This window comes from Paroedura picta, chromosome 1 (assembly GCF_049243985.1).
Source record: "Paroedura picta isolate Pp20150507F chromosome 1, Ppicta_v3.0, whole genome shotgun sequence".
Lineage (NCBI taxonomy): Eukaryota > Metazoa > Chordata > Lepidosauria > Squamata > Gekkonidae > Paroedura > Paroedura picta.
This window is the reverse complement of record NC_135369.1, coordinates 13081063-13222213: the sequence shown is the minus strand read 5'-3', so window position 1 is coordinate 13222213 and position 141151 is coordinate 13081063. Positions and strand designations below refer to the sequence as shown.

At 50.8% G+C, this 141151-nt stretch overlaps 4 protein-coding genes across 7 annotated transcripts in view; 2 read left to right on the top strand and 2 right to left on the bottom strand.

Moving 5' to 3' along the window:
• Nucleotides 1-35505: 35505 nt before the first annotated feature.
• Nucleotides 35506-68172, bottom strand: TRIM46 (tripartite motif containing 46). 2 transcript variants are annotated; one of them, XM_077322244.1, is made up of 10 exons: nucleotides 67965-68172; nucleotides 57662-57917; nucleotides 55005-55351; nucleotides 51782-51925; nucleotides 51330-51425; nucleotides 48153-48406; nucleotides 45825-45946; nucleotides 41062-41361; nucleotides 38889-39186; nucleotides 35506-36828 (listed from the first exon to the last, which is right to left on the bottom strand). In XM_077322244.1, the coding sequence occupies exons 1-10, from the start codon at nucleotides 68025-68027 to the stop codon at nucleotides 36453-36455; spliced, it is 2256 nt and encodes a 751-aa protein (XP_077178359.1). In that variant the 5' UTR covers nucleotides 68028-68172; the 3' UTR covers nucleotides 35506-36452. The 2 variants fall into 2 exon arrangements, with proteins under 2 accessions (XP_077178359.1, XP_077178369.1); XM_077322254.1 differs by lacking the exon at nucleotides 67965-68172 and adding an exon at nucleotides 67295-67532.
• A 601-nt stretch (nucleotides 68173-68773) lies between these two features.
• KRTCAP2 (keratinocyte associated protein 2) lies at nucleotides 68774-80792 on the top strand. Its single transcript, XM_077322269.1, has 5 exons — nucleotides 68774-69081; nucleotides 72214-72367; nucleotides 74728-74792; nucleotides 77116-77182; nucleotides 80564-80792. The coding sequence occupies exons 1-5, from the start codon at nucleotides 69075-69077 to the stop codon at nucleotides 80682-80684; spliced, it is 414 nt and encodes a 137-aa protein (XP_077178384.1). The 5' UTR covers nucleotides 68774-69074; the 3' UTR covers nucleotides 80685-80792.
• A 32258-nt stretch (nucleotides 80793-113050) lies between these two features.
• DPM3 (dolichyl-phosphate mannosyltransferase subunit 3, regulatory) lies at nucleotides 113051-117356 on the top strand. 2 transcript variants are annotated; one of them, XM_077322232.1, is made up of 2 exons: nucleotides 113051-113198; nucleotides 116746-117356. In XM_077322232.1, exon 2 carries the CDS (start codon nucleotides 116756-116758, stop codon nucleotides 117035-117037), a length of 282 nt encoding a protein of 93 aa, XP_077178347.1. In that variant the 5' UTR covers nucleotides 113051-113198; nucleotides 116746-116755; the 3' UTR covers nucleotides 117038-117356. The 2 variants fall into 2 exon arrangements, with proteins under 2 accessions (XP_077178347.1, XP_077178338.1); XM_077322223.1 differs by having other exon boundaries at nucleotides 113118-113224.
• Nucleotides 117357-128870: 11514 nt separating this feature from the next.
• SLC50A1 (solute carrier family 50 member 1) overlaps nucleotides 128871-141151 on the bottom strand; it is a 12886-nt gene continuing 605 nt past the window's right edge. For both annotated transcript variants that reach the window (XM_077322199.1, XM_077322208.1), the window contains exons 2-6: nucleotides 140675-140752; nucleotides 137911-138034; nucleotides 131833-131994; nucleotides 129897-130016; nucleotides 128871-129618 (exon numbers count right to left, since the gene is read on the bottom strand). In XM_077322199.1, coding sequence (XP_077178314.1) covers nucleotides 129517-129618; nucleotides 129897-130016; nucleotides 131833-131994; nucleotides 137911-138034; nucleotides 140675-140752 — 586 coding nt within the window. In that variant the 3' untranslated portion in view covers nucleotides 128871-129516. The remainder of the gene's footprint in view (nucleotides 129619-129896; nucleotides 130017-131832; nucleotides 131995-137910; nucleotides 138035-140674; nucleotides 140753-141151) is intronic.

Below are 141151 nucleotides of genomic sequence, written 5' to 3'. Positions count from 1 at the left end.
AATGCAAACCGGGTGGGGAACAGGTCAAATGGAGTTCAACAATGGTGTGTTGAGGCAGGCGAGGACCCAGGGTTTACATTTCCAAAAAACACGGGTGAATCCCCCACACACACCCCAGTTATAAGAATAAAGTAAGACAGAGAATCATAGAATCATAGAGTTGGAAGGGGCCACACAGGCCATCTAGTCCAACCCCCTGCTCAACGCAGGATCAGCCCTAAGCATCCTAAAGCATCCAAGAAAAGTGTGTCTCCAACCTTTGCTTGAAGACTGCCAGTGAGGGGGAGCTCACCACCTCCTTAGGCAGCCTATTCCACTGCTGAACTACTCTGTGAAAAACTTTTTCCTGATATCTAGCCTATATCGTTGTACTTGAAGTTTAAACCCATTACTGCGTGTCCTCTCCTCTGCAGCCAACGGGAACAGCATCCTGCCCTCCTCCAAGTGACAACCTTTCAAATACTTAAAGAGGGCTATCACGTCCCCTCTCAACCTCCTTTTCTCCAGGCTGAACATTCCCAAGTCCCTCAACCTCTCTTCATAGGGCTTGGTCCCTTGGCCCCAGATCATCTCCGTCGCTCTCCTCTGTACCCTTTCAATTTTATCTACGTCCATCTTGAAGTGAGGCCTCCAGAACTGCACACAGTACTCCAGGTGTGGTCTGACCAGTGCCGTATACAATGGGACTATGACTTCTTGTGATTTTGATGTGATGCCCCTGTTGATACAGCCCAAAATGGCATTTGCCTTTTTTACCGCTGCATCACAGAGGTCTGATCTCAGATCTCGGACGTGATGTGTGGACTGCTACGGTTGCCAGCCTCCAGGTGGGACCTGGGGATCCCCCAGAATCATAGAATAATAGAGTTGGAAGGGACCTCATGGGTCATCCAGTCCAACCCCCTGCATTATGCAGGGAAGGTGATTGTGAGGCGCTTCGAGACACATGAGGCTTGCTAAATGACCTCAGCCTAGTCACAATTTTCCCAGTGCTCTCTTAGCCCTGCCTACCTCCAAAGGGTGTCGGTTCTGAGGAGACGAAGGGTAGGTCATTGCAAGCTGCTTTCAGTCTCCTTTGGGAAGTAAAAAGCAGCTCTTCTTGGTGTAGTGGTTAGGAGCGTGGACTTCTAATCTGCTGAGCTGGGTTTGATTCTGCAATCCCCCACATGCAGCCAGCTGGGTGACCTTGGGTTCACCACGGCACTGAAAAAGCTGTTCTGACTGGGCAGTGATATCAGGGCTCTCTCAGCCTCCCCTCCCTCACAGGGTGTCTGTTGTGGGGAGAGGAAAGGGAAGGCGACTTGTAAGCCGCTTTGAGACTCCTTTTGGTAGAGAAAAGCAGCATATAAGAACCAACTCTTCTTCTTCTATACCCCACTGAGGTTCCTCCTCTCAAACCACCACCACCACCACCCCGCCATTCTCAGGCCCCACCTCAAAAACCACCTGGAATATCCCAACCCGGAGCTGACAACCCAGAGAGGATGCCAATAGGGATAATTTGTTGTGGGCCTCTATGTTTCCTCTACACAGGAACACAAATGAAGCCGTCTTCTACTGAATCAGGTCATCTGTCCATCAAGGTCCGTATTGTCCACACAGACCGGCAGCTGCTCTCCAGAGTCTCAAGCTCTTACTACTTAGTCCTTTTAGCTGGAGCTGCCTGGAATTGAACCTGGGACTCTGTGCATGCCAAGCAGAGGCTCTTCCACCAAAGCTGTTTTGTCTATCCAAGATGACAATGAACAGCAGACAAAACTTGGTTTGGCAGCTTGCCACAAAATGTTTCACCTGCTTATTTTGAAGTTAAAGCCTCTGCTCAAGCCAGGCGGGGTGGACGGGTGGGTATCAGAGCCAGTTTTTATATTCTGTCTATGCCAAAAAGCATGATTGACAGATTTTGTTTTGTTGGTTAGCCAGTGGATTCAAGACCTCTTGACTCTGAGCCAAGATCCCCCCCTCCTCTTCCCGGTAGAGCCCTCTTGACTGTGTTGGATAAACACTAAACCCAAGACAAGGAAACGATTCTGAATATTTGAACAGTTGATGAAAAGCGATGGATGACATTTCGAAAAAGGAACAGAGGTGACTTGCCCTTCTGCCCTCAAAGAGACCTGGTGCAAGAGCTGGGGGGAGTGTGGGAAGGGCAACCTCCCGTCCTGATAGTGCTGTTCTCAAAAAGCAGTTCTGTCGAGAGCTCTCTCAGCCTCGCCTACCTCACAGGGTGCCTGTTGCAGGAAGAAGGGAAGGTGATAATAAGCCGCTTTGAGATTCCTTCAGGCAGTCAAGTGGGGTATAAAAACCAACTCTTTTTCTACGTGGATCAACAATGCGCTTCTCCAGAATTGAGTGAGGATCAGACCTTGGTCTCACAGATACTAGTTCTTTTCAGAGGACATGTCCTCTTTTTTTTGGTCAAACAGAGAGAAACAGACCTATCCACTGGCAATATGATAAATAAAGAAAAATGTCCTATTTTTGTGGTTTTCCTTGTTTCTTTATTCTTTAGGACTTCTGTCAAAACGGAATCCAGGTAATCTCCGTTTTCAGTTCTTTCATCAGTGACAAGTCCTTATATATATTAATGGTATAATACTGGCCACAGGCTCACATAGGTATGGGGATACCAGTCTGTATTGACAGTCCTTCTTATACTCTTGTATGACTCTTTTTTTTTTTTTTTTGTCTTCATCCTCTTTTGGGCTTGGGATCATGATTAAGAGCAGCGGCTTCTAATCAGACAAGCCGGGTTTGATTCCCTGCTTCTCCACATGCAGCCGGCTGGGTGACCTTGGGATAGTCCCAGTCCTGATGAGGCTGTTCTGACAGAGCTCACTCAGCCCCACCTCCCTCACTGGGTGTCAGTGGTGAAGTGAGGAAGGGAAGGCGATTGTAAGCCACTTTGAGACTCTCTTGGGCAGTGAAAAGTGGGATACAAAACTGAACTATTTTCCTTCTTTCTTTAAAAAAAAATAAAATAAAACGCCCCTTTTTGGGCTTGAGGTTGGGGGATCCCTTAGCGTTGGTTAGATCTGGACCCTCGCTGCCAATGAGAGAGGTTTTGACCGCAAGTTGGACAAGGGGCAGGAGTTAGAACTCTCTGCATCACCATGTTTAATGTTTACAGTGGTTTTAGGGGATGCTCTGGTTTTTCATCATTTCACTGAGAACGGCCCCAGTCAAAGTGAGAGCAGCGGTATACAAATCTGAAAATAAATAAATAAATAAAATATTCCCAGTGAGTAGCAATTATTGCAGCTGAAGGAGGAGGGGCCTTTAAAATGAGATTTGGCTTTGCAATCGCTCATTGGGAGTCATCAGCGGGACGACATGCCCTCTTCTTTCGCTTCTCAAAATCTGGTGACCCCAAATCACTGCAAGGGTGTCTTGGATTGACAGGCAGAGGAACCTTCCCAAGCCGCCAGGGAACAACAGCGAAAGGACATCCAGAGAGGCCTAAGAGCAAACTTTGTTTTGTTAATTAATCGCTGGCGCTGAAGCCAATTTTTGTCGGGTAAACATTGATGGCATGAGATCATTGTTCTTTGCGCTGTTATGATTTCCTAGTTGGGGACTGGCAAAACAAAGAGAGATGGCTTTTGTGTGCCCCAGTTGCTTGCTTTGCTGGCTGGCAGGCAGGCAGCTACCAAAATATGAACAGCAATCGTTGAAGGGATGCCAGCCTCCACGTGGCACCTGGAGACCGCTTGCAATTCCAGCTCATCTCCAGACGACAGAGACCAGCTTCTCAGGAGAAAATGGCTGCTTCAGAGGACAGACTCTGTGGCACTGTACCCCAACCGGGTCCCCGTCTTTCCCAGTTCCCAGCCCCAAATCTCCAGGGGTTTCCTAACCTGGAGACAGGAAGACAAGGGTCCTCAACACTTTGAGCCAGCTGGCAGATTTGGAAGCCTGACTCAGCACGGTGGGCGTCACAACAAAATACCTGCCTCAAAATGGCCGCCACAGGAAGCAGAGCCGGCCACCAAGTTTAAGTTCAGTTCTGTGGTGCAGATCCTTGTGCAGTGCTGGAAGCTGCTGCCAAAGCAACATTTTAAAAAACTTACACAGCCAGTCAAATCTCCTTTAGGCACGCGGAAACCTTGATGTACCTAGCCCCACCCACTTCCTAAAATAGGGTTGCCAGGGTACCTGGTCCTGACGGGGGTCTCACGCTTTCCAGATGCACCTTCCCCCCCCCCAACGTCCACCCTAAATGTACTACCCCAGACTAGAAGAATGCCGCATTTTAACAAGGCAAGCCGAGTCCTGCCCATAAGCTGTGTACCCTCCCCCTGACGTCTCTGACATGCTGTCATTTCCTGGTGACAACATCACTTCACATAACTCCTCACCACTCCTGGGAAGCACTTCCCGATCCCTCCTGGCGGCGCTGATGGACCTGGGCATAGTCTGCATGGGGCTTTTTATCCACTCCCAGATCGATTAAATCCCTGCAGTTTACACTGAATTCGGTTTCCATTTAGATTTGGGGCGCTTTAAATTATCCCTCTGCAACATGCAGGACTGATTCATGGTGACCCTACATTTCCGCCGTGATATCCTGGAGTGGATATAAGCCCTGATATTTCAAAAACTGGCATGAGTAAATGTGTAGATGTCTCCTTTTTGGGAATTAACTTCCTTCTCCGTGCCTCAGAGCAAAGCAGTCTTCCCTGATTGGCCAGGCCATCAGTTCAAAGACTTCCGGGTTCCTGGTTGCAAGGCTGTGCTCCAGGAACACTAACTTCTCTCAGCAAAGATTTGCCTCTTGGATTTATTCCCCCCTTCTCTGCTGTCTTCAATCCTCTCCCCTCCCTCCCATTCAAGAAAAGAAAGAAAGAGACCCCTGCTGTGCTTGGCTCCCCTCCCTGCTCTGAGCTTCCCCAATCAAGTACAGAACACTTTCTGTTTCAATGGCGGGGGGATAGAGGAAGACCCGAGTTCAAATTGATCTGAACTCAGCAGGATCCACAATGGAAAAAACAAACTAAGTGCAGAATCAGCCTCAGTAACACAAGCATAGATTGCTTTTATTCTCACTTCCTCCAGAACCAGCCTTCCATCACTTGCAAGCCCAGATTCCTAAGTGAATCAGTGCCCTGCCCACCTTGGTCAATTACGCACTGGGTTTTCTGGCTCTGCTTTGCCTTTAATAAATTCCATAGAATTATTTGACACAGATCATCAACTCAGTTTATTTTCTGTTCTGGCTCCTGAGATTCGGCTGAAGGGTCCTTTCTGCTTTGATAGTTCTGAAGTTCATACAGCTTGTTTAAAAAAATATCTGTACCTCTAACCACATTCCTTTAAAAAAGGATTTTAAAAAAAAAAGGAAATTGCCAAGATGGGAGAGAAAGGGGAGGAGGAATGGACAGAGAGAGGGCAGCCCTGGGATCATTTCCTACAACCAACCCCCTCTGTGTGAAGCACATGTTGACAGAGGGAAGAGATAAATGAATAGCTAGAAGCAAGGATGGCCTTGTCTTTAGTTCTTCTGACACTAATGTCAAACCCTGCTTCTCACAACAAAGGAAGCAGGGAAAAAATGCTTTTGCAGCATAGCAGGTGAGACAAAATGAAGGCAGTACTAAAATGAAAAAGGCGTGAAAGCAGCTTTAAGATACTCTCTGCTTGCAGTTTCAAAGGCAGCTCCTGCCGGAAACAGACCAAACAGCAGAGACCAATCAGCAGCACAAAAAAAGGAAGAAAAAAACTAGGCAATCCAGTTTTTCTCATACAGAGGTAAACTCTGAGATTTGGAGAACAAAAGTCCAAGAAAAATATGTGCAGAGCTCAGGAACAGGATATAGATAAAAGGGATACCGACTTCAGTTCAGTGGGAATCGAAAGTAAGCTGTGGATTCAGAAAGCACCCTTGTCCCTCCCTTCCCCCAGTGTCTTGTTTGAATTCTTGGTGGAATTGCTGTCAGGCTGGGGACAGGCAACAGGAAATACCAAGGGTCCCAGCATGGACAAACAGAATTCATGGGCATCCAGGCGAGAGGAGCTATAACGGGAACAGTGGAAATCACGGTGGAGCAGAGCAATGACTCTGAAAATAGGAGAACAGCCAAGAACCAAATCATACTGATATGCTCCAGCAGTCTCTGTTTACTTGGCACAGACTTCAGTTTCAGGTAACCACATATTGCAAAAAAGAAAAGAAAATGCACATATGTTTACTTGTGTGTTGAGACAAATGAGGCCTTCCCATTGGGGTCATAGATCATAGAATCATAGAGTTCTTCTAGGTCATCTAGTCCAACCCCCTGTACTATGCAGGACACTCACAGCCCAATTGCTCATCTACTGTAACCTGCCACCCCCTTGAATGTTCACAGAATCTGCCTCTCCGTTAGATGGCTAAACTACAAATTTCCAAAGATGGAGAACCCACCACCTCCTGAGGAAGCCTGTTCCACTGAGAAACTACTCTGTCAGGAACTTATTCCGGAAGTTTAGACAGAATTTCATTGAATTAATTTCATCCCATTGGTTCTGGTCCATCCCTCTGGGGCAAGAGAGAACAATTGTGCTCCATCTCCCATATGGCACCCTTTTAAGTACTTGAAGATGGTTATCAAATCCTCTCTGTCGTCTCCTCTCCAATCTAAACAGACCAAGCTCCCCCAACCTTTCCTCCTACGTCTTGGTCTCCAAACCCCTCTGGACACGTTCCAGTTTGTCAACATTCCTCTTCAACTGGGGTCCCCAAAAGTGAACACAGTACACCAAGTGAGGCTGAACCAGATGGTACAGTGGTACCATCACCTCCTGTGATCTGGACACGATACTCCATTTGATACAGCCCAAAATCCCATTTGCCTTTTTAGCCACTGAGTCACACTGCTGACTCATGTTCAGTGTATAGTCTACTACTAGATCCTTTTCGCACATGCTACTGCCAAGACAAGTCTCCCCCATCCTATATTGGTGTATTTGGTTTTTCCTACCTAAATGCAGAACTTTGCATTTGTTCCTATTTAATTTCATTTCATTCAGTTTAGCCCACTTCTCGAGCCGATCAAGATCATCCTGTCCCTAGTGTGGGGCTAGTGGGGGCACTCAGACCCCACCCCAAAATCCCCAGATATTTTCCTACCCAGAGCTGCCAGGCCTACACATACCCGGCTTGCATCAAGCCATTTTGGGTGTTTGAAGATTTAGATCAAGAGTGGAGAAATCTTAGAAGGGGCATTCCTGGAAATTTGGGGGGAAGAGCCTGGATAGGGATGAGGGGGTTGCCAGATCCAGGATGGAAAACTTCTGAAGATTTGGGATAGAGGACAGGAACCACAGTGGGGTACAATGACACAGAATACATCCTTCAAAGCATCCAGGTTCTCCAGGGGAACTGTTCTCTGTAATATCAGGATTGGGGATCCCAGTTGTCTGGAGATCAGCTGCAATGTGGAGATCAGCTGCAACGTCAGGATTTCTGATCTCTGTCGTCTGGAGATCAGCTGAAATGCTGGATTCTCCAGACCCAAGCTGGAGGCTGGCAACCCTAAGCCCAGGGGTGGCAAGGTTTCTGGAGGGAAGGGATCCCTGCAGGGCATAAAAGGATAGAATGCATCCTCCAAAGCAACCATGTTCTTCAGGGGAACTGATCTGGTGACCTGGAGATCAGTTGAAATGTAAGGGGATGTCGAGGACTGCACCTGGAGTCTGGCAACCCTCTTCAGATTCCCCCCCCCCCTCAGCAAAACATCTTAAAAAAAAAAAAGCTATGGGCAGAGGGTGGCTTCCCATTCCAGCAGAAATGTACCAAGCTCTACCCACCTGACCTGCTCAGCTTGGCCCTGCTCTTCTTAAGCTTTTGGGTAGATGTTTCCATATTGCTGCCCCTCTTATGGCTAAGGTTCCCAGCTTTGGTTGGGAATACTTGGAGATTTTAGGATGCTTTAGGATGCTTTGGGCTGATCCTGCGTTGAGCAGGGGGTTGGACTAGATGGCCTGTATAGGTAAAGGTAAAGGTAAAGGTATCTGCTGTGCAAGCACCGGGTCATGTCTGACCCTTGGGGTGACGCCCTCTAGCGTTTTCATGGCAGACTCAATACGGGGTGGTTTGCCAGTGCCTTCCCCAGTCATGACCGTTTACCCCCCAGCAAGCTGGGTACTCATTTTACCAACCTTGGAAGGATGGAAGGCTGAGTCAACCTTGAGCCGGCTGCTGGGATTGAACTCCCAGCCTCATGGACAGAGCTTCAGACTGCATGTCGGCTGCCTTACCACCCTGCGCCACAAGAGGATGTATTGCCCCTTCCAACTCTATGATTCTATGATTTTGCAGGTGGAGTTGGGGGAGGGGACGAAAGTCCACTAGGTACAAGGCCGGAGAGCTCACCCTCCCAAGCAGCCACTTTCTCCAGGGGAACTGATCTCTGTTGGGATCAAAGAATCATAGAGTTGGAAGGGACCTCCAGGGTCATCTAGTCCAACCCTCTGTAGAATGCAGGAAACTCCCAATTAACTGCCCACCCACAGTGACCACAGATGATGCCCCTTCCCCCCAAAAGACAGAATCCCTGGCCAGTCTGGCCTGGAAGAAATTGTCTGGAGATGAGCTGTAATTCCAGGGGATCCCCAGGTTCCCCCTGGAGGCTGGCAACCCTGCTTAGGGCTGGAATCATGGCAGAAGGTGTTCTGTAGGAAGTAACGTGCAACTAACTTCAGGATCTTCATGTTGATTTAAGACGGGCGTTTCTTACAAAGTGTGTCAAGGTTTCTGAAAATGCAAAATGTTTTTCAGCGGCAGGTATATTTACAACCCTGGCAAGCCCCTCGGTCTAAAATATACCGAGACTTTTACTGGTCACAGTTATAGAGGTTTTTTCCCCCTGTTGCTTATAAGGAAATAGCTGTTTTTCCTTTCCTTTAAACCCCACCCAGGAACGGGGCAGAGAGGAAGGATTATTACAACCCCAAACATCTCACCTCCTTCCCCAAGCCACTAAAAGTTAAATCCAGGTGGAGGGGGGTCTTGTTACCTGGCGGAGCAGCCATCTCTGTATGCTCACCCCCAAATTTTCCAGTCTCTTCCGGCATCGCCTAACCCAGAAAAGACATATTGCCGGCTCTCCGTGAGGGACGGCTCTTCCTTAAGGAGGCTAATTGGATCCGTTCCGCTGTTCTTTCTTACCCAGAGTGAAAACCCAACAGGGAAATGTTCAGGTCAGCTGCCCCTGAAGGGAGGCCACCTTCCAAAGTGGCCGTTTCCTCCAGGTGAACAGATCTCTATTTCCTGAGGATCAGTTGTAACCCTGGGAGCTCCGCAGCTCCCAGCTGGAGGTTGGTAACCCTACAAACTGGCCAGGGAGCAGGGAATGGCAGCTGTCCCAAGGACATAGGAATGGTGCTTCGGAGTCTGAATTGCACTGGCTGTTGGTAAGAGAAGGTTCCCAAGTTGCAGGGGAAATTCTTGTGACCCTGCTCCATCACTGTCCCTTCCCCGGTGGACTCCAGTGCAAAAATCGGCAAGAGAAGCTTTGCTTTTCCTGGCATAAACACTCGCCAAATGGTGTGTGTGTGTGTGTGTCTGTGTGTGTTTTAAGTGTCGTCTAGTTGTTTCTGACATATGGCAACCCTATGGAAGAGGAAAAGGCTTTCTCAAGAGGTGCTGCGTTCTCCTTCTTTGGAATTGTTTAAGCAAAGGCCGGGTAGTCACCTGACAGAAATGCTGATTTTATGAACCTAAGCAGATTGTGGGTGGGTGGGCAGGAAGGGATGTGCTAGTGTTTGTCTCTTGAGGCCTTTCCTTGCATACCCAGGGAATTGCTGATCACCAGAGAGGAATGGTAGGAGAATTTTCTCCAGGCCAGCCGGGGGTGGGATCACTTGGGCATGGAATTGGGGTCACTGTGGATGGGCAGGTAATTGTAAATGTCGGGGTAGTCAACCTGTGGTCCTTCAGATGTCCATGGACTACAATTCCCATGAGCCCCTGCCAGCAAACGCTGGCAGGGGCTCCTGGGAATTGTAGTCCATAGACATCTGGAGGACCACAGGTTGACTATCCCTAGTGTATGGAGTTAGACTAGAGGACCCTGGAGGTCCCTTCCCACTTCTCTTGGTTGAAGGGTTTACAAATCTGTCTCACGCATATATTAGTCAAGGTATATGGAGTACAGTTCGTTCACTCTTAGCTTAGGCCTTTTTAAGCCTAGCTCATGGCACAAGATACCAGCCTACCCCAGGGGGCCCCCGGACCTGAAAAGTGCTCCTAAATGAGCCGGGGCCAAAAAAATGTTGAGAACGGCTGGATTAAATTACTAGTCCGTTTGTTTTCCAGCATGCAGAGGCTTTAATTGTCCATGTCAATCGCTGAACAGATGTCATTTCCTGTAGCACACACCCTGCAACTGAAGAGGAATATTTGATGACCTGTCCTAAGAGGACAATTAACGTTTCCTGGTATATCTTCAGGCTAGAACACAATGGGCCTGCTTGACATTTAAAGGATCCGCTGATTGCTAAATAAAGCGGCAGAACAAAACTGGAGTCTAGTGGCTACTTTAAGACCAACCAAGTATCAGCTTTCGTGTACATGTGGGTACATATTCAGATACAGCGAAACAGAAGTCACCAAGGCCGTACACAGAAGTAGAGGGCGAGCGGCAAATGAATGAAGTATTTTAAGAGAAATTATTAGAAATTATATTAAAAAGACACTGATAAAAATTATAATTTTGGACCCAGCTTAGCGTAGTGGTTAAGAGTGGCAGCCTCTGGTCTGGAGAACCGGGTTTGATTCCCTGCTCCTCCATATGCAGCCTGCTGGGTGACCTTGGGCTAGTCACTGCCCTAATAGTGCTGCTCTCACAGAGCACTAACATCAGGGCTCTCTCAGCCCACTTGCCTCACAAGGTGTCTGTTGTGGGGAGAGGATGGGTAGGATATCGTAAGCCACTTTAAGATACATGAGGCCTACTGAGTAGCTGTGGGCCAGCTTCAGTTCTTTCAGAGCTCTCTTAATCTCACTTACCTCACAGAGTGTGTGTTGTAGAAGAAAAGTTGAAGAAAAGTTGGTTCTTATATGCCGCTTTTCCCTACCCAAAGGAGGCTCAAAGTGGCTTACAGTTGCCTTCCCTTTCCTCTCCCCACAACAGACCCCCTGTGAGGTGGGTGAGGCTGAGAGAGCCCTGATATCACTGCCCGGTCAGAACAGTTTTATCAGTGCCGTGGCGAGCCCAAGGTCACCCAGCTGGCTGCATGTGGGGGAGCGCAGAATCGAACCTGGCATGCCAGATTAGAAGTCTGCACTCCTAACCACTACACCAAACTGTAGGGGCCATTTTTGAGACTCCTTTGGGCAGTAAAAACTGGGGTACAAAAAACCCAACTCATCTTTTTAATTTTTTTAACGAGGGTGTCTTTCTATTATGTGTATCAAATACGAAACTGTGTTTTTATAGATTCTCCCCGATGAAGCCTATACAGTGAAACATGTAGAGACTTTGTAAAATAGATCTGTGACTTATCCCAGTGCATTTCCCCCTTTTTGTTTTGTGGCATATAGCTTGGTGCAGCCCCCCCCTTTTTTTTTTTCCTTTACCCTTGAGGTTTAACAGTTGCAAGGGCCAAACAGGAATAAAAAGGTAAAGGTAAAGGTAAAGGTAAAGGTAAAGGTAAAGGTAAAGGTAAAGGTAAAGGTAAAGGTAAAGGTAAAGGTAAAGGTAAAGGTAAAGGTAAAGGTAAAGGTATCCCGTGTGCAAGCACCGGGTCATGTCTGACCCTTGGGGTGATGCCCTCTAGCGTTTTCATGGCAGACTCAATACGGGGTGGTTTGCCAGTGCCTTCCCCAGTCATTACCGTTTACCCCCCAGCAAGCTGGGTACTCATTTTACCGACCTCGGAAGGATGGAAGGCTGAGTCAACCTTGAGCCGGCTGCTGGGATTGAACTCCCAGCCTCATGGGCAGAGCTTTCAGACAGCTGCCTTACCACTCTGCGCCACAAGAGGCTCATCAAACGGCTTCCAGAAAGTTGCCCTGGAATAGGGAGAGGCTTGTAAAAAGATCATTGGTATGTTACTTGGGGGGGGGGGGCAGGCAGCATCTGACAGCCTGATCTCATCAGATCTCCGAAATGAAGGAGGGTCCATGGTTGGAAGACTTCACAGAGGGATTGTTTTCCCTCCCATGTCCGCCACTCAAGCAAAGAAGAAAAGATGGGGACCAGCTCTTTCTCCCTTTTGTCACCCACTCTCACCAGATACATCCAGGAGAATTCTTAGAACCATAGAGTTGGAAGGGGCCTCCAGGGTCACCCAGCCCAACCCCCTGCACAATGCAGGACCTCCCAACTACCTGCCTACCCACAGTGACCCCAATTTCATGCCCAAGGGAGCCTCCACCACCACCAAAAAATCTCCAGAATCCAGCCTGGCCTGGAGGGAATTCATCTACTGCTTCTTGAACTGTTTGAATTGCTTCGGTTCTCAGTAGGGATGTGCACCTCGGCTCGGCCGCCTCAGAGATCACCAAAGCCTGAGACGGCGCATAGGAGGCCAGCGCCTCAGTGCGGAGAGGAGAGGAGGGGCAGTGGCTCTCTGCGCCATGGCGTTGGCCTCCTACGCGCCACCTCAGGCTTTGGTGATCACCGAGACGGCCTAGCCGAATCGAACCGCACATCCCTAGTTCTCAATCCCCTTCTCAGCCCAAAAATGATACAGCCATTTCCTAAACTGTGTGGCATTTGAATGTAACTTACTTGCTATCTTTCCTCAAATGGAAGTGGTCTTTCGGAAGCCTAGAGGCCTAGAGGTGCCTGGAGGGAAGGAGGCCTATCAGAGCCTGTTCTTGTTAGATCTAAGGAGCTAATCAGGGCTGGTATTTGGCTGAGGGACCACCAAGGAAGGCTCTGCAGAGGAAGGAAATGGCAAACCACCTCTGCTTCCCATTAAATATTCCTTTAGATGCTCCTTGGGGAGAGTCTGTCTGTGAAATCATAGAATCAAAGAGTTGGAAGGGACCTCAAGGGTCATCTAGTCTGACCCCCTGCAGAATGCAGGGAATTCCTAACAACTGGCATATGGTTGAGGCCAGGTTGAGGTCTTGGAGGGATGCCGTCTAGGGAATCAGGGGATCCCCTAGAACTAGTGAGATCAGGACCCTCACTCCTCATGAAAGACCTCCTGACTGCAAGCTGGACAGGGGGAGATGGGGAGTTAATGTGTTCAGGATTTTAAGGGTTGGGTTGTTTTTATGGTTTTATTGTAAACCGCTGCCAGTCTTTGGGAGCAGCAGTATATAAGTTAAATAATAAATAAACAATGAATAAATGCACAGCATTTTGGGGACTGAGTCCCTATGACTCGTGTCCATGAGATGCTTTGGGTCTCAGGCAGCTTCATAAACAGACGGTGGCTGTTTGTACTAGGTTTACATTTGTCACGCTACGTCAGGAGCTTAGTAAACAGGCATTGTCACATGTGTGAGGTTGGCTCTTTATATCACTGGCCTTTACTCTCGATTTTGACTGAACTGGAGCCAGTACAGCTTAATTCAATTGCTTTTTGCGCACTCTGCACCTCTCTTCCCTCTTCCAGTTTTTCTGTGTGGCATATCGGAGCCTTCCAATGAGAACCATCAGATTTGTTTGGTGGCGGGCCGAACCGTGACATTTGGCAGTAAATTCACGGCGATGACAGCAAAGGAGGTTCTTCAGTCTGTTGAGTTGTGCTTACTCTCTGGCAGCCATCTTTATAGGCCGAAGTAACTGGTCCCCCACTTCACCCCCTGGTAGAATCTAATAAATGTGTTAAATGCCAGAGGGAGGAGTTTAGCAATACTGAAGGCCTCACTTCAAAAAGGACGTGGACAAAATTGAGAGGGTTCAGAGGAGAGCTATAAGGATGATCTGGGGTCTGGGGACCAAGCCCTGTGAGGAAAGGCTGAGGGATTCGGGAATGTTCAGCCTGGAGAAGAGGAAGCTGAGAGGGGACAGGATGGCTCTCTTGAAGGATCTGAAAGGTTATCACTTGGAAGAGGGCAGGGAAAGGTTCCTGTTGGTAGCAGAGGAGAGGGCTTGCAGTAATGGGTTTAAACTATGTGGAGAATGATATCAGCTAGATATCAGGATTTTTTCATGGCCCAAGTAGTTCAGCAGTGGAATGGGCTGCCTCAGGAGGTGGGGAGCTCCCCCTCACTGGCCGTCTTCAAGCAGTGGCTGGACAGAGACTTCTCCTGGATGCTTGAGGCTGATCCTCCATTGAAGAGAACTAGATGGCCTGTCTGGCCCCTTCCAACTCTATGGGCCATTTCCCACGGCTTAAAAATAGCACAATGGTTGCTAATTGAAAACGCTACTAATTTGGCATTACCCACGACGTCGTAGACAATCTGCAACACTCCTGAAACCGATCAGCAATAAGCGCTTCGTTTTAGCGCTTTCAGGGGAATCCAGAAAAGTGGATTCACCCTCCGGATAGCGATACACTCCTGCAACCAATCTGCAACACTAGCGCTAAAGACCTGTGCATTACCATTGTTGCTGGTTCTTCAAAGTCCCTCCCCCTGGCTCTCTTCTCTGAGCTTCCGGCGAAGCGATCGCCATTTTTTTTTCTCGGAGCGAGCGGGGATAAACGCACCGGCGAGCCTCTTTCTGTTTAGAGGCTTCCCTGGCTTCATTCCTTCACCTTTAGTCACTAAGCACAAACCACTTAAAAGCCCGTTTGCTGAAATAAAGTCCCTTTATTTTTTACACATAAATTCAGCCGAAAATCGAGCCCGTGAGAAGGGGGGGGGGGATTTTTTTTTATCACTCGAGGCAGCGTGCAAACGATCATACAATCAAACGACAGCTCACATTAGGCAGCTGGATGGGTCTCTCCGTAGCAACGAATCTACACAGATTCGTTGCTATGGGTCTGTTTTTTTTTTAAAAAACCTTTCTTAAAGGGAAAGCGGCTGTTTGGGAGCATGCTAACGGCTGCCCATTGGCTGCTTGACGGCCAGGGGCGGGACGAGCTTGGCAATAGCGCTTCCTTTCTAGCGATTTCTGCCGAGACCGGAAGCCTGTGGGAAACGCTAAAAAACGCAACTGATTCCACTACAAAGCCAGGTGTGCAAAACGACGAATTCCACTATTTTAAATGGCGATTTTTCATTCCGCAAACAATTTGCAACAAAGATCCCTGTGCGAAAAGGCCCTATGATTCTATGATACAGCATGGCACAGACCATTTCAGGGGCGTGGTTTGTGAAGCTTCTTTGGAGAACCAGACAACTTTGAGGTCAAACTTGTGCCTTCTTAGAACACTATCCATCAGAAAGGCGGCTACCAAAAGACCACTCCCATTTGGGGAAAGATAGCAAATAAGTTACATTCAAATGCCACACAGTTTAGGAAATGACCCTGTAATTTTTGGCTTGAGAAGGGGAGTGAGAACCAAAACAATTCACAGTTTAAGAAGCAGAAACATCTCGTGTCACCCCTGTCTTCTCTTGAGTGTGATCAATGCAAGGACCGGCTTCCTCCAAGGAACAGAGGTTATCCATCCATTGTTACTGTTGCCCCCGTTAACAATAAGCAAAGTTAATACATACGGAGAACAAATAACGGTTAAAGGTGCGTATCTAAATCTTGATGCAAATAGCTTTGTGCACTGTGCTAACATATTGTGGTTATGACACAGAACATGAACGTGCTGGTGAATGTGGAGTTGTGTTTTTGGAAAAGGGATCTGTGCTCAGCACTGTTGAGAAAAAGACAGCAAGGAATTGTCGATTCTCATGATAAAAGGCTATCCATTTATAGAGACCCTGAAATGAGTCATAGCAGTGGAGAGGCGATGGCGAGGCATTCATAGTTGTTTTCGCTACCTGAGTTCTGCCAGGGGTCCTGGTAAGATTTTCAAGACAAGAGACATTGAGAGGTGGGTCTTGTCATTACCTGTCTTTCTCACAGAATCATAGGTTGATTAGCCTATCTTGCCAGGTTAGCTTGCTAACCGATAATGTTTTATTGTAATTGTTGCTGAGGGTTTTTAATGGATTTTATTGGGGGTTTTAAAATGTTGTAACCCGCCACGAGCCGTAAGGGAGTGGCGGGCAATAAATCGAAAGATAATAATAATAATAATAATAGACTCCTAGAGTTGGAAGGGACCTCCTGGGTCATCTAGTCCAACCCCTCCCTGCACTGTGCAGGACACTAACAACCCTATCGCTCATCCACTGTAACCTGCCACCCCCTTGAGCCTTCACAGAATCAGCCTCTCTGTCAGATGGCTCTCCAGGCTCTGTTCAAAAATGTCCAAAGATGGAGAACCCACCACCTCCCGAGGAAGCCTGTTCCACTGAGGAACCGCTCTAACTGCCAGGATCTTCTTCCGGAGGTTTAGACGGAATTTCTTTTGAATTAATTTCATCCCATTGGTTCTGGTCCGTCCTCTCCATCCTAAATTCTCTCTATCCTAACTTAGGGAAGTGTACTCAAAGGAGCAGGAAGTCTCCAATTGAGCCAATCAGGACCGAGGAGAAGGTTAATTGAAAGAGAAGAGGGAGTTCCTGGTCTAACTCTTTGTTATATATGCCGCTGAATCATGCACACTCCAGCCGTTCCTTCTCCACATCCTCCTCACTAGCTCATTGCTCCTCAGGGTTTTCAAGTCCCTGCTCTCCTCAGGTGTACTCAAACAAAATGAAAGAAGTTGATGAATGACTGTCATCGAATAAATCATCAAAACGCAGATCGGTAAACGAACATTTTCGTTTCGTTCTTCAGAACTTCATCAGCGATCTCTTCATAGAAAGTTTACATACACAGCGTCCATTTTTTGGCGGGCAAACGGAAGGCAGACAATTGCGCATTCCTACCCAGTCCCCCATTAACAAGTATCGCTGTGCGATTGGGTTAAGCCTACTTCATCTACAGTTTGGAGTTATTGTTAGGTGCGAAGTCGTGTCCGACCCATCGCGACCCCATGGACAATGATCCTCCAGGCCTCCCTGTCCTCTACCATTCCCCGGAGTCCATTTAAGTTTGCACAGACTGCTCCAGTGACTCCATCCAGCCACCTCATTCTCTGTCGTCCCCTTCTTCTTTTGCCCTCGATCGCTCCCAGCATTAGGCTCTTCTCCAGGGAGTCCTTCCTTCTCATGAGGTGGCCAAAGTATTTTGAGCCAGTTTGGTGTAGCGGTTAGGAGTGCGGACTTCTAATCTGGCATGCCAGGTTCGATTCTGCGCTCCCCCACATGCAACCAGCTGGGTGACCTTGGGCTCGCCACGGCACTGATAAAACTGTTCTGACCGGGCAGTGATCTCAGGGCTCTCTCAGCCTCACCAACCTCACAGGGTGTCTGTTGTGGGGAGAGGAAAGGGAAGGCGACTGTAAGCCGCTTTGAGACTCCTTCGGGTAGGGAAAAGCGGCATATAAGAACCAACTCTTCTTCTTCTTCTTCTTCTTCTTCTTCTTCTTCTATTTGAGTTTCATCTTCAGGATCTGGCCTTCTAAAGAGCAGTCGGGGCTGATCTCCTCTAGGACTGACCGGTTTGTTCGCCTTGCAGTCCAAGGGACTCGCAAGAGTCTTCTCCAGCACCAGAGTTCAAAAGCCTCAATTCTTTGACGCTCGATAGTTTGGAGTACCCTTGAATAATTCTTTCAGAATGGGTTCTGATGTAGCTGTTGTACATTTTGCTTAGTAGGTTACTGCTGTAACCACAGGAGAATGTTTGCGAAAGAATCCTTTGAATCTTCGTGAGTAGAACTAAGGAATTTATTGTTTTATGTTTATAAATGTTTTTTTTTTATTGTAATCCTTGTAACACTGTTCACTGATCACTGATGAAGTTCGGAAGAACGAAAACGTTCGTTTCCCCGTCTGCATTTTGATGATTTCTTAAAAGACTCAGTTGTCCGTCAGCTCTTTTTATTTGGTTTGAGGAACGGATCAGGGTGACGAGACTTCGGCTGCTCTCCTCAGGTGTGCAGCACCCAGGTATGTCCCAACCTGAATAGCCGTTGACATACCTTGATGACAGGTATAGAACACCTACTCCTAGCGCTGGAGCCAGGCCAGGCACTTTTTCCAGGAGAATGTCAGTTACTGTTGGGGACAATAAACCTACAAGTCCTACAGCAAACGTCACCTTTGGAGGATCTGATAAAATGGAAATAGCTTTCCAAGAGGCCAAGGGTGTCGCACGAAACAATAGAGAACTTTGAAATAACTCAACGGTTGTTGAGGCCAATGGCACCTTTAGGACCAACAAAGATTCATTCAGTGGGTTCAGAGGAGGGCAGTGAGGATGGTCAAGGGGTCGGGATCCATGCCTCACAAGGAGAGGCTGAGAGGGTTGGGGGCGTGTCACTTGGAGAAGAGGAGGGCATGGGGTGAGTAGGCAGCCATGTTTACCTATGTGGAAGAAGAAGAGTTGGTTCTTATATGCCGCTTTTCTCTTCTCGAAGGAGTCTCAAAGCGGCTTCCAATCACCTTCCCTTTCCTCTCCCCACAACAGACACCCTGTGAGGGAGGTGAGGCTGAGAGAGCCCTGAGATTACTGAAGAAGAAGAAAAGTTGGTCCTTATATGCCACTTTTCTTTACACGAAGGAGTCTCAAAGCAGCTTACAATCACCTTCCCTTTCCTCTCCCCACAACAGACACTCTGTGAAGGAGGTTGGGCTTAGAGAGCCCTGATATGACTGAAGAAGAAGAAGAAGAAGAAGAAGAAGAAGAAGAAGAAGAAGAAGAAGAAGAAGAAGAAGAAGAAGAAGAAGAAGAAGAAGAAGAAGAAGAAGAAGAAGAAGAGTTCTTATATGCCACTTTTCTCTACCCGAAGGAGTCTCAAAATGGCTTACATTTGTCTTCCCTTTCCTCTCCCCACAACAGAAACCCTGTGAGGTGGGTGAGGCTGAGAGAGCCCTGATATCACTGCCTGGTCAGAACAGCTTTATCAGTGCTGTGGGGAGCCCAAGGTCACCCAGCTGGCTGCATGAGGAGGAGCGGGGAATCAAACCCGGCTCGCCAGATTAGAAGTCGGCACTCCTAACCACTACACCAAGCCGGCTCTTCAATGTAACAGGTTGAAGAGGGGGCCAACCTGTTTCCTGCAACTTTAGAGACCAGGACTAGGAGCACTGGGATCAAACAATGACCAAGAAGGTCCCACTTAAATATTAGAAAGCATTTTTGGAGGATGAGGGTTGTTCGTAGATGGAGTGTGCTGCCTCAGAAGGTGCACATGGAGGCTCTGCAGCAAAGCGACTCCAACAGACCCATCCCTTGTGAGTAGCTGAGGTCCTCTTTTAATTTATTCATTTATTTATTATATATATTTGTATTCAAATCTGTACGCCGCCCTTTACCTAAGCCTCAGGGCGGCTCACAGCATATGAAAAAATACATAATTTTAAATATATCCGTATAACTACAAATACATTAAAAGCATTTATTAAAAACCCACCCACTTAATTTCATTGGGAAGCCCTACCAAATCGCCAGCCTGCAGGGACCATTTGGAGAAGGGGATGTAAAACCAAGCCAAGAAGGCCAGGAGCAGAAAGGGGGGATATTTTTGTTTTGCCACAGGGTTACCCCGGGCAACGCCCCAAAGTAAACATGCCTTGTTCTGTAGGACTGGCGGTGAATCATTTAGCAGTGGAAAGGAACCTCGTTTGTGTGTGTGTGTGTGTTACAATAAACATGCAATAGGACTGTTATGGTTGTCGTTGTTTTTTTTCCTGGCAAGCAGGCACTGAAACTTTTAATTGACTAGGCTCTTGACTCAGAAGAGAGAGACCCAAGGAAAAGCATGTTTTTTTTTTTCATGCAACGCGTAATTAACTTCAGGAATTTGTCTGGCCACAAGACCTGCGGCACTGGCTTAGTCAAGCTTTGGAGGGGGTGAACCAAGTTCATGGCAGAGGACAGGTTTCTCCGGGGCTATGGCATCCCTGCAGAACCCCCAGGTTCAGGGACAGTGTACCTCAGAATGCAAGTTACCACACAGCCAGGGAGTGTGCGCGGCCTTCACAACCAGCTAATGGCCTCGACGTGAGGTTGCCAGCTCTGGGGTGAGAAATTCCTCGAAATGTGGGTGTGGCTCCTGGGGACGATAGGATTCCTGCTCGAGAGTGGTTTTTTGTACCCCCCTCACTGGCAGTCTTCAAGCAAAGGTTGGATGCACACTTTTCTTGGATGCTTTAGGATGCTTTGGGCTGATCCTGCGTAGAGCAGGGGGTTGGACTAGATGGCCTGTGTGGCCCCTTTCAACTCTATGATTCTATGGAGGGAAGGGACCTCAGCCATAAATTCTGCCCCCCAAAGAAGCCCTTTCTCCAAAGAAACCAAAGGCTTGATGTGTAGATTTGGGCTAATGATTCTCTCCATCTAACCTACCTCACAGGGTTGTTGAGAGGGTAGATGGGGAAGGGTGAGCTACACCTTGCATCCTAAGCCCCTTGGGAGAAGGGGTGGGCCAACATTGTGATAGACCTAGGCCTAGTCTGCACACACAGGATAATGCACTTTCAGTGTGCTTTGGCAGCTGGATTTTCCTGTGCAGAACAGGATAATCTACTTCTAAAGTGCATTGAAAGTGCATTATCTATTGTGTGCAGAATAGGCCCTAGTTTGCCCCTCCTCGGAGCGGGGAGCTGGGCTAAAGGACCCGCTTGCAGGACCGGTCTTCTCTTGAGTAATTGCGCCTCAGGGAGGAATGTCCGCAGGAAGGAATACATGCTACCTGAGGTGTTATCTGCTGAATACTTACCTGTTTCACAACTGGAGAAAATGTAAACACGTCTGAGAAGGGAGGTGTGATGCAATGCAATGTAACTTCTCCTCTAGATCATGTCGAACATGGTGTGCAAAATTCTGGGTGGGGTCAGAGGGAATTAGAAGGTAAGGAGGTTAGCAAGGGGGGAGAAGAGTGGTTTTTTGTACCCACTTTTTACTACTTGAAGTCAAAGTGACTTATAATCGCCTTCCCTTCCTCTGCTCATCATAGATAACCCGTAAGGCAGGTGGGGACGAGAAAGATCTGAGAGAACTGGGACTGGCCCAAGGTTACCCAGCAAGCCTCCTTTGTCTTAGTGCAGTCTGCAGTTGCTTTCCTGTCCTCTCTCCACAAAAGACACCCTGCGAGGGACGTGGGGATGAGAGAGCTCTGAGAGAACTGGGCTTGGCCCAAGGACACCCAGCAGGCCTCCTGTGTCTCAATCCCAGGGTGTCTGCTGTGGAGAGAGGAAAGGGAAGGCGACTGTAAGCCGCTTTGAGCCTCCTTTGGGTAGAGAAAAGTGGCACATAAGAACCAACTCTTCTTCTTCAAGTCCCGAGTTCAAATCTACCACTCTGCCATCTAAGCTGGGTGATCTTGGGCCAATCCCTGTCTCTCAACCTGACCGACCTCGCAGGACTTTTCCCAAGGCAAAGAACCGTTTGCTGCCCTGAATTCTTTGGAGGAAGAGTTGGATTAGAATATCTTGATCTTTACAGGTACAGAACGAACGATCCGGCTTCGGTCACCCTGCCACAGCTCGAAAAGTCTGTTTGTGTGCTGCCACAAAAAATAAACTTAGAATCTTGTGGCATCTGAAAGAGACACAGATTTGTTCGATGGAAATGTTTGTGGCTGAGAACTGGTTTTTATTGCTGATTAATCTTATTGGTCTCCCTTAATAACTTATCACCTTGTTATCCTGGGCTTATTTAACGTGCAATAATACCAGGGCTTAACTTTATAACCCTGCAATACGAGATTACGGCTGCAATCCCAACGCCGCCCAGGGTGACAAGGGAAGGCGGCATGTCAATAAAATAAGTTACCAGGGAGTCATTTCCATTGAACTTACAGGCCCCGTGGAGCTGGTTGAGGTCCCACAGGGCCCTGATCTCCCTCAGGAGCGCATTTCACCAGGCCAGGGCCAGGATCGAAAAGACCCTGGTCCTGGCCGAGGCCAAGCTCACCTCCTTTGGGCCGGGGATCCTGAGCAGAGGTTGATCCGAAGATCTCAGTGCTCTTGGGGGCATTCTTTGCTGGAGTTTAAAGCAAGACAATAAAGCCAATCAGTCCTACTGAATTGGGAGCTAAAAATAGAAACAGGTGGCCAGGCATGGCATCTGTGTGAACAGCCCCGCCTAGTATTGTATTGGCAGATGTCTCTCTCTCTCTCTCTGATCTGTCTATAGGCGTCTCCAAATATAGACTCAGCCACGATGGCCTGAAGTAGCAGAACAAAATTTGAGTCCAAAGGCAAGGGATTATCCGATCTTTATGATAATGCTGCATATTTGGGGATGGCTTCATGGTGCTGTTTACTCATTTACTCTCTCCTTATATCTGTACTCTTATGATTCCCGTTCCATGTCTGGGGAAGACTGCTTGCACACAAAAGCTCCTACCTTGCATAAAACTTTGTTGGGCTTAAAGGCGCCATTGGACTCAGATTTTGTTCTGTCTCCAAATCTATCTTTCTATCTCTGTCTATCATCTATGTAAAGGTAAAGGGAAAGGTATCCCCTGTGCAAGCACCGAGTCATGTCTGACCCTTGGGGTGACGCCCTCCAGCGTTTTCATGGCAGACTCAATACGGGGTGGTTTGCCAGTGCCTTCCCCAGTCATTACCGTTTACCCCCCAGCAAGCTGGGTCCTCATTTTACCGACCTCGGAAGGATGGAAGGCTGAGTCAACCTTGAGCCGGCTGCTGGGATCGAACTCCCAGCCTCATCTATGTACATCTCTCTATATTTATCTATCTCTATCTACTACCTCTAGAGCCTCTTGTGATGCAGAGTGGTAAGGCAGCCGGCATGCTGTCTGAAGCTCTGCCCATGAGGCTGGGAGTTCAATCCCAGCAGCCGGCTCACGGTTGACTCAGCCTTCCATCCTTCCGAGGTCGGTAAAATGAGTACCCAGCTTGCTGGGGGGTAAACGGTAATGACTGGGGAAGGCACTGGCAAACCACCCCGTATTGAGTCTGCCATGAAAACGCTGGAGGGCGTCACCCCAAGGGTCAGACATGACTCGGTGCTTGCACAGGGGATACCTTTACCTTTACCTATCTACTACCTCTATTTATTATCTATCACTTACCAATCTATCAATCTATATGTTACTTCTCTCTCTCTCTCTCTCTCTCACACACACACACACAGAGAGAGAGAGAGAAATAGAGAGAGCCTTTCTTAACCTTTTTACCCTCGAGAAACCCCTTAAATATTCTTCAGGCTTCGAGAAATCCCAGAAACGGCTTGATGGAGCAGAATATGGTTGGAAAGTATAGCAGTCTACTACCCACCTGGGACCACTTTGGGAGTGGGGAGCAGGTTGACATGACCATGTATTTAAATATATTTTAAAAATTAATTCCCACCCATTCAGGAAACCTTTCCAGGCTGTAGTCTGCCTGGGGCTTTTTACCCACTCCCACTCCAAATAAATCCCTGCCGTCTACACTGAATTTGATTTCCACTTTGATTTTGGGTGCTTTAAATTTTCTGTCTGCAGTATGCATGATTGATCAGGAGTGACCCTACCTTTTCCCCGTGATATCCAGAAGTGGATATAAGCCTCGATATTTGAAAAATCAGCATCAGTAAATATGCAGATCTCTGCTTTTTGCAAATTAACTTCCTGCCTCGTGCCTCCCATGCTGAAGTAGCAAAGCAGTCTTCCCTGATTGGCCAGGGTATCAGTTCAAGGACTCCCTGGTTCCCCGTTGCAAGGCTTCCCTTAAAGTGACTGTGCTCCAGAAGCCCTAACTTCTCTCAGCAGAGGTTTGCCTCTTGGATTTATTCCCTCTCCTCTGCTGTCTCCAATCCTCTCCCCACCAAGAAAAGAAAGAAAAGAAAAGAAAGAAAAGAAAAGAAAGAAAAGAAGGCTCCTGCTGTGCTTGGCTCCCCTCCCCGCTCTGAGCTTCCCCAATCAAGTGCAGAACACTTTCTGTTTCAATGGGGGGGGGGGAATAGAGGAAGACATAAGTTCAAATTGATCTGAATTCAGCAGGCTCCACAATGGAAAAAAAACAAATTAAGTGCAGAATCAGCCCAGTGCTGTCACGAAACCCCAGGATTTCACGAAATCTTGGTTGAGAAAGGTGCTACTGGACTCTTAAATTTTTTCTGCTCTTTCAGACCAACACAGGTACCCTCCAGAATCTCTCTCTCTCTCTCTCTCTCTCTCTCTCTCTCTCTCTCTCTCTCTCTCTCTCTCTCTCTCTCTCTCTCCCCGGGTTGAGAAGGGACAAGATTGCTGTGTTTCCAGCTTTTGAAAGGTTGTCACTTAGAGAAGGGCAGGGAACGGTTCCTGTTGGCAGCAGAGGACTGAACCCGCAGTAATGGATTTAAACTATATAAAGAGCGGTTCTGGCTAGATACCAAGAACAAAAATATTCACAGTCAGAATAGATCAGCAGTGGAATGGGCTGCCCAAGGAGCTGGTGAGCTCCCCCTCACTGGCGGTCTCCAAGCAGCGGCTGGACAGATCCTTCTCCTGGATGCTTGAGGCTGATCCTGCACTGAGCAGGGGGTGGGACTAGGTGGCCTGTAGGGTCCCTTCCAACTCTAGGATTCTATGCTATCGGCTGCACAATTTTCCTCTCTGCACCCTGTGTGAGTGTTTGTCAAATGAGGATATGCTTCATGCATCTGACAAAGCAAGATCCCCAAAACTCTTACTCCCGTCACAAACTTCCTTTTTCCTGAAAAACTGGTTTTACGAACTGCCCACCGTATTATGGGCCTGGAGCCACAGCCGGACAACCAATTTAATTCATTTTCACAGCGATGTCTCTTGACAAAAAAAAAACCCACACACCCTTGCAGAATGACACCCGATCTCCTTCATAACACAAGCCAAAGGAAGCTTGGCTGAAGCAAAGGTAAAGAAGTGTTTCAGAAACTGACTCACCTCCTTGAGTCACTCAAAATGACCCTTTGCATTTCGAGAGCTCTTTGAGCATTTGGAACGTTCTGTGCACGTTTCCTTACCGCAGTCCCGACAACGGCCCTGCAGGGTAGTCCGCCCATACCACCGTTTCCAAGATTCACAGATGGCTGGGCGCCGGCAGTTTGCAGAAGGGCCCCTGAATGAGTTCCCGGCAGCATTTCTTTACAATAGCCCTACTCTTCTTTTCTCTGCTGGATTCAGAGGTGAGATTTGAACCCGTAACCTCCAGAAGCACAATTTAACCACGACTGTCTGTACCAGTTCCCAAAGCTCCTTGCCTTCCCCATGCCAGGGGTGGCCAAACTGTGGCTCTCCAGATGTCCATGGATTACAATTCCCATAAGCCCCTGCCAGCAGCATGGACTTGAATCCCCGTGAGCCCTTGCTAGCAGCATGCTTCTCCCAATCCAAGCAAGCCGCAGTATGAATTAAGAAGCCTGGCCTATATAAAGTTGCCACCTTCCTATTACTGGCCCTGCTCCTCTGTTTTTATATAGTGGCCTAATGTTGTGGCACAGGGTGGTAAGGCAGCAGACATGCAGTCTGAAAGCTCTGCCCATGAGGCTGGGAGTTCGATACCAGCAGCCGGCTCAAGGTCGACTCAGCCTTCCATCCTTCCGAGGTTGGTAAAATGAGGACCCAGCTTGTTGGGGGGTAAACGGTAATGACTGGGGAAGGCACTGGCAAACCACCCCGTATTGAGTCTGCCATGAAAACGCTGGAGGGCGTCACCCCAAGGGTCAGACATGACTCGGTGCTTGCACAGGGGATACCTTTACCTTTACCTAATTTTGAGAAAGAAAGAGTGTGCATTTCCTGGGTGTGTCACAAATGGTACACTTGCTAGACTCCAGTGTGTCAGGATGCTAGACTTATATGCCTGAGCAGGGGCCAGAAGGAAGAACTGGAAAATAGTTTTTTTGCGTTTGGCTATCTGATCCTCCGCAAGGGCTATTTTGCCTTATGAAGCCAATAGCCACCGAGCGATTTTGGCAAATGGCCTCTGAGAAACCTAGGGAACCAGGAGCATGCTGTGGGAAGGATATTCAGCCAGTACAGAAAGGCTCCTCTCTGAGCCCAGCAGCCATCCGCATCTCTGCATGAGTCTCTGGTCTTGGCACACTTCTTTCCATTCAGCCTCTGTCGCGGTGGGGAAGAAGGCAATGCTGCCACATCTCTGCTCTGGATGCAGTTGAATCAATCCCTCCCCATGCTGACAGGTCATGGAATAGCCTACTCTGAAAGGATGGAGGCCGTGTCTCTGCATGAATTACTACTCTGGATTAGTTTTGTCCCAGTTAAGACCCGGGCACAAATTCATGTAGACAAATTGGAGCATGTCCAGAGGAGGGGTACGAAGATGGTGAGGGGTTTGGAGACCAAGTCGTATGAGGAAAGGTTGGGGGAGCTTGGTCTGTTTAGCCTGGAGAGGAGACGACTGAGAGGTGAGCTGATAACCATCCTCAAATATTGAAGGGCTGTCATAGAGAAAATGGAGCAGAATTGCTCTCTTTTGCCCCAGAAGGGCAAACCAGAACCAATGGGTTGAAATTAATTCAAAATAATTTTCGGCTGAATATCCAGAAGAAGTTCCTGACACAGCGGTTCCTTGGGAGGTAGTGAGTTCTCTTTTTTGGAAGTTTTTAAGCAGAGGCTAGAGAGTCATCTGACAGAAATGCTGATTTTATGGACTTAGGGAAATTGTGAGTGGGTGGGCTGAAAGGGATGTGGCAACGTTTGTCTCTTGGGGCCCTTCCTTGCATACCCAGGGAATTGCTGATCACCACAGAGGGATGATAGGTGAATTTCCTCCAGGCCAGGCTGAATTTCAGAGATTTCTGGTCGGGAGGGGGGGGGATCATTTGGGCATGAAGTTGGGCAGGCAGGTAGTTGTGAGTTCCTGCATTGTGCTAGATGACCCTGGAAGGAACAGTCTGGGAGGAAATCATTTATGTTGTCGACATATTCTCAAAATGAACAATTTTCGGTGTTAAATGAAGGCTGTCCTCCTTTTAATTCAGAGGCAAACAAAGGGGCCTTTCCCAGCTCTCAGATATTTTTAAAACGTGGGTTTTCTTTCTTTGGCTCTGCTGGAGTTTTTCGACGAAAATTGACGCTGGCTCCCTGCCATCCTTTCTCAGGGTTCTGCCTGCCCAGCAACCACGCTATAAACCAAGAGATAATAAAGACACCAGCCCCACCCAATTGCGCACAGAGATAAGAGCCCGAACAATCACTCCCACTGAATCGGTAGCTAAGAATAGAAACAGGTGCCTGGGCCCAGCCCCGCCTAGTATTGTATACTAAAGGCAGTCCTACGGAAAGATGAGCTCACCTGTGGCATTGTTAGCCACGTAAATGGTTCCCTTTGACGGCAAGATTCTCTGACGCTAGGCCGGTTGTCCTGTTTCAAAGAGGACCAGGCCCCCGCCATGTCAATCGGTTTGGGAGAAAAAGCAGGAGAGAACACGTTTTTAAAATAAAGCCGATCAAAATGGAACCTCCATGTTCAGGCGCAGTATACCTCAAAATGCCACTTGCTTGGGGGGGGGCAGGTCAACAACTGCAGAGGAGAGGACATGCAGTAATGGGTTTAAACTTCAAGTACGACGATATAGGCTAGATATCAGGAAAAGGTTTTTCACAGTCAGAGTAGTTCAGCAGTGGAATAGGCTGCCTAAGGAGGTGGTGAGTGCCCCCTCACTGGAAGTCTTCAAGCAAAGGTTGGAGACACACTTTTCTTGGATGCTTTAAGATGCTTTGGGCTGATCCTGCATTGAGCAGGGGGTTGGACTAGATGGCCTGTATGGCCCCTTCCAACTCTATGATTCTATGATTCTAAGGAGTGGTTTTGGCCTCTACAAGTCACCTAGAGCTGATTTGGAGGAAGGGGAGCAGGAATGCATGCCAGAAATACTTATTTAACAAATAAAAAGCACAAAAGCACATCCTGGGGGCCATCCGGGCACCAGGTAGGGGGGAAACAGACCCTAAACACCTGGCCTGCTCAGTTACATTTGGGGCTGGGGGCTGCTAGCTACACAGTGCTCTAGTCCAGCCTGTTTAAAGGCACAGTGGTCAGCTTTGGGCGTGCGGTTAGTTTTTCCTTTTACGTTGCAATCAAATTGGCTTTTGCCGTTTTCTCAGGCTGTGGGCCAGTTTTTGCTCCTAACGTTTCATCTGCATCTGGTGTCTTCGAAAGTCTGCTGCAACAGCAAACACAGTGCGGGAAGCAACAAGAACAAGAGCCGGTGTTGGCTCAATACTTCAAAACGACATTACGTTCATGCAAGAAAGCTTGTGGGAAAGACTCTTATTTTATTCTTTATTCAAGTTAGGTCGGTTAGACCTTGTAAAAAGGCAAGGGAGATGGAGCTCTTGGACTGAGGCTTGGTTTTCTGTTCTTTGTCAGATAAGGAGTAAAAACATACACTGTAAGAATTATACACCCATACACAGCAACATATACAAGAAGATGGAACACCATACATGGCAAAACACCCCCTTCCAGTTACCTTGGATGTTTAGCTTTGTCAATCTGTTCTTTTCATAATAAAATCAGAGCCCAGTAGCAGAATCACAGAATCATAGAGTTGGAAGGGGCCACACAGGCCATCTAGTCCAACCCCCTGCTCAACGCAGGATCAGCCCTAAGCATCCTAAAGCATCCAAGAAAAGTGTGTCTCCAACCTTTGCTTGAAGACTGCCAGTGAGGGGGAGCTCACCACCTCCTTAGGCAGCCTATTCCACTGCTGAACTACTCTGACTGTGAATTTTTTTCCCTGATATCTAGCCTATATCGTTGTACTTGTAGTTTAAACCCATTACTGCGTGTCCACTGCTGAACTACACTGACTGTGAGTAGTTTATTTAAGGAAGAGTGCTTGCACTCGAAAGCTCACGCCCTGAATAAATCTTTGTTGGTCTTAAAGGTGCTACTGGACTCTGGTTTTATTGTGCTACTTCAGACCAACAAAGCTGCCCATTTGAATCTGTTCTCTTCATACTTTTCATTCTTTCCCCACTGAATACGCAACTCAACTTTATTATGTTCTATTCACAAATGGCTTGATCTCCTTGTTGAACATTACAAATTATTTATTATTTATCTATTAGATTTTTTATCCGCCACTCCCAACGGCTCATGGCGGGTTACAAGCATCTGTATAAAACCCCCAATAAAATACCCATTAAAACCACAGGCATAAAATACAGCAGATAAGACAATAAGATGCGGCAAAGAACCATAAAATGCCCAATTCTGTCCCCCAAAAAGGAGGGAAGGAAGGGCGGATAAAACCCCAAGTCCGCCATTCACATAGCAATGTCTTTTGTCCTGAGGGGGGTCAAACAGATCTTTCTTAGCGCGCCAGACTCAACTATAGACCTGGCGGAAGAGCTCCACCTTGCAGGCCCTGCAGAACGCCGAAAGCTTCTGCAAAAAATTAGATTTTTAATGACCAGAGCACCATTGTATGGTATGGCATGTTATACTCCCTAGGCTGGGACTGTTGCAAGTGATTCCTTAGGCAGAACAACTAAACATACAAGTCAAACGGAGCATGTTGCTTTGAGCCAACAAGGGTCCTTGTTCTTGTATTTTCAACGGTCTGTAGCAGCAAGATGTGTCTTCCCTGTTGCATTGTGCTGTGACAGACCTCTGAAGATGCCGGCCACCGATGCCGGTGAAACGTTAGGAGCAAAAACTATCAAAACACAGACCCGCAACCCGAGAAAACGACAAAAACCAGTTGCTTCCGGCTGTGAATGGCTTTGGCGATACATTGCAATCGGACGTCTTGGTCCGGTTCTACCCTGCTTTGTTTGCATCTTCAAGGCGGAAGGGAATCCTTATTAAAAGTATCTTATATACTCTTAACTGTACAAATAAGTCATGGCCTGACTTTTAGGTTGAGCCTCCTCCGGTGCTTATTGCAAGGGTCACATCGCCCTCTGGTGGCTATTACTAGAACCACACAACCCTTTCAAGGGAGAGCGGGGTCTTGATGCTTATTTACTTATGTATTTATCTATTTTACTTTATGACCGTTTTATAAAGGCCTCCCTTGCAGTTCAGGGCAGCATCCTGCCTCTCTGCCCAATAGGAACCGAAATCAGCTTACAGCGTTCTCCTGTGGTGTGGTAGTGTAGAGCAATGGCCTCTCATCTGGAGAGCCCCACTCCTCATCCGGTCCACGTGCAGCCCGCTGGGTGACTTTGGGCCAATCACAGTCCTGATAGTCCTGTGCTCACAGAGCAGTTCTCTCAAAGCTCACTCAGCCCCACCCACCACACAGGGTCTGTTGTGAGGAGCAAAAAATGGGGTATAAAAACCAACTCTCTCTCACTCTCTCCTCGTCTCCACATTATTCACACAACAACTCTGTGAGGCGGGTGAGGCTGAGTATGTGACAGGCAAGCTTCCATGGCAGAGTGAGGATTTGAGGCTGGGTTTCTCAGATCCTGGCCCAACCGTTTAACCACTACCCCGTTTAATAATAAACCTGCAGACATATTCATGTAGTTTGAGCCTGAAGGGAAATCTGCAATTGTGAGGCCCTTTCTTTGGAGCACCCACTGAGACATTGTTCCGTCAGGTTTCTTGGGTCCGCTGAAGGCATCTGGTGAAATCAGATCCTTGAGTGGGCGGCAGTGTGAAACCTGAAGCAAGGTGTTAAGAATACTTCTAAGACCTTACGTGCATTGGGACTTGGGATTTGGGATTGGGATGAGAGATGGGTACCACCAATACCCCCTCTCCACCTGCTAGTAGGGGGAAAGGGTAGTGGACTAGCCAATCTTGCCGGGTTAGCTTGCTAACTAATAATTGTTGGATTGTAGTTGTTTTAACTGGATTTTAATGGATTTTATGGGGGTTTAGAATGTTGTAACCCGCCATGAGCCGCAAGGTAGTGGCGGGCAATAAATCGAATAATAATAATAATGATGATGATGATGATGATGATGATGATGATGATGATGATGATGATTCATGAGCCTCTTGTGGCGCAGAGTGGTAAGGCAGCCGTCTGAAAGCTTTGCCCACGAGGCTGGGAGTTCGATCCCAGCAGCCGGCTCAAGGTTGACTCAGCCTTCCATCCTTCCGAGGTCGGTAAAATGAGTACCCAGCTTGCTGGGGGGTAAACGGTAATGACTGGGGAAGGCACTGGCAAACCACCCCGTATTGAGTCTGCCATGAAAACGCTGGAGGGCGTCACCCCAAGGGTCAGACATGACTCGGTGCTTGCACAGGGGATACCTTTACCTTTACCTACCTAATAATAATTGTGGCTAAACATATTCTCAAAAATTTGTCTTCCCCAACCCCCGGGCCGTGGGGGGGAGGGAGATGTGGGCACCAATGCACCAATGCTGCGAGGGGGAGGTGCGGGCACCGGGAGGCGCAAACGCACAGGTGTGGCAGCTCCACGCCTGCGCGTTTGCGCTCGCCGGCACCCGTGGCTCCCCTTGGGCCCCGGTCCTCCCTCTCCCCCCCCAGTCCCCGCCCAAAAAAGTTTGGGGATCGCTGACGTATGAAGTTAACACAAAGGGCTTCCTTGCACGGTGGTTTCAGAGTGGTCCATTCTGTAACCTCCAGGTGAAGCCTGGGGATTTATTCATTTATATTTCAATTTATAGGCCGCTCCGCTCCTCACGGTCTCGTAATTCCAGGATCTCCTGGAATTAGCTCATCTCCTGATTACGGAGTTCAGTTCCCCTGAGGAAAAATGGGCGCTGAGGGGGGTGGAGTCTGTGGCCCCTGTCCTCCCCAGGCTCCACCCCCAAATCTCCAATTCTTCGACCTGGATCTGACACCTCTGATGCCTCAAGAACCCTCCTTTCCCAACAAGGCCTTTTGTGTGAATTTTCCAAGCTCCCTTCAAGCCCTGTGATTGGACAGAGGGGGAAATGGAGGGAAAAGCAGGAGCCAATCAGTGAGGAGGAGGCGGATCTCTTCTGGAGAGTATATAAGGCTCTGAAAGAGAAACTGAGGGCATTTGCGCCTAGAAGCCGAGGCGGGCTGAGGCTAGTTTTGGAGGGAGTGGATCCCTTATCCTGGGGGAGGGATGAGTCTGGCCTCCTAGGATCAGGTAGAGCAGGGGTAGTCAAACTGCGGCCCTCCAGATGTCCATGGACTACAATTCCCAGGAGCCCTTGCCAGCATTCGCTGGCGAATGCTGGCAAGGGCTCCTGGGAATTGTAGTCCATGGACATCTGGAGGGCCGCAGTTTGACTACCCCTGAGGTAGAGGAACCAAGCGAGGCAGTTGCATCAGGGAGTTTTGTTGATTTCTGGCCAGCTTCTTTCTCAGTGAATTTTGACCATGCTTTTTCCAGCTTAACACATGGGAATGCACCGTGAATAGTTTCCTGCATTGTAGATGTGAGTTTCCTGCATTCCTGCAGGGGGTTTGACTAGATGACCCTGGAGGTCCCGTCCAACTCTATGATTCTATGAACGAGAGTTGAACAGCTCTGAGAGAGGTGGTCTTTGAACACCATTTCAAAAACATGGGCTCCATATTAGGCATTCTGATATACAATATATAGTAGTTGGAGCGTCACTTTATAGATTTTTTACTACCTAATGTTATATTTTTATAAAATGTGTAAGTGCACTTTAACTTGACCACTGAGAAAGCCCCTTAAGGGTCAAAATGCGTCTGGTCTTTTTCCCTCTTATGTTCCATGTATTATTAATGACTGTATTACACAGTATGTATAACTGAGATATTATTGTTTTCAACTTTTATTGCACGCAACTGCAATAAATATTTGTATCTTAAACAAAAAAAATGTTCTTGTAGCTCAACCTTTAGGTTCCTAATTTGTTTCATCCGGCCATTCTCAACAGGAGCAATGTGAAGGGGGGCACAGACTGGAAAATGTGAGAAGGGGAGCCCAAAGGGTTTATGGGGAGACCCTGGTAACCAAACCACTTTGAGCCTCCTTCAGGTAAAGAAAAGCAGCATATAAGAACCAACTCTACTTCTTCAGTAATCTCAGGGCTCTCTCAGCCTCCCCTCCCTCACAGGGGGTCTGTTGTGGGGAGAGGAAAGGGAAGGCGACTGTAAGCCCCTTTGAGACTCCTTCGGGTAGGGAAAAACGGCATATAAGAACCAACTCTTCTTCTTCTTCTTCTTCTTTTTGTCAAAACAGCATCCAGGTAATTTCCGTTTTCAGTGAAATTCTTTCTTCAATGACAAGTCCTCTGAGTCTTCAATATTTTTATCAATTTTATAAGTATCAAGAATATAAACCGTGTCAATACAGACCGGTATCCCCATATCTTTCTGAGCCTGTGGCCAGTATTATATTATTACTATACATAAGGTTTATATTCTTGATACTTACAAAATTGATAAAAATACTGAAGACTCAGAGGACTTGTCACTTCTTCTTCTTCTTCTAATTTAATCCATTCATTTGTGCGTGCGCGAATTAATGCATTCAAGGGGGGAAATGAATACATCCTGGTCAAAATGTTCTAAATCTTAACTTTGTACCGTCTTTTAACGTTTTTCCAGTATGTTGGAGATGTTCAGGTTTTCTCGGTGTTCGATAATACATGATTTTTTGGTCTGTCTGTTCCTGTTACGTTACATCCTTGTTTGACAGGGAGCCCCGGAAATCTGAGAAGAGTTCCTAAAAGGAGTTCTTAAAACTCAACACAGAAAGGTTGAGATTGGCTGTGCTTGTTCACTCTGCCTGGGTGCTTAATACCTCACACATGGCCATACGTTTGGTATAAAAGAGTTGGCTGGGAGATGGGTTGATGATCACAGAATCATAGAGTTGGAAGGGGCCACACAGGCCATCTAGTCCAACCCCCTGCTCAACGCAGGATTAGCCCAAAGCATCCTAAAGCATCCAAGAAAAGTGTGTATCCAACCTTTGCTTGAAGACTGCCAGTGAGGGGGAGCTCACCACCTCCTTAGGCAGCCTATTCCACTGCTGAACTACTCTGACTGTGAAAATTTTTCCCTGATATCTAGCCTATATCGTTGTACTTGTAGTTTAAACCCATTACTGCGTGTCCTCTCCTCTGCAGCCAACAGAAACAGCATCCTGCCCTCCTCCAAGTGACAACCTTTCAAATACTTAAAGAGGGCTATCATGTCCCCTCTCAACCTCCTTTTCTCCAGGCTGAACATTCCCAAGTCCCTCAACCTATCTTCATAGGGCTTGGTCCCTTGGCCTCAGATCATCCTCGTCGCTCTCCTCTGTACCCTTTCAATTTTATCTGTTTGTAGACGCTCCAGCTATTACTGTGTACAGATGACAGACTTTGCTGCATCTGTCAGAAGACTTGCTTGCTCCAGGCCTGAAGGGCAACACGATAAGAATTGGTACAATATGAAGTGAAGCTTTATCCGGTGCTCTGAAAGCACAAGCCATGCATAGAAATACTGCAAAGATGTTAACGAGCCTTAGGAGTGCCACCGGAAATTCCTAACGCATTCCTTCATAGATTAATTCTGGAGTGACAACTCCTAAAACTATAAAAGACTGTAAGGAAAGCACCTTCTTTGCGGTCTTGAAAGTTTTAGGAGTTGTCACTCTGCAATTAAACTATGAAGGAATTCATTAGGAAGTGAAGATTATCTAGAAGCCTTTGGGAAGTTGTGCACTGAGTTTTTGTTGGGGGTCCACTGAGGAAGCATTCATGAGCGAAACGGGTTCACGGGTTCCTCGTTGTTTTGGGAATTTCCAGGGGCATTCCTACGGCTTGCTCACATCTTTGCAGTATTCCTACGAAGGCTCTGTGCCCCCCAAAGCAATGGATAAAAGCTTTTCTTCAAACTGGACCAATTTATTGTGTTGTCTTTACACAATGGATTTTGTTGTGGATCCCATTTTGTATTTCCAGGCTTGAAGGGGGCAGGTGGAAAGGAAGGATCGTGGGAGGAGGGAGAGATCCCTGGAAGGGACATCTCGTCTGTGTCAAACGCTGCTCAGCCCCACACCAGTCCACAATGTTGTTGTTGTTGTTAGTTGCGAAGTCGTGTCCGACCCATCGCGACCCCATGGACAATGATCCTCCAGGCCTTCCTGTCCTCTACCATTCCCCGGAGTCCATTTTAGTTTGCACCGACTGCTTCAATGACTCCATCCAGCCACCTCATTCTCTGTCGTCCCCTTCTTCTTTTGCCCTCAATCACTCCCAGCATTAGGCTCTTCTCCAGGGAGTCCTTCCTTCTCATGAGGTGGCCAAAGTATTTGAGTTTCATCTTCAAGATCTGGCCTTCTAAGGAGCAGGCAGGGCTGATCTCCTCTAGGACTGACCAGTTTGTTCGCCTTGCAGTCCAAGGGACTCACAAGAGTCTTCTCCAGCACCAGAGTTCAAAAGCCTCAATTCTTTGACGCTCGGCCTTCCTTATGGCCCAACTTTCATTGCCATACATTGCAACTGGGAAGACCACTGCCTTGACTAGACGCACTTTTGTTGGCAGGGTGATGTCTCTGCTTTTTAGGATGCTGTCTAGATTTGCCATAGCTTTCCTCCCCAGGAGCAAGCGTCTTTTAATTTCTTTGCTGCAGTCCCCATCTGCAGTGATCTTAACCCTCCCAAAAGGCAAGAGCCCCAAACGAAGGGCCGGAAAGAAGGTCGTAATTCATCATCATTTTAATGGGCATCACAATGATCTAAAAGTTAGCAATCGCATCTACAGTACAAAATTCATACTCGCCTAAAAACAGCTTACACTGCCCTGGCTCCCGCCCGTCCCGCCCCCAGGAATGCTGGGAATTGTAGTTTTAACACTCCTTTCTCAAAACCGTCAAATCCTCGGTCGGGGAGCGGAGACAGTTCAAACGGCTCGTGATGCGTTGAAGTTTTGACGTGGTGGATAGCCAGCTTCGGCAGAATAGGGGTCTTCGGGGAGGGGAGGAATTGCAGAGGGATAGCTTTAAAAACAAAAATCCAGTTCAGATCTGGTCACAGTCAAGACGGAGGGAAGGTGGGAGCCGATCACCCCACCAGGGGGTTCAATGGAAGGGAAGCAGGGATGGAATCGCACAATTGGAAAAAGGAAGGACATTAAAACAGCTCCCCCCCGCCCAGCCCCCATGCACCCCCTCGTTCCCCTTCCCATCCCCCAAAACAGATCAAGACCTTAGCCCCATAGCCCACAAGAGTCACCGGAATAACCAGAGAAAAAGAGGTGCTCCTCCAAGGCACAAGGGGAAATGGGTGCCCTGCACAGGGTTTTCATGGGGGCAAGGCTCCCCCTTCTACAGCAACCTTCAAATAGACTCAGTAAGCCTTGGGGAGGTTCCATCTGTCCCCCGTCCCCCCCATTCCAGAGGCGGAGTTTGTCTCCCTATTTCTCTCCTGGAAGCACGATCGTCATGGGGCACCCAAGGGAACTCTTGGTTCTCCTGCTCCGCAGCGGAGGGGCAAGCCCGTGGCAGGCTCCAACCAGCCCCTTCTTCTCACTCCCCAAATCCCCTTTGCAACGTGCCCTGGAGGGGGACCCTCCCGTGCACCACCTCAGTAAACCTCCAGGCCCCCGGGGGCCGTCTCACGCAAGACGCCGAGCCCCGCTGGGGGCGAGCTCAGTCCAGCTTGGAGAACCCGCCGATGGTCACTTTCCGCTCCTGGCGGTTCGCCACCAGCTCCTGGAGGTGAAGGGCGCCCCCGCCGATGAAGCAGAAGGCGGGGCAGACGGGTCCCGAGCAGTCGATGCCACATTCCCAAAGGCTGCGGAAGGACACTGCGTCGTAGAACATCACCTTGCCGTGCTCGTAGTCCAGGCAGATGCCCACCCGGGGAGGCAAGGGCACGGTGCAGTTGCCGGGGTCCCGCGAGGTTAGCGCCACGCCGTGCGACAAGAGGATCTTGCCCATGCCGATGGTCAGGAAGGCAAAGGGGGGCGCCGTGTCCAAGGTGGTGTCCTCGGCCCCGCTGTCGTGGCCGCTGTCGGGGTCGTACCTGAGCCGAGAGAGGCGAGAACAGAAAGCGCTCAGTTTCCACCTCGACACAGACACACCTCTTGGTGTCGTAGATTTGGGGGGAGGGGGGGTTAGTGGGTTGTTGACCGCCATTTTAATTGTTTGAGGAGTCTGTTTTGTTTTGGTTTGTATTGGTTGGATGTCCGGAGGGTTTCAATGGGGTTTTAATGGGGCTTTCAACATGGACTGTTGTAGCCCGCCACGAGCCAGTTATGAGAGTGGCGGGCAATAAGTTGAATGAATGAATGAATGAATGAATGAATGAATGAATGAATGAATGAATGAATGAATGAATGAATGAATGAATGAATACTAGCCATGGCAGTAGCCTCTTCAACCTTTTGAGTGTGGAGGAACCCCTGAAATACATTTTCAGGGTTCAAGGTCCCTTGGAAGTGATGTCAACGGGTAAGGTCTATCTGCCATGACCCCAGAACTAGAATAGTACAAAAGCACTGGGAAACCAATATGGCAATAAAAAAATATCCAAATTGGACTTATATAGAGTCGTATTTCTTCAGTTTCAAAATTCTTTTTTTCACAAGTCCCGACACGTTTCGCATCCAGCTTTCTCAAGGGACGGTTTTTATATTTGAGGAACAACTTGAACTTATTTGAGAAATCTCTTGACAGAGTATAAGGTCATACATTAGCTAAACTTAGCTTGTGGCGTTTCAGACATAACTGCATGCACCCAGCGCTCTCCTTTTGCTCCCTCCACCCACCTTTACTATTGCTGCAGTGGCTTCAACTCATTTAGATTGGGAAGGGGGGTAAGAGCTGAGAAGACAGCCTGAACCCCCCCCCCCATACCATAGATTCATAGAATCATAGAATCATAGAGTTGGAAGGGACCTCATGGGTCACCTAGTCTAACCCCCTGCACTATGCAGGACACCCATAACCCTCTCGCTCCTCCACTGTCACCTGCCACCCCCATGAACCTTCACAGAATCAGTCTCTCCGTCAGATGGCTCTCCAGCCTCTGTTTAAAAAGCTCCAAAGATGGAGAACCCACCACCTCCCGAGGAAGCCTGTTCCACTGAGGAACCGCTCTGACTGTCAGGAACTTCTTCCAGAGGTCGAGATGGAATTTCTTTTGCATTAATTCCATCCCATTCGTTCTGGTCTGTCCCTCTGGGTCAAGAGAGAACAACTCTGCTCCATCCTCTACATAGCAGCCTTATAAATACTTGAAGTTGGTTATCAGATCACCTCTCAGTCGTCTCCTCTCCAGGCTAAACAGACCAAGCTCCCTCAACCTTTCCTCATACGACTTGGTCTCCAAACCCCTCACCATCTTTGTTGCCCTCCTCTGGACATGTTCCAGTTTGTCTATATCCCTCTTCAACTGGGGTGGCCAAAACTGAACACAGGACTCCAAGTGAGGCCGAACCAGAGCAGAGTACAGCGGTAACCATCACCTCCCGTGATCTGGACACGATACTCAGTTTGATACAGCCCAAAATCCCATTTGCCTACCATGCCACAACTAACTCCCCCACTTGATCCTTACACCCATGGCCGACCCACTGGGCCCTCCGGGCAGAGGCAGCCAGGTCCCTAGTTTGTGGTCAAGTCCATTAAGGCAGGAGGGGAAAGGCCATGGACCCTTATGGGCCCCCTGGAGGTCTGTGGACCCCTGGTTGGGAATCCCTGCCTTCGGGTGTAGGAAACAGGGCTCTTCTCTGCTCCCTGGAAACTGCGGTGCTGGAAACTGGACTGGACATAGGAAAGCCCCATGTTCATGCCACTTCCGGGGTTTCTCAAAGCCTGAAGAATGTTTCAGGGAATTCTCAACGGTTAAGTAGTTGAGAACGGCTGTTTTAGAGGGTCACGAAAAAGCAGTTCTCTTTAAAGAAGAACGCCTGTGCAGTGTGGGTCCTTGGTACTTTTTTTGAACCATTGGATGTAAAATTAGGATGTACACCTCGGTAAGGTTTTATTTATAAGTCTGCGAGTTGCCCGCACCGGAGCATATACACCCCAAACCATCTCGACCCCAAGCAGCAGAGGCGAGGACCGTGGGCGCTGGCTTACCTGGGGCTCACCACGTCTTGGGGCACCTGGAACCACTCCTGCAGCTTGCTCTCGAGCCCCACGCCCACCTTGACCAGGTACGAGCTGGGGTCCACGCAGCAGGCCCAGTAGCTCCGGCCCTGGGTGACAGCCACATCTCCGATCACCAGGTCGATGGAGAGGTGGCAGCTGGTCATGAGCCGTTCAGCAGCGAAGAGCATGGGAAGCCCTGGGACGCTGCGGACGGCCCGCTGGTCCTTGCTGATGGCCAGGCGCTCGCGGTTGAAGCCCCACCGATTGTCCAGGAAGAAGTTCAGCACTGAAGGGGGAAAGAGAGGACGTAAAAACTGGCATCAGGAACACACAGCTTCAGGGCAGACTAAAGTCTAGATTAGAAATGTTGAAGGTCTAGACCAGGGGTAGTCAAACTGCGGCCCTCCAGATGTCCATGGACTACAATTCCCAGAAGCCCCTGCCAGCATTCGCTGGCAGGGGCTCCTGGGAATTGTAGTCCATGGACATCTGGAGGGCCGCAGTTTGACTGCCCCTGGTCTAGACTAAACATGATGGATCTTCCAGAGACTTTTAATACTAACGGGAAGTTACACGTGGAAGAGAAAAAGATTAACTTGGACAATTATTAGAATTGTCCCCCAAAGGACATTACGATCGTCCAGTTCTAATAAACTGGTGATCCATGGCAAAAAGAAGTACATCTGGCCTCAACCAGGGCCAGGGCCTTCTCAGTTCTGGCCCCCCACCTGGTGAAATGAGCTCCCAGAAGAGATAAAGGCCCTGATGGAACTGAGTCAGTCCTGCAGGGCCTGTAAGACGGAGCTTGGGGACAATGAACATCATGACGCTATGGGATAAAACGTTGATTGGGCTCCCTCTAGATCAGCCTTTCTCAACTTTTTTAATCGAGATACCCCTGAAACGTTCTTCAGGCTTCGAGAAACCCCAGAAGTGGCACAATCAAGCAGAACATGATTGGGAAGCAGAGCTGTGGACACACCCAGCCGTTGGCCCTCCCCTTCCCACCACCTCCAGGCCTCTCATTGGCCATTTAGGGAGGGGAGGTTGGGTCGACATGACCATATATGGTGATATCACCTGATAAATGTTTAAGAAACCCTTTCAGGGCTGTCAAGAAACCCCAGGATTTCATGAAACCCTGGCTGAGAAGGCTTGCTGTATATGAATACACATTCCCCTGAAACCCAAATATAGCAGTATGAGTTCTGATTTGTTTAACCCAGCTGGCGTGACCATTTTAATGTTTTAATACAGGGGTAGTCAAACTGCGGCCCTCCAGATGTCCATGGACTACAATTCCCAGGAGCCCTTGCCAGCATTCGCCAGCGAATGCTGGCAAGGGCTCCTGGGAATTGCAGTCCATGGACATCTGGAGGGCCGCAGTTTGACTACCCCTGTATTAATATATTAGTACAAGTGTGGCAAAATGTATTTTACTGTTATATGTACGATGTGGGTGTGGATGTGGATTTTAAAATGTTGGAAACCGACCCAAGCCAGTTCACTGGAAGGGGCAGTGTATAAATCTATCAATACCTGAAGAAGGCTTGGTTTTTCTCAATAGTAAAAAGTTGAGAAAGGCTGGATTAAGCGGTAAAAGGTTAAGCTACCTCCCACCCACGTGGGGGCGCTGCAGAATAATTCTGCTTCAAAAATTTCCAGGAAGACCGGATTACAGATCATTCAAATCTTGCCTGTTCAGCAGATAGCCCTCCGGTATCCAGCAGTATAGAGCCTCTTGTGGCGCAGAGTGGTAAGGCAGCAGACATGCAGTCTGAACGCTCTGCCCATGAGGCTGGGAGTTCGATCCCAGCAGCTGGCTCAAGGTTGACTCAGCCTTCCCTCCTTCCGAGGTCGGTAAAATGAGTACCCAGCTTGCTTGCTGGGGGGTAAACGGTAATGACTGGGGAAGGCACTGGCAAACCACCCCGTATTGAGTCTGCCATGAAAACGCTGGAGGGCGTCACCCCAAGGGTCAGACATGACTCGGTTCTTGCACAGGGAATAGCTTTACCTTTACCTTTACCTTTATCCAGCAGTATATGTATTAATTTAGAAAAAATAATATTCCATTTATCGGCTTCCTAGTTTCCCTGGAGAAACCTTGCCGGCAACTTTGCCGCTCCCACGCGGGTTATTCACATAGCTGCCTTCTTACCCGGTGCTGGCGGCGTATGCAAGTAGATGTCCTCGCTGTAATCCCCAAACCCGGCCTTGTTGCAGCCCCTCACGCGCAGCACGTAGATGCAGTCGGTGTCCAGGTATTCGACCACGGCGCTGGTGCCGCGCACCTCCTCCCGCCGCTGCCACAGCTTCAGGGCCTTGCCCTTGGGCTCGGCCCGCCGGAATTCCACCGTGTAGTGCCAAGCGGGCGGGGAGTGCTGCGGCAGGCGCCAGCACAGGAAGATCTGGTCGTAGGCGTAGGTGCGCTGGGTGTCGATCACGGGGGCCTCGGGCGCTGCGGCAGGGGCAGGAGAAAGAGAGGGGAGAAAGGGGGAGGGGGGGAGACGCACGGTAGTCAGACGGCGGCTGCAGGCAAGCTCTAGGCGTTCGGGACGGACCGACAAACAACCAGCTACAGGCTAAGGGTTTCCAAAAGGAAAGAAAAAAAAGAAAATGGCGCGCGGCCACTGGAAAGAGCAGCAGGAAGAAGGGAGGACGGAGTCGGGAGGAAGAGAGCGAGCTGCTGAGAGACTTCGGGGGGCAGAGAGAGGCTGAGTGCAAGTGGGGGGGAGCTGGGGGGGAGCGGGGGGGGAGGGGGAGAGGGGTGGGCGGAGAGAAAGAGAGAGCAGGCGGCCATGGGGGTGGAGAGAGAGCAGGATGAAGGACGGACGGCGGTGAGTCCGGGGCATGGGGGGGGGGAGACAGTGGACAAAAGGGGAGAGGGGTGGGCGGCCAGGAGAGGTACACAACAGCCAAACGGGCAAGTTCATACAGGGCTGCCTATCTGAAAAGGACGTTCAAGAGAAGCTGCTCTGAACTCCTTGGGAAATGGGCCTGATAGAAATGCACTTGACAGCTCTAACCGTGCACCTCCTTTGCGCCGGGATCCTGCTCCAGCCCAGAACTCCAAGGTATCTTTGAGGCTGGAAATCCCCACCGCACTATCTCGACCAGCCTGAGAATTTCTCACAACGCTTTTGGTTATTATGCTTTCACTGATACTTATAAGTTTTTTCCCCCCTTTTTAGTTACTGTTGTACCACGTTGCTATAAAATGAGTTAATTGTGTTGTTCCGGTTTCATGCAAACTGCCCTGAGCCTTCGGGGAGGGCAGTATATAAATAAAACAAATACAGTATTTGCTGGCGTATAAGACTACTTTTTTCCCCTGAAAAACATGCCTCCAAGTGGGGGGGTCGTCTTATACGCCGGGTGCACTTCAGTTGGGATAGACAAAGTTGCCCATAGTAATGTATTTTGAGTGGAAATGTTGAGGGGTCGTCTTATACGCCCAGTCGTCTTATACGCCGGCAAATACGGTAAATAAAAATAATAAAAATAAATGGCTCACTTTGGGAGTTCTAGCGGAAAAGCGAAGAGGGGAAGGACACCAAACAGAAAAGCTCACGTCAAAATGGTCAACGGTTTCTTTTTTCTTTTCAAATGATTGCTACTAACTTTAGCCTCTCTCTCTCTCTCTCTGCTTTTATTTTATTGAACTAGATTTGTATTTTTGGCTTTTATGCTGCCCCTCCTGGACTAGCCGTGTCGGGGCGTTGTGCTACATAAATCTAAGATATTGGTTACGAACGATAAAAACAGTAAAATCCGTACATAAAATAAAAATAAGATATTAAAACTAGCAAGCAAAGCATCGGCACCAGTAAGTGTTTAGGGGTGTGTGCTTCGGCATAGTTCGATTGCCTCGGCCCTCACAGAAGCCCAAGGCGGCCAGCACTGCAACACAGAGAGGAGGGGCGACGGCCACCGGCTGGTCCATCGCTGCTGCCTCTCTGTGCCGCGGCACTCATCTCCTCTGGTGATCGTCGAGGCACCTGAATTGAGCCAAAAATTGACCCTATCTGGTCCTCTGGTGGTACAATGGTCCGAGGGGAGGAAGCGGGGAGGGAGGGAGGCCCAATAAGCTGTTTTGTTTGTACTTTCTAAGAGCCTCTTGTGGCGCAGAGTGGTAAGACAGCCGTCTGAAAGCTTTGCCCATGAGGCTGGGAGTTCAATCCCAGCAGCCGGCTCAAGGTTGACTCAGCCTTCCATCCTTCTGAGGTCGGAAAAATGAGGACCCAGCTTGCTGGGGGGTAAATGGTGATGACTGGGGAAGGCACTGGCAAACCACCCCCTATTGAATCTCCCAAGAAAACACTAGAGGGCATCACCTAAGGGTCAGACATGACTCGGTGCTTGCACAGGGGATACCTTTACCTTTATGTACTTTCTGCTGGTCTTGCCCATTAGCTTGGTTCTGTCTTGAAGGCCCTGTGGAATTTAGATTGTTCCAGCCGGTGGGAACAAGTGCCAAAAAAAGCCCTGGTCCCGATTGAGGCCATGCATACTTCTTTGACGCCATCTGGACTGTGCTCTGAACAGCAAGCAGAGGGGGGAAGGCTCCCAGTTCCATCTCTTTGAAAACCAGGGGGCTTAAGGTGGCCAATGGGAGGCCCAGGGGCCTCCCCACATTTCCTCCCCAAGACCAGGCAGGGCATCTCGTTCAGCCAGTTGGGCTGAATGATTTTTAATCCGCTTCTAATGTTGCTGGTTGAACTTGGGCCAATCGCAATCAATCTCTCTGTCTCTCTTTTTCTCTGTTCCTAACCTACCTCGTAGGGCTGTTGTGAAGGACTAGGAACCATGCACACTGACCCTTGGAAGAAGGCAGGAATGGGTATGCCGGGTACCAGGGTGGCAACTGTGAGTTTAAAGTAGATTAATAGTAGTCATATTATTAAGGAAATGATGGGATTTTATTGTGTTTTTATTCTTTTATTGTCTGTAAACTGCCGTGAGCTCACCTGGGAACAGCGGTATATAAATCCAAATACAAATAAATAAAATAAAGGCAGGGAGGGGTGAAGAAAGAAGAGTTGGTTTTTATACCCTGCTTTCCACTGCCCAAAGGAGTCTCAAAGCGGCATACAATCGCCTTCCTTTCCTCTCCCCACAACAGACACTCTGTAAGGCAGGTGGGGCTGAAAGAGCTCTGACAGGGCTACTCTGTGAGAACAGCTCTAAGAGGACTGAGACTGGCCCAAGGTCACCCAACTGACTGCATGTAGAGGAGCAGGGAATCAATCCCCTCGCCAGATTGCAAGCCACCACTCTTAAGCGCTACACAACTCCCGTTCTGTTCCAAACTGGGAGCAGATATGAAATGCAGCAAGCCTCTACAACTCCTTACACCAGGAGTCATCAACCCCCGGTCTGCGGCCCGGTGGCGGGCCGCAAAGGCCATGGTACCGGGCCGCCGGCAGCCATGCCTGCCTCCCCCCTCCGGCAGCAAGAAGGAAGGGAAGAGGCAGGCAGAGCCGCCAGGATGGCAGTGACGCAAACGCGCATGCGCGCTGTTGCCGAGCATGCACGTTAGCACCCCTAGTGGCGAAAACGCGCATGCGCAGTTGTTGCACATGCGCGTTAGCGCCACCTGGTGGCGAAAACACGCATGCAGGGCAACTGCATGTGCGCGTTTTCGCAGCACGCGGGCCGTCGGCTCTTCCCTCACTCCGGAGGCGGTCCCTGACCTGAGAAAGGTGGGGGACCGCTACCTTACACAACACCCCTTTTGGCTTTACCGAGAAATGGTCCACCCCCATAACCGTAAGGCCTACAAAACTTGCTTTTCTTAAAAATATAAAAACAGGCCCATGGGAGGTTCCATCAGTTTCCTCGCGTTCCCCACACGCTCTCAAGGCACCAAATCAAATCAATCGGAGGACGGGAAGGCCGGGCGGAGTCAAGGGGGCGAAGGATGGAGACACCGGGATGAACAATGGGGGAGAGAAAGAGAGAGAGAGAACGGGGTGGCTGAAAGGGCTGGGCGGAGGGGGTGGGGCGGGAAGGAGATGACTTGCCTCATGTACTTCAGTGATGACTCAACAGCAGCCAAAGCCTATAAACAAAGAGAGGTAAAGCAGGTCTGAGATGGGTCAACAGCCAGGCACGGGGCGGAAACGGGCCAGCGGCGGAACAGCAGCCACCAGGGGGAGCTCTGCACCTGGAATCTTAGGTTGGCAATGGATCGTGGGATGCGGGGCTCGTGAGTGGGGGTGGGATGATGGAGACGGCTGGGGCACAGAGCCCCAGGGCGCGGGTGGGGAAAAAAAACCAAACAGCTGATGTGGAGCTGACGTGGAGCCCACCCCAATTGGATGGGAAGTGAACTGGAGTGAAGAAACGTGGCCCCCAGCCCCACAAAGTCATATTCACCCACAACAGGGCCGTACTCCGTCGGAGGTTCAGCAGGCCTCATGTCACGCTAACGTCAATCCCTCTCCCCGCCAGCCCTCAGAAGAAGCCTGTGCTAGCTCCCCCCTGGCAAGGGGGTGCCGGGTTTCAGGTTCTAGGACTGGCTTGACCCTACCGCAGGGGGGGGACCAACTGTGGCTCCCTAGATGTCCATGGACTACAATTCCCATGAGCCCCTGCCGGCATGGTGCTGGCAGGGGTTCATTGGAATTTTGATCCTTAAGGATCTGGAAAGAAACAGTATGGCCACCCCTGCCCAGGAACCCCAAGCAAAGAGGAATTTTCTCATCCCGAGACGATTCAACTAAATCCCGAAGGCCATCTGACCATCGGTTAAACGCCTGCTGTTTTTCGGCTCAGGACAGTCGAGTGCAACACCTCTCTCCTGAAATCACAGCCACAGAACATGGACAAAAGCTAGTGTGGAGATGTACCCCCCACCCACCCACCCCCGGAGACTTACCATGCAAAGACCCCTCTGTCCAGACAGGAGTCTCGACCTACCTTTGATAAAGGTGAGGTCTGTGAGCAGCTTCAGCTCCCGGCTGACATCCACCTGGAAGTGGCCGAAGGATGCGTTGGCGGCAGGCTGGAAACTCTGCAGCATGTCGGTCGCCCGGGTGATTCTGCCGAGGACAAAAGACAAATCGGAGGGAGAGCAGGGGACGGGGTATGTGGCTGTCACGAGGGAACAATATTCTCCAAGCACAAATTCAGTGTCGTCTGCGGGGGGGAGGGAGGGGTAAAAACACGCTTGGCATACAATTCCTCTTCGTCTTGACATTTATGGGGTTAATATTTAAATCTTTTTGATTCACACCCTTAATGGCTGGATTTTCTATAAACGCTGCTGAGGTTCATTTACCTATTTATTAAACTCCTTTCTCACCCCTTCTCTTCAAAAACGCCCAAGGCAATTTATTTCCCGCCACTCCCGAAACTGGCTTGTGGCAGGTTACGGACGTCCAGTAAGAACCCCTATAAAACCCCATTAAAACGGACAACACAATCACAAAATCACTTCCGGAAGAAGTTCCTGACAGTTAGAGCGGTTCCTCAAGGGAACAGGCTTCCTCAGGAGACCAGGCCATCAAAGGGTGTGGTGGCTGGACACAACTGGAAAAGACACCGGCCAGAACACTGGACAGCTGAGGAGGTGGTGTGGAATTGTGGATTGTGGCAACAGCTGTGCCATGGGATCGCCAAGAGTCAGACAGGACTGAATGGCTGACATCAACAATATCAGTTTAGCCTGGAGAGAATCACAGAGTCATAGATTAATAGAACTGGAAGGGACCTCCTGGGTCATCTAGTCCAACCCCCTGCACTATGCAGGACACTCACAACCCCATCGCCCATCCACTGTAACCTGCCACCCCCTTGAACCTTCACAGAAGATAAAAGATAAAAGATGGAGTAGAGTTGCTGTCTGTTTCCCCGGAGGGTCGGACAAGAACCAATGGGATGAAGTTAATTAAAAAGAACGTTTGGCTAAACACCCGGAAGAAGTTCCTGACAGTCAGAGCGGTTCCTCAATGGAACAGGCTTCCTCAGGAGGTGGTGGGTTCTCATTCCTTAGATGTTTTTAAGTGGAGGCCAGACAGTCATTTAACAAAAATGCTGTTTCTGTGAACTTAGGCAGATTGTGAGTGGGTGGGCAGAAGGGCATCATCTGGGCATGGGATTGGGGTCCCTGTGGGTGAGCAGGTAGTTGTGAATTTCCTCCATTCTGCAGGGGGTTGGACTAGATGACCCCAGAGGTCCCTTCCAACTTCTATGAGTCTGTTGTCTCAGTTTTCTTTTCTCCCCCCTTTCTCTTGATACAAAAGAAATATTTTTTTTTTAAAGAAAAGCCTCCAGGAGCAAACAAGATGTGCCAACGTATGTCAGAAGTGTACCAATTCAAATATCATACAAGAATATAAAAAGGACGGACTGATAACTGAACCTAACAGGGAGAGAAAGACCTCTCCAATGGCAATACAATAAAATAAAGTGTCCTTTTTACAGTTTTCCTCATCTATTTATTCAGTAGGACTTCTTGTCAAAACGGCATCCAGGTAATTTCCGTTTTCAGTGAAATCCTTTCCTCAGTGACAAGTCCTCTGAGTCTTCAATATTTTTATCAATTTTGTAAGTATCAAGAATATAAATCTTATGTATAGTAATAATATAATATTGGCCACAGGCTCACAAAGATATGGGGATACCGGTCTGTATTGACACATTGGGGAACATAAGGTTTATATTCTTGATACTTATAAAATTGATAAAAATATTGAAGACTCAGAGGACTTGTCATTGAAGAAAGAATTCCACTGAAAACGGAAATGACCTGGATGCTGTTTTGACAAGAAGAAGGAGAAGGAGAAGGAGAAGGTGAAGGAGAAGGAGAAGGAGAAGGAGAAGGAGAAGAAGAAGAAGAAGAAGAAGAAGAAGAAGAAGAAGAAGCAGCGTTGGTTCTTATATGCTGCTTTTCCCTACCCAAAGGAGTCTCAAAGCAGCTTACAGTCGCCTTCCCTTTCCTCTCCCCACAACAGACACCCTGTGAGGTGGGTGAGGCTGAGAGAGCCCAGATATCACTGCTCAGTCAGAACAGCTTTATCAGTGCTGTATTGAGCCCAAGGTCACCCAGCTGGTTGCATGTGGAGGAGTGCAGAATCGAACCCGGCATGCCAGATTAGAAGTCCGCACTCCTAACCACTGCATCAAACCGACAAGAAGTCCTACTGAATAAACAGATAAGGAAAACTGTAAAGAGGACACTTTCTCTATTTTATTGTATTGCCATTGGAGAGGTCTTTCTCTCTCTGTTAGGAAGTGTGCCGATACCTGTTGTGGATCTGCTTAGCGGCCTGCACGAAGCAAGGCTGGTCGGTCTCCTTCAGCACCTCCTGGGTGTAGCCCACCATCCCCGAGTTCTCCATCATGGCCTGGTGTTCGTGCAGCTGCGCCCGGAGGTTGGAGGCCCGTTCCTGCCGGCAGTCCTCGATGGCGTTCAGGAGAGAGGCCTGCTTCTCCTCCAGCAGGGCGCTCAGGCCCCGCATCAGCCGCGCCACCTCCTCCTTGGCCTGCAAGCCGTTCGCCTGCGGGAGAGCATCAACACAAAGCAACCGTGACCCAAAGCTACCGACATGCGCATGTTGCAAAGGGAAAAGATGCTCGCAGAGGTGGTCCGGTGCAGCACTGACCCATTCGGGAAAGTTTGCAAGAACGTATGGTCTTTTGATTTCTGCACGGCAGCAATAGAAACAGGCTGAGACCGGCTGCCAGGGGAAGATAATGGGCCCCCCTCAGACGCCCTTCCGTGACGGAACAAATTTGATCTCCCCAGTGTTGTTGTTATTTATGTTGTGTTATAAATTGTGTTATAAATAAGTTGTGTTATAAATATGTTGTGTTATAAAAACTCAAATACTTTGGCCACCTCATGAGAAGGAAGGACTCCCTTCCTGGGAGCGATGGAGGGCAAAAGAAGAAGGGGACGACAGAGAATGAGGTGGCTGGATGGAGTCATTGAAGCAGTAGGTGCAAACTTAAATGGACTCCGGGGAATGGTAGAGGACAGGAAGGCCTGGAGGATCATTGTCCATGGGGTCGCGATGGGTCAGACACGGCTTCGCACCTAACAACAACAATAACAAATAAATTGTTACTTGGTTGTTGTGATGTTGTATTAGAGCCTCTTGTGGCGCAGAGTGGTAAGGCAGCTGTCTGAAAGCTTTGCCCATGAGGCTGGGAGTTCAATCCCAGCAGCTGGCTCAAGGTTGACTCAGCCTTCCCTCCTTCCGAGGTCGGTAAAATGAGTACCCAGCTTGCTGCTGGGGAGTAAACGGTAATGACTGGGGAAGGCACTGGCAAACCACCCCGTATTGAGTCTGCCATGAAAACGCTAGAGGGCGTCACCCCAAGGGTCAGACATGACTCGGTGCTTGCACAGGGGATACCTTTATGTTATAGATTAGATTATTATAATGTTCCATGTAAACCGCCCAGAGCTGTAAAGAATAGGTGGTATAAAAATCCAAATATAAAATAAACAAACAAACAAGAGAAAAGAAGAACAGCTGGTTTACCACACAAACACTTTTCATGACCCAAAGGAGTCTCAAAGCAGCTTACAGTCGCCTTCCCTTCCTCTCCCCACAACAGACACGTTGTGAGGGAGGTGGAGCTGACAGAGCTCTGACAGAACTGCTCAGCTAGAACAGATCTAGCAGAACTGACTAGCCCAAGGTCACCTTGCTGGCTGCATGTGGAGGAGTGGAGAAACCCAGTTCTGCAGATCAGAGGCCGCTGCTCTTAACCACAACACCACGCAGAGTTTGATGAAAACTCAAAATGTTGTAAGAACCATGGAGGCCAGCTACTCTGAGAGAAAACTAGGTCAGGTCAACCTGTGTTCAAGGCAAAAGCCAAGGATGGACTAATTAGAGTCAAGATACATAACTGAGTGATAAGTCTAGCTAACATGGAATCAAAGCAGGTGGATAGCAGCAAATTAGCATACAGATAATAAAGGGTTAAAAAACCAATGCGAGAACTGATTGACCTCAGTATGTGTAGAGAGATAAGAAAGCAGTATCTCTGTTAAGCCCTGGAGGGTTCCATTGTGTCAAGATGCTTAACTGAGCAGTACGTCTAGCTAACATGGAATCAAAACAGGTGGAAAGAACTGTGAATAGCAGCAAATAAGCATACAGATAATAAGAAAGTTAACAAACCAGTGCGCAAACTGAGCCATACTGGGAGGGCAGTATAAAAATTAAATTATTAAAAATAATTATGATGATGATCTCAGCACGTTTATTGAGACAAGAAAGCCGTATTTCTGTTATGCCCTGGGGGGTTCCATTGTTCTGAGTGTTGTAATGTCTTGGAATTCAGCAATCGGGTCTTGTTTTGGAAATCCCTTTGTTATGGATCATGCAATGTAAAATTTACAAGACCACAACAAAGACAACTAAGCAGCAAGAGGATTTATTTAGGATACATATTTGCAAGCATGGAGAGAAAGCCAATTGGTGCATTCTCTGAAGTCTGCATCAGTGCAGCTCATTTTTAAGACCTTGATACGTCATCATGAGGTATCCTGACGCTCAGTCCCTCACTGTCCCTTTGACCAATCAGGTCAACGACGAAGGGCGTACAATCTGACCTATCACGGATGGCTATATATCTTATTACAATTTTCTCTCTCTTTGTTTCAAAGAATACATTCCTTTATATGGAGAGATGCTACATTCAGGAGCTATCTGCTTTTGACAAACTCAAGGTTACTTTGAGAGACAAAGAAAGAACTATACACATAGTGCCAAAGCAGCCAACAATGAACTCAAGATACATTCTGCCTGACCTAAAAATAAACCATAGACAGACTGTGGCTAAAGTATGTGTATGACTCAATTGTGTTCCACAAATCTATATTATCTATTTCACCTTTGTAATAAAACAGCTTCACAACCTGTGCGTTCATCAGCAAAGTACTGCCAAGACTCTACTGCCATTATGAGTTCTCTCCCCACTGAAGGAAACTCCTCCTACTCCCATTGCAAGGAAAGGGAGAGAAAGGAGCTATGAAAAAACGCTTATGTATGAAATTTCCCTCACTCCTTGAGATTGACTTGAACCCTGAAATGCAAACCAAGATGGGATTTGTTGTCCTTATGGATTATGTAAAGTGCTGTGAGACATTTGAGAGAAGCGGTATCTTTATACAGCTTTCGCTGTATTCATATTTGGCTAAGGGCTAAGTGGGCGGAGAGTGGCAGGGCCAATCCGGGTGAGGGGCCAATCGGAAGGCACGAAGCGAATCAGGTGAGGGCACAATCTAGGCCCTCACCAGGACAGGCCAGAAAAAGAAAGAAAGAAAGAAAGAAAGAAAGAAAGAAAGAAAGAAAGAAAGAAAGAAAGAAAGAAAGAAAGAAAGAAAGAAAGAAAGAAAGAAAGAAAGAAAGAAAGAAAAAGAAAAAGAAAAAGAAAAGAAATCAAATCAAATCAAATCTATACCTCGGTGAGACGCAGGGTCTCTTCCAGCTCGCTGATTTGAGCCTGCACAGTGTCTTGATTGCTCAGGATGTAGGCCAGGCTTTTGGTCAGCTTGTCCTGGAAGCATGGAAAAAAACACAATTAATCAGGGCCAATCTTGCTCAGCTTTTAAGATCTGATGCAATCAGCTTAGCTTAAGCCATCCAAGTCAGGGGAATGATGGGCCATGAAAGCTGAAACGCATTAGAGCAAGGGTAGCCAAACTGGGGCTCTCCAGATGTCCATGGACTACAATTCCCATGAGCCCCTAACACATCCCCATTTCCAGTGTCACAGCAAAACCTGCCCCAGATTCCACAGTCAAACCATCCTGGACATTTCATCCTATCACCTGCCTTCTTCTTTCCTTGGGGTTTTTTGGGGGGGAGGGGGGGGAGTGGAGGGAGAAGGCTTGACCCCTTCCAACAGCTCACCTTGAGGGCCTGATAGGCGCTGAGCACTGGCGTGATCTTGTGGCCTGTATGCGTACGGCGCACTCGGCACAACTGGCACACCAGCCGTTGGCAGGTCTTGCAGTAATGCGTTACTTCCTCCCTGTGCTCCGGGCACGTCAGACCCTGCGGGAAAAGGCAAGAACAGCAGTTGAAGGCACCCTGCCGTCCTCGATGGGAGACAACCCCAAACTTTTGAGACAGAGAGAGAGACAGAGAGAGCAAGACAGAGAGAAAGACAGAGAGAGACAGACAGACAAACAGAAACAGAGAGACAGAGAGAAAGACATAGAGGGAGAGAGAGACAGACAGAGACAGAGAGAGAGACAGAAACAGAGAGAGAGACAGAGAGAGACAGAGAAAGAGAGAGACAGAGACAGACAGAAACAGAGACAGAGACAGAGAGACAGAGAGAAAGACATAGAGAGACAGAAACAGACAGACAGAAACAGAGAGAGAAACAGAGAGAGACAGACAGACAGAAACAGAGACAGAGAGAGACAGAGACAGACAGAGACAGACAGAGACAGACAGAGACATAGACAGAAAGACAGAAACAGAGAGAGAGACAGGGAGACAGAGACAGACAGAGCACATTTCTGGCCCTCATGTGCGGAAAGAGATGCACAGGAGGTTGCTCCTTTGACCAAGAACCACAAGCTAAGAACAAGTCATTCTGTTTTGTTTTATTTTGTTCTTGCATACATCTGGATCCCGCACCTGGATGCAACCGACCAACGGCTACCTTTGTGCTTTTCTGTTCTTCCACTTTCTTCTGTCAGCAGAACATGACTTGGGCCACGGGACAGCACTAAAAATGGAGCTGCAGAAATCCAGTCCGTAGACTTCTGGCTACACAGATTATGGATGAGAGCCCGGGCCGAACTTTCTGATTTCCGCAGGGCCTGTAAGACGGAGCTTTTCCACCAGGTCTATGGCTGAGGCCAAATCTAATTATAGTCACACCTAAATCTCAGGCCTTCCTCCCACTTGTTCTGCCCTCCCTTCCTTTTCTTTCAGCCTGGCTAGTTACAAACTACTTATCCAGTGCTCTGGCTGATGCTATTTGTGCCCAATGGGTGGCTCAAATTTTAATCTGTCCTATATTGTTTTATATGAATATATATCCTGGCTTTCTAGTATTTTAGCTTCTGTAAACTGCCCCAAGTTGGTATGTCTGAGAGAAGCAGTATATAAATCCCTAAATAAATAAATTAATAATCTTTCCCTCATCGGAAAGCGTTTTTACACTTACCTAAGAGCCAAACGCAATGCAACCGAGAGGGATCTGGGGCCTGTTTCTAAACTATAACAAGCAGTCTCAGCAGAGGAGGAGGGAGTTCTAGATCAGTGTAACTATATCGAGGTGAAGGGCCTCAACCCTTTGCTCCCAATAACATTATCTTGGTCACCAGGGTGTGTCTCCTCCTGCCCTGCCCTGCTGCTGGTGCCTGGAAGCTACTTCAGGTCCAGGGACACACGATGGACACTGGGAAAACGCCTGGGCAGTGAGAAGGGCGGGCTCAAAGATTTCTGACACATGACCTGGGAGGCTTGATTGGCCGGGCATGCCAATCAACAGTGACTCCTTTGATCATTACAAAAAAAAAAACCAAGGCAGATCATAGATCTCCTCGATATACTAAGAGAGATGTGCTGCTGTCCTTGAAACCTTGTGTCCCAAGAACTGTAGGTTTTCCAGCAACTCACATCCCTGCCTTTGCTACTCAAAGGACACCCACCATGCCAGAATTCCCTCATGAGGAGAGAAACAGAGCCTCCACATTCAGAAGCAGTATACCTTGGAATGCCAGCTGCTTGGAGGGCAACCAGAGGAGGGCCATTGCCTTCATGCACTGCTTGTGAGCTTCCTACAGATACTACATGCCGACCTGCTTTGTGCAAATTGACCGTTTTGCAATTTCCCCACCAGACCCCAACTGCTCTGGTAAGTGTCCCGGCATTTATGCAAAACCCACTTAAAAAAAATAAAAATCTCCGTGTTTTCTTTACAGCTGAAAAACTGTTCTGAGAAGGCAACTGAATGACTGGCATAAGATTGACTGAATGACTGTGCCATAAGTACAGGGCCCAGCCTCTTCAACCGAAGGCCAAAAAAGAGATTTCCTGAAGCCTGTGGCCTATTTATATACATGAAAATTGCTTGATAAGAGTATAAGGAATCAACCACTGAAGAAAAACTGTGAAAACGGAGTATATCTAGAAACCTTTTTGGTTGGTCCTTAAAAAATTATCAATATATAAAATTTATTGTACCAATTGCCTTGGAAAGGTTCTGCTTTTCTCTGTTTCTGTTTTGAACCTTTCTTCCTTTTTTCGTATTGTAAGCTCGATTTGGGAGGAGCAGAGAGGGAGGAGCACGTGCGGCCGAATGTGGCAGACGGGCTTCTAGAGCTGGCACTGTTTTTCTGCATATGTATGCGCTTATGTATTCAGAAGAAGAAGAGTTGGTGTTAATACTCCGCATTTCACTTCCTGAAGGAGTCTCGAAGCAGCTTCCAATCTCCTTCCCTTCCTTTCCCCGCAACAGACACCCTGTGAGGAAGGTGGGGCCTGAGAGAGCCCTGAGAGAGCTGCTGTGAGAACCGCTCTAACAGGACTGTGACTAGCTCAAGGTCACCCAGCTGGCTGGAGTGGAGGAGTGGGGAATAAAATCCACTTCACCAGATTGGAGGTCATCACTCTTGGCCACGGCACCAAGCTGGCTATTAATTTATATTCTGCCTTTTGGGGACCCCGAGTGGCTCGCCTTGCTCTCCTCCCCTCAGTTTTATCCTCACAACCACCCTGTGAGGTAGGTCAGGCTGAGAGTGGGTAACCCAGCAAGCTTCCACGTCCCAGCAGGGATTTGAACTCCGGCCTCCCAGATCTTAGTCCAACACTCTAACCCAGGGGTAGTCAAACTGCGGCCCTCCAGATGTCCATGGACTACAATTCCCATTCGCTGGCAGGGGCTCATGGGAATTGTAGTCCATGGACATCTGGAGGGCTGCAGTTTGACTACCCCTGCTCTAACCACTACACCACCAGGCTCCCTGAATGGCTCACGCCTAGATCACCAGATGAACCATCTGCAGGCGCTTGGTGGAACAGGCGATGACCACGCCCCCCTCCAGATCTTCAAGCAAAGTATGAACATCCGGCCTGCCTCACGAAGGTGCCCCGAACCCTCTGCCCCTCTCACCTTGGGCCGGAAAGTGAGCGTCGGGGGCGTGGGTTCGTGCTGCGCCTTCTGGGTGCCCCAGGGGTGATAGAGCTTGAAGCATTCGTTGCAGAAGCTGGATTTGCACTCGGTGCAGCCTTTGGTGGCCTCCTGCTGCGGCGGCTTGCAGAACTGGCACACGATGGCCGTGCTGACGTTGATGGTGTGGCGGTAACGCTCGACGACCCTCTCCAGCGTCAGGTTGCGGAAGAGGCTGCCCAGGCCCCGCTCGCCCAGGTCCACGTCCCGCTGGCAGGACGGGCATGGGAACAGCACGCTCTGGGGGTGCACGATGCCGCCTCGCTTCCGCCCCGGGTACGTGCCGAAACCTAGAAGGAGGGAGCAGAGGATGCCGTGAGGATGGCGGAGTCACGGCCTCAGGCCTCTCCGCAGCGGCTCCTCGTGGGGGAGAGACGTGGAGCCTCCAAATTCAGAAGCAGTATACCGCTGGGTGTCAGCTGCTTGGAGGGGCACCCAGATGAGTCTACTGCAGGGGTAGTCAAACTGCGGCCCTCCAGATGTCCATGGACTACAATTCCCATGAGCCCCTGCCAGCGTTTGACTACCCCTGGTCTACTGCCTTCATGCACCACCTGTGAGCTTCCTACAGGGGCTTGTGACTGGCACCGATAGGAAGAAAAAGATGCTAAACTAGATGATCTCTTAAGTTTAGAATCATAGAATCATAGAGTTGGAAGGGGCCATACAGGCCATCTAGTCCTAGCTCAACGCAGGATCAGCCCTAAGCATCCTAAAGCATCCAAGAAAAGTGTGTATCCAGCCTTTGCTTGAAGACTGCCAGTGAGGGGGAGCTCACCACCTCCTTAGGCAGCCTATTCCACTGCTGAACTACTCTGACTGTGAAAAATCTTTTCCTGATATCTAGCCTATATCGTTGTACTTGTAGTTGAAACCCATTACTGCGTGTCCTTTCCTCTGCAGCCAACGGGAACAGCATCCTGCCCTCCTCCAAGTGACAACCTTTCAAATACTTAAAGAGGGCTATCATGTCCCCTCTCAACCTCCTTTTCTCCAGGCTGAACATTCCCAAGTCCCTCAACCTATCTTCATAGGGCTTGGTCCCTTGGCCCCAGATCATCTTCGTTGCTCTCCTCTGTACCCTTTCAATTTTATCTACGTCCTTCTTGAAGTGAGGCCTCCAAAAGTGCACACAGGACTCCAGGTGTGGTCTGATCAGTGCCGTATACAATGGGACTATGACATCTTGTGATTGTCAAGTTTGATCTAGCAAGGCACGTTATGGGGGAAAATTAGGATCATTTCACTTTCCTTTTTATCTATTAGAAGATATTAACTGCCCTGACATGGAATCCTAGAGTTGGAAGGGGCTCTACGGGCCATCTAGTCTCACCCCCCTACTCAAGGCAGGATCAGCCTCAAGCATCCAGGATAAGGATCTGTCCAGCCGCTACTTGAAGGCTGCCAGTGATGGGGAGCTCACCAGCTCCTTGGGCAGCCCATTCCACTGCTGAACCATTCGGGCTGTGAAATGTTTGCCCAATATCTTGCCGATACCGTTCTACATGTCATTTAGACCAATTCCTGCAGGCCCTCTCCTCTGCTTCCTCCAAGGGACAGCCTTTCAGATCCTTCAAGAGAGCCATCCTGTCCCCTCTCGGCCTCCTCTTCTCCAGAGTGAACTTTCCCAACATCCTAGGCTAACCTGACCCCATCAGATCTCAGAAACTAAGCAGGGTTGGTCCTGGTACTTGGATGGGAAATCACTGAAAAAGTGCAGGGCTGTTGTGCAGGGAAAGGCAATGAAAAAAGTCCCTGTGTTTCTCTCTTCCCTTGAAAACCCTACGGCAAGCGTGGCCAAACTGCGACTGTCCACATACCCATGGACTACAAAATGAGCAGGGGCTCATGGGAATTGTAGTCCTTGGACATCTGGAGAGCCACAGTTTGGCCACCCCTGCCCTACAGGGTCATCATAAGTCAGCTGTGACTTGACCGAACTTTCCATCAGCTATTTATTATGACAGCTCGGAAAAAACCTCCACATTCAGAGGCAAGTCTATCCCTGAATAAGAACAGATGCTTCCATAAAACAAGAGTATTTATTTATTTCATTTATTTAGATCTTTATACCACCCTTCCCTACGGCTCTGGGCAGTTTACATAAAACATTTTGGAACACTGACATAGAACAATATCAATCAATATCAATATAACACTATAACAATAACAATAACATACCAACTAGAACAGTATTTTAACAATAACTTTGACACTCCCTCAGTAGGTTCGGTCCCTCAGTCCGGGGGGGGCGGACCTGTAGATGTTATGGGTCAGTCGGCCCCACCAAATGCCTGGCGGAAGAGCTCCCTTTTGCAGGCCCTGTGGAATTGTGGAAGTTCCGGCAGGGCCCCTGATCTCTTCAGAGAGCTCGTTCCACCAGGTGGGGGCCAGGACTGAAAAGGCCCTGGCCCTTGTTGAGGTCTGATGTGCCTCTTTAGGGCCAGGGATCCACAGCTTGTTGGAAGTGGCGGAGCATAGAGCTCTTCTGGGGATATAGGCAGGGAGCCTGTGTCCTCCACAATAAGCCACGTTCTTATCAGAGCAGCCCACCAGGCACAGAGATCGAGCCGCCCACCCCGTCCCCGTCCAGCACCCACCTGATTTGAGGAGCCGGTCCAGGCGCTCCGGCTTGGGCACCACCCGGCGTCCTAGGCGGGGGCTGCGCGTGGCAGGCGTGGAAGCCGGTGAGGTGGGCTCGGAGGTGGGGTCTGGACAGACGTAGCCCTGTTGCAGCAGGATCTCCGTGGCACAGATGTGGCAAACATTATGCATGCAAGGCAGCACCACGGGCTGCTTGTACATCTCCTTGCACACCGGGCACAGCAGCTCCCGTTCCATGTTTTTCATGCCGGTCTGCAGGGCAAGAAAAAGGGTGGGCAGAGATGGAAGACAGAAGGGGACGGATCATCCCAAAGGGACTCAAAGCAGCTTGCTATATTACTGACCCGATGGCACTGTCAGCACCTAACTGAGGGACAGAGAGAAAGGCAAACCAGTCGCTGCCCCCAGGGGGTTATGACCTGAGCAAATGTAATGATGATGAAGAAGAAGAGTTGGTTTTTATACCCCGCTTTTCTCTACCAGGAGTCCCAAAGCGGTTTATAATCGCCTTCCCATCCTCTCCCCACAACAGACACCCTGTGAGGTAAGTGGGGCGGAGAGAAAGACACCCTGGTAAAAAAAGGGAAGAGCTGGTTTTTTTGTACTCTGGGTTTTACTGCCCAAAGGAGTCTCAAAACAGGTTCCAATTCCCTACCTTTCCTCTCCCTACAACACACACCCTGTGAGGTAGGTGAGATTAAGAGAGCTCTGAAAGAATTGTGCTTGGCCCAAGGCCACCCAGTAGACCCCATGTGTCTCAAAGCGGCTTACAATTACCTACCCTTCCTCCCCCCACAACAGACACCCTGTGAGGTAAGTGGGGCTGATGATACTGCTCTGTGAGAACAGCACTTTCAGGGCTGTGACTAGCCCAAGGTCACCTCACTGGCTGCATGTGGAGGAGCAGGGAATCAAACCCAGCTCTCCAGATGAGAAGCCACCGTGCATAACCACGCCACGACACTGGAGTTAAACTGAGTGAGGTGGGGTAGAGACAATCTTTTTCAGAGCAGGAGCTTTTATCGTGAGGGAGATCGTAATCCAGAACGGACAGCGAGATCAGAGCAAGGAATTTTCAAGTTAGAATAAATTTAAGCAAGCAGGTGGGGGGAAAGAGCCCGTGGTATGAGATGTTTAGATCCTAACGCACTAAATGATTAGTGCCACAGAGCAAATTTGATATAATGGGCATTACTGGGACTTGGTGGGAGAAGTCTCATGACTGGAAGGCATCAATTGCTTGGGACAGTGATTAAGAGCAGTGGCCTCTAATCTGGAGAGCCGGGTTCGATTTCCACTCCTCCACATGCCCTCCAGCTGGGTGACCTTGGGCCAGTCACAGCCCTGTTAGAAGCTGTCCTCAGAGCAGTTCTCTCAGAGCTCTCTCATCCCCAGCCACCTCACAGGATGGCTGTTGTGGGGAGAGGAAGGGAAGGCGATTGAGACAACTTCAGGTTGTGAAAAGCAGGGTATAAAAAACAGCTTGGTTTAGTGGTTAAGAGCGGCGACTTCTAACCTGGTGAACCAGGTTTGATTCCCCGCTCCTTCAAATGTAACCAGCTGGGTGACCATGGGCTAGTCAAAGGCCTGATAGTGCTGTTCTCACAGCAAAGTCTTGGCAGAGCTCTCTTAGCCCCACCTGCCTCCCAGGGTGTCTGTTATGGGGAGAGGAAAGGAAGCCGATACTATGCCGTTTCTGAGATTCCTTCGGGCAGTGAAAAGCAAGGTATAAAAACCAACTCTTCTTCTTCTTCTTCTTCTTCTTCTTCTTCTTCTTCTTCTTCTTCTTCTTCTTCTTCTTCTTCTTCTTCTTTCTTCTTCTTCTTCTTCTTCTTCTTCTTCTTCTTCTTCTTCTTCTTCTTCTTCTTCTTCTTCTTCTTCTTCTTCTTCTTCTTCTTCTTCTTCTTCTTCTTCTTCTTCTTCAGTTTATATAGGATAAATGAGCCAAGAATGTGGGGGAAATAGCATAGTGTATCAGGGATGCCTATTCTTGTGAGGAGGGTCCATGATTTTGATCTTGGAAATCAGGTTGGGAAGCATTTGGGCGAAAATGAAACGGGGAGAAAATAGCAGAGATGTCTTGGTGAGAGTCTAATATAGACCACCATGTCAGTCTGAAGATCTGAATGATGTTTTTCTGCTACAAATGAGCAAACCTGCAAGGAGTAGAGGTTTCCGCTGCCTCACCTGCCACCTGCACAGACCTCTCTTCCCTGAGAGCAGCTATACAGAAATTCGTTCCCCACTTTTGCGTGTTTCCAAGCCAAGTATTTCATGCAGCTCGAGCAGCAGACAAAATTCATTCCCATGCCTGAGTCCCTTCCACATAGGACCCAAATCTCTACCTCTACAGATGGGGCTTCGCGGCTGTGTTCTGGGGGTCCAAGTTTCGTATCCCCTACTAATGACCACACTTGCCTGCAGTGAGCAAGGGACATTTCTTTGGAACCTTATCGAGAGATCCCTGATGAGACCAAATTCCCCCGAAGGAGGGCTTGTGTCAGCATAACTCTATTCCTGCTGCACGCAGCCGCAGGGTTCATCCAAGGACTCCCAAATTGCGTGGAGGGATGGCTGAGGACCCCACAAACAGAGGTTACACCCTCAAGCACTTCCCAGAATCCTCTACAACCCATGGCAAAAGTGCAAGTGTTTCTTAGCCAATTGGGCCTCCTTGTAATCTGAAGATACCATGTAATGCTCCGGAGAAAGAAGAGGCAGCAACCAGGCCCCTCTCCGTCATTCGTGGGTCCATTCCCAGTTGAACCCCACGCCCTTCTTCTAGCTGCAATGAAAGGGCCATCAGAGGTAGGGAAGGAAGGTAATTCTCTATGGCATCTGGATCCAGTCTCAGCTGAGCTCTCCTCCCTCCAGCTCCCAGTTGTCTTCCGAAGGAAGGCAGGTGGACAACAGACATATTTAAGAACATCAGAAAGCCCTGGTGGATCAGGCCAGGGGTCCATCTAGTCCAGCATCCTTCCTCGTACAATAGCAAACCTCTGGAGGACCAACAAAAGAGCATAGAGGCCAAGGCCTTCCCCTCATAAAAGCACAAGAAGGGTCAGACCAGGGAGGGTCCCTCCAGTCCAGCCTCCTGCCTCACCCAGGGGCCAGCCAGTCCCTCTGCAGGGCCAGCAACAGGGCAGGGAGGCCGAGGCCTTCCCCTCATAAGGACACAGGAGAGCCCTGCTGGGTCAGGCCAGGGAGGGTCCCTGCAGTCCAGCCTCCTGCCTCACACAGGGGCCAGCCAGTCCCTCTGCAGGGCAAGCAACAGGGCAGGGAGGCCGAGGCCTTCCCCTCATAAGGACACAGGAGAGCCCTGCTGGGTCAGACCAGGGAGGGTCCCTCCAGTCCAGCCTCCTGCCCCACACAGGGGCCAGCCAGTCCCTCTGCAGGGCCAGCAACAGGGCAGGGAGGCCGAGGCCTTCCCCTCCTAAGGACACAGGAGAGCCCTGCTGGGTCAGACCAGGGAGGGTCCCTCCAGTCCAGCCTCCTGCCTCACACAGGGGCCAGCCAGTCCCTCTGCAGGGCCAGCAACAGAGCAGGGAGGCCGAGGCCTTCCCCTCCTAAGGACACAGGAGAGCCCTGCTGGGTCAGACCAGGGAGGGTCCCTCCAGTCCAGCCTCCTGCCTCACCCAAGGGCCAGCCAGTCCCTCTGCAGGGCCAGCCACAGGGCAGGGAGGCCGAGGCCTTCCCCTCCTAAGGACACAGGAGAGCCCTGCTGGGTCAGACTAGGGAGGGGGTCCCTCCAGTCCAGCCTCCTGCCTCACCCAGGGGCCAGCCAGTCCCTCTGCAGGGCAAGCAACAGGGCAGGGAGGCCGAGGCCTTCCCCTCATAAGGACACAGGAGAGACCTGCTGGGTCGGACCAGGGAGGGTCCCTCCAGTCCAGCCTCCTGCCTCACACAGGGGCCAGCCAGTCCCTCTGCAGGGCCAGCAACAGGGCAGGGAGGCCGAGGCCTTCCCCTCATAAGAACACAGGAGAGCCCTGCTGGGTCGGACCAGGGAGGGTCCCTCCAGTCCAGCCTCCTGCCTCACACAGGGGCCAGCCAGTCCCTCTGCAGGGCCAGCAACAGAGCAGGGAGGCCGAGGCCTTCCCCTCATAAGGACACAGGAGAGCCCTGCTGGGTCAGACCAGGGAGGGTGCCTCCAGTCCAGCCTCCTGCCTCACACAGGGGCCAGCCAGTCCCTCTGCAGGGCCAGCCACAGGGCAGGGAGGCCGAGGCCTTCCCCTCGTAAGGACACAGGAGAGCCCTGCTGGGTCAGACCAGGGAGGGTGCCTCCAGTCCAGCCTCCTGCCTCACATAGGGGCCAGCCAGTCCCTCTGCAGGGCCAGCCACAGGGCAGGGAGGCCGAGGCCTTCCCCTCATAAGGACACAGGAGAGCCCTGCTGGGTCAGACCAGGGAGGGTCCCTCCAGTCCAGCCTCCTGCCTCACACAGGGGCCAGCCAGTCCCTCTGCAGGGCCAGCAACAGGGCAGGGAGGCCGAGGCCTTCCCCTCATAAGGACACAGGAGAGCCCATCTGGATCAGACCAGGGAGGGGTCCCTCCAGTCCAGCCTCCTGCCTCACACAGGGGCCAGCCAGACCCTCTGCAGGGCCAGCAACAGGGCAGGGAGGCCGAGGCCTTCCCCTCATAAGGACACAGGAGAGCCCTGCTGCGTCAGACCAGGGAGGGTCCCTCCAGTCCAGCCTCCTGCCTCACACAGAGGCCAGCCAGTCCCTCTGCAGGGCCAGCTACAGGGCAGGGAGGCCGAGGCCTTCCCCTCATAAGGACACAGGAGAGCCCTGCTGGGTCAGACCAGGGAGGGTCCCTCCAGTCCAGCCTCCTGCCTCACACAGGGGCCAGCCAGTCCCTCTGCAGGGCCAGCAACAGGGCAGGGAGGCCGAGGCCTTTCCCTCATAAGGACACAGGAGAGCCCTGCTGGGTCAGACCAGGGAGGGTCCCTCCAGTCCAGCCTCCTGCCTCACACAGGGGCCAGCCAGTCCCTCTGCAGGGCCAGCCACAGGGCCGGGAGGCCGAGGCCTTCCCCTCATAAGGACACAGGAGAGCCCTGCTGGGTTAGACCAGGGAGGGCCCCTCCAGTCCAGCCTCCTGCCTCACACAGGGGCCAGCCAGTCCCTCTGCAGGGCCAGCAACAGGGCAGGGAGGCCGAAGCCTTCCCCTCATAAGAACACAGGAGAGCCCTGCTGGGTCGGACCAGGGAGGGTCCCTCCATTCCAGCCTCCTGCCTCACACAGGGGCCAGCCAGTCCCTCTGCAGGGCCAGCCACAGGGCAGTGAGGCCGAGGCCTTCCCCTAATAAGGACACAGGAGAGCCCTGCTGGGTCAGACCAGGGAGGGTCCCTCCAGTCCAGCCTCCTGCCTTACACAGGGGCCAGCCAGTCCCTCTGCAGGGCCAGCAACAGGGCAGGGAGGCCGAGGCCTTCCCCTCATAAGGACACAGGAGAGCCCTGCTGGGTCAGACCAGGGAGGGTCCCTCCAGTCCACCCTGCTGCCTCATAAACCGAACCAGTTTCTTTAGCATCTAAAAGTCTGTGGCAGTTCATGGTTCGTGAACTGGGCATGCCAGACACAAACTGCATTTTCCCAGTACATGCCCATCCCTTGTCAGGCACCCTTCCATTGGGCCTGGATGGAGCACTTTTATACCAAAAGCGCTTTTATACTGATATTGTTCTCTGTAAATCAGGGGTAGTCAAACTGCGGCTCTCCAGATGTCCGTGGACTAGAATTCCCATGAGCCCCTGCCAGAAAATGTCGGCAGGGGCTCATGGGAATTGTACTCCATGGACACCTGGAGGGCCGCAGTTTGACTACCCCTGCTGTAAACGTTCTATATGTTTTTATGTAAACCGCCCAGAGCCGTAGGGAAGGGCGGTATAATAATCTAAATAAATACAATAAAAATCCTATTTGACTTCTGTGTGAATTGCTCTCTCAGCCATTTGGGGAGTCCGTTTTGGGGGCTGAAAAGCACGGGTGCTGATGCAGGAAGGACTTGGACTATTCAACGCCTTCACAAAACCCAGCTTGAGAACACCTCTGATTGCTATGTATTATTGTGCTTCACGGGGTTCACTGAACTTCACCTACATTTTCATGGTGTGCCTCACAACAGCCCTGTAGGGCAGGTTGGTATGATTCATCCTGTCTTTTAAGATGCCAGGAGGGGGGAAAGGCCGAGGCACAGCCCCTTGCTGGAGAACTAAAGCGTTTCGAACCCCAGGCATGTAATTTGGCCTTTAAAATACCTGGAGGAGGGTGAATTGACATGGGAACGAGGGTCACGGCTTTCTCTCCCTGCTGTTTCCCTGCTCAGATATGTCCTCCCCCAAGGCTAATTTAAGTCTCAAAAGAAAGGGGAAAAAACAGCAGGCAGAATAAATCTCCTCCCCCCCCCCCCTTGGGACTTAAAACAACCCTGCGGGAGCACCTCTGATCAGGAAAGCAGCCCAATGGGGAAGATTTTGATCAGGAAAAGGGTACAGAGCGGAAGGGTACAGAGCGGCCTTCCCTTCCACAGCATCACCGTCCTCAATTCAGATTGGAACACACACACACACAGAGCTAGGCTGGCTTTTTAGAGGGCAAATTAGACATCACGAGATCCAGCAAAAATTAACAGTCTGGTCCCAAATTCATGGCAGAGGGAAGAGCCGATATGACTGGTGCTCAGCCAGGACTGCTTCACTCGTCTGAACAGGGACTTAGAATCATAGAATCACAGAATCATAGAGTTAGAAGGGGCCATAGAGGCCATCTAGTCCAACCCCCTGCTCAACACAGGATCAGCCCTAAGCATCCTAAAGCATCCAAGAAAAGTGTGTCTCCAACCTTTGCTTAAAGACTTCCAGTGAGGGGGAGCTCACCACCTCCTTAGGCAGCCTATTCCACTGCTGAACTACTCTGTGAACATTTTTTTCCTGATATCTAGCCTATATCGTTGTACTTGAAGTTTAAACCCATTACTGCGTGTCCTCTCCTCTGCAGCCAATGGAAACAGCATCCTGCCCTCCTCCAAGTGACAACCTTTCAAATACTTAAAGAAGGCTATCATGTCCCCTCTCAACCTCCTTTTCTCCAGGCTGAACATTCCCAAGTCCCTCAACCTATCTTCATAGGGCTTGGTCCCTTGACTTCTGCAGATGGCCCCCGCAAATGGGCAAAATTAACAACTGTCCTGATTGATTGATTGATTGACTGAATTTCTATACCACCCTCCTATAAAGTTCAGAGTGGTTTACATAAAACGTCACGGGTATACATTGAAATCTATTGATAGTAACATAACAGTGTTTCCAAACACTGAAACAGATTCACCATTCTCCACTTTCAACATGAACCTTCAGGAGGTCAGCGTGGCTCAGATCATGGAGGAGGTGTTTGGGAAACCAACAGATGTGGTTGAGACAGCCAGCCTCAACCAAACGCCTGGTGGAGGAGCTCCCTTCTACGGGCCCTTCGGAATTGAGGCAGTTCAGGAAGGGCCCTGATCTCTTCGGGGAGCTCATTCCACCAGGTGGGGGCCCAGACCAAGAAGGCTCTGGCCCTATTTGAGGTGTGATGTGCTTTGGGGCCAGGTATTACACACCAGTTGGCAGTGGCAGAGCTCTTTTGGGGGTATAGGCTGAGAGACGGTCTCTCAGGTACACTGGGCCCAGGCCGCGCATGGCTTGGTCCCTCTCTCCTGTATGGGACTCAGGGCAGCTCACAGCATGTGAAATGCCCCAATAAAATAATACAAAGATACAATAAATAATCTTTAAAATATTCATTCATTCATTCATTCATTCATTCATTCATTCATTCATTCATTCATTCATTCATTCATTCATTCATTCATTCATTAGCAATCTGTCCCCATCAACATCTATCTACTATCAAGCAAGGTAGGATGCATGGATGACGAATACAGAGGTGGAGTATACTAGCTGTCTGGTGGATCACCATCACCTAAAAGTCCACCCAAAAAAGAGCAGCCTTGAATGTCCTATGGACCCTAGGGAGGTCCCACAAAGCACACACCTCTTCAGGCACCTGGTTCAACAGGACAGGGGCCACCACTGAGAAGGCCTTCACCCCTGTTGACGTAAGGCAGGCAGTTTGTGGACCAGGGACCTTCAATAAACTCTTGAGATGAAGACTGGAGTAGACAGGAAGAATCATGCCGGGAGAAAGGGTTCCAGGCCATTTACAATGTTCCAGACCTGCCCATGTAAATGCTTCTCTGCAACCAACCATTCTGCAGTGTATAGGAACTACCTTTCCAAAGTAGAAGGTATAAAGCAAAATTACGCCCCAGCACTTTACTATTTAAGTACAGTGGAATTTATTGTGCAGGATCGGAACTCGGGATTTTGTGGGCTCAGGATGACTTCCTGCAAGGAAGTACAGGGGGATATCTATACCCCACTTTTCACTATCTGAAGGAGCCCCAAAGTGGCTTACAAACACCTTTCCCTTCCTCTCCCCACAACAGAGACCCCAGGAGGTAGTTGGGGCTGAGAGAGCTCTAAGAGAACTGCTCTTCAAGAAGAATCTAAGCGAACTGTAACTGGCCCAAGGTCACCCAGCTAGTTGTATTATGTTGGACCAAGAAATTAAACCCAGTTCTCCAGATTAGAGCCCTTTGCTCTTAACCACCACGCTGGCCCTCAAGGAGTAGATAAAGCAACTGTTGATTTTAAGGTTGGTGGGGGAGCGGGAGGGGGGTCAGCAAAGTTGGCTGACAGCACACCCCCAAGCAGACCAAACAAAGCACTTTGTTGCACATTGAATAGGTAGTCTATGGAACTCGCCACCATAAGAAGTGGAGACACCCACTAGCTTAGAGGCTCTTGAAAAGACTATACAACCACAACAGAAGAAAAACTATCTGCTATAATAACTAGATGGAACCTTCTTGTTCAGAAGCAGTCTATCTGAACACCCATCAAAAAAGCAGCAAAATTCCACGCCTGCTTTCTCAGAAGCTCCTAACAGACTCTCTTTGAAACCAAACGCGCTGGATGAGAAGGATCACACGGGGCTCTTTTATTGTTCTTCCGATTCGGTCTTATTTCTGCAAAAGTGGGTGTGAACATTTCGGTTATGAACCGCGACAGCAGGGAACAGATCTGCCCCAAAGTCTAGAACCTGTCCCGGCCGGGGCCATTCCACCAGACTGTCAGGCCTAAAGCGGACCACAAGGTTTGGCATCTGTCCGGAAATGCCTTTCGGCCAGACTCTCTAGGAACAAGAAATCTGCACGGGAGACCTGGAACCAGCGGCCGATTTTCTGCTCTGCCCGGCACAGAGACCCCGCCTCCAGATTGCGGGCAGCTTGGCCGGCTGCCCAGTGCCTACCACGTCCCATTCAAGGGCACTCGCCCCTTGACTGTGGCTAGGGTGGCGTGCCCCCCATCGCCCGTTCCGACTGCCCGCACTGCTTCACAGCCCCTTTGGCTGGGCAGAAGACACCCAGCCCACCACGCCAGGGTGGGAGGGGGCCGGAAACGGCCCAGTGGCAGCAGATCTTTTTCGACAGACCATCGGCCAAGATGCATCACCTAGAGATCTGGCCCCTTCCTCCCAGAGCTGGGGTCTTCCACCCCCCCCCCCGCGTCCCCCCCCTCCCAATGGGCACTCACCTTCCCAATCCCTCGCCTTGATGTCATCTCTCTTTCTCGGATCGCACAAAAGCGCCAGAGAGGAGAGGAGGAGGGAGGGGCAGGGAAGAGGAAGGAGGGAGGGAGGGAGGGAAGGTGGAGGGGTGGGGAGAAGCAGAGCCCAGCCAGACGCTGGACCAGGCCTGGCAGGCAGCCCCGGAGGAGGTTGCCATGGCGACGGTGGGATGTGCTTGGATGCTCACAGCATCCCTGCTTGGTCCCGGAGGGGGGAAACCAGTCCAGGGCAACGGGGTGTGTGTGTGTGTGTGGGGGGGGGGGGGTAATGTGATGGGAGTGCCAGCAGAGAGAAGGGGCAACACCCAGCTTTTGCGGGGGGGGGGGCTGATAATAGGGGGGCAATTCCTAGACTGTTGGGGGCACGGCACCTATTTGACAGCGATGACCTGCGACAATAGAAACCCCCCCACACTCCTTCCTCGAAGAAGCTGTCCAGATTTTGCGTTCTCCCCCCCTCCTCCTCCCCCATCCCGCATTACCTGGCAGGTTCCCCCCCCCTCCCCCCAGGTTAGGTCTTTGCATTCCGGATAAGCTTATTTCGCCGCCTCTGGGCAACGCAATGCATCGGGCTCCGTCGCACGCCCACCTCCCTCCCTCCCCCCCCCCGGCCGCCCCTCTCCCCAGCCGTCCTCACGCTGATCCGGACGAGGGCATCCATGATGGAGGTGAAGGAGTGCAGATCTTCGCCTTCGGCCATGGCTCCCAGCGGACTGGCGGGACGCTCCCCTGCCGCTGCACCCCCGGCGGCCGCTGCAAGCGCCTCGGTCTATTGCGGCCAAGAGCCGAGCCGTCGGGGTGGCGGAGGGAGGGAAGTGGGGGGGGGGTGGAGAGGAGGCGACGATGCGCATGCTCCCCGAGAAAGGCTCAACCCAACTCCCGCTCCCCCCCTCCCCTGAATTGCCAGAGGGAGGATCGTTGGGGAGGACTCTTGCATTCTCCGGCTTTCGAGGCTAACAAAAGGCGCGGCCCTGCCCCGAGGGGCTTGCAGGCGCCGGCGGAGAGGCGCGCCCCCTTCCCCTTCCTCCGTGCTTTTCAGGCTGGCTTCTCCCCCAGGCTGCGCTCCGGCTTGGATGGACATGCGGCCTTAGAGCATGTGCAGAGTGCCTTTCCCTTCTCCCGCAGCTGCATTAGGGGGCTTCAGCAACCATCTGGGGAATAGGAACTCTAAAGCAGCGGGTGCAGCTTCAAGGGGAAACTGTTTTTTTTTTGGGGGGGGGGGTGTTTTGTTCATTACCCGCCAGATTACTGCAGTATTTGGTATCTGGCCCAATTCCGTGATTGTCCTGGTGGACGAGACGGGACTCGAACCTGCCACGCCACGAGCGTCTGAACTCCTTTGTTCCAAACCTCCTCCAGGGGGCGGGGGAGCAAGTCCATTGTGCGCACGCTCACTCCCTCCGCTGGCCGGACGACGAACATACGGCGCAGCTTCGTAGTGGCGCTCGTCGGCCGCTAGGAGAGGCCCCTTCCAGTGATTGTCCACTGCGCATGCGGAAAACGAGACCCACTACTACCGCTATTCAGCCGCGGCAAGAGCGAGAAGGGGCTTTTCGACGCATGCGCCTACGGGCTCCTAACTTACACGTCTGCGTTTGAACAGCTGGAAGACCCGCGCGTGCGCTGGAAGGATGCTTGCCTCGCTCCGGGCAGGAAAGCGCATGCGCAGCAGGAAGAGACGGAACTTTGATTCAGACTCGTTGGGGCCGGCAGTGAACAGCGAGATTAAAGGGGTGCAACGCTGTGCATGATGGGTAACGTAATATTGACAAGGGGCAATGGGTGATTAACGTGTTGGTTGCTAACGATTGGGGATTAAAGGGTGTGCCCGGTTTCTGCTGTTAGTTAAAGTCCATTGCTTGCAATTATTGGGATGCATTGGAAATGGGGGCCCCGTTGCATATACCTTCCATTGCATTATGCTTTCAACGGTTTTCAACTCTTTGGTTGTGACCTATAATACAACAGCCCTGCAAGGTGGGCCAGCGTTCCAGGGACTGCAAAGAAAAGCTGACTTAAGGGTTGTAATGCAGGTGGGACTTGTCAGCCTCTTAAGCCTCTGTACAGCATCATTTCTTACTGTGCCAGGAGGGAGATCTTGCAGCTCCTTCACTGCCATGCCCAGCCACTGGGCATTAATATCTATGCCAAGGTTTTTGCTGTCATCTCTGCACGCTTAGGTTCAGCCAAGTAGTGCCCAGGAACTAGCACAGACCAAAACTGACCATTCTCATAAGAGCATCGGACCTCTACTGGATCAGGCCATCTAGTCTAGTATCTGGTGTCCCGTAGAATGCAGTTAGATATCCCTGAAAGACCCTACAGCAGGGACCCCACACTAAACCTCCCTGTGCTATTGATACCCCCCAGCAATGGTTGTTCAGAGGTTTACTGCCTCGGAACATGGAAGCTCCATTTAGCTGTTAGGGAAAAGCGTTGGTTTTCATACCCTGCTTTTATTTATCACATTTATATACCGCCCTCCACAAAGGCTCAGGGCGGGGTACATGGAGCGGGAACAGTAACAGTGCAGAGAAGCCATAAAATAAAATAATAATAATAAATCATTAAACATGGAACAGCGGAAGAATAGGGGAACAATGGAACAGTAATGGAAGACAACAATTCATAACTGGAACTTGTGGGTGGGCCTGTGGGTGGTCGGTACAGGCATTCGCTTCAGTTTCATAGGAGCGGAGGCTCCTATGACTGGCCCAAGGTCACCCAGCTGGCTGCGTGTGGAGGAGCAAGGGATCCAACCCGACTCGCCAGATTGGAAGCCGCCACTCTTAACCATGACACCAAGCTGCCTAATATCCATTGATAGCTCTTCACCTCCGTGAATTGGCAAATTCCCTTTTAAAGCCATGTAAACTTGTAAACATTGCTACATCTTATGCAGTTGAGTCCAGCAAGTGAGGGTGGGATTTCATAGGCCCATTCCGCACAAGAATCAATGTGGCCAATTGTTTACAGTAAGCAATTCCAGAATTTAAAATAGTGGAATTCGGCGTTATGCATACCTGCCTTTGTAGTTGAATTCAGTAGCGTTGCAATCGTTTCCCACAGGTTTCCGGTCTCGCCAAAAATCGCTAGTCAGGAAGCGATTTTTCCTGTGCTTTGTCCCGCCCCTGGCCGTCACTCAAACGAACAGCCAATGGGCGGCCGTTATCATGCTCCCGAAAAGCCCCTTTCCCTTTAAGACAGGTTTAAAAGAAAAACACACACACATTGCAACGAATCTGTGTTGATTCGTTGCAACGAGAGACCCATCTAGCTGGCAGGTGGTGTATCGTTGCCACACTCCCCCGAGTTAAACCCCCCCCCCCCGTGCACGGGCGCGATTTTCAGCTGAAAATAAAGGGAACTTGCAAATGGGGCTGTGTTGTGCTTGGTGACTTAAAGCAGCTCTGTGGAGGGACTGCAGCCGGAGAAGCCTCACTGGGTAAACGAAGGCTCGCCGGTTTGTTGCTCTCCGCTCACTCCGAGAAAAAAAAATGGCGACCGCTTCACCGGAAGATCAGAGGAGAGAGCCAGGGGGAGGGACTTTGCTGAAACCGCAACAATGGGAACACACAGAACTTTTCCCCTAGTGTTGCAGATTGGTTGCAAGAGTGTAGTGCTTTCCAGAGGGTGAATCCACTTTTTGGGATTTCCCTGGAAGCATTACAACAAAGTGCTTTTTGCCGATCGGTTTCAAGAGTGTGGCAGATTGTGTACGACGTTGTGCATAACAGCATTTTAGTAGGGATTACAATTTGCCACACTCCTGCTACAATAAACCTGTGCGGAATGGGCCATAGAATCATAGAGTTGGAAGGGGCCTCCTGGGTCATCTAGTCCAACCTCCTGCACTATGCAGGACACTCACATCCCTATCGTTCTTCCACTGTCACCTGCCATCGCCTTGAGCCTTCACAGAACCTTAACGTAATCATATATATTCATATAAAGAAATCCTTCATGCAAGTGTTGAGGGTATAACCCTTTTTTCACTCATTAATTTATAACAAACCTGGATTGTCCATCCAGTCCAGCAACTTTGATGCTAGACTGGATGGACCCTCACTGGTCTGATCCAGCAGGGCTCTTCTAAGGTTCTGAAATCGTTCAAAGGAAGTGCTGGGCATTTGCTTAGATTGGTCGGCTAATACAGTTCCACAGGGCCTGCCAAATGGAGCTCTTCCACCAAGCCTTGGACTGGAGCCTGTGAGTGGATAACGCCCACAGGGCCCTCTAGAACTCCCTGATAAGCCCTCTGGAATCATAGAATCCTAGAGTGGGAAGGGACCTCCGGGGTCATCTAGTCCAACCCCCTGCACAGTGCAGGACACTCAAAACCCTATCGCTCAGCCACTGTAACCTGCACATCACAGGGCAATCCGTGGTCCAAGTAACCTGTTGGGTTACAGTCAAACATTAGGTCAAATGGTTAACTAGTAATAATTAAATGCTGAGCATTGGGTCGAATGGTTAATGGTTGTATATTTACCGATGTTGAGTCGAATTCTGGAGTGCGTTGTAATGTGCATACTGGAACATGTGTATGTTTTGAACCTATGTTGTAAACTGCCCTGAGCCGGATTGGAGGGCAGTATAAAAATGCAGTAAATAAATCTCACACCGTGGCCAACCATTTCCTCTGGAGGGCCAATAACAGGGCATCGAGGCTGAGGCCTTCCCCTGAGACTGCCTCCTGGCTCTGGGAGTTAGTGGCTTAGTCCCTCTGAACTCGGAGGTTTCCCTTTGTGGCCATGTCTAGCAGCCATTGATAGGCTGATCCTCTGTCCTTCTATCAACTCCCCATTTCAAGCTGTCTATTCCTGCAGCCGTCACTTCAGCTGTGAGAATTCTCTCTGGCTAAATGTGCTTTTCTGTCTCTCCAGCCGTCGGCACGGGGACGTCCATGGTCCTGTCCTCCCTGCTGTCCCTCCTGCTCTTCACCGGCATGCAGATGTACAGCCGCCAGCTTGCCTCCAGCGAATGGCTGACCATTCAGGGGGGGCTACTAGGCTCCGCCCTCTTCATCTTCTCTCTGACAGTATCCTTGCTGTGACCAGGTTGGAAACCTAGCGGGGCCAGAATTCCCATTTAGAGTTTGTTGGGGAAAGCCAGGGTTCTCCCACACTATTAGTATTATCAAATTTGTATTACGACTTGTCTCAGCCGACTCAAGGCGGATTACAATATTTATAAGCTCCGTGAAAACTTACAATGACATCTAAAACCTGGTACAGTTAAAATTCAGGGGTGAAATTCTAATATTGCCCCTAGATCCTGCCTTATGGTTGGAGAGGGGATGGTGTCGTTTCCCTAGGACAGTGGTTCTCAACCTGGGGGTTGGAACCCCTTTAGGGGTCGAATGACCCTTTCATAAGGGTCGCGGCAGGGCAAGCAGCTTGGCCTGAGGGGCGCCAACTACACAACAGCCTTGCGGGGTAGATCGAGATAGGGCGTTTGTGTGTCTGGAGCAGCGGAAAAGAGCGAGATAGGCATGGTGGGACAAGAGGCAGAACTGAGCTGAGAAACCCCAGGAAAAAAAACAATTTATATACAATAATGAACAATGGATCTTCACGCCATTGTCTGTTTCGGTTTAATTTCTGTGAAAGAACACTTGCGAAATTTTATGGTTGGGGGTCACCACAAGAGGAGGAACTGTATTAAAGGGTCGCGGCATTAGGAAGGCTGAGGACCACTGCCCTTGGAGAGCCAATTGGCGGGGGCCAGTGTGCGCAGGGTGGTCTCAAGGATCAGATGGTAGCTCTCATGAGACCTCAACCATAGACCTGGTGGAACAGCTTTGACTTGCAAGCCCCACATAAGTTCCACCGGACTTACCTCATTTATCAGAATGTTCCGCCAGGCCTGAAAAGGCGCTGACTCTGGTTAAAGCCAGTTTGATCACTTTAGAGCCAGGGATCCTAAGTAGGTTTTGATCACTAGACCTCCGCGTCCTTTGGGGGAGCCCTGGTGGTCCCAAAGATACAATGCTCCCAGGCCATGTAGGGCTTTCTTTGACCGTTTATGCACTGGGAACTTCACTGGCCCAGCTCCTGTGCAGAACCACAAATTGGGGGCAGATGAGGCGCACCGGGTCAAATGCTCCCTGGTGTGGGTGCAGGAAGAAGTGGGGCAACCCGCCACGACTAAAACTCTAGCCTACAGCCTGGCGTGAAACCTCCAGTGCGTAAGCAGTCTTTCTCAAGTAGAGTTTTGTACCTTCACCGTAGGCAGTTTGGTATTAGTCCATCGAAAGGCTTTCAGACACATGGTGGGTGATCCCTGGAGGGGGCCCTTGCATGTGCAGAAGGTGCAAGGACTGGTGACCTATATGGTACAGAGGAGGGAAACACATACACCACTCTGCCCCTAGGCAGCCAAGGAGGGGCAAGGGAGCAACGAGCCAGAAGCAGCGCCAACGGGAACCCAAGACCTGTAGAGAAACAAAGACATACCTGGGAGAGAGTGCCAGGAGGGAAGGACTGTCACCTGTGCTAGAGTAGAAAGGGAAGTGGAGGCAGGCACACCTGTTTAAGAAGGTCACAGAGAGATATAAAAGTACAGAAGAGGAAGGGGGTGGGGGGTGGTTGCTCGGACAGGGAGGACCTGAGGGGAGACAGGAGAGTAAACACACAGGTGCAATAGTGTATGGGGAAGGAAGCAGAGAATAAACACTCCAAACGAAACCACCTGCAGCCTGAGTGTTTCCTCCAGGGGCTGCCAAAGCGACAGAGGGTGGCAGAGGCAAGGAGAGCTTGCCAGGGTGTGCCACGTGCCGCCACAGGATTCTACCCCAATCAGTTTATTGCAGAGCGGAAGTGGCCTTGACACTGCAGAAAGCACGGCATTTCCCCCTCTTGAAAGGAAGTGTTCCTGGATTTTTGGCACTTAGGGGAAGAGTTCCTACACCTACAGGGTTCTTGGGATCAGGGTGAAGAAATTGGGGAAGAAATTGACTGTTAGACCAACAATTCCAGCATCATTTGAGTCCTGTATTGCTTGAAGGGCAAGATTTTGAGAGCACGAGCGTCTGCAAATCAAAGCTCTCTCAAAAGCCCACGCCAAAATCTTGTTAATCCCTCGGGCGGACTTGAATCTGGCTGTTCTGCCGCAGACCGAGATGGCTGCACTCTGAATCTGATTCCTGAGTCTTGTTAGGTAAAACCTGTCTGCTGCCAGCTGCCATTTTTATCCCTCCCGTCCTTCAAGGAATTCAAGGCAGCTTAGGGAGCTCTTCCCTTCTCACAACGATCCTGCCAGGTCAGTCAAGCTGAGAGAGAGAGGGAGCAGGCACCCAGAGAGTGCGCTTTGTGTCCAAGAGGAGATCTGACGCTCTTCACAGCGAGCACCATGGTGGCTTTCGTTTGGCCCTTTTCCTTGACTTCAGAACCCTTCCTGGCCTTCAACAACCTGGAGAACTTGATTTTCGGCAAAGGATTCCAAGCCAAGATCTTTCCAGAAAGTGAGTTGTCTGAATGTGGATCCAGGCCGGGAGGAGGGGAGACTTTGTGTGGGGAAGTCCAGGAGTGGTTCAGAATCCTTCCATAGAATCCTAGAGTTGGAAGGGACCTGCTGGGTCATCTAGTCCATCCCCCTGCACTATGCAGGACACTCACAACCCTATCGCTCATCCACTATAACCTGCCACCCCCTTGAACTTTCACAGAATCAGCCTCTCTGTCAGATGGCTATTCAGCCTCTGTTTAAAAACTTCCAAGGAAGGAAAACCCAACACTTCCTGAGGAAGCCTGTTCCACTGAGGAACCACTCTAACTGTCAGGAACTTCTTCCGGATGTTTAGACGGAATTTCTTTTGAACTAATTTCATCCCATTAGATCTGGTCCGTCCCTCTGGGGCGGATCCACTGGGTTGGATCTTAGTAGTTTTCCCACTCAATCTCTTCTGGCTCCCTTCATCACTGGCTTGAGAGCCCCCTACCCAATCCCCCTACGCTGCATAGCATTTGTTTGTGCGGGTCTTGCGATCCCCAGTGTGACCTTTTTGTTGCCCAAACGGGATCTGTCCTCTTCTTGCCCGCAGGGGGGGGTAGGGGGGGGACCCAAAACATAGGATCCAGCCTTGTTGTTCCGACAATTCTGTCAAAAGCAAACAGAAAGCAAGATTAGAGCTCAGGGGCAGCTTTCAGAGCAACAGAGTTTGATTCAGGGTGTGAGTTTTCATGGGTATACACGCTTCCCCAGACAATGGGACAGGAATCATAGAATCATAGAGTTGGAAGGGGCCACACAGGCCATCTAGTCCAACCCCCTGCTCAACGCAGGATCAGCCCTAAGCATCCTAAATCATCCTAAATCAGAAGAGTACGGCTATAAGGAGAGAGTAAATGAGCAGTGAATTAGTAAAGAGCATCAGAAAGATATCCAGCAACTATGCAGCATAATGAAGAACAAATAAGGCCGTGCTAGAATAAGAAACTGAGTTCATCGGTCCTTTGGGCTCATCAGCTTTCGTATGCTTCAGATACAGGTCCATGAAAGCTGGAATAGAAGGTTGTTGGTCTTCAAGGTGTCACTGGACTCCGACTTTGTTCTGCTGCTTCCGGCCAACACGGTGACCCCGCCTGAATCTGTAATAGAATCGTAGGGTCGGAAGGGACCCCAGAGGCCATCTAGTCCAACTCCTGTTCCGAAGGTCCTGGGCAGAGGGAGGGGGGAATCCAAAACTATCAGCGCCTCCTGCAGACAGATCGCTGGACTCCCCCCCTTATTATTCTAGATCAGGGGTAGTCAAACTGCGGCCCTCCAGATGTCCATGGACTACAATTCCCAGGAGCCCCTGCCAGCGAATGCTGGCAGGGGCTCCTGGGAATTGTAGTCCATGGACATCTGGAGGGCCGCAGTTTGACTACCCCTGTTCTAGATTATCACTCGTGGCTGATGCCCTCATTCAGGTTGCCCCGTTCCGTTCGTTCCCAGCATCTGGAAGATTTTACTAAGTCAGCAAATTGTAGAACAAAAATGGCTTTATGCATCTGTTGGAGGGGATTACAAGCTGGCTGTTTAAACGGTTCTGTATCGGTTTTTAACACCAGCGCTTGGCCGCAATTGGCCATCTAATGATTCCGAACGCTGTTTTATTGCTGACCGTGTGGCTCCTTATTGATTGGGCAGCTGCTGTGGACGGCCAGCGAGATTGTTTCGAGCGGCCTTGACGGATTTCCCACACACACACACACCGCCCCCCTCTTCGGTTTCTTCGGATTCGTTAGCAGTTGGGTATTTGTGTTTTCTATTGAATTTGGGAGCTGTCCATCATCGCTGTTCCAGGAGGGAACAGTTTTTAAATAAGTGAAATGATCAATGGATAAAGGTGAAGGTATCCCCTGTGCAAGCACCGGGTCATGTGTGATCCTTGGGGTGACGCCCTCTAGCGTTTTCATGGCAGACTCAATACGGGGTGGTTTGCCAGTGCCTTCCCCAGTCATTACCGTTTACCCCCCAGCAAGCTGGGTACTCATTTTACCGACCTCGGAAGGATGGGAGGCTGAGTCAACCTTGAGCCGGCTGCTGGGATCGAACTCCCAGCCTCATGGGCAGACAGCTTCAGACAGCATTTCTGCTGCCTGACCACTCTGCGCCACAATGTTTGTTCAAATGGAGAGCATTGCCATACGGGCATTCTGGCTCACAGTCCATCTTACAATACGATGCAAACGGATTCCGATCGCCAGAACATATCCTGGTCTTGTCTGAAAACTGACTCCCTGGCTAAGTGCTTTTCTGAGTGTTTTCTGAGTGCTTTTCTGCCTTTCTCTCCTCCGTAGTTATCTTCTGTCTCTTGCTGGCCCTGTTCGCGGCAGGGTTGATCCACCGAGTCTGCGTCACCACTTGGTAAGAAGGAGGGAATTCCTGTCGGGGGGGGGGGGGTGAACTTCTTGGCCTTGTCAGGATTTGCACCTTGGTCTCCTGAGTCCTAGACCAGCATCCAATCTGGTAGAAGAAGCAGAAGAAGAAGAGTTGGTTCTTATATGCCGCTTTTCTATACCCAGAGGAGTCTTAAAGCGGCTTACATTCGCCTACCCTTCCCTCTCCCCACAAATGACACCCTGTGAGGGAGGTGAGGCTGAGAGAGTTCTGAAAGAACTGCTTTGTGAGAACAGCTCTGTCAGAACTGTGAACAGCCGAAGGTCGTCCAGCAAGGTCACATGTTCCTCTGAAAAAATAGCCCTCTTCCGGGAAACACGATCCACTGCAGATTAGTGGTTACAGCAGGGGTCCTTAGCCATTTTGAGCCTGCAGTCACCTGTAGCATTCTGTCCTGCCATGGTGGGCCCAGCCACACAATGGCTGCCACAAAAGAGCTACAACAGGAGGCAGAGCTAACCACTCACTTACCTTTACCCACCCAGAAAAATAAGAGCTGTTTTTTTAAGACCCCACTTTTGCAAGTGGCTTGCAAACCCCTTTCTCTTCCTTTCCTCACAACAGACATCCTGTTAGGTAGCTGGAGCTGAGAGAGCTCAGAGAGAACTGAGACTGGCCCAGAGTCACCCAGCTGGCTGCAAGTGGAGGAGCGGGGAATCTAACCCGGTTCTCCAGTTTAGAGGGCACCGCTCTGAACCACCACGCCACGTTGGCTCTCCATTCTGTGAAGATCCTTGGTGCCGTGGTGGCATCTCTAAGGCCAATCAAACTCCCAGTGGGCCAAAAAGAAGCCCTGGTGGTGAAAGCCAGGCCCCTGGTGGGCAGATGGGTGTCCACGAGCACCATGTTGAGGACCTCCGGCGGTGAGCGTCACACGAGGATCTGGGGAACCGAGTTCAGATCCCGTTACTGCCAGGAAGCATGCTTGGGCCGGTCACACCTCTTCAGCCTGGCCAACGCGACAGAGTTCTTTCAAAGAGGGAAGGAATTTTTCCATAGCTATCCCCCCCCCTCCATAATATACACACAGACAAGCTTACCTCAAGACTGAAAAAACAAAACAGAGCCTTAAAAACATACAACAAACTGATCACAATCGATATCAGACAGCCAAAGGGCGGGATAAAAACACCACCATAGGAAACACAGGGAAACGATTGTGGCAAAAGCAGCCTAACAATAAATCTAAGTAAAATACAAATGACTCCCCCCCCCCCCGAGTTAGGAGAATGTTTAGACAAAAGAGCGGTTTACCTCAGGCGCCTCAGCCTTGAAAGCAAAAGCACCGGATGGATCACTGTGGGAAGGGGAGTTCCAAAGCTAAGAGACCACCTCTGCCTGTCGTCTTGCCTTGGGATTTGTATTGATTTGGTATATTTGTAAAACCTCCTCTTTCTCCAGGAACCTCAAGATGGCACACATCTCCCGTCTTTATTGTAGTGCTTAATATATTGTGCTAATACTCACACTGCGCTTCAGTCCTTTCTGGAGGTTGCAGACCACTAAGATCAGAACATCAGAAGCGCCCTGCTGGATCAGACAAATAGTCCCTCCAGTCCAGCCTCCTGCCTCACCCAGGGGCCAGCCAGTCCCTCTGCAGGGCCAGCCACAGGGCAGGGAGGCCGAGGCCTTCCCCTCATAAGGACACAGGAGAGCCCTGCTGGGTCAGACCAGGGAGGGTCCCTCCAGTCCAGCCTCCTGCCTCACCCTGGGGCCAGCCAGTCCCTCTGCAGGGCCAGCAACAGGGCAGGGAGGCCGAGGCCTTCCCCTCATAAGGACACAGGAGAGCCCTGCTGGGTCAGACCAGGGAGGGTCCCTCCAGTCCAGCCTCCTGCCTCACCCAGGGGCCAGCCAGTCCCTCTGCAGGGCCAGCCACAGGGCAGGGAGGCCGAGGCCTTCCCCTCATAAGGACACAGGAGAGCCCTGCTGGGTCAGATCAGGGAGGGTCTCTCCAGTCCAGCCTCCTGCCTCACCCATGGGCCAGCCAGTCCCTCTGCAGGGCCAGCAACAGGGCAGGGAGGCCGAGGCCTTCCCCTCATAAGGACACAGGAGAGCCCTGCTGGGTCAGACCAGGGAGGGTCCCTCCAGTCCAGCCTCCTGCCTCACCCAGGGGCCAGCCAGTCCCTCTGCAGGGCCAGCAACAGGGCAGGGAGGCCGAGGCCTTCCCCTCATAAGGACACAGGAGAGCCCTGCTGGGTCAGACCAGGGAGGGTCCCTCCAGTCCAGCCTCCTGCCTCACCCAGGGGCCAGCCAGTCCCTCTGCAGGGCCAGCAACAGGGCAGGGAGGCCGAGGCCTTCCCCTCATAAGGACACAGGAGAGCCCTGCTGGGTCAGACCAGGGAGGGTCCCTCCAGTCCAGCCTCCTGCCTCACACAGGGGCCAGCCAGTCCCTCTGTAGGGCCAGCAACAGGGCAGGGAGGCCGAGGCCTTCCCCTCCTAAGGACACAGGAGAGCCCTGCTGGGTCAGACCAGGGAGGGTCCCTCCAGTCCAGCCTCCTGCCTCACCCAGGGGCCAGCCAGTCCCTCTGCAGGGCCAGCCACAGGGCAGGGAGGCCGAGGCCTTCCCCTCATAAGGACACAGGAGAGCCCTGCTGGGTCAGACCAGGGAGGGTCCCTCCAGTCCAGCCTCCTGCCTCACCCAGGGGCCAGCCAGTCCCTCTGCAGGGCCAGCCACAGGGCAGGGAGGCCGAGGCCTTCCCCTCATAAGGACACAGGAGAGCCCTGCTGGGTCAGACCAGGGAGGGTCCCTCCAGTCCAGCCTCCTGCCTCACCCAGGGGCCAGCCAGTCCCTCTGCAGGGCCAGCCACAGGGCAGGGAGGCCGAGGCCTTCCCCTCATAAGGACACAGGAGAGCCCTGCTGGGTCAGACTAGTGGTTCATCTAGTCCAGCCTCCTCTTTCTCACAGTGGCCAACAGACTCCTCTGTAGGGCCAACCTCGGGACCTCAGTATTGCCTCCTGGCTCTGGGAGTTGATGTCTCATGCTGATTCCCCTCTGCCAACATGATTAGGAGCCAATGATATTCCCCTTCTCCACGAATCTAGTCCCCCATTCAAGCTGTTGATTCCTGTGGCCGTAGCTCCATCCGCCGGTAGCGAATTCCATATTGTAATCATCCTTGGTGTGCAGAAACCCTCTCAGCTTTCCTGAATTTCCCTTTGTCTGGAATCGGCACGAACCGTCATAATCTTCTAAACCAGGGGTAGTCAAACTGCGGCCCTCCAGATGTCCATAGACTACAATTCCCAGAAGCATTCGCTGGCAGGGGCTTCTGGGAATTGTAGTCCATGGACATCTGGAGGGCCGCAGTTTGACTACCCCTGTTCTAAACCTTCATCCTTTCCCATAGCTTCATCTTCTCCCTGGTGGGCCTGTACTACATCAACAAGATCTCCTCCACGCTGTACCAGTCGGCGACTCCGGCACCCGCCCCTGCCAAAGCCGTCAGCAAAGGCAGGAAGAGAAATTGATGCCCAAGAGGATGGGTGGTCCTTGCTTTGTAGATCTGGGTGGGAGGAGAGGATTCTGCTTAGCACAATCCACTCATCAAATAAAACTTTTTTTCTAGAAAATGCAAATTTGGATCTTCTCTGTCTTTTGGAAATCGTAAAATTGGGAAATCCCCCCTCCCTTTTCTTTTTACTGAATTCTTTACTGAATTAAACCGCCCTGAGCCTCAGGGGAGGGCGATATATAGAATGAATGAATGAATGAATGAATGAATGAATGAATGAATGAATGAATGAATGAATGAATGAATGAATGAATGAATGAATGAATGAATGAATGAATGAATGAATGAATGAATATGTGGATTTTAGAGGTGGAGCCGGGAGTGGGCGGAATTTGGGACGGGGAGGGACCTACCCAGTGGGAGGGATTGGGAGCGGGGAGGGTTCTCCCTAGAGGGTGGGATTTGGGATGGGGGTGAGACCCCAAGCAGCTGCAGATCAATTAAAGGCATACCTAGATGAGGCATGCGTTCAAGATTTCATTTTTCTTGGATCACAAATTGATCTGAGTGGTGATTGCAGTATGGAAATAAAACATCTTAAATGCTCCGGATTGCTCAGCAATGATACGCTGGAACCGAACATGGAAAAGCGAGGACAAAAGACTGACTATCAAATGTAGATTAGTTCGATCTATCGTATTTCCAATAGCCACTTGCAGCTGTGAAAGTCGAACAATGAAAAAATTGGACGAGAGAATCAATTTGCTTGAACTCTGGTGCTAAAGAAGGTTTCTGCGGGCTCCACGGACAGCAAAAATCACAAGGAAATGCTACGGCGCGTAGCATCTGATTTATCATTGGTAGGCAAAATCACAGAACTCCGGCTCACTTACCATCTCATGCGATCCGACTCGGTGGAGAAGGCAGTTATGCTAGGACTGGTCAGTGGAAAAAGGAAACCAGGCCCACAAAGGGCACGGTGGTTGGATGCAATCAAAATGGACCCTGGCCAGAATGTTACAAACCTAAAAGAAGCAGTGCGCGATCGAATATCGTGGTGACAGCTGAGCCGTAGGGTCCCCAAGAGTCAGACTCGACTGAAGGGCTAACACAGGGGTAGTCAAACTGCGGCCCTCCAGATGTCCATGGACTACAATTCCCAGAAGCCCCTGCCAGCATCCGCTGGCAGGGGCTCCTGGGAATTGTAGTCCATGGACATCTGGAGGGCCGCAGTTTGATTACCCCTGCAGTACATCATTAGCTTCTAGCTCATAGCTTCCCCGATGCGGGGATACGAGGGTCAGGCTTGCAGTGGCTGGTCTCCTTTCTCCAGGGTCAGGGGCAGAGGGTTTTGACCAGGGAGGAGCAACTGCACCACTTCCAGCTCCAATGCAGGGTGCCGCAGGGCCCTACTCTCTCCCTGATGCTATTTAATATCTTCATGTGCTCTAGCCCAGTGGTCCCCAACGGTACCGCTCCATGGATCAGTCGGTACCGGGCCGCAGCTCTTCCTCGTCCTCCACCCTGGCTGCTGCCTCGGGGGCTGCCCTGCCACTCTGCCGCCAGGTCACCTTTGGTGCTCTCCAGCGGCCGCCATGGCTGGGGCTCCCCCTTGGCGTGGTACTGCAAGACTGCTGCTGGCAGCGCCCCCTAGTGGGCGGCGGGAAGTCAGGGGTGCTGGCGGGAAAGCAAGTCGGCAAAAGACTACCCCCCCTGGGCCTCAGTAAAATTGTCAAGCGTTGACCGGTCCCCGGTGATACAAAGTTTGGGGATCACTGCTCTAGCCCACCGTGCTCTACCACTCTCGCCCACTCCTATCTGTCAAAGACAGGAGGACAAGGGGAAGGCCCCAAAGTTCAGGGAATCTATGGCCCTCTGCAAGACCTGAACGAGACAGGTAACAAGGCTGTCCCTTGGAGGAGGGCACGGAGCAGTTCCTGTTGGCAACAGATGAGAGGACCCGCAGTCATGGGCTTATACTACATGTAGACCAGTCGATATGGGCGTGTGGGAATTTACAGTCCAGGTAGTTCAGCTGTGGAACGGCATGCCTAAGGAGGCGGGGAGCTCCCCCTCACTGGTGGTCTTTGAGCAGCAGCTGGACAGATCCTTCTCCTGGATGCTTGAGGCGGATCCTGCATTGAGCAGAGGGTGGGACTGGATGGCCCCTTCCAACTCTATGATTCTGTAAGAGGGCACTTTGGAAGTTAATGCTTCATAGGGTCACCATAAGTTGGAAGCAACTTGACGGCACTAAAGAAGGGAAAAAACGGAGATGAAATTAACATTTTTTTCACTGGGAGGGCTTCCTTTCTTGCTAGGATTCTGTACTTGCTGTCAACTGCTTTGCTTCTGCATCTACGAGAGGATGTGCCCCGGAAGCAGTAGTAATACCCTTCCTGACCTTGCCACAAAGAAAGGTTCAGGTGGGTGGCCATGTCGGACTGAAGTCGCAGAACAAAATTTGAGTCCAGTGGTACCTTTGTTGTTATGTGCGAAGTCGTGTCCGACCCATCGGGACCCCATGGACAATGATCCTCCAGGCCTTCCTGTCCTCTACCATTCCCTGGAGTCCTTTTAAGTTTGCACCGACTGCTTTAGTGACTCCATCCATCCACCTCATTCTCTGTCGTCCCCTTCTTCTTTTGCCCTCGATCGCTCCCAGCATTAGGCTCTTCTCCAGGGAGCCCTTCCTTCTCATGAGGTGGCCAAAGTATTTGAGTTTCATCTTCAGGATCTGGCCTTCTAAGGAGCAGTCAGGGCTGATCTCCTCTAGGACTGACCGGTTTGTTCGCCTTGCAGTCCAAGGGACTCGCAAGAGTCTTCTCCAGCACCAGAGTTCAAAAGCCTCAATTCTTTGACGCTCGGCCTTCCTTATGGTCCAAGTTTCGCAGCCATACATTGCAACTGGGAAGACCATAGCCTTGACTAAACGCACTTTTGTTGGCAGGGTGATGTCTCTGCTTTTTAGGATGCTGTCTAGATTTGCCATAGCTTTCCTCCCCAGGAGCAAGCGTCTTTTAATTTCTTTGCTGCAGTCCCCATCTGCAGTGATCTTGGAGCCGAGGAAAATAAAATCTGTCACTATCTCCATTTCTTCCCCATCTATTTGCCAGGAATTGAGAGGGCCGGCTGCCATGATCTTTGTTTTCTTGATGTTGAGTTTCAAGCCAACTTTTGCACTCTCCTCCTTCACCCGCATCAACAGGCTCTTTAGTTCCTCTTCACTTTCTGCCATTAGAGTGGTATCATCTGCATATCTGAGGTTGTTGATATTTCTCCCTGCAATCTTGATCCCAATTTGTGACTCCTCTAATCCCGCCTTTCTCATGATGTGCTCCGCATACAAGTTAAATAGGCAAGGCGACAGTATACAGCCTTGCCGAACTCCTTTCTCAATTTTGAACCAATCCGTGATTCCATGTTCAGTTCTCACTGTTGCTTCTTGACCTGCATATAAATTTCTCAAGAGACAAATAAGATGCTCTGGTATTCCCATCTCTTTAAGAACTTGCCACAATTTGTTGTGCTCCACACAATCAAAGGCTTTAGCATAGTCAATGAAGCAGAAGTAGACGTTCTTCTGGAACTCCCTAGCTTTTTCCATGATCCAGCGTATGTTGGCAATTTGATCTCTAGTTCCTCTACCTCTTCGAAATCCTGCCTGTACTTCTGGAAGTTCTCGGTCCACATATTGCTGGAGCCTAGCTTGTAGGATTTTGAGTGGTACCTTAAAGACCAACAAAGTTTTGTTCTGGGTGGGAGCTTCTGGGTGCAGGCACCCTTCCTTAGACAGTGAAACAGGAATCATCAGATGGCAAATGTAAGGAAGGAGTAAGTTAGCAGGAAATTAGTTAGCAGCATGAGGCTATCCAACAAATGAACTCTAGCAGGGCATTTGATTGTGACAAATGTCTTTTTGCTCATATTTACTGGAGCTCTTCATGCTGGTGCAGCTTGCTGATTTATTGCTAATTTACTCTCCCCTTATATCGGCACTTGGATCCTATTTCATTGTTTGCACACGAAAGCTCACGCCTAGAATAAAACTTTGCTGGCCGTAAAGGTGCCCCTGGATTCCAATTTTCTCCTGGTCTTACCACAGTTGTTTTACCAGGCTGCAACCAGCAGGGGGCACTCCAGGGCTGGCTGAGAGCTCCATTTGTGCCAAAAAGCAAAAAAAATTGCAAGCATTACAGTTTTGTTTTTTTCCTCGGTAGGAGAAAAGTGGGCCGATTTGGTTAAAGGCCTGCCGATCTATTATGGATAATAATTATAATGCGCTACGGAAATAACTGGCATTAGTCAGCAACAAGGCCGAGCCTTTCTGTAGCACCTTCTGCGTATTCAAAACGCTCCACAGAGACTTTCTCACCAAATTTGGCAACAGTCCTATAAAATAGGCTGACGTTATTGACGCCATGCAAGGTGAAGGATCGAGAGGGACCGGGGGGCTTCGTCTAAGACCGCCTGGTGTCTTGAAGGCAAACGAAGGGTTAAACGATTCGCTATAACACAAGAACAAATTTGGCGCCCTGTGGCACCATTAAGACCAACCACGTTTTATTCCAGGTATAAACTTTCCTATGCAAGGGTACTTCTTCAGATACAATGAGGTGGTCAAACTGTGGCTCTCCAGATGTCCATGGACTACAATTCCCATGAGCCCCTGCCGCTGCAGCGGCAGGGGCTCATGGGAATTGCAGTCCATGGACATCTGGAGAGCCACCGTTTGGCCGCCGTTGAGTTATAGGTAGGGAGAGGGGTGGGGTTAGTTGCCCGGAAGGGGTACTTGGAGTCAAGATGAATAAGTAACTGGGCGATTATAGCTGAGACTAGATGAAGGCAGTTGTTAAGATCTGTGAATGGCAGTAATCCTTAATCCGATGTCAGCTATAATCGCCCAGTTACTTCTGCATTTTGACACTTAATTAGCCTTTCCTGGCAACTGAAACCCTACCAATGCCCTCTGACTGTATGTCAGACTTTCTCAACGTTTTTTACCACTGAGAAACCCCTGAAACATTCCTCAGGTTTTGAGAAAGCCCAGAAGTGGCGGCATCATGCAGAATATGGTCGGGAAGCAGAGCTGTGGACACGCCCCCCTGAGTCCCTCCCCTTCCCACCCCCTCTGGGCCAATCCATGGCCATTGGGGGGGACCATATATGGTCATATCATCTGATAAATGTTTACTAAATTTTAAAAATGTATTAAAATTGATTAACTCTCACCCATTCAGGAAACCCAGAGCTGCTTAGAAACCTCAGGGTTTCACAAAATCCTCCTTGCGAAAGTCTGCTACATGTAATGGTTGAGAACAAAAGCTTGTCCCTTGAATTAAACTTTGTCTTAAAGAAGCCCCCGGACTCGAACTATGCCTGACTGCTTCAGCCCCACATGGCTCCCCACCTGACTCTAGCTGCAATATACTTTTTTATATCCTAATTTTCTTGGAATAAACTCAGGGCTGCACACATGAGCTTTCCCCTTTACCCTCACAACAACCTTGCGAGGTAGAAGAGCGCGATTCGAGCCCGGTAGCACCTCCGGGACCTAAGGAGATTTTCAGGATCTGAGCTTTCAACAGTTATTTTTTGGCCAGGTGGAAGGAGGAAAACACTGTTTCTTAGGGTTGCCAGCTCTCAGTTTGGGAAGTACCTGAAGATCTGGGGCAGCATCTGGAGTGTGGGGGAGGCAAGGACCTCATTAGAGTATTAATTCCATAGTGTCATAGAATCATAGAGTTGGAAGGGGCCATACAGGCCATCTAGTCCAACCCCCTGGACAATAGAATCATAGAATCACAGAATCATAGAGTTGGAAGGGGCCACACAGGCCATCTAGTCCAACCCCCTGCTCTACGCAGGATCAGCCCTAAGCATCCTAAAGCATCCAAGAAAAGTGTGTATCCAACCTTTGCTTGAAGGTGTCCTTCCTCCAAAGCAACTGTTTTCTCCAAGGGAACAGATCTTGGTTGTCTGGAAGATCTGGACACGCTGGAGCGTGTTCGGAGAGAGGTGACTAGGATAGCTGAAGGGTTGGGACCCACGTCTTACGAGGAGAGGCTGAGAGGGTTGGGTAGGAGAGCCCTGCTTAACTACGTAGACAAGCAGGCCTCCCTACCTACAATACAGGCAAATCCATTCAAAACCTAACAGTCGCCCAATAACCTCGAGCTCCCTCCATAAGGTTTAAGAAGGCAGTTTCGATTATAAACTCGAATATAATGTAATACAATTTAATCTACATGAATCCATTTAAAATGTTAAAACTGTTCATCAAATGTAAAGTTGACTGCAAGAATCCTATTGTTATCCACCTTAAGCCAACTGGGAAGGGCGGGCTATAAAAAAATAAATAGAGACAAGGACTAGGAGTGATGGTTTCAAATGACGGGAATGGAGGTTCCACTTAAATATTAGAAAACATTTTCTGATGGGGAGGGCTGTCTGTAGATGGAATAGGCTGTCTTGGAGGGTGATGGAGTCTCCTTCATTGGGCGTTTTGAGGAGGAGATTGGATGAGCCCCTGTCAGGAGGGCGTGATTTTTAATTCCCCGAGAAAGTGGGGGGCTGGACTAGATGGCCTTTTGGGGCCTCTTCCAGCTCTGTGTGAATCTGATTCTGGAGATCCGCTTTAACATCAGATCTCCTGGTGCCACCTGAAACTTGGCCACCCTTTTGGACTCTTCTACGACCAACCAACATGGCTTCCCAGCTGAAACTATCTTGTGAAGTAGGTTAGGCTAAGAGAGTCGCTGGCCACAATCAACCAGGAGAGCTGCTTTATCAGCATTCGAACCCAGCTTTCCGCAGCCCAAGAATGACATTTCCTACTCCCCTGGCTATCAGCGACGGAGTCCCTAATCGTAGCGCTAATCGTAAAGAAATCCATGCGAAGAAATGCTCCTTGCGCAGTCCTCACAGCCGGTTGTGTGAAATTCCTCACAAATCCTACCCCGGATTCAAAAGCTCCCCTACTTAAAGGAACAAATCTCTCCCAGGGGCTTTCCTCAGAGGGTCAAGCGGTGCCCCCTCAAATTCCAAACACGATTCGCCTGGGGTAACCGTGCCCCGCTCCCGCCCCGTCTCCAGGTGGGATGAAATGTCAACCTGGCCCTTCGCTTTCCTGCCTGACCCCTGCGCCAGGCCCAAAAGAGGGGGGAACAGTTGCCAGGCCAACAGGCCAAAGCAGAGGGGGGCTGTGTACGGGGAGGGGGGCTTATGCCCTCTCTGAGGATTTGCATTCCAGAAGAAAGCCAGCCAGAGCTCTGTTTGTTTAGTAACTGAAACCTCAGCAATTGCCTGCTCCATTCAGGTCTCTGTATACGTTGGGAGCCAAAATTCTCATTCTGACCCCTCTTCCCTGAGTTGCAAAGAAAAACGGGAGTGTTGGTTGGAGGGAGGGCCGGGTATGGCCGCTTTGGGGCCGAGAACAAAAACATGGGTGGCCAGAACAGGCCTCAGTCTTTGGTCGTTAGGAAGATAGATCACATTTCTTCTTGGGGGAAAGAAGGGTTCCTGGCTAAGGTTGGGAAACAACTGGAGATTTTGAAGGTGGATGGCTGAGGAGGGTCGGGTTTGGGGCAGGGAGGGAGTTGAAAGGGGTAGAACGGGATTTTTCTTTCACACACATTAAATCATGCACTTTCAATCCACACACTAAATAATGCACTTTCAATCCACACGTTAAACAATGCACTTTCAATCCGCACACTAAATAATGCACTTTCAATCCCCACACTAAACAATCCACACATTAAACAATGCACTTTCAATCCCCACACTAAACAATGCACTTTCAATCCACACACTAAACAATGCACTTTCAATCCACACACTAAATAATGCACTTTCAATCCACACGTTAAACAATACACTTTCAATCCACACGTTAAACAATACACTTTCAATCCGCACACTAAATAATGCACTTTCAATCCACACACTAAACAATGCACTTTCAATCCACACACTAAACAATGCACTTTCAATCCGCACACTAAACAATGCACTTTCAATCCCCACACTAAACAATGCACTTTCAATCCGCACACTAAATAATGCACTTTCAATCCGCACACTAAACAATCCACACATTAAACAATGCACTTTCAATCCCCACACTAAATAATGCACTTTCAATCCGCACACTAAACAATGCACTTTCAATCCGCACACTAAACAATGCACTTTCAATCCCCACACTAAACAATGCACTTTCAATCCCCACACTAAATAATGCACTTTCAATTCACATATTAAACAATGCACTTTCAATCTACTTTGCAACTGGATTTGACTGTGTGAAATGGCAAAATCCACCTGTAATCTGTCACTGCAGTGGATTGAAATGGCATTACTTAGCAAGTGTGAACGTGCAGAGCGTCTGCCTTCCAAAGCAGCCATTGTCTCCACATGACGGATCTCCTTCACTGAGAGATCAGTTGGAATCCCGGGAGATCTCCGGCCACCACCTGGAGGCTGGCGATCCCATTCCCACAGCATAGGACTGTTGAAATGCCAGCTATCCCTTGTGCTGTGGTTATTTATTAGCCACCGTACTTCATGACAGGGTATATAATAAAGGCAAAACATAGAAAATGAGTCAAAACATATAAATTTAAATACAGGCATTAAATTGCTCATATTAAAACAGATCTTAAGCCATTGCCTGCTCTCCCATTGGGGGAGAAAAAGGGGGGTCCTAACGTGGTCTGTTATGTTGGTTGGTGGGTTCTGACAGAGAGGCTGGGAGATTAGGTGATTGATTGATTGATTGATTGATTGATTGATTGATTGATTGATTGGTTGGTTGGTTGGTTGGTTGGTTGGTTGGTTGGTTGATTGATTGATTGATTGATTGACTGATCGACTGATCGATTGACTGATCGATTGACACCCCAAGGGTCAGACATGACCCGGTGCTTGCACAGGGGATACCTTTACTTTTACTTTTATTAAATAGTTTAAAGTATACACCAGGTTTTGGCTCTGCACTGTAGGGATGCTAGCAATCCAACTTCTCCCCTTGGAGATCCGTGGCCATCCTGAGAGCTCTCCGGCTACTGCCTGGAAACTGGCCACCCTAACTGGCCTCCTTCCCAGGAGCAAGGGCTAAGGATGCCCCTTGTCCGCCATCCCACTGAAGCTGGACAGGGAGGGGGCCAGAATTGCTCGCCTGTGATGAATTTGGCTCCTTGGGGAATCTTTCCTCTCTACGTTTCAGACACCCTGAGGTGACTCACACCCAGCTGGGCCGTCTCAGTGACTGTCTCCCTCCTGGAGAAGACAAAGGGGGATGACTGGTTAGCGTTCTGCCTTCAGGGTCCCTGGCGGTTGACTGGAGGATCTAGCACAGTCATGATCTTGTTTTGGGGCAGGAGGGGGAAAGGTTGCCAGTCCCCAGGTGGGACCGGAGAATGCCCAGGTTGAACAGCTCCTCTCCAGACTACAGAGATTAGTTCCCCTGGAGAAAATGGCTGCTTTGAGGGGTAATTCTCCAGGTATATCCCAAACCCAGACAACTAAGATCAGCTCTCCTGGAGAAAACAGCTGCTTTGGAGGGGGGACTCCCTACCACTGAGGTCCCTCCCTGCCCCAATTGCTGCCTGCTCCCGGCTCCACCCCAAAAGTCTTCAGGTATATCCCATTCTAGCGCTGGCACCCCAAGTTTAGCTGCAAAGCTCCAAGGGGAGAAAGGCCATGGTGCATGCTTTTCTGAGCTGTGAAGTCGCACTGAATTCAGAGTTGCAGGCTCAAGTTTGGAAATGCCCGGAAATTTGGGAGATGGAGTCTGGGAAGGGACTTCAATGGAGTATACTGTCAGCACCCACCCTCCAAATCAGCCATTTTCTCCAGGGGGACAGATCTCTGTCACATAGAGGTCAGCTGCAATCCCAGGAGATTTCCAGGCATCACCTGGAGGTTGGGAACACTATGGAGTAAGCATGCATGATCAACTAGCTCTGGGGTGAAAAATACCTGGAGATTTGGGGGGGGGGGTTGGAGCCTTGCAGTGGGGGGCTCAATGCGCCAGCTTGGTATAGGAGAGCCGTCTTGGTGTCGTGGTTAGGAGTCCAGACTTCTAATCTGGCATGCCGGGTTCGATTCTGCGCTCCCCCACATGCAGCCATCTGGGTGACCTTTGGCCTGCCACAGCCCTGATAAAGCTGTTCTGACTGAGCAGGAATATCAGGGCTCTCTCAGCCTCACCCACCTCACAGGGTGTCTGTTGTGGGGAGAGGAAAGGAAAGGTGACTGTAAGCCACTTTGAGACTCCTTCGGGTAGAGAAAAGTGGCCTATAAGAACCAACTCTTCTTCTTCTAGCACCACCAAATCTGCCCCCCAAAGCAGCCATTTTCTCCAAGGGACCTGATCTCTGTCCTGTAAACCCAGTAAATTGCCAGCCGCCCCCTGCAGCAAGTTGGCAACTCTCAAGTGCTCCCGGAACTGGATTCCTGTTCTTCCGATGTTTTTTCTAAGAAAAAAAAGAAGAGTTGGTTCTTATATGTCGCTTTCCTCTACCCAAAGGAGTCTCAAAGCAGCTTATATTTGCCTTCCCTTCCTCTCCCCACAACAGATACCCTGTGAGGGAGATGAGGCTGAGAGAGCCCTGAAATTACTGAAGAAGAAGAAGAAGAAGAAGAAGAAGAAGAAGAAGAAGAAGAAGGAGGAGGAGGAGGAGGAGGAGGAGGAGGAGGAGGAGGAGGAGGAGAGGAGGAGGAGGAGGAGGAGGAGGAGGCCAGGGAAGGTATGGTTTGTTGAAGGCAAGGACCTCAGCAGGGTACAATGCTATAGAGTCCTCCCTCCCTAGCTTCCATTTCCCAAGAGGAACAGATCTTTGTAATCTGGAGATGATCTGTAATTTAGGGAAAATGCCAGGCCCCACCTGGAGGATGGCAAGCCTAGACCTAGCTGCTTTTGGGGGGTTTAAACTGGTAAATATTGCCAGTGCAGCAAATAAATATGTTTTAGACGTCTTCCCAAGGTAAAACTGCACTGAGAGATGATATAATACAATCTAAAACAAACTTACATTCATGCGCTCCAAAGGGAACAAATGCTCGAAAACAAATTAAAATGTCAATAAGCCGATGCACTAGAAATAGAATTATCACAGCAACCAGGAAACATCAAATCAATCCAGCGATGGGAAAAAAACGTGTCATGAAAACAAAGGGGATAGAATCATGGAATAGTACTGGGCAGAGCTCCCTGGGTGTTGTGCGAAGGCCGGGCCACCACAGAGAAGGCCCTGCTCTCTCCTAGGGTGACGGTACTCTACTAATTTGCAGAGCACATTAGAAGAAGAAGAAGAAGAAGAGTTGGTTCTTCTATGCTGCTTTTCCCTACCCAAAGGAGTCTCAAAGGGGCTTCCAGTCGCCTTCCCTTTCCTCTCCCCACAACAGACACCCTGTGAGGTGGGTGAGGCCGAGAGAGCCCTGATATTCCTGCTCGGTCAGAACAGTTTTATCAGTGCCGTGGCGAGCCCAAGGTCACCCAGCTGGCTGCATGTGGGGGAGCGGGGAATCGAACCTGGCTCGCCAGATTAGAAGTCTGCACTCCTAACCACTACACCAAGCTGGCTCTCAGGGAATCACATACCCAGACCAGCAGCCTGGAGGGCCTTCCTGTCTCTTGTGTGTGAGCAGAGTGAGGTGTCAGGGTTGCCAACTGCCAGGTGGTGCCTGGAGATCTCTAATGATTGCAACGGATCTTCTGGGGACAGAAGAAAATGGCTAATTTGGAAGGTGGACTCTACGGCACGATGCCCCCAATCCCTTCCCCTTCAGGCTCCACCCCCAAAATCTCCAGGTCTTTCTCAACCTGGACACACGCTGCAGAATTGCACGTCCAGAGCTGGAAGGAAACATGAAAATTTAACCACAATGAACGGGAGAGAAGGGCTGTCGGAGCAGCTGAAACTTTTCAGGGCAGGGAGGGAAAGAACCTCACCTAGTAAATTACTTCCTACTTAAGCCTCTATTAAAGTGTCAGGACATTTTGTCTCCAGGCTTGCTGGCAACCCCTAAATCTAAGTGATTTAGGGCTTCCGAAGTTCCAGACGGCTTGTAAGATGGAACTCTTCCTCCAGGCATTGGGTTGAGGCCAGGGAGTCCCATCAGCACCCAATATGGCCCCCAAGCTAAGCCCCACATGAAAGGTATCCCCTGTGCAAGCGCTGAGTCATGTCTGACCCTTGGGGTAACGCCCTCTAGCGTTTTCATGGCAGACTCAATACGGGGTGGTTTGCCTGTGCCTTCCCCAGTCATTACCGTTTACCCCCCAACAAGCTGGGTACTCATTTTAACAACCTCGGAAGGCTGAGTCAACCTTGAGCTGGCTGCTGGGATCGAACTCCCAGGCTCATAGGCAGAGCTTTCAGACTGCATGTCTGCTGCCTTACCACTCTGCGCCACAAGAGGCTCAAGCCCCACATTAGCCTACCTCTATGTCTGGCCAGTAGCTGAACATCTCAATAGCCAGGGACACAGAGGCTCCGGAGTTAAGGCGCTGGTTTTAATGAATTTTAAATTTTAATGTGATGTATTTTAATGGATGTAAATTTAAACTAATGTAAGCCGCCCGAAGACCATTCGGAGAGGGGCGGGATAGAAATTGAAAAATAATTAAAATAACTTTGTCAACCTCCAGGTAGCGTACGATGTTCCACTACGACGCTGGGAAATACAAAACACATTCTCCTGTTGCATGTTATGCCTTCCCAGGAAAATAAATGGTTTATCCCAAAACATGCGTTTAAATGGATAAGGTTCCACTAATTTGCTAAATGCAAAGATAAGTGATGCTATTAATTCTTGGCAAGAAGCAAACGCATGATCCCACATGGATTAAGGTGCTCATGCAGTCCTTCAGTTGTGGGATGGGTTACAACAGGCTGTCTCAATCAGGGTTTCGGGAAACCCTGAAGTTTCTTGAGGGCCCTGGGTGGGTTTCCCAAATGGGTGGGCGTTACGTAATTCATTTATATATAAATATATATATTAGTTGTTAAACATTTATCAGGTGATATGACCACAGAGGATCATGTCAACCCACCCATCCCTGAAGCGGGAGGAGAGGGCCTGTTCCCAGCTATGGTTCCCAACCATATTCTGCACAATTGCACCACTTCTGGGGTTTCTCGGAGCCTGAAGAAGATTTCAGGGATTTCTCAACGCTAAAAAAGTTGAGAAAGGCTGGGTTAGAAGAAATTAGAAGGCAGTAGCTTGAGGTCCCCTCAATCCCAACTGATTTCGAGATGCTTCTCACCTTCCTCCTGAAGTTTTATTTGTCCTGTGGACTGCTGAGAAGACAAACCTGTGGATTCTAGAACAAATCAAGGCTGAACTTTCCCAAGAAGCTAAAAAATCAAGGCTGAACTTTCACTGTATGGCCACATCATGAGAAGACAAGAGTCATTGGTAAAGACAATCAGGGTAGAAAAAGGAGGAGAAGGAAGAAGAAGAGGAGGAGGAGTTGGAGTTGGTTCTTATATGTCACTCTTCTCTACCCAAAGGAGTCTCAAAGAAGCTTACATTCACCTTCCCTTCCTCTCCCCACAACAGACACCCTGTGAGGTGGCTGAGGCTGAGAGAGCCCTGAGATTACTGAAGAGGAAGAAGAGTTTGTTCTTATATGCTGCTTTTCTCTACCCGAAGGAGGCTCAAAGCGGCTTACAGTCACCTTTCCTTTCCTCTCCCCACAACAGACACCCTGTGAGGTGGGTGAGGCTGAGAGAGCCCTGATATTACTGAAGAAGAAGAAGAGTTTGTTCTTATATGCTGCTTTTCTCTACCCGAAGGAAGATCAAAGCGGCTTACAGTCACCTTTCCTTTCCTCTCCCCACAACAGACACCCTGTGAGGTGGGTGAGGCTGAGAGAGCCCTGATATTACTGAAGAAGAAGAAGAGTTTGTTCTTATATGCTGCTTTTCTCTACCCGAAGGAGGATCAAAGCGGCTTACAGTCACCTTCCCTTTCCTCTCCCCACAACAGACACCCTGTGAGGTGGGTGAGGCTGAGAGAGCCCTGATATTACTGAAGAAGAAGAAGAGTTTGTTCTTATATGCTGCTTTTCTCTACCCGAAGGAGGCTCAAAGCGGCTTACAGTCACCTTCCCTTTCCTCTCCCCACAACAGACACCCTGTGAGGTGGGTGAGGCTGAGAGAGCCCTGATATTACTGAAGAAGAAGAAGAGTTTGTTCTTATATGCTGCTTTTCTCTACCCGAAGGAGGATCAAAGCGGCTTACAGTCACCTTCCCTTTCCTCTCCCCACAACAGACACCCTGTGAGGTGGGTGAGGCTGAGAGAGCCCTGATATTACTGAAGAAGAAGAAGAGTTTGTTCTTATATGCTGCTTTTCTCTACCCGAAGGAGGCTCAAAGCGGCTTACAGTCACCTTCCCTTTCCTCTCCCCACAACAGACACCCTGTGAGGTGGGTGAGGCTGAGAGAGCCCTGATATTACTGAAGAAGAAGAAGAGTTTGTTCTTATATGCTGCTTTTCTCTACCCGAAGGAGGCTCAAAGCGACTTACAGTCACCTTCCCTTTCCTCTCCCCACAACAGACACCCTGTGAGGTGGGTGAGGCTGAGAGAGCCCTGAGATTACTGAAGAGGAAGAAGAGTTGGTTCTTATTTGCCGCTTTTCTCTACCCGAAGGAGTCTCAAAGCGGCTTACAATCTCCTTCCCTTCCTCTCCCCACAACAGACACCCTGTGAGGCTGAGAGAGCCCTGATATTCCTGCTCAATCAGAACAGCTTTATCAGGGCTGTAGCGAGCCCAAGGTCACCCAGCTGGCTGCATTTGGGGGAGCGGGGAATCAAACCCGGCTCGCCAGATTAGAAGTCTGCACTCCTAACCACTACACTAAGGGAAAGGCAGTAGGAAAAGAGGAAGACCAAGGTGAGATGGACTGAGTCAGACGGAAACCACGACCCTCTGCTTGCAAGACCTGAAAAAGGTTATTAGTAGTTAAGAGCAGCGGCTTCTAATTTGGCTAGCTGGGTTTGATTCCCTGCTTCTTCATGTGCAGTCAACTGGGTGACCTTGTTAGAGCTGTTCTCACAGAGCAGTCCTTCCACAGCTCACTCGGCCCCACCTCCCTCACAGGGTTTCTGTTGTGGGGAGAGGAAGGGAAAGCGACTGTAAGCCGCTTTGAGATTGCTTCGGGCAGTGAAAAGTGGGGCATAAAAAACAACTCTTTTTCTTCATCATGCACATGTTTTGGACTGTAGGCCAAAAGCATAAATGTGTAAGTCAAAAGCACGCCACACGCCCACACAGAGTTCATTCCCAAAAAAATTTGGTTTGGGATTACTATCACCAAGACACCGTCAGACCCACTTCCCACCAAGATGCTGAAGGTGGCTTCCATAGCTCCCCTTTCCTCCATTCGGCCCTCACAACAACAACCCTGCGATGCAGGCAAGACAGACCCAACGTCACCCACAAGGACCACCGGTCAATCTAGCCTGCTCCTATCTGTGGCTCTTCCAGGGCAAAGGCTTCGCCCCTCTCCTGGCCACAAAGCATGCCCTCTACTAGGGGTAGTCAACCTGTGGTCCTCCAGATGTTCATGAACTACAATTCCCATGAGCCCCTGCCAGCGAACTCTGGCAGGGGCTCATGGGAATTGTAGTTCATGAACATCTGGAGGACCACAGGTTGACTACCCCTGCCCTCTACCACTGATTTGTGGTCTCTCCTTAATATTATATGCTTAATGTTCTATTCTGGAACACAAGAAGCAGGTCTTTGGTCTTCCCAGTCCAGCGCCACCTTTTCCACCTGGCAGCCAAGCTCTGGGCCCAGTCCAGCTGACAGGGGGCTGAACCCGGGGCTTCCCCCACAAGCAACGCATACGCTGTACCACTGAGCGATGGCTCTCCCCCGAAGCGGCGGGGAGAGGGCAGAGAAAACCTGGCACAGTTCCCCGAGCAGCGTCCCTTGAATTATCCTCCTGTCAGACGAAGGACGTGCATGGGGCGCATTTGGCAGGAGAACAAAGGCATCTGCCCCGCCGCCACGGTTGGCATTTTTCCTGGCTGCGGACATCTTGCTGACGGATGCAACAGGTGGCGAGGCCTCACCCAGGCCCGAGGTGTCTCTGTGCAGCTTCTGTCTGACTCTCTCCCACTCTCTGTCTGCACATTCAGCATCTCCAGAAGGAGCTCTTAGGCCAGAGGTAAGCCCCTGCGCAGGAGGCATAATGCGCCCCTCCTCGCGTCCCAGGCTCCAGAGGAACGCTGTGCCAAGGGGCTGGTTCTCTGTTCGTTTGGAAATCCTAGAAACATAGACTTGGAAGGGGCCATCCAGGCCATCTAGTCCAACCCACTGCTCAGCGCTGGATCAGCCTCAAGCATACGTAGAATAGGATCCTAGAATAGAATCCAGGTTGCAGTGTTAAAATCATAGAGTTGGAAGGGGTCAGATAGGCCATCTAGTTCAACCCCCTGCTCAGTGCAGGATCAGCCTCAAGCATCCAGGATAAGGATCTGTCCAGCTGCTGCTTGAAGACCGCCAGTGAGGGGGAGCTCACCACCTCCTTAGGCAGCCCATTCCACTGCTGAACTACTCAGATTGTGAAATGTTTCTTCCTGATATCTAGCCAATACCATTCTACACATAATTTAAACCCATTACTGCAGGTCCTGTCCTCTGCTGCCAACAGCAACCTTTCCCTGCCCTCCTCCAAGGAACAGCCTTTCAGATCCTTCAAGAGATCCATCCTGTCCCCCTCAGCCTCCTCCAGGCTGGACATTCCCAAGTCCCTCCGCCTTCCCTCACAGGGCTTGGTCCCCCAGGCCCCGGCTCATCCTCGTCGCTCTCCTCGGCCCCCTCTCAATTTGCTCCACGTCCTTTTTGAAGTGAAGCCTTCAGAACTGCACACAGGACTCCAGGTGGGGCCTGATCCATGCGTTAGGCAGATGGACACCATGCAATTTCAATGGGATGCCTCTGTTGATACCAAGATTGCATTTGCCTTCCCCCCCCCCCCCCGTCGCACTGTCTGCTCATCTTGACAAATTGACTAAATTTATTTGTCCCCAATCTTCTCTCTGGTGGGGACTCATAGTAGCTGACGTTCTTCCCTTCTCCTCCCATTTTATCCTCCCGACGGCCCTGTGAGGTAGGTAGATTAGGCTGAATGCGGCTCACCCAAGCTCACCCTCCCAAGCCTCATGAATCAAGTCCAGATTTGAACCTGGGTCTCCCAGACCCTAGTTTTGTACTCTTAACCGTTACACGAAATGAGCTCTAGTGCCTTTTAAAGATACATTTCTAAGCCTCGTTGTTATGGCACGAACATTTCCAGCATGTCATTTCTAATTTTTGTTTAAGAAGAAGAAGAAGAGTTGATTTTTATACCCCGCTTTTCACTGCCCAAAGGGATCTCCAAGAGGCTTACAGTTGCCTTCCCTTCCTTTCCCCAAAACAGACATCTTGCAAGGTAGATAAGGCTGAGAGATCCCTCAGAGAACTGCCCTGTGAGGACAGGGCAGACTGTGACTAGCCCAAGGTCACCCAGTCGGCTGCATGCGGAGGAGTGGGGAATTAAACCCGGCTCACCTGCCCTCTTAGCCACTGCACCAAGGTGGTATAGAAGGGTGCAAAGATTCAGACTTGGCCCACTGTTCCATTATGCCGTTTGACTTGATGTGACAGCCCCCTCGTCCCAGACTGGGGGTTGTGGGAAATGTAGTTACTAGTGTTGCCAACAGGCCTGGAGAAACATGGCCTGTACCTTTAATAAAGGCAAGAACTGACATGTCCACACTTTAATAGAGAGCCAGTGTGATATTAAAGAGCAGAGGCCTCTAATCTGGCGAGCCAGGTTTGATTCCCCACTCCTCCACATGCAGCCAGCTGGGTGACCTTGGAGATGTCACGGTTCTCTCAGAGCTCTCTCAGCCCCACCTGCCTGACAGGATGTCTGTTGTGGAGAGAGGAAGGGAAGGCGACTGTAAACCGCTTTGAGCCTCCTTCGGGTAGAGAAAAGCAGCATATAAGAACCAACTCTTCTTCTTCAGTAATCTCAGGGGTCTCTCTGCCCTCCCTCACAGGGTGTCTGTTGTAGGGAGAGGAAAGGGAAGGCGACTGGAAGCCGCTTTGAGCCTCCTTCGGGTAGAGAAAAGCGGCATCTAAGAACCAACTCTTCTTCTTCTTCAGTAATCTCAGGGCTCTCTCAGCCTCTCCTCCCTCACAGGGTGTCTGTTGTGGAGAGAGGAAGAGAAGGCGACTGTAGCCGCTTTGAGTACCTTTGGGTAGTGAAAAGCGGGGTATAAAAGCCAACTCTTCTTCTTAACCAGAAGTCTAAAAACAAACAAGCAGAGAAGGCAATGGAACGTGAGCATTTCCCGGGAGATGTAAAAGGCACCAAGTCTGTGCAGTGGGGAAAGTGGATTTCACACAGAGACTTGAAGGGAATTGCAGTGCAAACATTACGAAATGCCTGTTGTATGGCAAAGTCAACCAGAAATCCAGCGGCGCCTTCAAAGCTTTGTTCCTTTTGTTTCCATGGGGACCTGAGCCAAAATTCACTTCTGCTATCTGACGAAAGAGCTTTGGCTCTCAAAGGCCCACCCCACCCCCAGCCCCCAATCTCACTGGGGGTTCTTATTCTCTGGTTCTTATTGTTTATATAGATGTTGTTACCCGCCCCGAACCCTCAGGGCAGGGCGGTCTATGTTGTGTCTGTAATCCTGCCTTGAACGGAGCTGGAGGTCTGAGGAAGGTTGTAATCCTAGAATCACAGAGTCAGAAGGGACCTCCAGGGTCATCTAGTCCAACCCCCTGCAAACCACCCACTGGCAGTCTTCAAGCAAAGGTTGGATACACACTTTTCTTGGATGCTTTAGGATGCTTTGGGCTGATCCTGCGTTGAGCAGGGGGTTGGACTAGATAGCCTGTATGGCCCCTTCCAACTCTATGATTCTATGATTCTATGATTCTATGAAATGCAGGAAAGCCACAACTACCTGTCAACCCACAGTGACCCTAATTCTATGCCCAGATGACGCCCCCTCCCCTCCAAGAAAACTCCAGAATCCCTGGCCAGTTTGGCCCGGAAGAAATTTGTTTTGTAATCCCAAAATGACGATGGAAGAAATGTCTAATCCCAAAGTGACAATGGAAGAAATTTGTCTTCTAATCCCAAAGTGCCATATAGAGGATGGAGCAGAATTGTTCTCTCTTGCCCCAGAGGGACAGACCAGAACCAATGGGATGAAATTAATTCAAAAGGAATTCCATCTAAAGTTCCCGACAGTCAGAGCGGTTTCTCAGTGGAACAGGCTTCCTCGGGAGGTGGTGGGTTCTCCATCTTTGGAGATTCTTAAACAGAGGCTGGGTAGCCATCTGACGGAGAGGCTGATTCTGTGAAGGCTCAAGGGGGTGGCAGGTCCCAGTGGATGAGCAAGAGGGTTGTGAGTGTCCTGCATAGTGCAGGGGGTTGGATTAGATGACCCCTGAGGTCCCTTGCAACTCTATCATTCTACGATTCTATGACGACCGGCATTTCCCTGGGCATGCAAGAAAAGGCCAGAAAGATCCAAGTACTGACATGGTCCCCTTCTGCCCGCCCACTTACTATCCTGAGCACCCAATTGGCCAGTGCTTGGTTGAATCCAGTCTGCCAGATCCAGTCAGTTTTAAGCAAAACACCTATGGCGTGCCAGCTGGAAGATCTTTTGTTCTTTATTTGTATATAAGTTGGAGGTGTTGCTGGGTCTCTCTCATTTCAGTATGAGTTCGGTTGCTTCTTGTCCCATCATGCTGGGGTCACAATAAAGAGCTGAAATGAACTCCCAATGTCCTGGACTCTGAACCCACGGATCTAACAGTCTATAAATAAAAATTATTATTACTATTACTATTATTACGGTGCAACTGGACTCGAACGCAGCTCTTTTCGGACCAACCTTGCTGCCCTCCGAAAATAACTTCCAGGGTCTGACTCACAAACATTAATCTGGAAATAAATATTGTTAGACTTTAAGGGGCTGCCAGACTTCTCGTGTTGTGTTGTGTTGTCATGGCGAGGCTCACACGGCTACCTCTTTGGAAATCCAGTTAATTTAATCGGATTTCTTTCCAAGAGCAGGTCGAAGGAGAGGGCAGAACTGCTGAATCTACTTCCACGAGATCCTCCCCAAGAGCAAAGGGATCCACATAAATCCCTCTGTGCCCCTCACGTGTCTTAAACTGACGCCGCAGTTGTCTCCGGTGATTTGTATCAGTTGGGGATACACGAGCGTTCTTCTTTCGTTCCCCAAAGGATTTCTAGCACACTCCTACATCTTCCCAAGGCAAATCTCCAGGAATTCCCCAGCCCAGAGTTGGCAACTCTATGCTCTACCTGGGATCAGTGGAGCAGACCACAGGCCACTCCACCCCACACCCCTCAGCATGCTCAGGCCTGTATGGACAGATGGTTTCCCTCTCTCAGGTGAGCAAAGGTCGCCATTTGCGTAACAGAGCGGTGACGTTCCGAAACCGGAGAAAGATGGGGCAAGATCCCATTGGGGAGGCCGTCCTCCACTTGGAAAGGACAGTGGTTGATTTTGGTGCGTCTCCCCATCATTGCCCCCTCGAACCCTCACCCCCTTCTTCCTGCTTCGAGAACAAACAACAAGCCCATTGATTTCCTGGAGATGCCTCAGTCCGATCTGACTCACCACCATTCTTCCGGTCGCTTCCGTGCCCCGCGACACGCAGCAACTCACGTCTGCTGGCCCGGTACTCTATGGGAAGCGCAAAGGGAGAAGACGGGGACTGTCCAAAAACGGCCCAGGAACTAGCCGAGCCACAGGGCCAGAGCTACTGGGACGTCACTCTGCTTTCTCCTGGCTGACAGCGGCCCTCCTGGAAGTTTCCCTACCAGCAAAACAGTCAGTCCACAAATCACACACAAGAAGCTGTCTGATGCCAAGTCAAGGCCTTGGTTCATTGTCGGCTTGAATTGGCAGCAGTTCTCTGGGGTCTCGTACAGAATTACAGCTCCTCTCCCAACAAAAGAGAGCAGGTCTCCTGGAGAAAATGGCTGCGTTGGGGTGAAGGACTAGCCGTTCTCCTTTCCTGGGCCTCCTCTGACCAGGCCAGGAGACTTGGGGGAGGGTTGGGAGGGTCCGTCCCACACGCCCAGCTACTCCACCCCCCTGAAAATGCTTAACGTGAAATATTTTAAGCTGGTGCTTAAATCATGATCCTGCCCTGGTTTTAACCTCTGTCCATTTCTTTTGGTTACTGCATTTAGTGTTGTGGTTTTCTTTGGGATTTATCTGGGAGTTTCCTTCAGTGAAAAGGAAGACGGGCAGCGCTTAAATGACCAAGGTAATCATAATAGTAATCAACAAGAATTGTTCAATGTTCATTGTGGTCGCAGGACTAAGGAGTGGATCGAGGCCCTTCCCTTTCCATCGGGGAAAATAGATGCGTCCTTTGAAGATACAATCTCGGACGTCGTATTAGGGAGGGGACGAAAAGGAAGTAAGGAAACATAGGTATAAGGCAGGGGTAATCAAACTGCGGCCCTCCAGATGCCAGTGAATGCTGGCAGGGGCTTCTGGGAATTGTAGTCCATGGACATCTGGAGGGCCGCAGTTTGATTACCCCTGGTATAAGGCATGACACAAACAGCCAGACAAAATGACTGAGAAGACGTCATAGTCCCCCAATTCCTCACCCCCTCCCCAATGAAACATCAATGGGGGGGGGCATGTTGGTCTGAAACAGCAGAACAAATTTTGAGTCCAGTGGAGGAAGAGGAAAAGGAGGAAGAAGAGCTGTTTGTCTATACTCTGCTTTTTTTTAATCCAAAGGAGTCTAAAAGCAGCTTAGGATCGCCTTCCCTTCCTCTCCCCACAACAGAAACCATGTGAGACAGGTGGGGATGAGAGAGCTCTGACAGAACTGGGACTGTCCCAAGATCACCCAGCTGGCCGCCTGTGAAGGAGTGGGGGATCAAAACCAGTTCTCCACATTAGAGGCCACCGCTCTGAACCATGACGCCACGCTGGCTCTCAAGTGAGACTCAAAAGCGGACGCTCTCGTCCATTTCCCCCCCCCCGAGGTAGACTGCCCCTGCCCATGAAGGCTCCACTAAATTTCTATGGTGCCATCAAGATTTTCTACTTAAATTTAAAAAGTCGTGCGAGCCAACATCTACCTTCACATCTTGTGGCAGCGAGTCCCATAAATTATTCATGCCCGGTCTCAGACCTTTGGCAGGTATTCGGAGAATAGATTGGGGAAACCTCTTACACCAAGGGGAGCAGAGGAAGATTCTCAGCATTAACGAGTTCCTGGTGCCCTTTTTCATCCTAGCCGAGCTTGCCCTGCCCCCCTTTGCTGTCGGAATTGACAGAGGAAGAGATCTTGGCAATCTCCCCGAGGGTTATGGATCCACCTTCCTCAGCAAGGCAGGTAGCCATGGAGGAGACGTCAGGGCTGGCCCCAGAGGCCCTGGGAGGTTTGCTGGCTTCATCATTTTCATGATAAGAGTCTCCTGGGAGCCTCGGACTAACAGGTGTACATTCCTGATCAGATGGCCTGAGGGAGCAGAGCCAGCATGGTGCAGGGGTTAAGTGCAGTGGCCTCTAATCTGGAGAACCGGGTTTTGCTTCCCCACTCCTCCACATGCAGCCAGCCAGCTGGGTGACCTTGGGCCAGTTCCAGTTCTCTCAGAGCTCTCCCAGCCCCACCTGTCTCACAGGGTGTCTGTTGTGGGGAGAAGAAGAGAATGGAAGCCACTTTGAGACTCCTTCGGGTGGAGAAAAGCGGCATATAAGAATCAATTCTTCTTCTTCAGTAATCTCAGGGCTCTCTTAGCCTCACCTCCCTCACAGGGTGTCTGTTGTGGGGAGAGGAAGGGAAGGCGATCGCAAGCTGCTTTTAGATGCTCTTAGAGCTGTTCTTTCAGCTGGGTGACCCTGGGCTAGTCACAGATCTCTTGCAGCTGATCGCACAGAGCAGTCCTGTCAGAGCTCCCTCAGCCCCACCTCCCTCACAGGGAGCCTGTTGTGGAGAGAGGAAGGGAAGGTGATTGTGAGCCGCTTGGAGACCCATTCGGGCAGTAAAAAGCAAGGTTACAAAAAATCCACCTCTTCTGCCTTTTCTTATTCTGACCCCCAGCCCAAACGAAAGGCAGCCGCTGGCCGTGAGGAGTACAGAGTGTTGTGCTCTTGCTGTCCCTGTGGCGAAAGGCCTATCCTACTAGAATTAAAAATGAGAGCGCGGAACCAGTTCCGTTTAAAGGGATGTTGCCAAGCAAGGGACTCGAGATGCGGAGGTACAGTGCAAGATGCCAGGAAATTAGAATCTGTAGCAAGATAAAGATCTACGTCCAGGTCTATACGCACTATACAGAGCGGTTCTCAAGCTGAATCGGATAAACGAGAAAGGACTTGAGAACTTAAGAGAAGCCATGTTGGAGCGGGCCAGCAGCCCATCCAATCCAGCACTCTGTGTCACACAGAGGCCGAAACCCAGGAGCCATCAGGAGGTCCACCAGCAGGGCCAGAACTCCATGACCTCTCCCACTGTGCCCCCTATGCACCATCAACATCAGAGAAGCCATGTTGGATCAGGCCAGTGGCCCCTCTAGTCCAAAACTCTGTGTCTCACATTGGACAAAACCCAGGGGTCATCAGGAGGTCCACCAGCAGGGCCAGAACTCCAGGAGCCCTCCCACTATTTCCCCCCAAGCACCAAGTAAACAGAGCAATACTGTGCCCTCCATCAAGACGAGTGGCCAAACCGTGACACTCCAGATGTCCACTGACTACAATTACCATCATGTTAATTCTCACGTTAATGGACATCTGGAGAACCACAGTTGCCTCCCTCCCCTGATCTGGACCTTGTGACTCAGGGCTTTGCTCCACATGTTTATCCAATCTGTGCTTACAGCTGCCACGACTTTCTGTGGCAGGGAATTCCACGTGTCCAGTGCCCTATACTGCTGTAGAATCATAGAGTTAGAAGGGACCTCCTGGGTCATCTAGTCCAACCCCCTGCACTATGCAGGACACTCACATCCCAATCGCTCATCTACTGTAACCTGCCACCCCTTTGCCAGGGCACGTGTCCCGTGCCCTATACTGCTGTGTATAGCTTATTGTAAGTAGGATCCTATTATGCAATTCCTGTACCGCTTCAAGCTGTCAGGTTGCTTCAGTTGCCCCAAAAACACCATCTTTGAGTTGCAGCAAAAGCAAGAAAGTGAACTCGACGTAGACTTTGTCGGAACTGGGGTTCAGGGAATTGAACACCGCATATAACCCATTCTTCTCTCACCCCCACCCGTGAGAACCCAAATAATGGGGGAAGCTTCAAAGGGAAAACAAGCCAGGCAGCTGGCAGGTAACAGGGGAGCCCAAGGACATATCCAGAGGCAGGAAAGATGGATGGGAGGTGGGGGGGGGAAGGGTGGGAATGGGGAAAGTAAAGGAGGGAGCAATACATTTTTCAGAGTCGATCTATACATCTAACAGCAATAAACCGAATAGCATAGGCATGCTGATGAAAAAGAACAGACATTCCACATGGTTTGTGACAGGGTCCAGACTCAGGAATCTCCAGGCGAGAACTGGAGATTTTAAAGCTCTTAGGGTCCGATGCATGAGTGAATATCCACAAGATTTACAACACATCTGAATTATCTGAATTATATTTAAGAAAATAAACTAAAAGGGGACACGAAATGGGGAATTAAGTGTAACAAATGAAGAGCATAATCTATCTTTCTTTGTATTAACAATTTATACTATCTGTTCTGTTCTATTTTTATCTTTATGAAAATAAAAATATATATTAAAAAAAAAAAGATTTACAACACAAAAGCAGTTCTCCACAGGAAGGCAAGGCAATTAACACACCAGTGGGTTATTCTTCATAGTGGTGTCTACACAAAGTAAAGTGGGGAGGGGATGGACAGGTACACATTGGAACCGCAGCAATTGGACAGAACCAAACTGGTTCTGACACATGTGTCATGTGAATAATCGGGCTCTGCTTCAGTTCTTTTTGGTGGTTCCAGACTTCTCGTCTCCTAACGCTCTGGCTACTCAATGTCCATTTTTGTTGATGGTTTGTAACACATCCTCCTGAGTCCCTGTGAGAAATGCAGACTATAAATATCACATGAATAATTTTTTTGTTTAATTCGGCCCTGGGGAGGGTATCCATTGTTCCAAATTTGTGAATGAACTGTAAGTTCAGCGAGTATTTTTTAAAATTTTATTTATTCATCCATCCCCTGCCTTTCTCCCCAGTAGCAATGCAAAGTAGCTTAGAATCATAGAGTTGGAAGGGGCCATCCAGGCCATCCAGTCCAACCCCCTGCTCAATGCAATATCAGCCTAAGCACTATTCTCTTCCTGAATTTTAGACTTTTAAAAATAATACCCCACTTTTCACATCCCAGAGTGGCTTACAAACAACTTTCCCTTCCTCTCCCGACAACAGACACCCTGTGAGGTAGGCTGGTCTGGGAGAGCTCTGAGAGAACTGAGACTAGCCCAAGGTCATCCAGGTGGCTCCAAGGGGAGGAGTGGGGAATCATTCCCAATTCACCAGCTGGCCACATGGAGAGCAGTGGGGAATCAATCCCATTTCTCCAGATTTGAGACCGCCGCTCTTTAACCACCACACCATGCTGGCTCTCACAACAACCCTGTGGGGTTAGAAAGGTGCAAAAGTAGGCCTGGTTGCCCAGCAATCTTCCATGGAATGAGCGGGGAATCGAACCTTGGTCTCCCAGTTACTAGTCCGATGCTCTTAACCAGAAAAGTCTCTGCGGGGCTACTGGATTTGAATCTTGCTCTTTTGCTGCAGACAGACATAGCTGTCCTCTGAGACACAGAGCTGCTGTTGGTTAGGCAGCCCTGGACTGTCCCCATGGCTCGGAATTGGATCTCCAGGGTCTCTAGCAGAAATCAGCCTAGAAGATGAAGTTACAGGGGTAGTCAAACGGCGGCCCTCCAGATGTCCAAGGACTACAATTCCCATGAGCCCCTGCCAGCAAACGCTGGCAGGGGCTCGTGGCAATTGTAGGACATCTGGAGGGCCGCCGTTTGACTACCCCTGATGAAGAAGCAAGTTCATCCCACCCACCCCCAAATCCCACCCACACCTGGCTTCACCCCAAAATCTCCAGGTATTTCTCAACCGAGATCTGGAGGGGAGAGACCATAATGCCATAAAGTGCCCAGAGCTGTCAATTGTATGCCCTGCTTTTCACCGCCCCAAAGTGTCTCAAGGTGGCTTACAATCGCTTTCCTTTCCTCTCTCCACAACAGACCCCCTGTGAGGGAGGGGAGGCTGAGAGAGCCCTGAGATTACTGAAGAAGAAGAGTTGGTTCTTATATGCTGCTTTTCTCTACCCAAAGGAGGCTCAAAGCGGCTTACAGTCACCTTCCCTTTCCTCTCCCCACAGCATGGCTGAGTCTGCACTGAACAGGGGTTGGGCTAGATGGCCTGTATTGCCCCTTCCAACTCTATGATTCTATGATTCTAACAGACACCCTGTGAGGTGGGTGAGGCTGAGAGAGTCCTGATATTCCTGCTCGGTCAGAACAGCTCCAAGAGAACTGTGACTAGCCCGAAGTCAACCAGCTGGCAGCATGTGTGAGCAGGAAATCAAACCTGGCTCAACAGATTAGAAGCTGTTTTATTAACCTAAGACCTTGTTCCCTTGGAGATGCTGCTGGGATCCCCCCCACACACACACACACACACACACTGCATGCTGAGCCCACAGGAATCAGGTTACCAGAAGGATAGCCATCTCTTGCACCCGTCTTCCTGACAGTTTTTCTGTAGCTCAGCAGCAGGCAGAAATCCAACAGGAAAAGTTTTTGCCTGGTTTTTGTGACGTTTATCGATTGTCCTTCCACCGGTCCTATAAATGTGAAGAGCATTCAGAACCCTCTGTGTTTAAAAAAATAGCAAAGACTGTAATAAGTTCTGCCAGAAGTAGAATCAAGTTCCAATTTCTCAAGTAAATGTGTGAATTCGTTCACTAAAGGGGGAGCCATAAGGGGTGGCAGCCTCAAGGTGGGGCCTGGAGATCCCCTTAAATCCCAGTTTATCCAGGGTCGCCAGCACCAGGTTGGGGAAATTCCTGGAGATTTGGAGAGCTGAGTCTGGGGAGGGTGGGGTTTGAGGAGGGGAGTTGGGACGCCAACCTCCAGGGGAACCTGGAGAACATGGCTGCTTTGGAGGGTGTCTCCATAGCATTATACCCCACCCCACCCCAAATCCTACCCACTCCCAATGTCTCCAGGTATTTCCCAACCCAGAGCTAGCGACCCTGGATGGGAGAGGCCATAATACCATAAAGCATCCAAAGCAGCCATTTTGTTCAGGAGAAGAAGAAAAGAGTTGGTTCTTATACGCCACTTTTCTCTATTTGGAGTCTCAAAGCAGCTTACAATTGCCTTCCCTCCTGCTCCCCACAACAAGGACCCTGTGAGGTGGACGGGGCTGAGTGAGAGAACTGCTCTCTGAGAACCGCTCAAACAAGACTGTGACTAGGCCAAGGTCACCCAGCTGGCTGCATGTGGAGGAGCAGGGACTCAAACCTGGCTTGCCTCATTAGAAGCCGCCGCTCTTAACCACTACACCAAACTGGCTCTCTGATCTCTGTTGCCTGGACAGTAATCACACAACCCGGAGACTGGCAACCCTAAACTTATCTCCGGGCACCAGCGATCACTTCCCCTGGAGAAAATAGCTGCTTTGGAGGGTGGACTCTAAGCAGGGGTAGTCAACCTGTGGTCCTCCAGATGTCCATGGACTACAATTCCCATGAGCCCCTACCAGCAAACACTCATGGGAATTGTAGTCCATGGACATCTGGAGGACCACAGGTTGACTACCCTGTTGTTGTTAAAGAGCAGCAGATTCTAATCTGACAAGCTGGGTTGGATTCCCCGCTCTTCCACATGCAGCCCGCTGGGTGACCTTGAGCTAGTCACAGTCTTGTTTTGAGTGGTCCTCACAGTTCTCTCAGAGCTCCCTCAGCCCCATCTCCCTCACCGGATGCGGAGAGGAAGGGAAGGCGATGGTCAGCCGCTTTAAGATTACTTTGGCCGGTGAAAAACAGGGTATAAAAATCAACGCTGCTGCTTCTTCCCTGCCCTCCTCAGGCTCCACTCCCAAATCACCCAGCATTTCCCCACCTAGATCTGGCTACCCTACCCCTGTGCCCCCTCCCATTGATGGGAGGGGCATCCTCACAGATGTGAAGCAGTCAGAGGGCTGACCGACAGATCCCCCAGGGTTTCCATGGGGTATGGAAGGCAGATTTGAAATTGCTCCATCCAAAGGGCGGGTGCGTTTCCACTTCTCTGCCCCCGCAGGGACCTTGCTAGATCCCAGCAGCTCCCACTGCAATCTCGGCTCCGGCGGATACGGAGGGAAGCAGATGCTTCCTGCTTCAGCCACCTCACTCTTCCGAAGAACGACAAACACAGGAGTTCCTCTGCAGCCCATTTCCAGAAAGACACCTTTCAGGGGACCCGGGTGGGAATCCTGAAAACTGACGCACACCCCTGCTCGACGCTGCACCCCTTGGGGTGGACCACACGATACCCAACGGGGGTCCTGAACTGCAAACTGCCCGCTGCTTTGTCCCAAGAGGGCATCTTGGGCCCCCCCTGGCAGACAGCCCGCTCTGTATCTCTCCGGCTGGCTGGCACAGCAGTGGGAACCACGGAGCGGCCAGTTCCCATCGCCCGCGGCCAGTTTGCGGCCAAGCTTCACAAAAGAAGGTGGAGACGCACTGATGGGAAACGGGCAAAAACCAGTGCCAGGCAGCTGGCAATTCAGCCAAGACCCAGGCGGACTCCTCGGACTCCTAACTCAGACAACCAATTTCTGCGTCGAGGGTTAAGCCTGGAACAGGTCAGCGTTGGGGAAAGGAGGGCCTCTCCGTGGGGTCTAAAAGGCCAAGTTGCCACCCTCCAGGGAAGACCTGGAGGTCGCTCGCTACCTGTTAAAACTGAACAGCAGAGGACAGAAGCTGGTTCCCCTGTAGAAAATGGGAGCTGTGAAGGGTGGGCTCTCTGCTGGTATATCAAAGGATGGCAGTCACTGGATGGGAAGACAACAAGCAAAAAATAGGGTACACCGTAAATGGAAAATACCAGGAGAAGAGAGAGCTGTATACTTGTGACTCTGAAACAGTAATAAATAATGCTTCCCAAAGGGCAAAATAGTCATTTATAAAGTGTCATCAAGATAATCATAATAACCACATCATATTGTGAATTTGTGTGTAACGATACAACCATTCAACAAGTGTGATATAAAAGATAATTCAGGCGACAGTTCAACAGGTGAGTTCCAAGCGAGGATCCGGAAGTCCCCCGTTTCGCAAGGTGGCTTCTACAGGGGACCTAACAGAAGTCATAATATTGTCTAGTTCCTCTAGGGAATAAATAACAAATTGACTTACAAGAATTCTCCAAAAAGTGAACTGTCTTACATCAGTGGTGCTTTTCTAGGCTGCACACAGCCCTCTCTATGATCCAGGGAAGGATCCCATAGGATGGGAGCCAGTGCACTGGAATGATAGTTCGCCTCCAGGTGGTCATATTTTAGGCTGATACTGCCTAAAGCAGGGGGTTGGACTAGATGGACTCTGTATAGGCCCTTCCAACTCTATGACGCTATGATTCTATGACAGAGATGAGTTCCCCTGGAGAAAATGGCTGCTTTGGAGGGTGGACTCCATAGTGTCCCACTGCACTATGGTCCCTCCCCACTCCAAATCCCACCCCCTACTGGCTCCACCCCCAAAGTCTCCAGGTATTTACCAATCCAGAGCTGGCAAGGCTAAATTATAAGGCCGTACAGTCAATCCTCCAAAGCTGCAGTTTTCGGCAAAGGAACAGATCCCCGAGTCCTGGGTGTAAACTGCACAGAGTTTTTATTCCAACCCCAGATCGATTCAGCCCCTGCCCTCTATGCAGAATGCGATTTCCGTTTGGATTTGGGGCAATTTAAATTTTCCTTCTGCGGCAAGAAGGATTGATCCGGAGTGAGCCTACCTTTATTGTGCGATATCTTAGAGAACTTTTAATGCTCAATATTTAAAGGCTGTTTTGAATCTGGGCTCTCCTTCGTGGTAGAGGACCCATGATTGGCCACAGTTGGTCATGTGACAAACTTGCCTTAAAGGAGAAGCCCCTGATTTCTCTCAACTTCTGTCGGTCCTGGATTTTTCCTCCCTCCTCTGCCTTTTTCGATCCTCTCCCCTTCCCCTCCAAGAAAAGAAAGAGGCTCCCTGCTTGGCTTCTCCCCCCCCCCTTCAAGAAAAGAAAGAAAGAGGCTTGCCTCCCCCCCCCCACCTTCTGAGCCTCCCTAATCACGTGCAGAAGACTTTCCTGTTTCAATAGAGAGGAGGGGGGAGAGGAAGACCCGAGTTCAAAGCGATCTGAATTCAACAGGATTGACAACGGAATAAAGAAAGTAAGTGCAGACTCTGCCCTGGAGAGTAGGTGTAACTCCAGGGTCCTCCTGGAGGTTGGCAAAATTACTTGGCCTTGAAGAGAAACTGGGCACACATCACACTCACTGCCCTGCCCAGTGCACCCAAGGGAAATGAGCTGCATCTGTTGGCTCCCCAGCAGCACCCAGTGCCAGCCGCAGGTATGATCAGGAGGCACCAACCGCACCTACAGGTAGGAGCCAGTCTGGCCGGAACCTGGAGGAGGAAGCTCTGGGGAACCTGATTTGTGTCACCCTGAATTCCAGAAGGAGATGAACATAAATACCATTAATCAATATAAGCATAAAAATAGACACAATGCAGAGGAAGCGGAGGGAGGGAATATTTTATCCAGTAGAATCCATGAAATGGCATAAGGACATCAGAAGACCAGTGGTCTATTTAGCCCAGCCTCCTGCCTCACACGGGGGCCAGCCAGTCCCTCTGCAGGGCCAGCAACAGGGCAGGGAGGCCGAGGACTTCCCCTCATAAGGACACAGGAGAGCCCTGCTGGGTCAGACCAGGGAGGGTCCCTCCAGTCCAGCCTCCTGCCTCACCCAGGGGCCAGCCAGTCCCTCTGCAGGGCCAGCAACAGGGCAGGGAGGCCGAGGCCTTCCCCTCATAAGGACACAGGAGAGCCCTGCTGGGTCAGACCAGGGAGGGTCCCTCCAGTCCAGCCTCCTGCCTCACCCAGGGGCCAGCCAGTCCCTCTGCAGGGCCAGCAACAGGACAGAGAGGCCAAGGCCTTCCCCTCGCAAGAAGAGCCCTGCTGGATCAAACAGCAATCCATCTAGTCTGTCCTCTAAAGCAGGGGTAGTCAACCTGTGGCCCTCCAGATGTTCATGGACTACAATTCCCATGAGCCCCTGCCAGCTGGCAGGGGCTCATGGGAATTGTAGTCCGTGAACATCTGGAGGACCACAGGTTGACTACCCCTGCTCTAAAGCAGCCATTTCCTCCAGATGAACTAAATTGCCTGGAGATCAGCTGTAATCTTAAATTTCCAGCCGCCGCCTGGGGGTTGGCAACTCCATCGATACTTTCCCCTGAAAAAAAGGGGGGAAGGGGCAGCTTCAAAGTTTCATCCCATCATCTGAGCTGGGTGTTCAAGAGCTTCATAAACACCCTGGGGACTTGCAGAGACCAAACCTGGGAATCAGCTTCTCTCACTCCAGATGTGCAGACGCTCCTCGTGACTGTGGCCCGGTGCAGAAATAGAACAGGAGTCCGACGGCACCTTGTAGATTAACAACATTTCTTCCAGCAAAAGTGAGTCAGATGTGAACCTTCTGCAGCTGCATGTGCAGACAGGCAGGCGCAAGTCTAATTGAGGTGAGTTCTGACTCATAAACATGCTGGGGGGAGGGGGGCTTTATTTGCCTTTACAAAGCTTGCCAATTTCCAGGTGATGCCTTGAGATCCCCTGCTATTACAATTGATCTCCAGGTGACCAAAATACATATTTCTGGAGAAAAAAGACTGATTTTTGTGGGAACCCTATTGCATTATACCTTGCTGAGGTCCCTTCCCTCTCCAAATCCCATGCTCCACCCCCACCCCAAATGTCCTGGTATTTCTCAACCCAAAGGTGGCAACCTTATGAGTTTGGAGTTTTCTTCTGATTCCAGAACTTCAGGCCCCACCTGAAGATAGGCAGCGCTAGTTTCCAGAAGGTGGCCCCAGAGTTATTTTTTTAATTATTATTTTGCATTATAGAATTATTATAATTGGCGTGCGATGCTCTCTGCACATTCTCAGAGGCACTCCTGTTTTGTTTTTTAACTTCATCCACGTTGCAGCATAGAAACGTGTTCCCATTTAACCCCAGCAAGTTGGCACGGGGAGACTGAAGGACAACGAATCGCTGCTACGGAGGCCAAGGAAGCCAAACGCTCAGTGACCACGCGAGAACTACAACTCCCAAGATCCTGCGCGGCATGCCGCTTTGACTCGGAAGAGGCGGCGATTGGAAGGAGGGAGGTGACGTCATCGCGCGCGACTCAAAAGTGCAGGAGCGCTAGAGAATCGGTGAGACCCGGGAAGGAACTTCATAGGTGGGCAATGGGCATGGAGAGGCGACCGGAGGGGGCTGGGAGGGCGATGCCCGGGCGTTGCAAGCGAAAGGGTGCATGGAAGGAAAGCATGCATGCAGGCAGGCTTTTGCAAGTGCATGAAAAATGGAGGCAGAGGGCGGCGTGGCATTAGTGGGCGGATCCTACGCACCCCCAGCTTGCAATGTTTAGATGAGTTGCAGGCGGAGCCCAGAGATGCCAGCTGCGCGTGGAAGCTCAACAAAGGAAAGCTTTGCCGGTTGAATTTCTAGGAGTGGATTTCTCACTGCTCGTGTCACAAAAAGTCTCTGTTGCCTTTTAGCAAATAGATCTCATGTGAAACTGCCTGACGCTGCCTTGGTCCATCAAAGGGGGTATTGTCTATTCAGACTGGCAGCGGTTCTCCAGGGCAGGGGTAGTCAAACTGCGGCCCTCCAGATGTCCATGGACTACAATTCACAGGAGCCCCCTGCCAGCGAATGCTGGCAGGGGGCTCCTGGGAATTGTAGTCCATGGACATCTGGAGAGCCGCAGTTTGACTACCCCTGCTCCAGGGTCTAAGGAAGAGGCCTTTCCCATCACTTTGTGCCTGATCTTTTAACTGGAATGAACCTGCGGCCTTCTGCATGCCAAGCTCTGCTGCTGAGTAGCCATGTTAGTCTGTCTGAGTAGCCATTTTAGCAGTGGGAAAGAGCTATAGTCCAGCAGCACCTTCAAGACTAACAAAATTGGTGGTACAAAGTGAGGAGTGACTTAGGAGGATTCTCCCCTGCCATTGAATTTGTTGTTTTTAAGCCACTACTGGAGTCTTGCACTTTCTTTAGCAAACAGATGGTGATTTGAGGGAGGCCAGACTGGATCTAGAGGGGAAGGGGATGCTAATGACCATTGGATGGCACTTGCCTCCTTGAAAAGAGTAGCAAGGCAAGGAGAAATTAAAGGCAGAGGAATGTTGGAGCTGCTAGTCTTAGTGGAAGGAAGACACAGAATGTCTGGGATGGTTTGCTTTGAAGGGGGGGGAAGCAGTTTGTAATGGGCAGGGGGGGTATTGCACAAATGTGACTTGTGGGAGATAGGCCTTCAACTCCCTCTCACCACCACCACCACCCATGTTGTATTCAAAGCTATAAAGTCACAAGCGTTTTAACATTTTTGACCCAAACTCAGTTGGGCTCTCCTTCCATCACTAACTTGATTTATTTATTGAAAAATATTTGTATCTTAGGTTTTGTATCAGTCAATATCAATAGGTCCAGGCAGTTGTTGTCAGGCAAGAAATGCCACTTCAATTAAAAAGGATGCTTCATAACAAAATCCAGAACTATTGAAATGGAGGAAAACAGTAACAGTGGAGGGAAACGTCTTCCTAAACTGGTAAAGGTATCCCCTGTGCAAGCACCAAGTCCTGTCTGACCCTTGGGGTGACGCCCTCCAGTGTTTTCATGGCAGACTCAATACGGGGTGGTTTGCCAGTGCCTTCCCCAGTCATTACCGTTTACCCCCCAGCAAGCTGGGTACTCATTTTACCGACCTCGGAAGGATGGAAGGCTGAGTCCTAAAAATTGAAAGGGGCAATGCCAGCTGTGCTGGGATCCTTGGTAACATGGATGCTAGACTACTGTATCCGATTGTTCCCGGGGACTGCCAATGAAGACTGCTTGGAAACTCCAATGAGCACAGAAATAATAACAACAACAACCTATCCTTCCCTAAAGGTACAGAATGGATCACAGCAATCATATAACAATAAAATAACAATATATATATATATCAACAATCATGTAACAGTAAAATAATAATTTTATTATTTGATTGTTAAGTGATTCTTGCTACTTACCCTGAGCCTTTGGGGGAAGGGTAGGTTATAATAATGATTAATATTAAAGCTAAATTAATTTCCATTCTAGTTTAAAATCAGATCATTCTAAAAGGTGATAGTAACAAACATAAATTTCGCAATCAAAATGATTCAACTGAAGTTTTGGGCAAGGAGGCTAGAATTTCAGAATTCTTTCTGGCCTCAGCTGTAGGCCTGGTGGAGCGGTTGTGTTTTGCAGGGCCTGCAGAACTGTCCTGGGTCCCACAGGGCCCTGATCCCCCCCTTATAATGTTCCACCAGGCCAGGATTGAGACCAGCTTAACTTCTTTGGGACTGGGAATCTTGAGCAGGTTTTGCTTGCTGGATCTTGGCCTCTTGACAGGATTCTGCCATGACAAACATATAGAATGCCAACAGTTGTTTCTAGGCCCAATTCCGAATGCTGATTTTGACTTGGAGACTGCTGGATTGTTTCTATCCTTACTACTACTACTACTACTACTACTACTACTACTAGTAGTAGTAGTAGTAGTAGTAGTAGTAGTAGTAGTAGTAGTAGTAGTAGTAGTAGTAGTAGTAGTAGTAGTAGTATTTAATTTGTTACCCACCACTCCCAAGCAGGCTCGTGGTGGGTTACAGGTGTTCCGTTAAAACTCACCTGAGAGTTCATTCCACCAGGTCGGGGCCAGGACTAGGTTCTAAGATGGTCAAAGGAGGCATGGAGGAGGGGAACTTATCTAGAAGCATGAATGGAGGAGACCCCTAGGGTGGCTGTCTCAGCTGCTTCTTCCATATTATGGAAATCCCTATGAGCTGTGATTGAGGCCATCAGCCTAGGCTTTCGGAAAACGCATTTATTGAAAAGGCCTTTAAAGAAATCTTGAGTGCTGCTTGCAGAGTTTACAAATGTTTGTTCTGCTATTAATTATCCTTGCTGCTTATGTTTCCTTCTGTAAGTTGCATTGCGTGTTCTGCATCTGGAAAGGGTCTCCAAATTTGCTGAGTAATAAACTAAGGGACTCTTGGAGAAACAAGGATTGATGGGCGACATGATAGAGACATAGAAAATTACCCCTGGGATAGCGGAGGGGGAGAAAGAAGTATTATTCTTCCTTTCTCACACTGTCAGAACTCAAGGAAATTAATGAGGAGTAGGCTGAGATAAAAGGAAGTACTTCTTCATTCAAAGTGGAATTCCCTTCCACAGGAGGTGGTGGTGGCTACAAGCAGACAGCTTCAAGAGGGGACTGGAGAAATGTATGGAGCAGAGGTCTATCACTGGCTCTTAACCACAATGTCTGGGTTCACTCGTGATGCCCTGTATTCTTCACGCTTGGTGGGAGGGCCACAGTGGAACAGCTTCTGCAGTTATGGACCCTCTGGTGGACCTCCTGATGACATCTGGGTTTCGGCGACTGTGTGACAGAATGTTGGATGGGCCACTGGCCTGATCCAACACGGCTTCCCTTATGCTATGTCTGGGGGAGGGACGCCCTGTATATTTAGTTTTTGGGGGGTAACGTTGGGAGGGCTTATGGCATTCTGGGCTCACAGGTGGACCTCCTGATGGCCCCTGGGTTTTGGCCACTGTGTGACGCAGAGTGTTGAACAGGATGGGTCACTCTTGCATTCACACGTATTGACAAATGCCACTTTGTGCCAACCAACAGTACCCGGAAACTCTGACTTCCCCCTTCTTCTGCAGATCCAACATCATGACGAAGCTACTGCAGTGGCTCTTCGCACTGGCTCTTCTGGGTGGCACCTGGGCAACCCTTACCCTGAACCTCTTGGGACTCAATCTGCTGTCCCCACCCTTGCACCAAGTCCTGTGGCCGCTGCCCACCTACCTGCTGGTGACGTTTGGCTGCTACTCCCTAGGTGTCGTCGGGTATCGCTTGGCGACTTTCAATGACTGCGAGGCGGCTGCGCGGGAGCTGCAGGCCCAGATCCGGGAGGCCCGGGATGACCTCGCCCGGCGTGGTATGAAGTTCTGAACCTGACTGCCTAGGATTGGTGCCCTGGACTGGCAATCAAAATTGGCTGAACTCTGTCATTGGCTGAAGGAGTATTTGTATCTTAACAATACCACTTAATATTTCTATAGCATTTTCGGAGCTCCAAGCTTGACCGCACAAGCCCTGCGGTGTAGTCCTGTCTTGTTCTTACGATAAAATGGATTTGGAGCAGTTGCTTGGTTGTAGGGGCAGATGACGGCCGCCCCGTGGGGACTGAATAGATGGGGTGGTTCATCCCATGAAGCTGATGGGCAGCAGGTTCAAGAACGACAAAAATAAATGTTCTTTTATACTGAAAGTGGTTAAGATGTCAGATTCAGTCCCAGAAAATAAACAGCTTTAAACGGAGATTAGATCGATTTGTGGAGGGTATCTGTGGCTATTAGCCATGGTGACTGAACGCAACCTCCAAGTTTTCAGAGGCACTAAACCTCTGGATCCTAGAGCCAGGAGGCAACTAGATGTACCCTCACTGGTCTGAGCCAGCAGGGCTCTTCTGTGTCCTCATGAGGGGGAGGCCTCGGCCTCCCTGCCCTGTTGCTGGCCCTGCAGAGGGACTGGCTGGCCCCTGTGTGAGGCAGGAGGCTGGACTGGAGGGTCCCTCCCTGGCCTGACCCAGCAGGCTCTCCTGTGTCCTTATGAGGGGAAGGCCTCGGCCTCCCTGCCCTGTTGCTGGCCCTGCAGAGGGACTGGCTGGCCCCTGGGTGAGGCAGGAGGCTGGACTGGAGGGACCCTCCCTGGTCTGACCCAGCAGGGCTCTCCTGTGTCCTTATGAGGGGAAGGCCTCGGCCTCCCTGCCCTGTTGCTGGCCCTGCAGAGGGACTGGCTGGCCCCTGTGTGAGGCAGGAGGCTGGACTGGAGGGTCCCTCCCTGGCCTGACCCAGCAAGCTCTCCTGTGTCCTTATGAGGGGAAGGCCTCGGCCTCCCTGCCCTGTTGCTGGCCCTGCAGAGGGACTGGCTGGCCCCTGGGTGAGGCAGGAGGCTGGACTGGAGGGACCCTCCCTGGTCTGACCCAGCAGGGCTCTCCTGTGTCCTTAGGAGGGGAAGGCCTCGGCCTCCCTGCCCTGTGGCTGGCCCTGCAGAGGGACTGGCTGGCCCCTGTGTGAGGCAGGAGGCTGGACTGGAGGGTCCCTCCCTGGTCTGACCCAGCAGGGCTCTCCTGTGTCCTCATGAGGGGAAGGCCTCGGCCTCCCTGCTCTGTGGCTGGCCCTGCAGAGGGACTGGCTGGCCCCTGTGTGAGGCAGGAGGCTGGACTGGAGGGACCCTCCCTGGTCTGACCCAGCAGGGCTCTCCTGTGTCCTTATGAGGGGAAGGCCTCGGCCTCCCTGCCCTGTTGCTGGCCATGCAGAGGGACTGACTGGCCTCTGGGTGAGGCAGGAGGCTGGACTGGAGGGACCCTCCCTGGTCTGACCCAGCAGGGCTCTCCTGTGTCCTTAGGAGGGGAAGGCCTCGGCCTCCCTGCCCTGTTGCTGGCCCTGCAGAGGGACTGGCTGGCCCCTGGGTGAGGCAGGAGGCTGGGCTGGATGAACCCCTGGTCTGACCCAGCAGGGCTCTCCTGTGTCCTTATGAGGGGAAGGCCTCGGCCTCCCTGCCCTGTTGCTGGCCCTGCAGAGGGACTGGCTGGCCCCTGGGTGAGGCAGGAGGCTGGGCTGGATGAACCCCTGGTCTGACCCAGCTGGGCTCCCCTGTGTTCTTATGAGGGGAAGGCCTCGGCCTCCCTGCCCTGTTGCTGGCCCTGCAGAGGGACTGGCTGGCCCCTGTGTGAGGCAGGAGGCTGGACTGGAGGGACCCTCCCTGGTCTGACCCAGCAGGGCTCTCCTGTGTCCTTATGAGGGGAAGGCCTCGGCCTCCCTGCCCTGTTGCTGGCCCTGCAGAGGGACTGGCTGGCCCCTGTGTGAGGCAGGAGGCTGGGCTGGATGAACCCCTGGTCTGACCCAGCAGGGCTCTCCTGTGTCCTTATGAGGGGAAGGCCTCGGCCTCCCTGCCCTGTTGCTGGCCCTGCAGAGGGACTGGCTGGCCCCTGGGTGAGGCAGGAGGCTGGGCTGGAGGGACCCTCCCTGGTCTGACCCAGCAGGGCTCTCCTGTGTTCTTATGAGGGGAAGGCCTCGGCCTCCCTGCCCTGTTGCTGGCCCTGCAGAGGGACTGGCTGGCCCCTGTGTGAGGCAGGAGGCTGGACTGGAGGGACCCTCCCTGGTCTGACCCAGCAGGGCTCTCCTGTGTCCTTATGAGGGGAAGGCCTCGGCCTCCCTGCCCTGTTGCTGGCCCTGCAGAGGGACTGGCTGGCCCCTGTGTGAGGCAGGAGGCTGGGCTGGATGAACCCCTGGTCTGACCCAGCAGGGCTCTCCTGTGTCCTTATGAGGGGAAGGCCTCGGCCTCCCTGCCCTGTTGCTGGCCCTGCAGAGGGACTGGCTGGCCCCTGGGTGAGGCAGGAGGCTGGGCTGGAGGGACCCTCCCTGGTCTGACCCAGCAGGGCTCTCCTGTGTCCTTATGAGGGGAAGGCCTCGGCCTCCCTGCCCTGTTGCTGGCCCTGCAGAGGGACTGGCTGGCCCCTGTGTAAGGCAGGAGGCTGGACTGGAGGGACCCTCCCTGGTCTGACCCAGCAGGGCTCTCCTGTGTCCTTATGAGGGGAAGGCCTCGGCCTCCCTGCCCTGTTGCTAGCCCTGCAGAGGGACTGGCTGGCCCCTGTGTGAGGCAGGAGGCTGGACTGGAGGGACCCTCCCTGGTCTGACCCAGCAGGGCTCTCCTGTGTCCTTATGAGGGGAAGGCCTCGGCCTCCCTGCCCTGTGGCTGGCCCTGCAGAGGGACTGGCTGGCCCCTTGGTGAGGCAGGAGGCTGGACTGGAGGGACCCTCACTGGTCTGACCCAGCAGGGATCTTCTGGTGTTCTTATGAGGGGAAGGCCTCGGTAGGAAGCTGCTTTGGGTAGAGAAAAGCGGCATATAAGGACCAATTCTTAGTGGCAAGCATCCCCCCTTAAATAGCAGCAGCGTTTAAAACCTGCCTTGTCATAATGATTGCTTGTTTGAAGACACCCAGTCCGGAAGGACGTCCTCTTTATTGCCTTTCCAAACATAGTCACCCTAATTTAGCCAGCGGTGCTTAGTTTGGGAGGAGAGTCTCGGCCGGAAACCGTTCTGCCTACTTTCCGATCCTGAAAGTCGTGGGGGTGGGGGCGTGGCTCAGTGGGACAGCTCCTGTTTGGCATGCAGAAGGCCCCTCCCTGGTTCGATCCCTGGCAGCATCTCCAGTTAAAATATCTGGCAGTAGGGGCATGTGGAAGACCTTTCTCCGGGTGAGACCCTGGAGAGCTGCTGCCAATCTGAGAAGACGATGCAGACTGAGAGGCCAAGGGCCTAATTCGGTAGAAATCGGCTTCACAAGTGTCTTGGGCTCCTGACTTATAGTTTTTCAGGTGACACAAGACTACTCTGTTAATTTGGCTGCCACAAAATAGCACACACAACTTCCTTGAATTTCCAATTTGGGCACCCGATTTAAGGGGAACAGCCCCACTGAGCCACTGTATGAGGCAGAATACTGGACAAGATGGACCCTCACTGGTCTGACCCAGCAGGGCTCTTCTTAAATGCAAATAACGTGTTCTTTCAAGAAGAAGAGTTGGTTTTTGTACCCCGCTTTTCATTGCCTGAAGGAGTCTCAAAGAGACATTCACCGTCCCTTCCTCTCCCCGCAGCAGACACCCTGTGAGGTTGGTTGGGGCTGAGAGAGCTCTGAGAGAACTATTCTGTAAGAACAGCACTATCAGGACGGTGACTGGCCCAAGGTCACCCAGCTGGCTGCATGTGGAGGAGCCAGGAATCTTGGGAATTCTGACCCCGGGTGGTGGGCTTAGTCCCAAAACGGCAGCTGTGGGGGGAACAATGTTTTTAAAAAAAAGACAAGTGAGAATAAGACCAACGCTGAAGAAGAGTTGGTTCTTATATGCCGCTTTTCTCTACTCATTCTCAAAGCGGCTTACATTCGCCTTCCCTTTCCTCTCCCCACAACAGACACCCTGTGAGGTGGGTGAGGCTGAGAGAGCCCTGAGATCACTGCTTGGTCAGAACAGTTTTATCAGTGCTGTGGTGAGCCCAAGGTCACCCAGCTGGATGCATGTGGGGGAGCGGGGAATCGAACCCAGCTCGCCAGATTAGAAGTCTGCACTCCTAACCACTACACCAAGCTGGCTTTCTGGCAGTGGCTGTCCATGAAGCAATGTTATTTTCAGATCTCCGTGGCTAATCAGAAGCTTTCTGAAAACACTTGGTGGGCGCCATGTTAACAAACTTCTGTGACAGAAATGAAGCCTGGAATCTCACATGAGCCAGGGCAGAACCCAGGCACTGGCATAGTACTTTTGACCATGCGCAAAGCACCGTTCTCTCTGCATGGAATGCTTTCAGCCAACGCCCACACCTCCATGAGAAGTGCACATGGGTTTCAGACACCGCCCATCAGCTGCAGAGGAGTCCCAGAACTGCAAAGTGACATGCCACTGACACCTCCACTTCTCTCCTTGTAGCTGTGGGACAAACTCAATTATCGAGTTTTGGTCCCGCCCTTTTTCCTAGGAATTCACAACAGCGGCCTCGCTGCTCCCTTCCTCATAACAAACCTCTGAGGTCGGTGAGTCGGAGGGTGACTGAATGCACAGGAACCCATGAAGCTGCCAGATGCTAGATCAGATCACTGGCACAGTGCAATCAGCATTGTCTGCTCAGGTTGGCAGCTGCTTTGCAGGGACCTGGGCAGAGGTCTTTCACATCACCTACTGCTTGGTCCTTTTTAAACTGGAGATACCAGCGATTGAACCTGGGGCCTTTCACATGCCAAATTGATGCTCTATCATGAAACCATGTCCCCAAGTCACCCAGCAAGATTCATAGCAGAGGGGGAATTTGAACCCAGGTCTCCAGCACTCTTACCCTTAGATCATCCAGCTGTGATGTAGTGGCAGGTAGGGGTTAAGAGCGTGGGCTTTTAATCCGGTAAACTGGGTTTGATTCCTTGCTCCTCCACATGCAGCAAGCTGGGTGAATTTGGGCTACTGACAGACCTGATAGTATTGTTCCCACAGAGCAGTTCTGTCAGAGCTCTTTCAGCCCCACCTCCCTCACAGTGTGTCTGTTGTGGGGAGAGGAAGGGAAGGCCGCTTTAAGACTCCTTCAGGCAGTGAAAAGCGGGGTATAAAATACAATTCTTCTTCTGTCCTGATGTTCTACACAGTGGGGTGGCAGATGGATGGGCTAGATTCATACTGGGTGACCTGGGTTCGAATCCCCACTTCTGTCCTGGAAGCTCATTGGGCGACCCTGGGCCTGTCACAAACTCTAAATCTGGCCAACCTGAGAGCAAAGGGGGAAATTACATTCTGAGCAGCTGGAGTCTCAACGATGGGTAGACAAACGGGATATAAACAAATAATTCATCATTTTCTCACTGAGTGAAGGGTGTGTTTACATTCTCCCATCTGCAAATGTCTCAAACTCATATTTAACCTGTTCTACCATGCTAACGTTCCTGAGATATCCTCCTTACTTATTCACGGTATTTACCGCTTCTCCAGAAGAAAACCACCCCTATGCACACAACAGCAGCTTTGTACGGTTAGGGTCTGTGAAATGGGTATATAGGAGCAGAATTCAGTAATTTGGGAACGGTGTGTTGGACAGGGCTTTTTGTGAAGGTGAGTTAAACACAGGAGGAGGCACCTTATTCCAAGGGTGGCCACTGGACTGTCATGTCTGTTAATGTCTACGGGGCGTCATAATGTTCAGTGTTTTAGGAGCACAGAAACTGGGAGTTCGAACTGGCGAATCAGGCTCAATTCCTCGCTCCTCCACGTGAAGACACAAGATGTAGACTTTACTGATATTGGGAGTGGGGAGGTTCGGGGCAAAACCGACTTCTGGTTCCAGGCATGAGTGATCCCCCAGTTTATGGGGCTGCTGTTCCTATTAAGATTATAAACTGCTTTATTTTGTTGCGCTGAAACCAAAGGAAGCGGCCGAGACCCAACCTGGTCCCTTTCTGTGTAGCCCCGCCTCTTTCCATGATTAGCTCCGCCCCACAGTTCGGTTTCTCCGTCACACTGGCATTTGACCAAGGGACAGAATGCAGACATGATATGAAAAATACGTGGGAGGGAGACCAGAGGGACTTTTTAGCTCCATTTTGTGTGTGTGTTCCGTCAAGCGTGGAGTTTCCGAGGCAAAAAGAAGAGCTGGGGTTTTGTATCCCGCTTTTTACTATTCGAAGGAGTCTCAGTGGCTTACAATCGCCTTCCCTTCTTCTCCCCACACCAGACAGCCTGTGAGGGCGGAGGAGCTGAAAGACCCCTGAGAGAACTGCTCTGCAAGAACAGCTCTAGGAGAACTGCGAGTCTCTCTGTGGAAGAGCGAGGAATGAAACCCAGTTCTCCAGATTAGAGGACACCGCTCTTAACCACTGCACCATGCTGGGTCTCAAAGAGGTGAAGCTGAGAGAGTTCTGACAGAATAGGTCTCTACCAAGGTCACCCTGCTGGTTGTACGTGGAGGAGTGGGGAATCAAACCCGGTTTTCTTAAGGACTGCACCACACAGGGTCTCAAAGAGGTGAAGCTGGGAGAGCTCTGAGAGAACTGCAAGCGGCCCAAGGTCACCCAGCTGGGTGTTTTGCCCTTGCCGGTCTGTTCATTGCAACCTTGGCGGTCTCCTATACAAGTCCTAACCAGGGCCAGCTTCCATAGGCTGACATGATTGGGCAAGCCTGGGCTACTCCAGGTAAGGGCTTGTTTGCTCTGCTGCTGAACTGAATCACACGACAAAAGCACTGAAATGTGAAGCTTTTTAAACACTAGCATTTCAGAATGGGGAGTAACGTTCTGCATCGTGTTCTCATAAAGGAGGTTGGGTGCTTCCTTGCTCTCCACTCCAGGGAGTGAGAAGATGCGGATCAGTGACAGTCAGTGGTGGGTAGGGTCTCAATCTAGGGTCCAGGAAACTGAGAGTGGAATCCCCACTTGAGAATGGAAAGTTTGCTCACTGACCTTAGGCCATTCACATGATCTCAGCCTACAGGGTTGTTGTTAAGATAAAGGGCAGAGAGGAGAAAGAGGTAAGCTGCTTTGGGTCCCCACAGAGAGAACAGGGCAGGGAGGCCGAGGCCTTCCCCTCATAAGGACACAGGAGAGCCTGCTGGGTCAGACCAGGGAGGGTCCCTCCAGTCCTGCCTCCTGCCTCACCCAGGGGCCAGCCAGTCCCTCTGCAGGGCCAGCAACAGGGCAGGGAGGCCGAGGCCTTCCCCTCATAAGGACACAGGAGAGCCCTGCTGGGTCAGACCAGGGAGGGTCCCTCCAGTCCAGCCTCCTGCCTCACCCAGGGGCCAGCCAGTCCCTCTGCAGGGCCAGCCACAGGGCAGGGAGGCCGAGGCCTTCCCCTCATAAGGACACAGGAGAGCCCTGCTGGGTCAGACCAGGGAGGGTCCCTCCAGTCCAGCCTCCTGCCTCACACAGGGGCCAGCAACAGGGCAGGGAGGCCGAGGCTTTCCCCTCATAAGGACACAGGAGAGCCCTGCTGGGTCAGACCAGGGAGGGTCCCTCCAGTCCTGCCTCCTGCCTCACCCAGGGGCCAGCCAGTCCCTCTGCAGGGCCAGCCACAGGGCAGGGAGGCCGAGGCCTTCCCCTCATAAGGACACAGGAGAGCCCTGCTGGGTCAGACCAGGGAGGGTCCCTCCAGTCCAGCCTCCTGCCTCACCCAGGGGCCAGCCAGTCCCTCTGCAGGGCCAGCAACAGGGCAGGGAGGCCGAGGCCTTCCCCTCATAAGGACACAGGAGAGCCCTGCTGGGTCAGACCAGGGAGGGTCCCTCCAGTCCAGCCTCCTGCCTCACACAGGGGCCAGCAACAGGGCAGGGAGGCCGAGGCCTTCCCCTCATAAGGACACAGGAGAGCCCTGCTGGGTCAGACCAGGGAGGGTCCCTCCAGTCCTGCCTCCTGCCTCACCCAGGGGCCAGCCAGTCCCTCTGCAGGGCCAGCCACAGGGCAGGGAGGCCGAGGCCTTCCCCTCATAAGGACACAGGAGAGCCCTGCTGGGTCAGACCAGGGAGGGTCCCTCCAGTCCAGCCTCCTGCCTCACCCAGGGGCCAGCCAGTCCCTCTGCAGGGCCAGCAACAGGGCAGGGAGGCCGAGGCCTTCCCCTCATAAGGACACAGGAGAGCCCTGCTGGGTCAGACCAGGGAGGGTCCCTCCAGTCCAGCCTCCTGCCTCACCCAGGGGCCAGCCAGTCCCTCTGCAGGGCCAGCCACAGGGCAGGGAGGCCGAGGCCTTCCCCTCATAAGGACACAGGAGAGCCCTGCTGGGTCAGACCAGGGAGGGTCCCTCCAGTCCAGCCTCCTGCCTCACCCAGGGGCCAGCCAGTCCCTCTGCAGGGCCAGCAACAGGGCAGGGAGGCCGAGGCCTTCCCCTCATAAGGACACAGGAGAGCCCTGCTGGGTCAGACCAGGGAGGGTCCCTCCAGTCCAGCCTCCTGCCTCACACAGGCGCCAGCCAGTCCCTCTGCAGGGCCAGCAACAGGGCAGGGAGGCCGAGGCCTTCCCCTCATAAGGACACAGGAGAGCCCTGCTGGGTCAGACCAGGGAGGGTCCCTCCAGTCCAGCCTCCTGCCTCACCCAGGGGCCGGCCAGTCCCTCTGCAGGGCCAACAACAGGGCAGGGAGGCCGAGGCCTTCCCCTCATAAGGACACAGGAGAGCCCTGCTGGGTCAGACCAGGGAGGGTCTCTCCAGTCCAGCCTCCTGCCTCACCCAGGGGCCGGCCAGTCCCTCTGCAGGGCCAACAACAGGGCAGGGAGGCCAAGGCCATCCCTTAATGTTGCCACCTAGCTCTGTAATTCAGAAGTTTACTGCCTCTGAATGTGAAGGTTCCCCTAGTAGCCATTTTGATATACTCCGGGAATGTCCCATCCCCTTGTAAAGCTTTTTATTCCTGCAGCCATTGCTACATCCACTGCCTGGGAAGTCAACATTCAGAATGCACGTTCACAGGTTTCAAAGTGGCACAGAGTTCTTCTATGTTAATGAGCCAAGAAAATGAATTTCCCATTTTTCAAGACATCAAACCCACAGGTTCGCCCACGAGTCAAAAGGTTGCATTTTACCTGCCAGCTGCCCCGCCTCAGAAGGCATTATCTGGTTTGCACTAGTTCGCGGAACTCAAAACGGCAGGACCCAAGGGCCTTGGATGGCTCAGAAAATTATGCCCAGTGCGTCAGGCCGGGTCTCTGCCCCACCTGGGACCTGCTCCGCCTCTCTCCTCCCAGCCTAGGGTGCCAGGTCTCTCTCACTACAATACCATGGATTTTGTAGGTTGGTTTTTATGTTGCTTCATTAACACCTGAGCAGTTGGCGGAGCAAGGCGAGGGAGCCAGATAATTAGCAGGAACAAGCTAACAAGCTGTTTCCGGGGCGACGGTAGCTTTGGGAGTGGTTGGTGGGGCAGCCGATTCTCTCGAGGACTGTGCCTCCTTTGCGGGAGAGCTCTGCTCAAAAGCCTGGCTTTCTTGAGGCTGCAGAACGTGGGAGGGAGGGAAATGCACTTTGCACCTGGTCAGAGGAACAGCAGCATGGCGGTACTTCCGCTTTCACCCCATGGGGCTGGGCGCTCCCGATTCTCTTGCCTCAGTGCAAGATGGGAAATCAAAATGGCGGATGTCTTTCAAATCTATATTCAGTGGGGCACCCTACTGGTTAGAGGACTAGGTTAAGCTGGAACTGGGGAGAAGAGATCTGCTCAGACTTAAGAGAGCCAGTTTGGTGTAGTGGTTAGGAGTGCGGACTTCTAATCTGGCATGCTGGGTTCGATTCTGCACTCCCCCACATGCAACCAGCTGGGTGACCTTGGGCTCGCCACGGCACTGATAAAACTGTTCTGACCGGGCAGTGATATCAGGGCTCTCTCAGCCTCACCCACCCCACAGGGTGTCTGTTGTGGGGAGAGGAAAGGGAAGGCGACTGTAAGCCGCTTTGAGCCTCCTTCGGGTAGGGAAAAGCGGCATATAAGAACCAACTCTTCTTCTTCTTCAAGACTGGTTTTTGGTACTCTTTACTACCCAAAGGAGTTTCAAAAACGGCTTATGTTCTCTTCCAGAAGGAGTCTCAAAGCGGCTTACGGTCACCTTCCCTTTCCTCTCCCCACAACAGACAGAGTGCCCTGAGATCACTGCTCAGTCAGAACAGCTTTATCAGTGCTGTGACTGGCCCAAGGTCACCCAGCTGGCTGCATGTAGGGGGGGAGCAGAGAATCAACCCAGTTGGCCGGATTAGAAGCCACCGCTCTTAACCACTACATTAAGCTGTCTCTCTAACTTGAAGCTGGAACCTCCGCCCGCTTCTCAGATAGCAGGTCTCTGCCTGAGACCTTTCTCTCTTCCAAAATGCTAGAACTCAATGAAGCGGCATTCAATGAAGCGGAGAGGCAATAGGTTCAGGACAGACAAAAGGAAATGCTACTTGGCACAGAGTGTGTTTAAAAGCTGGAACAGGCTTCCTCGGGAGGTGGTGGGTTCTCCGTCTTTGGAGATTTTTCAACAGAGGCTGGAGAGCCATCTGACGGACAGGCTGATTCTGTGAAGGCTCAAGGAGGTGGCAGGTTACAGTAGATGAGCGATTGGGATGTGAGTGTCCTGCATAGTGCAGGCGGTTGGACTAGATGACTCAGGAGGTTCCTATGAAATTCACTCCCAGAGAATGTCATGATGGTCACAGGAACAATCAGCTTTAAAGATGGATTAGAAAGATATGTGGAGGACACGTCTTATTAGTGGCTGACTAAATGGAACCTCCATGTTCAGAGGCAGCAAACCCGTGCCAGGAGGCAACATTAGGAAGAGGCCTCGGCCTCCCTGCCCTGTTGCTGGCCCTGCAGAGGGACTGGCTGGCCCCTGTGTGAGGCAGGAGGCTGGACTGGAGGGACCCTCCCTGGTCTGACCCAGCAGGGCTCTCCTGTGTCCTTATGAGGGGAAGGCCTCGGCCTCCCTGCCCTGTTGCTGGCCCTGCAGAGGGACTGGCTGGCCCCTGTGTGAGGCAGGAGGCTGGACTGGAGGGACCCTCCCTGGTCTGACCCAGCAGGGCTCTCCTGTGTTCCTATGAGGGGAAGGCCTCGGCCTCCCTGCCCTGTTGCTGGCCCTGCAGAGGGACTGGCTGGCCCCTGTGTGAGGCAGGAGGCTGGACTGGAGGGACCCTCCCTGGTCTGACCCAGCAGGGCTCTCCTGTGTCCTTATGAGGGGAAGGCCTCGGCCTCCCTGCCCTGTTGCTGGCCCTGCAGAGGGACTGGCTGGCCCCTGTGTGAGGCAGGAGGCTGGACTGGAGGGACCCTCCCTGGTCTGACCCAGCAGGGCTCTCCTGATGGTCTTATGAGGGGAAGGCCCCGGCCTCCCTGCCCTGTGGCTGGCCCTGCAGAGGGACTGGCTGGCCCCTGTGTGAGGCAGGAGGCTGGACTGGAGGGACCCTCCCTGGTCTGACCCAGCAGGGCTCTCCTGTGTCCTTATGAGGGGAAGGCCTCGGCCTCCCTGCCCTGTTGCTAGCTGACCAGAGGAACTGATTGAGGGCACTGTGTGAGACTGGACTAGAAGGACCCCTGGCCTAATCCAGCAGGGTTCAGCTGATGTTTTTACGCCACCTTAGTCTCCAGGCCACCTGAAGCACGTCTGGCTGAAAGAAAGCTCTGATCTGGTCCCACAACGTATCTTGTGCTTCCTTTCAAATCTCCAGAGGAACTCATTTATCCACCAAAATTACTTGTAAGGCCCAGAACTGGTTCAAAGAAACACTCGATAAACCTCTTGGAAATCAAACCAGTCCTGTTTACTCCAAGGCACTTGGTAAAAGAGAAAAAAAAATAATCGATAAAAACAAAATAATAAATTGCAGCAGGAGACAAACTGGAGAACATCCCCCCCCCAGTGGAATGTCACCATGAAGTCCTCATTCCTAGCTGGGGGACACCCAACCATTTGACTTCCAGCCTGGGAAGAAACTGCTAAGGGTGGAGAAGAGAAACAGCAGAGAGACAACAGGCCGAAAGCAGTGGTGTGGGACCATTAATGCCCCAACTGGATGCACTGCTTTGGTGGCTGAAACGCAGGCCACAGAGAGGAGAGGCTAGAGACGCCATTTCCGAAGCCGCTGTCTCTCTGAGGTGGAGGGGAAGGAAATCCAGTTCCCTCAGACGCCTGGGCTCCGGCCTTGGCCCCGCCGTCCGCTAATGCACAGGATCCAGTCTAAGTGTTCATTGTGTCATTCTGGGCCTTCCGTTTTTGGAACCGACCCTCGGACTGAGGTGATGCGACTGATAAGGCACTGACGGTGACTGGGCATCTCATGGGCCTCGGTGGACGTGTGAGCAACTGCTGGTCTCCGGAGATCCGGGAGACCGTCCATAAGATCGGGGCCTCCTTCCCATTCTTGGGGGTCTTCACGTGGGGGTCTTCAGGCCTGCAGCAGCTTATAGGTCCTGTTGGGGTCCGGTGGGAAGTGCCAGAAAAGCCAGAAACGAGCGAGGCTGGTGACGATGCCTGGTACATTGGGGATCTGGTGGGGGGGAAAGGACAAGGGTGTGAGGTGGCATGGGGTGAAGGGCACGCCGGGGAAGGGGCGAAAGGAAATCTATGAATAGGACGTCAGGCGCCCCTTTTGTCCGGCTCGCCCTGCCAGGGGTGCTTTATTGGCTCCTCGTTAATTAATTAAAATCAATTGGTGCAGGGTTCGTCGGAGGCCGCGGGGGTAAGTGGGCACCGTCCCTCGCAGGCCGTGCCTCCTCTCCCCCCCCCCCCATACATACCCTTGCGCAGAGCAAGCAGGGGACTCACGGCAATATAGAGATCCTGAAGCAGAAGTCCGTAGAGCGTCCAGCTGGCCGAGGCCAGGAACGTCGTGACCGTCAGGGGGAAAGAGATGCACTGCGTCGACCGGGTCCTGACGATCTTGGCCTGAGAAGATGCCCAGAATCGGGGGGAAAGGCAGAGTTTATTCACCTCCACAATATCTGGAGGTGAAAACCCCTGCAAAGAGGCAGAGAAAAGGGAGAACGCAAGAACAGAGCTTGGGGGGAGGGGGTGTAATCTGGCCAGAAAGTGGCCCAAGAGTTGTCCGTGGCCTTAAACAAGGGGTATTCAAACTGCGGCCCTCCAGAGGTCCACGGACTACAATTCCCATGAGCCCCTGCCAGCATTTGCTGGCAGGGGCTCATGGGAATTGTAGTCCGTGGACCTCTGGAGGGCCGCAGTTTGATTACCCCTGCCTTAAATGAATGGGTTGTAAAATTTGAGAAGGCAGGAGTCACTGGAAAAGATAATGGGAGGGAACGTTTGAGTCCAGTGGCACCCAAGACAAGAGGGTGACCAAACTCTGACTCTCCAGATGTCCATGGACTGAGTCAACCAGCTGGCAGGGGCTTGTGGGAATTGTAGTCCGTGCATATCTGGAAGGGCCTGTGGGAATTGTAGCCGCAGTTTGTTTATTTATTTATTTAATTTCTTTTCCAATTTATCTACCGCCGCTCCCCAAATGGGCGGTTTACCTCCTAAAACATTAAATATACAATAAAACCCCAATAAAATCTTCCCAAATTTAGCAACAACATAGGCAGCAGTGGTCACATTCTCTTAACCCAATCTATCCCACCTTGTTCAGCCGGTGGCCGCGTTAGTGAATTGCCCTGCCTCTGCCCAAGACCAACAAAGTTTTATGAACTTTAGAAGACATGGTGTGCTCTCCTGTCCTGTCCAATTTCAGAAGCTGGTTACCATTTGGATGGGGGACCACCAAGGAGATCCAGGGACACTGCAATGAGGCAGCCAACGGAAACCGCCTCTGTCCGCCTACAACAGGGGTAGTCAAACTGTGGCCCTCCAGATGTCCATGGACTACAATTCCCATGAGCCCCCTGCCAGCATTCGCTGGCAGGGGGCTCCTGGGAATTGTAGTCCATGGACATCTGGAGGGCCGCACTTTGACTACCCCTGGCCTACAGCCTTGAAAAACCTACAGAATTGAGCGGAGACTCACTGCATGTCCTGGGTGGCGCCCAGCCCGATCCCATCAGATCTCAGAAGGAAATCAGGATGAGCCCTGCTCAGGTGGGCGACCACTGGAGAAGAATGCAGACATAGCTGTGGCAAGCTATTCTCTGAATGTCTTTCCTCAAAAAAGGCTGCCATGTAGAGGATGGAGCAGAGTTGTTCTCTCTTGCCCCGGAGGGACGGACCAGATCCAATGGGATGAAATTAATGCAAAAGAAATTCCATCTAAACATCCGGAAGAAGTTCCTGACAGTCAGAGCGGTTTCTCAGTGGAACAGGCTTCCTCGGGAGGTGGTGGGTTCTCCATCTTTGGAGAACAGAGGCTGGAGAGCCATCTGACGGAGAGGCTGATTCTGTGAAGGCTCAAGGGGCTGGCAGGTGACAGTGGATGAGCGAGAGGGTTGTGGGTGTCCTGCATAGTGCAGGGAGTTGGACTAGATGACCCAGGACCCTTCCAACTCTATGATTCTATGAAAACCCCATGGGGTCACCAGAAGGCTGCCACTTGAGAAAGGAACATTTTGCTCACAGGTAGAGGGATCCCTGAATGCCACTAAGGATTCTGGGAGCGCAGCCAGGAGCAGGCACCCAACAGGTGACATCGCTACCCCGTGTGAACTGGCGAACCCTAGAATACACCAGGGATCTCCAGAAGACACGTCCTGCACTCCTTGGAAGCGGCCCAGCGCCAATCCTCTCCCACTTTTGAAAAACTGCAACTTGCCAGGTCGGCCAATGGTGAGAGGTACATGGTGATGGTGAAGAGGCTGCAGAAGAGGCCCAGGCGGGCCAGGCGGGCGGAGACATCCGGGACGAGCAGGCTGAAGTAGCAGTAGCCGAGGAGAAGCACCGCCAGCAAGCCCATGGTCTTCAATAGTACAGCACGCTAAGCGGAGACGGGAGGGAAAGAGGGAGACGTGAATTTGGAAGCCACGGCAATCTTGAGACAGAGCCGGTGCAGTGGCTAAACTCCGGTTGTCACTGTGGTAACACTGAGTTTCCTAAGACTGAGGTAGGGGTTAGGGCAGCTGAGAAGACAGGACAGACCCCCCCCCCCAATACCACGACACAACCAAATCTCTCCCCTTTTATTTTTACACCCCCGGCCTACCCATCAAGCCCCCTGGGTGAAAGTAGCTAGTGCCAGCCAAGTCTGTTAAGGGAGGAGGGGAAAGGCCATGCTCCCCCCCTTTGGAGCTCCCAGGCCACAGACCCCTGGCTGGGAATCCCTGGGTTAGGGTGTCAGACTAGAGGCGTTTCCACACATCTTAACTGGATTTAACTGGATCTTAACTGATTCTATGATATAGGCTAGATGATATCAGGCAAAAAATTTTCACAGTCAGAGTAGTTCAGCAGTGGAATAGGCTGCCTAAGGAGGTAGTGAGCTCCCCCTCACTGGCAGTCTTCAAGCAAAGGTTGGATGCACACTTTTCTTGGATGCTTTAGGATGCTTAGGGCTGATCCTGCGTTGAGCAGGGGGTTGGACTAGATGGCCTGTGTGGCCCCTTCCAACTCTATGATTCTATGATTCTATGATCCTGCGTTGAGCAGGGGGTTGGACTAGATGGCCTGTGTGGCCCCTTCCAACTCTATGATTCTATGATCCTGCGTTGAGCAGGGGGTTGGACTAGATGGCCTGTATGGCCCCTTCCAACTCTATGATTCTATGATTCCATGATTTCCTGTGGGAAATTCACAGTGGGAAATGGCAAAACCACTTGCAAAGGATCGCTGAAGTGGATTGAAAACGCATGTCTTTAGCGTGTGCAAAAAGCATTCTAGGATTCAGATCCTCCCTTCCTGTGCCCTGATCTATATTTCCAAAAAAGCCCCTCTCTTTTTCAGTCCCCCATTTCACTTCTTCCGTTTCCAGCCCGAAGTTCCAGACTTCTCCCGGGAGACGCCAGGAGTGCCAGGGGAGGATCTGTGAAGCTTCAGTTTGAACCCCCACTCTGCCACAGAATCTTTCTGGGTGGAGCTTGGGCCAGCTCTCTGCCTAGCCTACCTCCCAGGATAGTTGTGAGCAGCACCAAATGGAGGAAGGGAGAATGACGTCAGCTGCTTTGGGGGAGAAAAACGGGATATAAATGAAATCAATATTCAAGCCATTTTTCACTGCCAGGCACCCCTGTGATGCCATTGCAACTACACCCTTCCCGGCCCCCACAGAGCATCTGGGTGTTTTTCCAAAGAGTTGCCTAGTACGCTGGAGAGGAGACGACTAAGAGGGGATCTGATAACCATCAAGTATTTAAAAGGCTGCCATGTAGAGGATGGGGCAGAGTTGTTCTCTCTTGCCCCAGAGGGACGGACCAGAACCAATGGGATGAAATTAATTCAAAAGAAATTCCGTCTAAACATCCGGAAGAAGTTCCTGACAGTTAGAGCGGTTCCTCGGTGGAACAGGCTTCCTCGGGAGGTGGTGGGTTCTCCATCTCTGGAGATTTTTAAACAGAGGCTGGAGAGCCATCTGACGTAGAGGCTGATTCTGTGAAGGCTCAAGGGGGTGGCAGGTTACAGTGGATGAGCGATAGGGTTGTGACTGTCCTGCATAGTGCAGGGGGTTGGACTAGATGACCCAGGAGGTCCCTTCCAATTCTATGATTCTATGATTCTAGGATTCTACCCCCTCAAAAAACCAACAGATGTGTCAATTTGTCGTAGCATGCTGACCAATTATGAAAAATGCAGGATGCAAAAGGAGATGGAAATCTGAGTCCTTGGTTCACTGCTGCACAGGCTGGTCTTTTCCTAGACAAAGACAGGCTCGTGTTCGAATCCCTGCTCTGCCCTGAAGCTTGCTGAGCGACCTTGGGCCGGTCATCCTGGCCTACCTTGCAGGGCTTTTGCGAGGATCAAAGTAGAAGAGACATTGCACTAAGCTGCTTGGAGGAAAGGCCAAGTGGAAAAGCAACTATTGATCTATTGATCAAGGAGTAAGGCTCCAGTGGAGGGTGGGAGGCCGTGAACTCTTGCTTTCATAGCATGCCTCTTTCCACGTTTCATACACCAATACAAAATGGGAGAGGGAGAGGGGAGGGGGAGAGGGAGAGAGAGAAAGAGAGAAAGAGGGAGGGAGGGAGGGAGAGAGAGGGAGGGAGGGAGAGAGAGGGGGGAGAGAGAGAGAAAGAGAGAGGGAGGGAGGGAGGGAGGGAGAGAGAAGGGGGAGAGAGAGAGAGAAAGACAGAAAGAGAGTGGGAGAGGGGAGGGGGAGAGGGGAGAGGGAGAGAGAGAAAGAGAGGGAGGGAGGGAGGGAGGGAGGGAGGGAGAGGGAGAGAGAGAGAGAGAGGGAGGGAGAGAGGGGGGGAGAGAGAGAGAGAAAGAGAGAGGGAGGGAGGGAGGGAGGGAGAGGGAGAGAGGGGGAGAGAGAGAGAGAAAGACAGAAAGAGAGAAAGGGAGAGGGAGAGAGAAAGAGAGAGGGAGGGAGAGGGAGAGGGGAGAGGGAGAGAGAGCGGTCCCCGCCTGAAGGGTGGAGGCAGTCTTGACAGGATTTTGGCTATCGCCGCACCTGTTGCAACTCATTCCTTCTGCCTGTCTGAGCAGGGAAACATCTATCTTTGCAGGCCTCCGTCCTGCCTCCCCATACAGGTGTGGGGCACATGTTCTCACAAGCGTCCCTGCAGATCTGACAGGTGCAGAAGAAAATGCACTTTCGGGGACCTCCCCTAAGCCCAACTGGTTTGCTCGGCCGGCAAAAGGAAATTATTCATTACGTTCTGCAGTTTGTTTTGACTTGATTTACACCCTTGGCCAGAGCAGCTTACGCGGTTCGCCACTCCTCCATCCTCTCCTCACAACGACTTTGTGAGGTAGGTCTGATGCTGGCCCGAGGTCCATCCAGCAAGATCCTGCAGCAGAGTGGGGATTCGAAGCAGGGTTTTCCAGATCCTTGCCTCACACTCTACCCCAGTCTTAGGAGACTTTTGGGTGGGTGGGCAGAAGGGCCTGTGTGTGAGTTTGGCTCTAGTGGCCCTTTCTGACATGCGCAGGGAAATGCCAATCGCCACTTTGGGTTTGGGAGGCAAATTTAGAATCATAGAATCATAGAATTGGAAGGGGCCACACAGGCCATCTAGTCCAACCCCCTGCTCAACACAGGATCATAGAATCATAGAGTTGGAAGGGGCCACACAGGCCATCTAGTCCAACCCCCTGCTCAACGCAGGATCAGCCCAAAGCATCCAAGAAAAGTGTGTATCTAACCTTTGCTTGAAGACTGCCAGTGAGAAGGAGCTCACCACCTCCTTAGGCAGCCTATTCCACTGCTGAACTACTCTGACTATGAAATTTTTTTCCTGATATCTAGCCTATATCGTTGTACTTGTAGTTTAAACCCATTACTGCGTGTCCTCTGCAGCCAACAAAAACAGCATCCTGCCCTCCTCCAAGTGACAATAATTTCTTCCAAGCCAGAGTGGCCAATGATTCTGGTTTGGAGGGGGGGGAGGTATCAACAGAGTCACAGCAGGTAGTTGTGAGTTTCCTGCATTCTGTAGGGGGTTGGACTAGATGACCCTGGAGACCCCTTCCAACTCTATGATTCTACGAATCTAAGTATTGTCTTAAGGAGAAGTCTGGAAATTCTGGCTGGAGAACTGAAGCTGTAAAAATCGGGGACTGAAAAACAGAGAGTGGAGAACTTCTGGAAATCTCTCTCTTTTTAATCCCCAGCTAAGGGAACTTGATGCCAATACCCAGGATGGAAACATCAAAACAAACAAAAGCAACCACAGTGTTGTTCCGTGTCACTATCTTGCCAAATCTAGCCCCTGCACAAAAACACAGTGACCTGCGAATAACCCACTGGTGCTAAGCAAGGGGGTGTGACTGAAACACTCTGGAATTTATCACCCGTGAAGCCACGGACAAGGCCGTTGTTGATTTAAGATACCAGCCCTCCTGTCAACAGCCTCTGAAACGTGGCCCTGACCGCGCCAACAGGAACTCACTCGAACTGCACACGGTACTTCTTCAGAATGCAAAATGGGGAAAGGGTCAAATGGGAAACAGCTCCCTGCAGGGAGAAAGCCAGGGAGAGAGGGTGACCAGGCAGTGCCTGGCAACTGTTGGGCGGGGAGGCATAATTGCGGAAGAAAAAAAAAACGAAAACAGACGTATACACAGGAAGTGACAGGTGGTGGCTCTAGGAATCACTGGAAACTCAATAAAAACCATAGAGGTTTCTGGTCATTCCTAGACCTTCCTTTTGTCACTTCCTGTATGAGTTTCTGGTAAGAAGAAACAGCCGCCTCATGTGCCTGATTTTTCTCCCACCATTGTTTATAGTGATGGTGGGAAACAGGACCTGGGGGGTGGGAGATGCTACACCCCCCACTGGGAGAAGAGTTATGGCTTTCTAAAAAGGGACAAAGGCGACCGGCTTTCAAAGGCCTAAAACAGGGGTAGTCAAACTGCGGCCCTCCAGATGTCCATGGACTACAATTCCCAGAAGCCCCTGCCAGCAAATGCTTCTGGGAATTGTAGTCCATGGACATCGGGAGGGCCGCAGTTTGACTACCCCTGGCCTAAAAGAACAGGGTGGAGAATAACTGGGGATCTCCAGAAACAACCCAAATAGCTTCCATCTGGAAACACAACTGCAATCATGACAGCAGAAACCTGCAAGAGAAACCAGAACCACTTGGAAATGAACATGGAGGCTCCTGGTTGCAACTGGTTTCTCAGCTGCTAAATATTAGGTCTGTAGGTATCGTTCGAAATGTATTTCCCCCAGTGCTTGCAGCCTCTTGTGCCTTAATGCAGAACGCATCTTTGTGTCTGATGTTGGGCTGATGCTTTGGGCTGATCCTGCGTTGAGCAGGGGGTTGGACTAGATGGCCTGTATGGCCCCTTCCAACTCTATGATTCTACGATTCTATGTATTCTGAGATCAGTTCAGAGGAAAATTTATCAGAGATAATGCTGGAGCAGGATTTAGGGAGAGCAAAAAGTATTCTCCAAGGCCTGGGGCGAGCAAAGGCTAAACCCCAATCTAAACCCCAATGGTGCTCACTACAGGAGGCCTCATCACATGCACTGCCAACACCTGGACCCCTCTATTGTCATGTTGTCAATTACAGCTGGGATTTTTATATTGGTTCCTGAGGAAATCACACTTCGGTCCACAGAAAAGCTGCCCCTCTTAATCTATTGGCAGGTCTGTTTACAAAAATTATTTGTAAAAATTGCAGGAGGTGAGCACCCTTAGAAGAGGCAGTATCCCCTTTTCATGGAGGGGGAATGCCTCTTTTAATAGTGTCTAACAGAGGAGGCATTTCCCATTCACACACAGAAGGGAATGCCTCTTCCAATATTACCTTAGATGCAGAGGAAAGGACAGGCAGTAATTTTCACAGTCAAGAGTAGCTCCCCCTCACTGGCAGTCTTCAAGCAAAGTTTGGATACACACTTTTCTTGGATGCTTTAGGATACTTTGGGCTGATCCTGCGTTGAGCAGGGGGTTGGACTAGATGGCCTGTATGGCCCCTTCCAACTCTATGATTCTATGCATTTTCCATTCTCTTGCACACAGGAGGGAATGCCTCTTCCAATATTAAGTTAGAGGATGCATTCCTAATTCTTTTTGCACACAGGAGGGAATGCCTCTGTTGACTGTAGAAAGGTGGCATTCTCCACTCTCTCACATACAGGAGGGAATGCCTCTTCCAATATTATCTTAGAGGAGGCATTCCTCTTACTCTTGCAGACAAGAGAGAATGCCTCTTCCAAGATGATGTTGACTGCAATGCATGGGTACATATCTAAGAACTACCTGGATTCGGCCACGTTCCCCACCTACCTTCTCCGGACTGAAATAGAAGTAGACAAGGATGTATAGAGTCTGGAGCGTCGCACCAATGGCATTGACAAGGATCAGAGTCCAATCGCCCTTCAGGAAGCCGTAGCTCAGCCAGCTGAGGTTGCTGATCGGGAAAGAGAAATGGATAGATCTTAGAGCCGCAGTTACAACACAGCAGCCAAACAGACAGTGTCAACCAGAGGTCCCCAACATGGTGCCCATCAACCTTTATTTATTTATTTATTTATTTATTTATTTATTTATTTATTTATCATACTTCTATACCGCCCTCCCCGGAGGCTCAGGGCGGTTTACATTATAACAGAAAACAATACATAAAACAGTCTGTAGAACATGTATAACTGATAACTAATAATTGTAACCAAATAACAACACAGTATAACAGTAAACAATATAGTAATACAAACAGGTCCAGGGCTTATTGATGGGATTCTGGGGGGGGGGGGAGCAGGGGCCATTGGTCGCTGATTGATTACGTCTGGTCTCGGCCAAATGCCTGGTGGAGGAGCTCCTTTTTGCAGGCCCTGCGGAACTGTTTAAGCTCCGTCAGGGCCCTGATCTCCTCTGGGAGCTCATTCCACCAGGTGGGGGCCAGAACAGAGAATGCTCTGGCCCTGGTCGAGACCAGGCGGACTTCTTTAGGGCCAGGGATCCTTAGCTGATTGGAGGCAGTAGAGCGTAGAGCTCTTTTGGGGGCATAGGCGGGGAGGCGGTCCCTCAGGTACACTGGGCCCTGACCGTGTATGGCCTTGAAGGTAATTACCAGGACCTTTAGTCTGATCCGGAATTCAACTGGTAACCATTGCAGCTGATGGAGAATAGGCCGGATATGGGACCTCCACGGTGTTGCTGTGAGGATCCTGGCTGCTGCATTTTGAACTATTTGTAGTTTCCGGGTCAGGGCTGAGGGCAGGCCTGCGTAGAGCGAGTTACAAAAGTCCAGTCTAGAGGTGACCGTCGCATGGATCACTGTGGCTAGGTGTTCCGGGGCCAGGTAGGGCGCTAGTAGTTTGGCTTGGCGGAGATGGTAGAATGCCAGCCGTGCTACCTTTGTGATCTGGGCCTCCATTGTGAGGGAGGCGTCCAGAATCACACCTAGGTTCCTGGCAGAGTGAGCCGTAGAGAGCTGCACACCATCCAGGGTGGGCAGGCGCGCTTCCTCGCATGGGCCCTTCCTACCTACCAAGTGCCTACCAAGTGTTTTAGAAAGTGGGCGGGGCCAGTTGGGGCTTTTGACTGGCTGCTTGAGATTTGATTCGCTGTGCAGATCTTTTTTCAAGGTTGCTTTGACAACCACTGCCATCAAACCTCAGGGATCTCCCCATGTGACTGAAGAAAAGTAGTGGCAGCCATTTTATGTCTGGCTCCACTTTCTGTGGCAGCCATTTCGGAGCAGCACCCATCATGCTGTGTCAGGCTCATGGAAATTGTAGTCCATGGACATCTGGAGAGCCCCAGTTTGGCCTCCCGTGCCCCAGAGACAATTTAATACCCAAAGAAAATGATTCCCATTAGCAGATTTTCACTCTTCCATATGTTGGTTGCAGCTTCAGAAGAATGCAGGTGATAGCATCAGGTGCAAAATACAAGTTTCATGGGGGCAGGTTTTAGCAACAAACTCAACAATATAAACACAATTTTAAGACATTAAAATCAGCACACAGTTCAGCAGAAAAGCAATCAACGACGTAGCATTATAATGAGAACCCTATAATAGCTCAAATGTTGGAAGGTTTACACTATCTGATCAATGGAGCTTTGAGCCGTGAAAGCTTATAGCCCCAAAATCTTGATGGGCAGTCACGTTTCTCTGTAGCAGTAGAAAAGAGGCAGAGTCTATTAGCACCTTAAGGACTGACTACATTTGTGGCAGGGGAGGAGCTTTTGTGAGTCACTGCTGACTTCTTCAGATATCTTCTGGACTGGAGAACTGAGCAGCGACTCACAAAAGCTCATGAGGCCTATGGTAGGTGATGCTTATGGAACTCCCAGGAGATAAACCAGAAACTGAATATTCAGTAGGTGGTGCAAGCAGGGGGGGGTGTCAACATCCTACATAGCACCTTACTGTGTATGGGGAGAAGCAAAGCTTTGCATGGAGAAGGTCCGTTTCCAGGTGAAAGTTTCAGGAGGTGGGTGATGTGAAAGGCCTCCAGCTGAAACCCTGGAGTGGGGCTCTGGCCCTGTTTCGTACAGAAGGTCCCAGGTTCAATCTCCAGCATCTCCAGTTAAAGGGGACCAGACAAGACCACTACCAGTCTGAGGACACGATGCTGACCATGATAGCCCAAGGGTCTCATTCAGTAGAAGGCTGCTTCATGTGCAAAACCACAATAAACTAGGGATAACAGAGAAAATAGGCCTGTTTCTTTGAGGCTACAGATCTGTGCCTATTTAAGGAGCCAGCCCTCATCTCACTGGGATTTACTTCAGAGTAGACACAAGCCTGGCTTAGGCTGCTAGCTGTTCTGACAGGTCATAGAAATGTATTTTCCTTGGCACAAAATTTCAGCTGTGCTTTGTGGAGGCCATACAGCCATACCTCTGGGGGGCCTTGTCGGATTTCCTTCCCCCAGCTTCCCAAAGTTGTGGGAGCTTCTCAGACTCCCAGAAGAAGGGAGGATACCACAGTCTGAGCTCTCAGCAAACTTCCTTCCAGGGCGCAAGAGGCGCATTGATGCACAATCGGTTCCTCTCCCTCCCACCAGTGGAACTGCCCCCCAAGTGAGGAAGAACCCCCTACTTGATGTCCGTAGTGAGGAAAGGCAAGAATTGGATATTCTCCACGCTATGGGTCACAAACATCTGTCGCAGGTCCGACCTGGAGGAGGGGAGAAATGGGCAGAGGAGTCACCCAGAGGTCATCAGGCTGGACCTCCCTGATTCTGCCCCCTCTTCAAACTGCAAAATGGGTTCTTTGCAACCAATTTGTCGCTCCAGCGTTTAGTTTGTTACTTTGATTTCTTCTCCACTGCAGCTAACAACATCGCGTAACCTTCTTGCAATTTTCTCCTCCCAACAACCCTGTGGGATTGGTTATGGAATTTCCAGGGGATCCCCAGACCCCAATGCCCCTCCAGGGTCACTGTCTCCAGGCCCGCATCCCGGATCTACCCAAGCACACCAGCATCACCTAGAGCAGGGGTAGTCAAACTGCGGCCCTCCAGATGTCCATGGACTACAATTCCCATGAGCCCCAGCCAGCAAATGCTGGCAGGGG

Coding starts and splice junctions, on each gene's coding strand:
- TRIM46 (XM_077322244.1), bottom strand. CDS start 68,027: ATGGCCGAAGGCGAAGATCTGCACTCCTTCACCTCCATCATGGATGCC. Junction 55,352..57,661: donor GGACCGGCTCCTCAAATCAG/GTGGGTGCTGGA, acceptor CCCTCCTTCTAG/GTTTCGGCACGTACCCGGGG. Junction 48,407..51,329: donor AGACCCTGCGTCTCACCGAG/GTATAGATTTGA, acceptor GCTCTCCCGCAG/GCGAACGGCTTGCAGGCCAA.
- KRTCAP2 (XM_077322269.1), top strand. Junction 74,793..77,115: donor AGCCAAGATCTTTCCAGAAA/GTGAGTTGTCTG, acceptor TCTCCTCCGTAG/TTATCTTCTGTCTCTTGCTG. Junction 77,183..80,563: donor CGAGTCTGCGTCACCACTTG/GTAAGAAGGAGG, acceptor CCTTTCCCATAG/CTTCATCTTCTCCCTGGTGG.
- DPM3 (XM_077322232.1), top strand. CDS start 116,756: ATGACGAAGCTACTGCAGTGGCTCTTCGCACTGGCTCTTCTGGGTGGC.